The sequence below is a fragment of the Calonectris borealis genome, chromosome Z (assembly GCF_964195595.1).
Source record: "Calonectris borealis chromosome Z, bCalBor7.hap1.2, whole genome shotgun sequence".
NCBI lineage: Eukaryota > Metazoa > Chordata > Aves > Procellariiformes > Procellariidae > Calonectris > Calonectris borealis.
Genome location: NC_134352.1, coordinates 82,623,320 through 82,735,942, shown reverse-complemented (window position 1 = coordinate 82,735,942; position 112,623 = coordinate 82,623,320). Strand labels below are relative to the sequence as shown.

Sequence of the window (112,623 nt, the reverse complement as noted above, 5' to 3'; positions counted from 1 at the left end):
CCCTGGGGAACACCGCTCGTGACCGGCCGCCAACTGGATTTAACTCCGTTCACCACAACTCTCTGGGCTCGGCCGTCCAGCCAGTTTTTTACCCAGCGAAGAGTGTACCTGTCTAGGCCGTGAGCCGCCAGCTTCTCTAGGAGAATGCTGTGGGAGACAGTGTCAAAGGCCTTACTGAAGTCCAGGTAGACCACATCCACTGCCTTTCCCTCATCCACCAGGCGGGTCACCTGGTCATAGAAGGAGATCAGGTTGGTCAAGCAGGACCTGCCTCCCATGAACCCGTGCTGGCTGGGCCTGATCCCCCGGTTGTCCCGCACATGGCTCGTGAGTGCCCTCAAAACGAACCGCTCCATAACCTTCCCCGGCACCGAGGTCAGGCTGACCGGCCTGTAGTTCCCCGGAGCCTCCTTCTGGCCCTTCTTGTAGATGGGCGTCACATTGGCGAGCCTCCAGTCATCCAGGACCTTCTCAGTTAACCAGGACTGCTGGTAAATGATGGAGAGCGGCTTGGCAAGCTCCTCCGCCAGTTCCCTCAGTACCCTCGGGTGGATGCCATCCAGTCCCATAGACTTGTGAGTGTCCAGGTGGCATTAACTTCTTCCTCTTGGATTATGAGATCAGCAAACTCCATGGATGGATATCCCATCTTCACATGCAGGGGAAGAAAAGGAGTATAAGCAATGGACCCGGACACAGAGTGATCTTCTGTGTCGGAAGAAGTTTTTGATTTGAAGTTCTTCTAAAGTGCAGCCACCTGGGAGAGGCTGGAGCCTCCCATGCTCCAGATAACTGGAGAAGTCATATGTGCTGAAGAGAGCGTTGCAATGCTTTGGGCACGCTGGCTTGTGTTCAGGGCATACGTATCCCACTCAGATCTCAGGTTACGCTTTTGCCTGTTTCTAAAGTCTTTCATTAATCATGATTAGACATGTAATTTAGATTTAATTTCAGTCGTGTCTCTCAGGGAGCTTATTTAGAGGAGCACCAACCATGGAGGAGACCATGGGTCTGCCTTAGCTGTAGATGTGCTCCAGGCTTAAGCGCTGATACTGGAAGCTGATTTGCATCTTGCCTGGTGCAGCAGTCCACAGCGCAGCTACCTAGCGAGAGGCTGTACCACCACAAACCTGCTGGCAAGTCCTGCACCCTACAGCGTTGCTAACGATCTGAAGGAAGTTGGTCAGCTCTTCCAACCACCTCTCCAATGAGGGGATTGCGGTTTTTTAGGCTCATAGTATAGCTTGTCCCTGGTAGGCTCTGGAGACCCCCATGTGATTAACTTCTGGGAATCCCTGAACTTGGACTCATTCTGGCTATGCACCACTGGAAACAAACCATTGGCCTGGAGCTACGAAAATCGTTTCCTGACCAGGTCTCCTCAAAGTTCATGCCATATATATGATTACGGCTTTGTTACCATGTATATGATTATGGCTTTGATTCAGAAGCTCACATGCCTCAGGGCTGCTGGTCTCTCCGATGTCCCTGCGTGCAGTGTTGCTTCACAGCTCCTCAGTGCCTTACGACTCTGGACACAGGGACACAGGACATGGGGACCAGCACACAATTTAGCTGTCTAAACCTGGTGCCAGGTGACTAACTTCGGAGCAATAGGAGTTGCTAGTTGTATGATGTTCTTCAAGTTGAATCTGCATGACTTCAGTGTGTGCCTAAGGCCACCGGTCCCCGGGGCTTTTACTCTATTTCCTTACGCGGAGAAGATCACGGTGAGCTTTAACATCTGTCCTGCTGCATTATAATGAACTGTGCAAAGTGCACATGTCAAAGGACCAGTTGTCCTATTTTATTTCTAAAAGACCAAGTGCACAAATATTCTTCTGAAGGAGCCTGCTGTAGTCTTAGTTCTTTAAATACATATTTTAAAAATAAGTTTTGAGACTCGTGTGCTGGATATGTTTTTTTTTTTTTAAGGTTGTCACGTTCACTTTATGTCGGGGCTGGGGCTGGTACACCTTCAAGGCACTCTAGGATGTTTGGGAGGTGTGAGTTGCCTCTCTTGGAAGGAAGCCTACAAGAGCACATCCTTGCTCAGCCCTTATTTCAGTACTTGCTCAGTACCAAGACAGTTGTGGGAGAGAACACACCAGGGAAGCCTGGTACGAGAACAAGTACTTGTGATTAGCCATGAACTGCAGACCATGTAGGACTGTTTCCCCTGAAAGGGTATCTACTCTACAATACATTGCATAGTTTCTTTATTGGGATTTTTCAGCTGACTGAGCACAGTAGATGGAGTTAGGCTTTTCTGAATGTGGAGGTCCCCGATGAGGCTGCAACTTGGCTTGCACATTCACTAAATGCACAGAATTCCAAAATAGGGGTGCTGGTTCTGAATACACCAACTATTTGAATAGACCTAAAGCCAAGCAAACCCTGGCTTGGAAGAGGAGTGTCCAGACATGGAGCTACTGGGAAGCAAGTCTGTGTGCCCACAACCGCTGAAATGGCTTTTTATCTTCAGCACCTTCCCTTGTCTGGTTGTCTTCCAAGTGGTGCAGAAGACTTTGGCCTCCTCCCAGGCCTAGCCTCCTCCTGGGCCCCTATAGTGAGGCTGGCCTTCCTCACAGATGTCTATAGAGGGGTCTGGCCCCCGCCCAGACCCCTATAGAAGTGCCTGGCCTTCCTACAGACCCTGATAATCAGCTGCGCAGCTCCTGCCTTCCCTCCCCAGGGTGCCCCCCAGGGAGAGAGACAACAAATGCCTTAATAAGACAACTGCTTTAATAAGACAGAATAAGAAGATGAACACAGATAGCGAGTGAGTCTTACGTCCCTTCAGATACCGGGTACCTCGCCTTTGGGCAGAGTCGAACGGAGCTCTCCCTTTTTTTATCCTGCGAGCTAATACATAAATTACCACAAGAAAACAGCTCTATTCATAAAGGAAGTTCGCCTGAGAACTTGTTGCTGCATTTCCAGACCCAGGCAGGGCCAGGCAGGCGGTGTAAGGGCCGGTACCAGGCAGGAGCTGCCCCTGGTACCATGAGCTGGCTGAGCTCATCCTGCGGCCAAGGGGCTCGTGCAGCACAGCACAGCCCTGCGCCTGCTGAGGGTTTCGTGGCTCCTCAACGTGCAATGGGGTCCTGGTCAGCATCAATGCATCCCCGCCTTGACCCACGTACAGTTTACCTCTCCCACAGATATTATAAATTACAGGTTACGTTAATAACATATGGGCTTCTCAAGCCCTAAGTACAAGATCCAATAGAGTGGACATTGACTGTTCAAGATCATTAACTCCTCGACTACGATGTCTTCTGCAAGGGAGGCCTGAGCTCTGCAGGGGCTTGTCCGTCTGGGGACTGGGAGAAGTCACTTCTGCTCCCAGCAGGGCTTGGACTCGGTTCCCGCCGCGGGTCCCTGGGGACGGCTGGGCACCAGGGCAGGGATCAGAAGGGACAGTGGTGCCCGGCGCCCCGGGCTGAGCCAGCAGCCCCGCTGTGGCTGGAGGTGCCCCAGTCGCTGCAGGACAGGCTGCCCCGCTCCAATGGCGCTTCCAGCACTGGTAGAAGAGACCTCACACTCCCCATCCTCAATAGCAGGGGCTTGGCTTCTCACTCCATGTTCCCTCTAGCAGCAGCCTGGCCTCCTCGCAGGTCCTTATAGGGGAGCCTGGCCTCCTCCCAGGCTCCTATAGAGGAGCTTGACCATCCCATAGGTCCTTACAGGAGAGCCCGACCTCCCCACAGGTCCTTATAGGGGAGCCTGGCCTCCTCCCAGGCTCCTATAGAGGAGTTTGATCTCCCCACAGGTCCTTATAGGGGAGCCTGGCCTCCTCCCAGGCTCCTATAGAGGAGCTTGATCTCCCCACAGGTCCTTATAGGGGAGCCTGGCCTCCTCCCAGGCTCCTATAGAGGAGCTTGACCATCCCATAGGGCCTTATAGGGGAGCCTGGCCTCCTCCCAGGCTCCTATAGAGGAGCTTGACCATCCCATAGGGCCTTATAGGGGAGCCTGGCCGCCTCTCAACCCCTACGGCGGCGCCGCACCGCGACTCGGTATGTCCCTCCGTCCCTCCCGTACCTGCCGCGCTGCTGATTGGACGAGAGCGCCTGGGGGGGGCGGGCCCGCCCCTTCCGCCACCTCCCCGAGCCGCCGGGGCAGCGCCGCAGCGGCGGGGCGCAGCGCGGGGGCCATGGCCGAGGCCGTGAGGGGCCCCCGCAAGGCCCGCGCCAGGAGCAGACCCAAGGTAGGCCGGGGCCGGGGAGTGCCTCACGGTATCGCACCGCCGTCCCGGGGCGGGGGGTCTGGGCCCAGCGGCGGGTCTGTCACCGCCGCCTCCTGTTTGTGGCGGCTCCGGGCGGCGGTTGCAGCAGCGAGGTGGGTTTAGTGCAAGGGGGCGGTGTGGGGGGGTGTTATTACGCACCGAGGGACCTTGGTCGAGGGGTTTGGCTCGTGTTTAGGGTTACTGCTTTTTTTTTCGTTTGTTTGTTTTTTAAAGCAAGGGAAGAGTGGCTGCTGTGGGCGGTGTTTGTATCCGTGTTTGTCCTCTTCTGCTGAAAGCAGTGAGGCCGGGGGAGTGTGGGTTTTTCTAAGGAGGCTTCTGAATGTCTGCGCTTTTCTGGAGCGATGTAGGAAGACCTAGAGTAGTTGGCAGGCAGGTGAAGGGTTGATAGGCCTTGTGCTGTGAAAAGGTGTAAACAAACCTTTTATTCTTACGGTGTATGGTCTTCTCAAATAGCTCTGCACAGCCAGACGGCTGGGGTTGCCTCTGCAGCGAGAGCAAGCTCAGGCAATAGAACTTATCGGTGTTTAGCAGTGTTTTACAGCTTACGACAGTCTTACTCCATCTCATATGTATAGGTTTGGCTTTGAAATGCTCAGAATATGAGGCTGCGTATAGCAGTTGTCAGTGTTGGATAGGATGAGAGGAAACGGCCTTAAGTTGCGCCAAGGGAGGTTTAGACTGGATATTAGGAGAAATTTCTTTGCTGAAAGAGTGGTCAGGCCTTGGAACAGGCTGCCCAGGGAAGTGGTTGAGTCACCATCCTTGGAAGTATTTAAAAGATGTGTAGATGAGGCGCTTAGAGACATGGTGTATGTGTGGGTGTGGTGGTGTTGGGTTGATGGTTGGACTTGATGATCTTAGAGGTCTTTTCCAACCTTAATGATTCTGTGATTGATTCTTCATTAGTCACTGGTGCTACAGTTGTTAAGTATCACTCTTCCTAGGTTTTAATCCTGTTGTGTGTTCCTTGTTCATGATGTTAGTACCGACAGCTTTCTGGAAGCTTTGCTTTCCTTGCAGCTGTGCTACACAGAATTTCAGTAGTTTGTGGAAATAATCTGAACTGAAATATGTTGCCTCAGAGTTGAGCCAAAATGGAAATATTTCCCTTAATTGCTTAACTTCTACATGTTGTAAACTGCACCACATAGAGCAAAGGCATTGAAGTCATGGCTGTTAAAGCCCTCTAAAAATAAATTAATGGATTAATTGACCACTGTTTTGTAAAACAAGGGTTAGATCCAAGTATCAACTTGTATTCCTGAACTCAAGGCAAGTAAAGATTGGAGGGAAGAGCAGTCCCAGAAGAATAAGTGTGTCATTGTTTTTGTTTTGATTTAGCCCCATAGCATGAGCAAGGGGGTTAACTCCAAAGACTGCTGCTTAAGAGAATCAGTTCCCTGCAGGAAGGCAGTGAGTCAGAGATGACGCTGGTAGTTCATTAACGACACGTGTACGGTGACTCCAGCGGCCGCTGTCTTCGGCCGTCCCTTCCAGGTGTAATTCACTGTGAAACAATTCACTGGCCATGTCACGTGTGAGAATCCAGAATCCTTCAGTGTTACACATGACCCATTCCTGGTATTTTTGTTGCTATTATTATGCTCAGCTCTGTTAATAGGCAGAGGTGTTTAAGAATGCAGTTTGGGGCCCAGTTACATCAAGAACTTTGCCATTCCTGTGCCTCAGAAAAAGCCATAATCCTTTGAACAGCTGAAATTCTGGTGAGCTGGGGGAAAGGCTGGCTCAGCTGCAGAGCTGCCAAGTGGTGGAATGGAGCCCAGGGCTTTCTGAAAATTGTAGCCCCAAACTTAAGCTTGTCCAGCACCAGTAACACCAGACTGATTCAAACACAGTGAGGTGGCAAAACCAGTGAACCTGGAACTGGTGAAGATGAGGCTGTATGTCTGTTTGCATGTCCGTCAGTAGCACTCAGTTACTCCAGAGACGTCTCCTGAAAAATAAGAGGTGTCCTTAGAGCTTGAGGTGTCGTTCACTGATGTGCTAGGAGAGGAGAATGGTTAAGCACGGGACAGGGCTAACGAGCAAGTGTCGTCTTTGACTTAAAGGCTAAACCCTCAGGAGAGAACAGCAGGTTTTGCTTTCATGTTAATTTAGGACCTGATTTCTGTCATCCTTTCTCAGATGAAATCCCTGTTAACGATTATGGCATTTTTCTGCCTTGGAAAGTGAGAACTGAAAGGCACTTCGTAAATTTTAAAAGAAACTATTTTATCTAACAGTAGCATTTGGGAGAAATACAGAGTGCTACTCAAAGATAAAGAGAGTTTCTTCTGAACAAGGACTGCAAGAGGGAACTTTGAGATTGTAGAGGGGAAAGGACCAGCATGTGTTTGTAAAGTATGCGGATCAGTACACTGTCAAAAATACGATCTCGTGATGTAGTATCCTGTGGAAATTACTGACTTTGAGTTAATTGTCAGGACAGTTTTATTATAACTACAAGCCCTAGTTTAAAGAATTGTGCTAATCTATTTTTAACCTCTCACCTGTAGCTTTAGCTAGCCTTGCAGTGTGTCAGAAGTGTTTTGTGATCAGAAGTGTTTACAGCTTTTAATACACTGGAAAACGCAGTCTGAAAGCAAAGCCAGCGTATTGCCATTTTGTAAATGAGCTGTGAGCATATGCTTGATGTAAAAGTAGGCTTGAGATTGAGGTTAGCTGGGGCTTTCATTTGAGCTGTTTTCATATATGCCCTTTCATAAGGCGAAATCACAACAGATGCTTAGTGAAAGCACATGTGATACTGTCAGCAAGTTTCCAAAACTATCAGCTTTTCCTCAATCACGGAAAAGTATTGAGAGCTTTTCCTAATTTCATCTGTGTTCTTTGTTATATTATCTGGGTCATCAAAAGTGGAGCGCTGTAACCTGACTCTTCATTTTGCTTCTAATAAACTGGTAGGTGTACACAAACAATTTACAAATTGCCAAAACACTTTGCCGATTTTTTATTTTGCAAATTGGCAAACGATTTACAAATTGACAAAACCATTGTTGATTTCCTGTGCAGTGTTATTTCCCATGCTGTGCTTTGGGAAGGAGGCTAATCTACACCTTAGACTAGGTTTATGGGAACTGCTTACTCCCAAACTGATCTTAATTTAGAAGTGGGCAATCCGTTTACAATTTTAACGTCACCGCTAAGTTTTTCTACATCTCTAGTGTGTAATAGCTATTGAAAATAGGTGTTTCAGTAATTGTACAGATGTTGTGATGGTTTTAGAATGTAATTAGGGGATGCATTCCAGACTTTGTTTGTTCTGAAGGTACTTTTTTGAAAATAATTTTTCATTCATTAAAACATTTCTGTAAAACTTAAGACGAATCACAAAGTAACTTTTTTTTTTGTAATATGGTGAAACCTAATGACTCTTTTTAGAGATCAGGGTCCTGCTATTTTGATTATTTTTTGTGTTAATGAAACATTCTGTCCTGTGATATTTATAGCTTTTTATGTAGAAATGTTGAAACATTGTTCAAGAACTGACCAAGAAAATAGATACTGATAGACAGTCTTCAAAGGGCAGCTAAAGAACAAGCAACTGTTTGGTACATTTGTTTTTACCTTTACTATTATGAAAATTAATGTGATAAGAGGAGCTTTTGGAGTTGTGATGTTGACAAATACTAGTTTTGGTGATGGTGGGATTTGGGATGTGAGGGGGAGAGATTCATTTGGTAGTGACACTGTTAATTTTTTTTTTTTCCTAGGAAAAAAAGAAAAAAAGTGAGGAGTCCCAGCTACAAGAGTCTGATGATGTCTTCTTCCCGCCCGTGGCAGAAGTGTCTTCTCGAGCCAGTAAAGTGCAAGTGGAACATCCTGCAGAATTTACAGAAATTCGTCTCAGTGATGAAGTAGAGGATGGAAAAACTATAAATGATGTGTGCGACATCCCCCAGAGTAATTTATCTTCAGCAAATGAAGGGTCTTCAGCAGTGACTCTAGAGCCTCCCACAGATGCAGGAGAGCTCAAAGCTGATCCTCCCCATGAGGAATGTGGGGAGGATGTTGAGAAGAGTGGAAAAAGCAAGTCGGACAAACCTGAGAGCCCTGTGGAGGCGGTTGCTAGCGGATCAGGAAACTCTGATTTATTGAGTAGTACCTCTCATTCCAGTGCTGCTGGCTCTCAGACAGCCTTTGTACAGGACAAAGGAACTGAAAACGTACAAGATGTTAAAAATCCTGTTGTCCATTCTTCAGAGAAGTTTCCTCTTAGTATCTCACAGCTCTCGGAGAAATGCAAAACACGTATTCAGCATTCGGGATTGAAACCAGTTTATCCAGACTTGTCAGCTGAATTGTCCTATGAGAGACCCACCGTAATAGCAGTTAAACCGCTGTTGCACAATGAAAGGCTGTATCCAGAGCTCCCAACCGAACCAGAACTGGTGCCATTTACTAGAGAACAGCTGAAAATTTTTGAGCCGTGTTCATGGTTGGAGAATGTTGACTCCTATGCAGAGGAATTTGAAAGTGTTGCTCATCAGGACAGGCACGAATTTTATGAACTGCTCCTGAACTACATGCGCTGCAGGAAGCGGCTGTTGCTGGCTGAGGCAGAGCTGCAGGCTATGACGACAGACTGCCAAAATGTTAAGGGGAGATTATGGACTTTTAAAGAAGAACAGAAAACTGTGCAGGTGCTGTTGTTGAAGCTACTTTTGAACCCAAACTATTTGGACGTGATTCCAGACATTAATTTTACTTGCTGTTACGTTTAGCGTATTTAAGCTGTTTTATTCTAAAAGAGATGATTGCCTTTGCTTTTCTATCTCCACTGATCGCCAGTACTTCAAAGTATCATCCTGTTGAGATTTAAGACAGTTTATTGTTTGATTTTTTTTTTTTTTTAAAAACCCTGATGAGTGTAGGGTAGTGGGATCTCTGTTAGTGATCTTTTCTGGAGTTGGACATGTTTGTAGTCAGTCAGAATGAGCCTGTGTACAGCCAGTTCTGCCTGTAGTGTTGGGTGAGGTTTGTGCCGTGGTACTTGGGGTAGATGCAGGAGATACGTGGTGCAGTAGGACTTCAGAATGACTGTAGCGGTGATGTCCCATCTGGCCTGCTGCCTGCAGTTTTTGTTGACGTCATTCCTCTGTCCTGCTGTCAAGGCGGCAGCTGCAGAGGAGCTTGAGTCACGCTCATGGGCGACCCTGTTGCTCAAAGCATAGGGAGTGTGAAGTCCATCCGCTTTCAGTAACTGTTGCTCCATAAGTGGTGCTGTGGTTTTAGCTACTTCCAGGGTGGTCATGGTTCTCGGTAGCGTTTCTGTCTGCAAACCAGAGGCGTCTGGGGAGCTCTTTGGTGCACGCATCAGAAATTTTTTTCCCCCAAACTCATTCTGTGTAACTTGTTTTTGGAGCTGGACGTTACAGTGGGAGGGAATGAAATTGTTCTGGCGCTCTGATGCTGTTTATAGCCAACACACCATCAAAATTGTCCAAGGGTGCTAAGTACCTATGTATGTGGTGGCTTTTACTATTGTTTCTGTGAGTGCAGTGCCTCTCCAGTGCAGCTCTTAGGAGTTGAGACCTTGAGGGACTTTCACTGAACAGATTTGACTCTTTTCCTTTTTACTAGGGAATAACAACCCATATCACTGAACCTCACTGGGCTCTCAGTTTTGTGTTGATCACTTTCTACACTGAAAGCAATTTTGGTTTCACTCTTACATCCCCACTGGTCATCATACAGTTGGCCAAGCTTGCTGCTTGCTTTATTCCATCCTGATTCACTATGTATTTATTGTATGTCCACAATAATTGTTGTCTTTATACTAATTTAAAATTCTTATTCTACTAACTTAGGAAACACAGGGATACTTTCAAGTTAAGCTTCCAAAGTGCTGATTCTGAAGCGTGTTTCCTGGTTGTGTAAAAGAATAATAGGAATGTTATGTATTGTGGTTTTCTTGTGCTAAAGAATTAGAGATAGGACAGAGGAAGACTAGTTTCAGCTTTTAATTCCGGTTTGGGAAAAAGTTAGACCACAGTTCATTTCTGTAAATTTTAAATGTATAATGGGAAATTGCTGTAAATATTCAGTTCTGGGAGCTTAGAAAAATATTTATCTTGTTTCAGTAGCTATTTCAGCTTTAAAATAGCAGATCCAAATATTTATGGAAATCTATAAACTGAGAAGCAGGTGCTCTCACTGGGGAGTAGAGAGACCTGGTTTTGTATGACTGACAGATGTGAACAGACAGGTCACTTCACATCTGTTTCTAAATCTGCGTTATTGAAGGTTTATAGAGTCATTTTGTCACAAGTCAGGGATATGCATCTGCAGTAATCAGCAGCTCTAAAAAGTATGTAGGATGTTCCGACATGTTTGTCTTTTCCACCTGTGAAGCGGCCCCTTTTATTAAAGCATTGAAATCTGTTGAGGGGAGGGATATGTCAAGGTTAATTTCTGTAAGCACACTTGACCTGACAAAATGACAAAGACCCTTAAATAAAATAATTGCTTTCTTTTCAGGGTGTCTGTGCAGATCAGTGCAAAGTGACAGGTCATCATCGCTACCAGACAGTGGAGCTGAATGAAAGTGTGTTGGGGGAACTGAAAAAGCTGTTTGAAGCCAAAGCAGAGCATGTGCATCAGACACTGGCGCTGCACTCGTACACTTCGGTGTTGTCCCGCTTGCAAGTGGAGTCATATGTCTACAGGTTGCTCAGCAGCTCGTCCCTGCTGAGATCAGTGGCTCTTCAGCAGCAAGAACAAGGTGTGTTGCTGATCTAGACCGCTCCCCATGCTGTTTAGGGTGCCCAGCACCTTGTTCGTGTGCAGTTTTGGAGTCTTGTGGTGGAATTTGTATACTGGAGTGTTTCTCCTCTGATAGTAAAACCTGCTGATCTTATGTAGGGATCAGTGAAACCTTTTTCTCACAGGAAAAACTCCAATTCTCTTACCTTATTCACCTGGAGAGTGGAAGCTGAATGCAGGAGTGCTGCCTTCTGTCTAGGCTGTATACTGCCGCTGATTACTGTAAAGGAACACTGGGTGGGGTGGAACACCCGGACTCTAATCTCTTGTTGTCAGAGGCAACGTATAATACAGTCCCTTTTCCAAATTGATTATGCACAATTCTAAAACCAGCTGGATGTTTTTCCTGCTTTACTTCCTCTTGGAAGGCCATTTGAATCTTGCAGCTCTAATGCTTGGAAATCTTTTTGGTTTTCATCCTAAGTGTATTACTTATTTGGGTTTGTGCCAATATAATCTTTTAGCTAAAGTATTCCTCCCCCTCCCTCCCCAGATATTTATCCTTCCTAGTCCTCCTCCCTTTGCCCCCCACCTCCCAGATAGTTTATATGTGTAGTAAATGGTGGTTCTTACAAAGTTTATGTTGAGGGAAGGCCTTTTATGAGAGTAACCATAGTATATTCTTCTTGTAATTAGCGTCCAGTGCTTAATTATAACATTAAATGAAGTACTCTAAGTGTTGTTCTCTGTCAGATTTAGCAAGCAGCTGTGTTGAAATATCTTGCTTTCTGTGTCTATAGATATCAAGCTTTCTATATAGCCCCAAAACCACTACTTATGCTACTCTTCTAAGAGCTGCTCGTCAAAGCTTCTTAATTCTGTTTTTAATTTACAGTTTCAAAGCAATCAGAAAATCTTTCTTCAGACTTGGGCCACTTGAAGGAATGTATCAGCGTCCTTTTCAGTTTCACTCGCAGAGTTATCGAAGATCCTCAGTTTCAAAGCGACCTTCTCATGTGGCTGCAGAGACTGGTGAGGGAGTAAGCATGGGTATATCAGTTTGATCCAACACGTGGGATGAATTCAGGAGTCATTTCTGAAAGTGTTACTGTTTCTCTCACTGTCCCACATGCAATGATTTTTTTGGGTTTGTTCTACCTGAGGAACAGAATCTGTTAGTGAATCTGTAGAACGAATTCCCTTGCCTGACGAAGTCAGTGGAGGTCAGCAGCATTAATGAGGACTGGTACCTGAGCAGCCAACACTGCTCAAAGTGGACTGAATAATCAATATTCATTATGCTTTTACTTATTTTGAAACTAAAACTATCAGACTTCTCATTTTTGAGAAACTGCTATTCTTGCTGATTTCTAAGTAAATTAATTTTTAATGCAATTGTAAAGTAAATAATTTTTCAAAGAAAACGGTTTGTGGCTCATAAGCCAAGCAAGCAGACTTTTAAATATTGTTCTCCTGTAACTTGCTCTGAAAATGGAGGCTTGTTGTAAAGCATGGGAAGAGAAATGAAAAAACAGTATTTCTCTAGTTAGCAAGACTATAAAGGAATGAACCTTGAAATCGTTTACAAGATTCCAATACACTTCCCTTTAGGTGTCAGTGTTGCAGAGAATTGGCTGTCCAGGTGACCATCTCTTCCTCTTCAACCACATCCTTCGGTGTCCAGCTGGGATCAGCGAATGGGCTGTTCCGTTCATTCAGGTGTGAATGTTTAATTCTTCATTGTCGGAAGGTTGGAGTGGGAGTGGAGTGGGTAGGAGAGGAGAGTGTCTTGTGCCTGGTCAATCCCTCATGACCGACACCATGTTTCCAGGTGTGTGGAATTATGGTAACAGTGAGGGGTTTGTCAAGGGATGTATTTACCCACGTTAGCCCAACCATGAGCAGGTTAACAGGGAAACACACTTCTCGTTCTTGGCTAGAGAGACCCCGTGAAAGGGAGTCAAGGAGGTGCGGTGCGGCTCAGGCGGCCTCATGCAGCAGCAGGTTTTGAGAGTGCTCTCCAAAAAAAGGAAAGAATATTTAGACTTGAAGCAGCACCTGGATATGAGACAAGTGAGATTGGAGCCAGCTCGGTAGCGTATAAGGGATGAGGAAGAACAGATTTTTATATCCTGTACGTTGAAATGGGACTGGTTTCCCTGGAAAATTTATTAGTTAGGTAATTTCAAGGGCAAGGGTTCACTTTGTATAGAACAGAGGGAGTGCAGGTATCCAAAGGCACTAGGGAGTTCTTGCAAAGAACATTTTTACTCCTCCAAGAGAGGAAGATGTTGGAAATCTAGCTGTAGGAAAAGGATTGCAATTACACTAATAGGGGAAAGGCAAGCAATGAAATAAAAGGATGATTGGAGGTAGCGTCCTAACTTCCCATGTGCTCAACATCCCAATTCCCCTTGGTGCCAATGTACACATGAAATGAAGAGAGAAGTTGTCTTTTTGTGAAGCTTTTGATTTTTTTTTTTTCTTTTTCCTCCTTTATATTAATTTCTATACACACTTCTTTTGGAAAACTCCCAATATTTTACCATAGCAATACTTTCTCCAGGGTGTGGGAACTGTCTTTTATGGATACTTTTTAGTCTGAACAAAAAGCTAGTGAAAAATGTGAAAAAATTTGAATTTCTCTGATAAAACTAATTTTCCCTTTGTTTTACTTGGAGTGTAATTTTATTTAGATTTACTTAGATTTTATTTTTTTGCGTTTAATTTCAGATCAAGGTCTTGGGTAACCCATCAGGTGTCTTTCATTTCATGCAGTCTCTTGCCTTGCTTATGTCTCCTGTCAAGTAAGTATGAATATGATTTTGTAAATATGTTTTGATTATTTAAGAGTAGAAAAGAGGACAGAAGATCTGCTTGTAAAACCCTGAAAGTTCATTGCAGGCAAAGTCATAAAAGCAGGCACAAATAAGAGATTCACAGTTTAATTCAAACTCCTTTTACTCGTTTATCTTCAAATACAGCTTTGGCAGTACATTCTCCTGCTGTGCACAGTATGATGCAGCTTGCTTTCAGCTGTCAAATAGCTTGTGAAGGTTGACATACCCACATGTTTTGTTACTGTGACTTCTGAAATAAAGTTCTTGCCTTGCACGATGGCCTGTTTGCTATACTGTCTCTGCAACAGAAGTCCTTGAGTAAAGGGTTTGCTAAGTCGGTGTGTGTGCTGATTGGGCTTCTTAATTTATTTTTCATCCTTTTTTTTTTTGTTATCTAGAAGGAATAAATGGTGCTTGCCTCCCCCCCCTGCCCCGGCCCAAATTTTAATGTCAAAGAATCAAACTGCTGGTATTCAGGGTTGTCACTGTGGTCTTGATAGTCTTTGACCCTGAGTTAAGTGGAAGTCCTCTATATTGGAGCCTATTATTTTAAAGGGTTTTGTTTTCACTTCTCCTGTCTAGAGCTGCCTGGGGAAACAAGTGTATCCTGAAGGCACGCATATTGCCAGTGCATTTTGATCCTTGTGTTTTGAACAAGGACTAACTTAAGGTGTCTGGAGTGGTGCTCTCAACTGTTGATACAAGAACGCAGAGCCTCCATAATGGCTGTACTTCCTGGTAAAAGAGCTGAGCCTTGTCTGTTACAGCTGCTGCTTGTCAGGAACAAGTTTGAATTTTGAATTTGGTTTTTGAAATCAGTATCTTAAAACTTACATTTCATTTGTAATAGGTTCATATGATCAGAGTGTAAGTTCAAGGAGATCAGGAGGGAGATACTATGGCGGAGTTTTGTGGCACTGTGTGCAGAGTTCTGCCGGTGCATTTCAAGCTAAAAGGAAGTTGGATGTTAGATTTTAACTTAGAATCATAGAATTGTTTAGGTTGGAAAAGACCTTTAAGATCATCAAGTCCAACCGTTAACCTAACACTGCCTAGTCCACCACTAAACCGTGTCCCTAAATGTCCATCTACACGTCTTTTAAATACTGCCAGGGATGGTGACTTCCCTGGGCAGCCTGTTCCAATGCTTGACAACCCTTTTGGTGAAGAAAGTTTTCCTAATATCCAATCTAAACCTCCCCTGGTGCAACTTGAGGCCATTTCCTCTTGTCCTATTACTTCTTGGGAGAAGAGACCGACCCCCACCTCGCTACAACCTCCTTTCAGGTAGTTGTAGAGCGCGATGAGGTCTCCCCTCAGCCTCCTCTTCTCCAGGCTAAACAGTCCCAGTTCCCTCAGCCGCTCCCCATCAGACTTGTGCTCCAGACCCTTCACCAGCTTCCTTGCCCTTCTCTGGACACACTCCAGCACCTCCATGTCCTTCTTGTAGTGAGGGGCCCAAATCTGAACACAGGATTCGAGGTGCTTCAGAACAAGCCAGGATGCCGTTGACCTTCTTGGCCACCTGGGCACACTGCCGGCTCATGTTCAGCTGGCTGTCAACCAATACCCCCAGGTCCTTTTCTGCCGGGCAGCTTTGTGACATGCTTGTTAATTTCTTGTTCTTGTATCTGTGGTTTTTTTTTTTTAATATCTTCTTTTAACTAAAAGATGACTTAGTTCAGAATTTCTAATTTTCTAATTTTTTGTAAACTTGATTTTTCACTTCAAATCAGAAATCGGGTGGACTTCATGTGCCATATGAAACCAAGTGAAAGGAAAAGTTCCTCTTCATCTGGGAAAGAATCTGGAAACTGGACCCTGGTAGATGAAGGAGGAGAAGAGGTACAGCAAAAGACTACTTTTTTTTTTTCCTTTTCTTTTTTTTTCCCTTTGTGCTTTTGCTCAAGATTGTGGTATTGATTTTGTGAAATGGAGAAAGAAAAACTGACGTTCAGTTAAAAAGCATCATTTGAAACTTAGATCTATTTTACTCTCCTTTTATCTCTGTGATACAACTGTAGATAGTGAAGCTTCCAGGATTGAGTATTAACAGATAGAATTTAAACATTTGAGCTATTGCATGCAAAAGGAGAATGGAAGTAGACATATGTTTGCATAGGAGCTTCCCTTCAGAAGCTGGTTGGACTAACACGGCGTTGCCTCTAGGTCTGTTTCCTAGCTGATGAGGGCTTCTATGTAGAAGCACAGAAGAGGAGTTTAAAAGGTTGTGTGTGAAGGAGAATTAATTTGGACTTTCTTTGTTTTCCTCTTACAAGCAAACTGTAATCAGTACAATAGTGAAGCCCTTCTACCATGTGTTGTATTGTATATATTTATTAAAGCTACTAAAAGCGACTGTATTTGTCTATAGGATGAGGATCCTGAAACAAGCTGGATTCTGCTTTTGGAAGATGACTTGATTTCCCTCTTGTCACAGTTTCCATTTTGTGAGCTCTTTCAGCAGTTCCTTGGATTTAAGTCTGGAGGTAAATCAGTTGTTAAAGAGTTATTCTTCATTTTGCTTATGCTAGTTATATTAACGACTAAAAGTGCCAAGAATGCTACTGCATTGTGAGAGTCTCTGAGTGAAGTAATAATGAACCTGTGCAACGGCTCACTGACTAAATAGATGAGGTGGAAGCGTGTGCCATGAGTATGGCAAAACGTTAGAGTCCTTTCCTTAGTTTTGATCTGCCTTGGTAGGTATACTCACAGATGTGCTTTTGGAATTAATTTTTCCTCTTTGCCTCTTAGCTGTAATGTTACGGTGATTTTTCTCCCATTACTTACTAATTCTTTATTTTGATAAATTTCTGGACAAGTACATAAGATAACGGTTTGCTGGAGGTCTTATAACCTGCATAGTTTGTTTGTACTTTCATACTTAACAGGTATTTATTGTTCATTTTGTAAACAAAACATAAACTTCAGTTCACTATATAGCTGGCAAACAATGAATTGTTGCTTTGAGTCCTTGTTAAATTACTTAAAAAAACCCCCAGAATTCACACTTTTTTTTGAGACTTGTTTTTCTGTCTTGGTCTTAGGTGCTTATTTTCCTGAAAAAACAACTCCACAGGAGATGATGAAGATTTTTGCTTTTGCAAACTCCTTAGTGGAACTTCTGTCTGCTGGGTTAGAAACATTTAACAGAGCACGATACCGACAGTTTGTGAAGCGAATTGGTCGGCTGATCAAGTAAGAGAATATCTTCTGTGTGGTACGATTAAATCTTTTTCATACAGTCTGGTCTAAAGTTCAGAGCTGCTAACAAAAACCACACCACCAAACAAACAAAAAACCCCAAACCGCATCAACCAAAACAAACAAACCGAAATAAAAAACCCAAACAGTTCTTGGGTAGATTTTGCTCTGGGAGTTGGTCAGTTTAGGGTTAGCTGATCTGGGAATCTGAAATCCCAGGGTTCCTGACTCTAAAGCTGCCTGTGAAGTGGGGAATTGCAGAGTCTAAATGCTGTGGGTACAAAGGAGCCGGGTGAGTTGTGGAACACCAGGCTGACTTCCATCGAGGATGTGCTTAGGGCTTGTCTTGGAAGGTCACTGATATCCCAACAAATAGTTGCTTGAATCACCCCTATTTATAACTAGTGTTACTGGCTTCTTTCTGTTGTAATACAGAGTTGTTCTAGGGTTTTTAATTTCCTCCTTGAAAATCCTCATATTGTTGCAGTAAGCAACTGTAATTGGAACCTGAAAGTTGCTCTTCATTTTCAAATCACTTTATATGGCTACTAAGAGTGTGTTTTCAAGGGGGGTACAGGTAAATCAGAAACAAAATCCATGTTTTTCTTTGTGTTATTAGAGCAGTAACTTTCTCAGTGTAATTATTCTTGTATGAGCTCTTTGCATGTACTGCCACTTCAGAATGTCGGACTACCTTAAGGCTCCAAAGTTCATACACAAACTAATTTGGTATAACAGAATATTACGCATTGTTTGGTTGCAAAACCAAGGAAGGACAACACAGGAATTTTAGACTAACCCTGTCTGAAGAGGGGAGGGATTTATATTTCCATATTTATATGGAAATCTCTGGAAACCAGAGGAGAAAGGGTTGAACATGTCTCTTGTGACTAGACGCTGGTCTAGTTGCACTTTCTGTGGTTTTATATGGTGATGACATGCTTAATGATCCTTCCTTGACTTGTTTGTTCTGCTGTGTAGGATGACACTTTGTCATGTGAGTGACCACTGGGCCCAATACGTTAGCAGCAATAAACAATATGGATCAGTAGCGCATCCCTACTCTGTGGAAAAATTGCAACTGGAGTTTGATGAGCTGTTTTTTAGAGCTGTCCTACATGTTCTGAAGGCAAAAAGGTAGGCTGTCCAATGTGATTGATACTGGCTTCGTCTTGGAGGAGTTAGATATTTGAAACTGGGAATTTCGGTAGTTTTAAATACTTAATGGTTTAAAGAAGACTGCAATATGCAGGATTTTTCAGCATATTGGTAGTATTAAGATGGAGAGGAATTACACCTTGAATTCTAGCTTCTAGCAGAAGCTATGGGGACTTGTTCAGTTCAGAATGAGGCTAACTCAGAATGTGAGATGCTACGACATATCCTCACACTTCTAATTCTGTTATATGGCAGAGATGGGGGCGTATGTCTCCTTTTCAAATGTTGGGATTTATCAGGGTGAAACTGTTTCTATCTGCCTCTTCAAATCCAACAGGTTGGGAGTCTGGTTGTTCATGTCCGAGATGCCTTATGGAACGTTATCCAGCAACATGCTTTGGAGGCTCTTCTTTGTCATGCACTGTGCGGAGAGCGAGCACCTGGAAAAGCTCTGCTCTACTCTGCAACCTGCCGACTGCAAACAAAGACTCAAAGGTAGAATTCCTTCACTCAGAACCAATTCTCATAGATTCAGCTACTGCTGCATCAGCTATGGGTTTAATTCTTTGCAGGTTTCATTGTTAAACACACCCTCAGCAGCAGCATGACTGGTCCAGAGGCCTCAGAAATGTTTTGGGCAGTGCATGGGCTTCCAGTACTTGTTTGACCAAACACTCATTTTAACAGGAATTGTTGTATCTACAGTCCTTTTAGTTTTTTCTCTGACAGTGGCTGCTACTGGCTGCTCCAGAGAGCTGCAAAGGCGCCATGCAGTAGGTACATCTTGTGTATTCTTGTATCAGGTCCCATCTTGACCTTTGATTGTATTTGGAGAGTGAGATTTAAATCCTGAAATAAAGAATTTTGTATCATTTAGGAGAGCTGTTGACTGTTGTCGACTGTTCAGCTGTTGACTTGTATAAATACCCTAGTCCTCCTTTTCTTTTACCCCCCCCTAAACTTGCTAGTTCTGGCTTCAGTAACTTACATTGTGGGAGATCGGCTAATCTTCCACAACTACAGATGTTTCCCTGATCTCAAGCCGCCTTCTGATGCTTTTCTTGTCCTATATGCCACCTTTTCTTTCTATTTCCCCTTGACTTCTGTCCTGTGTTGATCTCCACGGTGATTGTGGTGGCTTCAGCTATAGCAGAGTTATTTAGAAGCCAGCTGGAATGCTACTTCCCCTTTGCTGCTGCCTTCATGGAAAATATTTCAGGACTTGATTGACAGGGAGACAGGTAAATAAAGCAGTTACTCCCTACTTCACAGCCTCTTTGCTGTCTTCAGGGAGAGCAAATCTCACTCTTAGTCAGTTTTACTGTTCAGCTAGCTGGTAGCCCAGACAGCTGTCACCACATCAACCAAGTCTTTTGATGGAGAAGCAGAAGAAAATGGCGATCTTGAGAGGTTACTGAGCGTATTGACTCTGTAGAAGCTCAGCTAACATTTAAGGCAATTTACGCGGAGTGGGAGAGGGATATCGAGACTGTAGCTGTGTACACTTTATGAAGTGCTCATCTGTTTTGGCTGGCAAGTGCTAATCAGTAACAGTTACACTGTTTCAGTAGGACTGTATTTTTGCTTTTGCAAGAAGCTTTTACTGCATCTCAAACAAAGAGAATGTAATATGATGTGGTGGGTTACAGCTCTGACAGTAACAAACACTGATTTTTTTGTTTTGTTTAGGCTTTGTTTTGCTTCTAGCTAACTTTTATGTTTTAAAGTCCCTGGTATGCTGATGCACGATATTTTTATCCACTTCATTCTCCTCGATGGGTTATGTCAGCAAAATACTATTTTTCACAACTGTCTAGACAGAGAATATCAACAGTTCTTTCAGTGAAATCCGTGTAATCTTCTGAAATAGCTTCTTTTGACTGACACCAATATAATGCTGAATTAATTTCCTGTAATTCAGACTCTAGAAGAGCATGGCATTAACATTCCCTTGGGAGAGAACCTTTTTTATTGATTTCCCTTCCCAAATTAAGTTTGAGAAGTGTTGAGTGGTGAATCTATAGGTCGTAGCAAGCCTTGATAACTGATGGAAGCTTTAGGCTTGCACATATAGAGGTGGGAGCATACCTGCTTTTAAGGGATAGGTAGAAATAACATGATAAAATGGAGTGCAGTGATGAAGTTGCACTTAATAAGATGACTTCTGGACTATGAGACCAAATATAAAATAACCCCCTGGGGAAATATGGGAAGTCCGGTTACTTGAGGTATTCTTGAGTGGACCAAATGTTAATAAATTTACTGTGGAACACACATTTTCACTGACAAACAATGACCTAGTAGTTTCTTCTTGATGTTGAATACCTGTGTGAGTGCAAACGTGTTCTCTGTAAGTTTTATAAATATGGGATTAACAGTTCTGTCTTTGCTTCCATTGCAATTGGCAATGAAGGAAGAACAGCGTTTCTGGTTGCAGTTTCTTTACTGCTGTTACCAGGGTTTGAGGAGCCACTGATTTTTAGGGTGTCTCTGAACTTGAATTGTAGTGTGATCAAACGTGCAGAGGAGGAAGTGAATTGGCTCATGTAGCAACTGTGTAGTGAAGATCTCATTGCTCCACTGTGAGATGATAGGATTTTAGTGGAGTCTCTCTTCTTCCCTTTTTCCTTGTCCCCATCCGTCTGTCCCAGGCTGTGTCTTGGTGTGGGTTTGAGGTTGGCACGGTGCCTGCAGCGTGTGGAGCCCACAGTGAAGAGGAAGGTGCAGCTGAAGCAGGAAGCTGGGAGACTGCAGAGCTGTGACTGGCAGCAGAGAAGGTCTAGCGCACATGGGCTCAGCAGCTGGCACCAGCCCTCCTCCTTCCATTTATGGTCTTCGTCCTCAACTTTACCAGATCCCTTTTTGTTCTTCTGTCCCCCTCCAAACCCCTTCTCTGTTGCTTAGCTGGTCTATGCCTAATGAAGCACAGATGCACACATCATGGTGCTAAGATGACAATTGCTGTCATAGAGTCATTTGTTACTTGCGTATCCTACCCCTTCCCCTCGCTGTGAGTCATTCTGCTCTGCCTTTATATATAGTAATGGCATAGTCTTTTTTTTGTCCTTCTGCATTACCTTAAAAACCCCAAACAATGACAACAAAAACCACAGTGCTCTGTAACTCCTGATATAAGGATAAAACGTAGCATGAGCAAAGGGAGATGAATGGATGGGACCTCCCCTATATGTCTGCTGTATCTATCAGGAGTGATAGATAATAGTTTATCTTACGATATGGAAAAACTCTTTACTTAAATTGCACAATCCTCTAGCACACTGTTCATGAGATGTTTCTGCTGTACAAGTCTGACCTTCTCAGGTTGAAGTACAGTTGCAAAATTCTTGAAAGCCCTTAAAATAGAATGTAACGTAAGTGGAAGTGTTTAATCACAAGCGAGCTGAGTGCATGGCTGTGCAGATTAAGTAGTTGAGTGGCACAATGAGTGCTTTTTCAGTATATGCAACTGCTATGATAAGATCACTGTAAAGGTGTGATGCTTCAGAGGAAGCAGACCACTCTCCAAACCATTTTACAACTCAAATGCAGCTTTCAATGCTTGTTTTGCTGCACAGACTCTATTTAAAGTTATTTGGAAGAAATAAAAAACATTTTTAAGTCCTGTTCAGGTTTCTGTGTACATTTCCCTTCCTGTTGTCCGCAACCCCGAGGAATGAAATGTTTATTTGCATTTGGCAAGATGTCACGCTTGGCTTCAAAGAGGAAACCTGCCTTGAATTCAAGTGAGAGCTCTCTTAGCCTTCCTGTCCTGTGCAACTTCAGTTCTCTGTTTTCAGAGATATTTTCCAAACAAGTGCATTCAGTAATTTTCTTGTATTGAGTTTGAGAAACTGAAACAGTTGCTCTGTGACTCTTGGACATAATCTGGGCCCAGGGCTAGACGCTTGAAGTATTTTTATTTGTAATCATCATAGAATGATCTCCCCAGTTTAATTGCTGCTTGAGATCATGGTATATGGAATGGGCAGAGTCTCTCAACTTGATGAAAACCTCTCTGCTGTGCTTGGATGGGCTTAGTTTTAATCTTCTCTTGCCTGTGTGCTGATTAAAACTAGAATCTTTTCATATAATTTGGACTTAATCTGTGGAATAATCTGTGGATTTAATCAGCTCCAATATGTAATGGAAGCCAAAACCATGATAACATTTTTGAAAAGCAAAAAGACTCAAGCAATTCTTCCTGTGGATGATCGACATTGCATATTTAAAATAATATTAAAAATTGAATTCCAGCTGTTCTTGAAGCAGTTTTAGCTTTCATTATGAATTACTAGCGTATTTACTGAAGCATATGGACTCACTTGTTTTAACTGCACCTTGTTTTAAAGCAGCTGATACCAGCGACTTCTGAAGAGAGGATACTAACCCAGTGGTGATAATGCCTTTGTCACTGATTCCTTCTCTGGGATTGGACTGTCAGTAAATGTATAAATATTGATGATGTATGTCCTATAACACTTCTTTTATCACGTTTCTTTCATGTGACTTTTTTCTAGACCCAGAGCACCTTGAAAATTTTGAAAAATATCTCAAATCAATGAACTGCTCGGAAGAAATTTGTCTGCTCACCACGTTTGCTCAGATGGCACAAACCAAACGGGCTGACGTTGATGAGGATTTTATCAAAATCATTGTTCTGGAGATATATGAGGTGAGTAATATTACTGGAAAAGGGTGAATGTGTTCTTTTCCTTTCTAACAGTGGAAGGTGTGAAACATTCATGGCTTCTGTAGTTTGTTCTACCATGGAACTAAGAAAGCGCTACTTCTGAGGTTTATAATCTAGTACTGAATTAAAATATCCTGAAGTGCATATTTTTCTGGGAGAAAGAACAGCTTTTCTGTAGACTAAGCCAGATGAAACAAATGAACAAAAATATCTTTGTTTTGCTTTACTTTTCTCGCACAGGTCTAACTTGTAGCTCTGAAATTCCTTGTGTGGTGTGGTTGTTTTTTTTTTGTGGTGTGTAGTGGTTTTTTTTTTAATGTTTGTGGCATTGTTGTTCCTTTGTTCCTACGATTAGTTTTGGACTTTGTTTTTGGCACTATGACACAATAATTTCATTATCTTCTAGGGCAATCAGTTTCAGTTTTAATATTGGCTTTTATCAACCTTGTTGTCCAGGATCACCAAGAGCGATTTGGTTCTCTGTTTTCCAAAAGATATTTTATTGCGGTGTCAGTGAAGGTCAGCCATAACCAGTAACTTCCCTCTGCTCATCTTCTCAGGTGTCTTATGTTAGTCTTTCCACAAGAGAGACATTTTCAAAAGTTGGTCGAGAACTCCTGGGAGCAATTGCCAGCATCCATACACAGATTATTTCTGTACTGCTGGATCGAGTTAGAGAGACCATCGAGAAAGTTGGGATGGTAAGTGCTAATGTCCATCATTTAAAGCAGGCACCCAGTTAAAACGAGAGGCCATACCAGACTGTGTTATAAGATACGGCTTGGTATGAATGGGTCGTGTTAAAGTCCTGTCCATGTTTTTTTGATCATATCACTCTTGGAGAAGGGCATAATGCTGTTATTGTTCCATACTGAGTACTGATTAGCCTTTTTCTTTTCTGCCCTCAAAGGTTTCTTTATATCTGTTTAAAGAACTGCCGTTGTACCTGTGGAAGCCTTCTTCGTCTGAGATAGCACTGATTCGTGACTGGTTATTAAATTACAGTCTAACGACAGTGGAGAATAAACTAGCCTGCATTATCTTGGAAGGGCTAAACTGGGGATTCGGTGAGCATGTATGTATTAAAAACAGGAGGCCTGAACCTGGTCGGTTTTTCAGAGCAAAAATATTACTCAACCTGGGGCTATAACTGAATTTGAAAACAGTTAATTACATGCTTTTATATGATGGCTGTACTCTTGATGGCGTAGGATGGGAGTAATTTTGCAGGATTCTGCCTGAGGAGTTGCTTGTGCTGCAGCTGAGATTGAGAGATATTTAAGCAGGAGTTTCCTCTCTCTAAACAAGAGGAAACAGCTGACAGGATAATTTTTTGAGTCACTTGATTAAGATATCTGCGACTGCAGAAATAGAGGAATCCTCCAAGAGGTGTGTATGGGACTGGTGTGACTGTAGTTTGCAGGCTGATAGCAAAGTATGTTTTTCACAATGCAAGAAAACTAATGATTGAAATTAGCATTATTTAAATGATTGGAAAATATTCCATAGAATTGGGTTACTCCAGGAGCTCCATCAGTTCAGAATCCAACTGAGGGTGAATGTTTTTTCAGAGAGAAACAAAAATTAGATTGGGGGAAAAAATCCTGTTGCCTGTGTTCAGCGATCCCTTTTAGCATTGTAATCTGTGCATTTGATCGGACTGAACTCTTCTCTTGGCTGTGCTGATACTTGTACATGACGATTGCCTTACTTTTTCTCCCTGTTTCTTGGTGACACGTGAAAACAAAAGAATTGTAGGGAAAATTGACTGTGAGTTGTGTGCTGTGCAATAACAGTGTCATGTCTGTACCCTTTGATATGGGGAAAAATAGTTCTTTACGGTGGCAATTGGTAAGAGGAATTACTGTGTCTTGATACAAAAAACATGATATGCTTTTTTGGTTTTATTTTGTTTTTAAAGGCAAGATTTTTTAGCGTCTCTACTATGCCATCTGCGGATCTTTGGATTAATTGCTATAAATCCACCAAATGCACATGAGAAGTGATTATGGTCACTTTTTTCTGGAAATAATCCAGCTGTTGAGCTTTGTATTGCCCAGTGTGAGCTCTTTATTCTTCAATGTTGGGCCGAAATTTTTCTTACTGGCCAAGATTTTGCTTAAGTATTACAATACTTAATTTGAACAGCTAGAAGATGATTAAGATTTCTTTCTCTGTAGTGCAACTGAATGATATAATTGTAGAGACATTTTAAATGAGGCAAAATTTTGTGATATGATTCTGTTTCTAGCAGGATGCTCTTCAACTGGATCCAGCTGTGCATTCTGAAGTTGCACTGATGGTCCTGGAAGCGTATCAGAAATATCTCTCTCAGAAACCATATGCTGGGCTGCTTTCTGAAAGCATAAAACAGGTATTCCTTCTTCAGAATGACAGGGAATAGCTTATTGATAGTGATAGACAGGAAAAACTGCAGGGCAAGACCTTGTTTTCTTCTTTTCACTTTAAAAGCTATGCTATCTTGATACTACTAGAACATCATAATACACCAACTCTCAGTATTTTTGTACCCACAGACCTATTTGAAGATACTGTTAGACTTACATTGAACATCTATATGAGAAATAGAAATTTTAAATTTTTCCCCCTTTTAGGTTTGCATTATTAGCCAGCCTGTAGTCGGAGAGTTGCAAACTGTTCTTGCAAAACATCCTTTACTCATGCGGAGTTGGACAGTACTTGCTTAATGAAAAGCTGCTTACTATTACTGGTGAACATAAGAGACATCCTTCCTGTGTCTCCAGCTAATAGTCTTACCTCATTTAAAAACTCAAGGTTTTAGGAGCTTTTCAGTAGTGATCAGTGCTGTGTTACCTGAACACCCTACAAACATTTATTACATTGATTTTACAGCACACTGGTGACTGAGGAAGGTATGGCTCCAAGTTACAGAAGGGGAATGGAAGGATAGAAAGACAAGGTTAAAAATCCCTTTTTTGGATATTCAATCCAAGATGCTTCTATTTATTTAGAGCTTTTAGCATTGTGTTGTGCTTTGACTTCTCAGTATTTCTTGTACAGTGCTTTCTCCTCCCCTCCTCTGTGCTTTTTTCCCCAGTCTTTTCTTCCCACACTTTGAATGTTCCTTGATGTCTCTGCTCTTTTCTGACTTGCTTCTCTGCACTACTTAGTCAAGGTTTGTTGTCTTGTGCCAGCTAGATGAGCTGTCTTTTTAAGCCTATTTCAGCCTTGGTTGCCACTTGTATTGGTGAATCTGTCCTGACTTGCATGAGCTCGGAGAGGACGAAATATCTGCATTGACTCCCAGCTCTGCAATTTACACTGTTCTCTCAGAGCATGTACAATATTTTTTGCAAAGATTTATAATTCCTTCAATCTAGACAGGGTCTTCGTAATAATGCACACATGTACATGACACAGAGACTCTGCCTGTCCACATTACAGACTTTTTTCTAAGGAGAGGCTGCCAGGTTTTAGGTTTCTTGTTGACAGATGTTATTTTTGTATATGGATTTTTTGTTTTCCTTTCACTAGCAGTCTTAAACATCACTGAAGGTTGTGTGTGGGTGTTTTTTTTGGTGTGTTTTTTTTTTTTAAAGTGGTAGAAATAAAATTTAATCCAAGACCAGTATCTAGTTTGGAAGACTTTAGCCAAACAGTATAGGTTTTACCTAAAGGGACGGGTGGGGGGAGAAGGGAGGTAGAAATCAAGGCCATAGAAACAGAGATTTCAGATAAACTTAATTGATGGTCTGAAAAATAACTACTGTTGCCCTGATCTAGTGTCACGGTATTGTGATAGAAGAGGAAACTCATCCAAGCTGACCTAAGCCCTAGACTAGTGCCATACGTGCTGCAGTATGGCTGTGCTTCCTCTCACTCCTGTTCCTGCTGCTTTGTTCCAGGTCTCCTACTTAGCCAGCATTGTTCGTTATGGAGAAACACCAGAGACTTCCTTTAATCAGTGGGCATGGAGTTTGATTTTGAGGTTAAAGCTGCACAGAAATGACCGTGGCATGCAGCATGGCTGGCCCGCAGTCCCTGTGTCTAACAGCGTGCTCGACATGACGGAGTCGGTCACGCTTCACCCCCTCCTGAAGGCTGTTAAAGCAGGCATCCCTATCGGCTGTTACCTGGCACTGGCAATGACCACGCTAGGTCACAGGTGAGTGTCCTTTTGCGTGCTTGCCTCGGATGGATGGTCCCAGCAACCTACCTAATGATGAACTGAGGGCTATTAACATCTTTATGCTTGTTTAAAGAATAAAGGGCTTCTGATGCAAGGGATTGAGCAGGCTTTCAGGGACTGTAGTTCCAAACAACGTGCCGTTTTCTTTATTTTCCTAGTACTATATTTTTGCCTTCTGCACGTTAGAGTCAAAATAGTAATTAGAAATAATACTGAAACTGAGGGATTAGCATGATTGCTATGGATGGGAATAACTTTTAACCACACTTACTGAAAGGGTTGTTCTACAGGTAATTTTTTTAGCAGGGCTGCAGCAGAGAATTCAGAAAATAGTGAGGAGAGAAAAACCACTCATGCCAGTAATGATAAATAGAGAGCTTTATAACCTTGATACTGAACCTCCTAGTCCTGACCGTGTTCCAACACAGTCTTTTCCAGTGCTTTCAGCTGGTTTGTAGGTAAGGCTCTTGGACATAATCAAATGTACTAGTTGATTAAAGTACAGAGCCAGGCATAGATTAATCAATCTCTCCCAGGTCTATTTTCCCTGAATCTGTCATCTCTCTAATTATCTCTTACTCATATTAAAAATTTTGACTAACTTGTTTTCTGCATATAATATTGTTTTACTCTTTAAAGAGAAATTGTCTTGGCTTTCTTTTCCTTCCCTTCCCCCAGCCATTACTTGATGCTAAGGTTATGCCATAGATACGTACATGCTTCTTCAAAGCACTAGAGTAATTTTAAGACTGATATGAAGGTATTCTGGTTTGAGAATGGAAGTTTTTTACGTGACTTTGAGCATGGAATGAAAAACAAGAAACCTCTTTGCTTCTGGGTGGTTCCCCCCCTCCCCTCCCCAACCACTCTGTTTGTCCTTACAAAGAACCATTTGATATCCGTCTCCTATCTAAAGAATAACACTGATATTTACCACACGCAAAAGTTCAAGGCCAGTTATGTTAATGAGCAGAAGAAACAAAGTGGTGTACTGTATGCTAGTGACTTAATAGAATATTTCATTTTCATGACCTCAGAGTAGACATAGGATTAACGTTTTACATCTTTTCCTAATGTGCAACCCTTCTCAGTTAGCACAACTTGATGCAGAGCAGCGTACCAAATAAGCTGCCGCTAGTGAGTTTTCTGGACAGTAAAGGTAGGATTCATCTCAGCTGACTGCAACCATGTAAATACCTACTGTAAGGAAACCCTCTGAGCTCCATCGGTAGGTAGCGAAGAAAGATGTCCGGAGCATCATCCAACCTGAGGAGGTGTCAAAGCTAGGTAATACGAAACTCCCTCTGTAGGCTCCTCCTTTGCCTGGAGAGGGAGGCTAGTTGGCTTAGGTTAGGCAAGAACTCTGAGCTTTACATTGATTGAAACTTGATGGATGAAGACCTCCATCTCCAGTGATTTTTGGAAGATAGGACACAAACCCCCAGAAGGACAGGAAATACTTACCAAATCTGTCAGCAATTGAATGACTCCTACAGCTGAAGAAAAAAGCCTGTGGATTTAGCTGTTTAGGATTTCAAAGATGAAGTGTAAAGATATGAATGTCTTTACATCTCAGTTCATGAAAAAAAAAAATCAACACCTTGTCTCCCTTTCTACTGATAGTAGATAATGTGTTCTTCCTTGTTAATATTTTTTTTTTTTTTTTAATTTGACAGCATTGAGAAGTTCTGCGCTGAAGGGATCCCTCTTTTGGGTGTACTCGTCCAGTCTAGATATCTGAGAACAGTAGTCCATGTGCTGGATAAAATTTTACCCTTATTTTACTCTTGCCAGTATTATCTGTTGAAGAATGAACAGTAAGCATTATATGTTCCTAATACGTTTATTGATGAAGAACAATGAAAGTTAATCTTAACTGTTAAATTTATCAGGCTTCATTCTGGGTTTTGCATCCAGTGAGAATGTGACGCGGATGATGGGGAAGTACGTCTGGTTTATTTGCCGAGTTACTTTTTGACGTTGGCTGTGGTTGAGCAAGTTGTAGAAGTGTCTCCTACTGACCTCACATGTACAATCGTCACTGATGCTGCTGCTGTGCCACAGAAGTGGTCTTCAGACAGCTGTATTGACAAGTAGCTGTTGTAATTAGTTGAGTGAGAAAGATAAGCGGGCAATAGTATTTAGCCGTGTTCTTACTGGTAAGTTGGGCAGCTGGGAGCCTACTCAAGTGCTGGACCTCAGCTGTCTGTCCTGGTAAATTAGTAATGTGGTCCCTGGGGTGCTTTTGGCTTGGACCACCTGGCAGTTTCCCAAACAATTCCCGGACTACCGATGTGGATCAAGAACTGTATTCAGTCCTGATTTGCTGCCCGGAATTACAGTCTGCCGTGCACTGCTCGTACTGTGCCTATGATACGGTTAAAATGGAGCAATTAAACTTGCAGCATGGTTGTGAATCAAAATCCTTGTGTATGGGTGTCACCAATGCTGTTGAGCTGGTTTTAAATTTTCTAGAAGTAGCTTTTCTGTATATTATGCTGTAGAAGAAATTTTAGAATTTAATTTAATTTGTTGACATCCCTAGGTTTTTATCTTACATCCAACTGTTCCTTCATCTGGATAGTGGAGTCCCTCAAGGCGTGACCCAGCAGGTTACCCATAAAGTAACACAGCACTTGACAGGAGTGAGCTATGGAGAAAATGTTAAGCTGCTCAGTAGTATGATACAGGTAAGAAGATTATTTAAAAAAAAAAAAGGGGGGGAGGAGGTAGTTTTTAAAAAGAGGTAGGCTTTTTTCACTGAGCTAGTGCTTAAAATTAGAAAAAGGATACTGAATCTGGCAGTTGTGCAGCCACGAGGTACGAATAGTTGGGTTTGGTTTCCACTTAAACTTGCCTAAATCTGGCAATACATGTGATACTGGAGATAGCAACAATATGTGCCTTCCAGACTTCTTGGAAAACACGTTTTCTAAGACCAGGTCAAACTGCCTAAAAAGGGAATGTAATACGCAGTCCTCCTTTCTCGCTTGTGTTAGTTGAGGAATGCAGCAGGTATATTAATGTTTGAAAGCTTTGCTTTTGACCATTGATTTATGGCTTGGGTATGAAAAAATTTTCCCGTGTTAAGAAACTAGTATTTTTTTCTAAACGCAGAGAGGTCAAGAACCAAGGCCCACTAATATTAGAGAGGGGTAAGGACTGAAGGGAAGCATACCTACTCTGGGGAGTCCTTTTGCAGGAACAGCAGGCTACGCTTCAGAAATAGGTGCCGTTTATACCTGCAGGTCGCAGGGGTCCCACTTGTGGCTTTTGCTCTGTTTCTGCTGATTGCACAAGATGCTCAGCTCCCCAGGCTGCAGAATCTCTTACGGAGGTTGGAGAGGACAAAGCTGTTTTTACATGGGCATAGAGAGCATCATCGTAAATCCTTTATTTTAAGGATAGGCCCACAGCCTTATGCAAGTTAGGCAGTTCTTCAATAAATTCTTAGCCTTTAATTGAAGCTGCAATCTCTTGAATAATTTTACCCTTTAATTTGGCAGACTCACATTTTTCTAAGTGACCAGCCACACGGAGTGGGGCCGGCTGCGGTGCTGGAGTTCTGGGTTCAGGTCCTCACCAGCCAGCAGCTGTGGCACAGGGACCGGGCAACACTCTTCTTGCTGGATGACTTATGTAAAGCTGCTTTTCAGTACAGTCAGGAGGACTGTGTACAAAAGCTGCTTTACCAACAACACAAGGTAAACGGGTGGGGTATGATGGTGTGGCTATTGAGTAAGTGGTCAGTTCGTGTGTTGCTCGTTCTAATTTTGATGTGAATGTATTTTCCTGAAATGTAACAGGAACAATCATGATTGAGTGGTAATGGGGTTATGTTATCTGATTTGTTTCTGAGTAGATTGATTAGTGAAATACCTGATATTTGAATAATAATAATAACAGTAAGAATTAAAACCTATTTGGAATACAAGTTATTCACGTGAGTTCTATCATAGTATATTAATTTGTGGTCTTTGCATTTCAGATGCTCTGTAGTGTATTTAGAACAAAAGTAGAGCTTCCTCCTCTGAAAAACAGACACTGTCACTATAACAGAATCTTTTCACTGAAAAAGAAATAAAGTACAAGCAAGCATTTCAGTAGTGGCTGGCTGAGCTAAGGTTGGGAAGTGAGGCAGAAAGGAACCTGGATGAAGGTGGCGTGACATCCCTGTAGCTTGTAAATCATCTGTTAGGCTGCTTACAAAAAAACCCAAATGTTTTCTGTTTCCGTGCAGAACGCTTTGGGCTATCATTGTGACAAAGGTCTGCTGTCTTCGCTTGTTAGCTGGATTGTGGCAGGCAATGTGACACCTTCCTTTGTTGAGGGCAATGCCAATTCCTCTCAGGTAAGTGGTATGATGGTGTTGTATGAATAACCCTGGGATAAGCAATATACAGGCGTTTAGGGTTTTTTCTGCTTTTGCAGGTTTTTGCAGATTTTACTCTTGTTCCCTCTTTCTTCCTATCCCTGTGTTTGTGAGTTTTCTTGTGATGAAATCCTAATTTAGCCTAAGAGAATGCTTTGGGTTTATTACACTAACGGGAACACGGACGTTTTGCACAGAGAAAGTTTGTCTGATCTGTATCCAAGAATTCGTATAATATGATTTATTAGTTAAGATTTGTTTTATCTTCAATTGTTCTTGATATGTTTAATTAGAGAAAATACGTAAAGCCTGACTCTTCTATTTGATCAGTCTTTTTCTGATAAATATTTTGAATACCAGTTGCTTTCTCTCTGCTTAAGCAAGTTCCTCATTTGAGTGAAAAAGAAAAAACTTGCAGTACCCCAACTGGAGATGTGTAGTGCAGGTGGGAGAGAGATCTTGTTTGAGCAAGTTGTTTCCTCCAGAACTCTCTGGATAATTCTATCAGTTGTCCCTGGTTTCCCCCTTCTTTCCCAAGATCGTATAGAATACAAAGGGGATATTTGAATGTAGATAAGGAGGAAACTGGTTTTCAGTTTTCTTGTTGAGATATGATGCTGCTTTTGCAACTTTGTAATGAGAATCTGGCAAAGACATGTTCCTCTTAAGAAAACAGTAAGCTTCCCCATCCTGCCCCTGCCATTTTGTTATCAATGTTTCGGTTATTACTGTGTTGTGCAGGTCTGGTTTTCATGGATGGTGTTAAATATGGAGTCAATATTTGAAGAAGATTCACAGCTTCGCAGAGTTGTGGAGGGGGAGTTGGTTATTAATGCTTTAACTCCTGATCAAGCTTTGAAGGTGAGAGAACTGTTCCTCTGCTTTTATCAGAGAGAACTGGAGAAAAATGTTCTCTTGTATTGTTTAGTTTTTATCTCATGTGCTTTTTCTTACCAACATAAAAGCATAACTAATGCTTTATATCATTGGCTTTCCAGGAGAAAATACACCTCAAAAATTTTCCTTTACATTTTGAGTTGAATGTTTAAAAACTACGATGCAAATACCTGTTTTTTAATATACCATTATTTACAGTCACTAATTAGTGGTCTTGCATGATTTTCTGGATCATCTGAATGCCTCACGATCTTCAGTGGATTTATTCTATACCACTGAGATGGGGAGTGCAGATACTCTTATTTTACAGGTGGGAAAATGTGTCTGTCTTTCAAAGAGCATTTCTCAGATGATTTGAGTTTTGCAGAGGTTTGGGCTTTACTTTTCTCTGTATTTGCTGAATTATTTTTTCAAGACTTTCAGAACTGTTTAGGTCTCTCCCTTAACAAGATGCTTAGTCAGGTGTGCTTTAAGCCATGTTGCAGCATTTTCCAGGTTCTTTGCCCAAATTCATTTAGAAATTCTGGAATGAAGCAAGTGGAAACCAAAGCTATCCAGTCGCAAAGCGTAACTTTTGGCCCATCCTTCATCTCAACTGTTTCAGTGTGTTTTAATGAAGAAGGTAGTCTAGAAGCTCTACGAAAATAGGATTTCTTGGGCTATGTCCAGGTTGTACATGTCTTGCATCCTTGGAGACTAGTCTGGAGAACATTTGTCCCTTGGCTTGCGTGTCTCGATTTACCTGGAAAACAGTGAGACAGTGTGTGGGGAGTGTGTGGAAAAGGGTGCTGAGGGTTCCCGAGGTCTAGTGTGGGTGATGAGGTAGTGCCAGGGTCTGCGCTGAGACCTGGGCACTCAGAAAAGCCTCCCCTCCCCTGCTTCAGGCACAGTCCATGCGAGCTTGACCTATGACTTTTTAATGATTTAGTGGGTCTGTGGAGTAGTGTTCTGTATTGCTAATACGGAGTGCTGCTGCTCATATGTTGCATTGCCTTTGTTCTGGTTTTTCAAGAAGAAAAATAATTTTTTTTTCTTCTGTATTCTTTCTTCGCATTAGTTTTACTTTATGTTTTAGATTTTCAATAGGGCTGTATGGAATGTAGTCTGGAAAAAGTGAAAAGTGTAGCAGGCTGTAGGATTCTGTGTCCTCAAATGGCTTAAGGCTGTTATTTTTACTGCTGTGTGCTTTGCTGCTGCTGCTTTGTTCTGTAACACCACCGGTCTTACGGAAGCGTAAACCAGGAACATCTACCTCTGTGAGGAAGAACAGTAATTAAGTGTAATTAACATCAATGGCCCATATGTTGGCCTTGCATCACAGTAGCCTTTCCATGCATTCTATTTTTTTTTTCTTTGTTTGTAAGCATCAGAGGTGTAGCACTGCTCTTTAACAGCTGTCCAACGCAACTGTGAGCTGGGCAGCTCTTCTGCTAAGACCTGTAACAGATGTGTGAATGTTTCCAAAGTTTTCTCCTCCATAATTGCTGAGTTTTCATGCTGTGTTAATCTGTTGGGTTAAGCCTGTTACAAGGAACAACAGCAGAACGCTTGTCTGAAAATGTTCTTTTTGCAGAAAGCACAGACCCAGCTGAAGCTGCCCATCGTACCTTCCCTTCAGAGGCTCATGATTTACCGCTGGGCTCACCAGGCTCTTGCTACCCCTGCCGATCACCCTCTCATGCCACTAATCTGGCAGAAATTCTTCCTCCTTTACCTTCACCGACCAGGACCACAATATGGGTGAGTCTGATCACAAGAGCTTTAGCAGAATAGGAAGCACTAAGAAGTTTGCACTGCAAGTGAGATTAATAAGTGCCTCACACTAAGACTGTGTCCGAAAGCGGTGGGTACCAGCAGCTTTTCTAAAGAGTCAATTTATTTGCAGAGATGCTGATTTGACGCTTGCAACAAGACTTTGTTGTGCTTTTTGTTCATTTTTAGATTACCTGTAGATGGCTGTATTGGAAGACGTTTTTTCCAGAGTGCAGCTCATATTAACTTACTGAATGAAATGAAGCAGCGCTTAATAGAGGTAGCAGACTTCCACCATGCTGCCAGTAAAGCACTAAGAGTGGAGAGTCCCGCGGAGGGCAGTGACAGATCACCAGAGAAGGCAAGCTGCTCATCAGATTACCTGACTTCACCAGAACTGCATAAGGAACTTGTCAGGTAAAAAAAGCCTGCCCAGTTCGATCTTATTCAGTGCAACCACCTGAGCAACGACTAGAGCATGGTCTTAGCTGTGGGAGACGTGAAGCAATGTGACCCTTGGCTAGATGTACTGCAGGCACTTGTTATATCTGGTGGTGAGATCTGTTCCTCTGTTGATAGAATATTTTTTGTTTGAGGGGGAGCTGATTTTACTACTAAAAATAAAAACATTGTCAATAGAGTTGTCCTTAGGAGAGAGCTTTGCTTTTTCATTAATGGCATCCCCATACTGGTAAAATATTTGTGGTTTAGACATACCTGCTACTGGTACGTATATCACTAGCTATAAATGTGAAGTGCTACTTTGTGCGTATACATCTGTTTGTCACAGACTAGGGCCCAAACTTAAGTCTGAATAAGATTACTTCTTCAGGGAATTTACTGGATATTTCAACACATGATTTAATTAGTGCAGTTTACCCAGTTATCGTGCTAAAGTTGAGCTGTGAAAAGTGTGTTCTGCCCCAGCTGGAAAGTGATATGTCTCCTTAAGCAAAACGTTAGCACAAGACGGTCTCCTTGTGTTGGAGTAGGCTAAGGAGATGTGCATGTTCACTCACTGCAACCCGGTTGATGAACGCTCGTTTTTGGAAGGAGTGGTAACTTCGAAGAGCCACGTATCTCATGCACACTGAACCTGTAGCTATGCTGTTCAGAAGTCCGTGGTTCTGTTACACAGAGACTTTTGGTTTGAGAAGTCTGCCTTAAGAAATATTTGCAGTATTACACGATCTGGATTTTCCTAGAAACTGTAGTTGAAAGGATTATTTGGGGAGAGTCCCTTGTTCAGGGGGTTTGGGCATACAGGATCTGAGCTTCTTTTAAGTGCATCCCCTCCAGTAATCAATAGGTACTGTACAAACAAGCAAGGGAAATCATAAATCCTCCTCGGTCATATGTGAAAAATAATCCAGAGATGCTCACTGGGTGGAACTTGATTAATATTTTGTCAGCCTTTCATCTCAAAGGAGTTCCACACTGCAACATAAAACCAGACTGCTCTACAGCCAAGTAAATCTTATGCTCAGGAAGTTTAATGACCACCTAGACAGGAGGGAAGATATTGGTTGAGTTCATAAGGGCTGACTCTTAGAACTTGACTACTTCCATTTTTTCACCAATGACACTGATACAGAAAACAGGAGTTTGCTAGTGATATTTAATACCACAGTGCAAAGATTTAATGGTATTCTAGTTCTCCCTTGTATTTAATCAGGAAAGCTTGGATGATGCAATTATAAAAAAGGTACCCCTCAGTAGAGTGATGTCAGTTGAAGAAAGAAGTATATTTATGTTAAAGCACAGTGTTAGCAGAGGAGGAAATGGGAATAAACTAGCCATGAATTTGAGTCTGACAAGAAATTAAAAAATGTAACTCAGGTGTGAGCGTTTAGAGCAGACACTCTACAGAAGTCCTGGGGTGAGAAGCCAAACTTGCTCAGATGTACTCTCTTTTTTTTTTTTTCCTTCATTGGTCTTTTGAATGGGGTTGTCAATATGATTCCCTGACGTAAAAGACACTTCCAGTCCTGGGTCATGTTTGCTAATTTGCATAAATGTTTTCCTTTTCAAAATTTGTCCTGTTACTCTTGGTTATTGCCCTTCATGTTTCTCTAAATAACTTCTTTCCACTGCTGGTCTTTGAACTGACACTTAGTACACTAGTCACAAAGCATCTGAAACACCTACGTTTTGAGACATGTCACCTTGTAGCATGATTTGTTGCCTTAACTCTAAAGCCTGTGTAATACATGCTCTGCGTACAATTAAAGTTCACATTGATTTATTGTTTTCCTTTTTTGATTTCTCTTCTCAGGCTTTGTAATGTTTTTGTTTTGTGGTTGGAAGAAGAGAGTTTCCAGAAAGGAGACACATACATTCCTTCTTTACCGAAGCAATATGATGCACATAGACTTGCTAAAGTCATGCAGAATCAACAGGTGAAGTGCCAATGACGCTGGCAATCTGGGATCCTGTGCTATCCCAAACCATCTTCCTTTATATTTGAGCGAGGACTCATGAGCAGATTTCTTGCATATCTTAAGGAGAACACAGTCCTTATTCTGTACTGTTCTGTAATTCTTTTTATGTTCTAAGATAATTTTAGAGAATTATTGAAGTTGGATCTTTAAATGACAAAAGACCAGAAGCCTAAATCTGCTTATGTTGATAGTCTGTAATACGTCAGGGTCAGATATAAGTTAGCGAGTGGGAAGCATATATTATTCTGTCCAGTAAGTCTAAAGAGTTAGTACAATTAAAAAACCTGTAAGAGGGGAGATTTTGGACGGGCATTTTCTCATGCCCGCTTTGTTTTTACTCCTCCAGTGTATGTGACTACTAGAAACGCAGCCTGCTTTAACCTGATTGCAGTTAATCACACCACGATGTTTTAGCCTGTTTTGGTTTCCTCTGTGTTCCTTTTGTAGGAACGGAGTTTTAAGAATCTGTACCCTTTCTGTCTTATTTGTTAGAAATTATGCTGTGTGTGCTTGTCAGATTTCTTCTCTAAGTGTCACGAATGCTTTTCAGTGGCTTATATGTGATAAAAATTCTGCAGCTTTTTTCTTCAGTATAGAATTTTTTTTTTTCCTAGTAATAATTTTCCTGTGACTTAAAACTGCAGGGTCTAGTTTTACGTACTTATTTTAGTTCCCCAGCGACTGGGATGGATGCACGATATATGGTACTGACCAAAATGGGAATGATAACTTAATTCTTTTGTGCTTTAGGATTTGTGGATGGAGTATGTCAATGTTGAACTCGTACACCATGAGTTTCAGGAAGCTCTAAACCTTTGGCTGCCGGTTCAGCTTGAATCACATACAACCTGTGTTTCTGCAGGGCAAAGAGATTTCACCAACCCTTTATCAGGTAAGAGATAATAATATTGTTAATGAAACTGGGCCAGAAAGAATATTAGTATGTTGAAGCCCTGGTTTCTTTAGGAACATAATAAAGTCTGTGAATAAAGATATTAATACAGTTTGTTTTCTATGAGTACAGTATTTTGCATTAAGTTTTCATGGTGTTCTCACCAAGATGCCCATGTAGGAGCTAACATCCATGTTTTTGGTTTAAAGTTTGCCGCATCACAGAACAGCAGGTCATATTATGCCTAGAGCTTCATGGGTGAGCTTCCCAAAGATTCCTCCACATGGAGCATACTCCAGACAGGTGGATTTTTTTGGGGCTGATTAAAAAAGCGGAGGGAGGGAATAGAAGGAAACTGGAATAGTTTCATAGGTGAATTGGCACTGTTTGGGCAAAGGAACTGAATGGAAATCAGCAGGAGGAGAGAGCTGACCCGGAGAGAGGCAGTGCTTTGTGAAGGAATTGGAGCTGACAAGACTAGAGACGAGGATGAATTGTAGGGAAAGGAAGATGAATTTGGCTTAGCAGACTGGGTCTGGGAGCCTCTGTCAGATGAGGGGAATAAATGGGGTGTTAAGAGGAAAATTGGAAAGGTAGAAGGTAGGAGTGTCTGGGGAAAACAAGGAAAGCAATGGAGCCTTGGGTCCTAATGTTTGTGTGATGGAGCTGGTCATGAAAATTAGCTGTGTGAAATAAACTTTGTCAACAACACCAGGAAGATTAGTTAAATTTTTTTTTTTTTTTAAAAAAAAAGGGAGGAATCCTGAGAAATATGTCTGCTGGTAAAAATATTTCATGCAAAAAAATGTTTTTGTTCAGTTTCTGCTAAACTCTTCTTATTGACAAAACTTGCTTCTGCTTTCTTTTCTAGCCAAAGAGAGGATAATGAATAATTTGAAGAAGTTTGATACTCCCAAGCCCCTTCTTCCGCTCCAGACGATGAAAGCTCCTGTGCCGGTTATTTCCTCTGCCAGTCTAGTAAGTCAGAAAGAAGCAATTCAGCTCATGCGCATGGACCTTAACGTCTTGCAGCGACATGCCAAGTAAGACATAGCTGTTGTCCTTCTTGCCTGACTAGCGTGTCTAGCAGTGTCTTCAGGTGCCCTTTACAGCAGTCTCATTTGTGGTGTTGGCACAAGACTGTCAGTACTTGACTTCTGCTTCTTGTCTCAGTTTTTTTTTTCTTTTTTTTTTCTTGGCTATCATGTTATGATTCCACTCCTTCAACTAAGATAAGAGTACACAAGTCTTATCTAATGACTGAGATTACATCAGTTGACATCTAACTTCTACTATTTCTTTTCTCATTTGTCATACTTCGTAAAATAAAGCCTATTTGTTGACAATAATTTAGTTAACCCTTTTGCACTAATGTAGTAGCTGCAGTGTGAACCCCGAAGAGAGAAATCTGATTTCTGGGACTATTGGCTTCTGTGTGAAAGAGAAGATACTTTGTTTTTAATATTCCTACTAAGAGAATCCAGCTGAAGTATTTTCAAACACAGCTGATGAGTCTATAGCTGTTCTTGCCCAATGTAGTCATTTAATATCAATATTATTATTTAAAAAAAACCAAAACCCAAACAAAAGAAAACCGCAAAACTCACTAAGCCCAAGAGAGGATGTGTCTAAACAATTCCAGCAGCAATTTTAGGTGGGCTTTTTTTTTGTTGACTGAATCATCCCACAGTCTGGCTTTTTTTGTCTGGTGGAAAATTGCATTTCCTACAGAGGGGGATCTATTTAATTTCCTTCCAGGTTGTCATATAGAATGATTAAAAAGAACTCATGCAGACTTGAGTAGGTTTGTTCTTTTGAACCTATTTCTTTATTACTTTGAAGTGCTATTACTTTGAAGTTTTAAGTCAATTTCATTTAATAACCTTTTATGTTTTCTAGGAAAGTGTCATGAGTCTTTGTACAGCACATTACACTGAAGTCTCATCTCTTGCTTATAAATTCGTAGCATTACTGTTTTCAGTAAAGATTTTGGTAACTTTATTATTAATAAATACTTTTCAGAACTGCGGCTCTCTGGGAATCTCAGCATGTTGCTCTCAATAGTGAGATATTGGACACAGTACCTAAGCTCTACGTCAATCGGGAAGAGCAGATCACCCTCCATTTGGAGTGCCGGGGAACTTCAAATAAAGGCTGCCAGGGAGCAGCTCTTCTAACAATCCAGGTTAGAGACGTGGCATCACTTCTGTTTGGGGGCTGTGGATAAAGAAAGTGAAATGACTGGTTACAGGAATGGTAGCAGTTGACCAAATAAGTCCGTACACACATAATAGTTACCTGAAATACCTAGTATGTAATGCTCAAAAGGAGATGCAGATCAACAGCTGAAGAATTAAGTTGTTGAATAAAATTTGTTTTGTTCATAGCGTCCATTCTAAACTGCTTCCCGATTTGTGAATGTAGGAAATATGCTTACTGATAGGAATAGAAGCATGAAAATGTTTATAGAAATATTCCCATGTTGTTTGGTGTATGAATTTCTTGATCCTCTCTAAGTTTCAGTCCCTGTGGATTTACAGTCTTAGATAAAAGACATGAATTACATTAGCGTGTGATAATTAAATAGGAACATGACAAGAATGTGTGCTTGGGCACGATGTACTAAATCTGATCGAAACTCTCAGGGGAAAACCATCTATATTCAGAGTTCTCTTATTGGGCTCTGCTTCATTTTTACAAATAGGTGCAACATCAAAGAATTTTAGCAAGAGATATTATTCTGAAATGAATATGTGTCTTTTTGTCATTTAGTTTGAAGGGAAACATAAAAATGAAGCAGTGAGCCAGCAGCTTCATGCTTTGCGTAAAGAAGTGAGACAACTGCAGGCAGAAGCTACGAAGCCACCTTCTCTGGGTGTTGTGGAAGCAGCAGTACATGTGGAAAATTTTATAACGTAGGTTGTTCAGACACTATTTTAGGTAGTGATGTTTTATATTTCTTTTTCTGTATATTAGAGTTAAAATGTGGAACTTGTTTGTGTGTTTTTCGTAATGCTTATCAGCTTGGGTCAACAACAGAGCTGGAATCCTGAGACCTGTATGTTTGTGACACAGACCTCTAAAGGAATAACTGTGTATTATCAGAAGAGCTAACTGCTGGTCATTCAGCCTCCTCAGGGCACACAGTATTGTTTCCCACTTCAAATTATTGTACTGTGTATTAGAATAGCCCTTCTAACCCTGCAAAAGCACGCTCAGTGATGATAGGGATGCTATCTTAAACTTCAGGAAATGGCAAACTTGTACCACAGCTGTTTCAGCCATAAGCTAAACTATATGTTTTTTAATAGATCTCTGTGTAGGTTTTTCCCTCTAATACTCAGGACATAACTCTTTAATAGAGAGTTATGAGTTGAAGTAGCTTTTCAATATGTGAAACAAAATCGTGCAGTGGAAGAGGACTATATAATATCACTTTTTTGGGGGGAGGGTGAATAAATGGACTAGTCCAAGGCCGCCTTCCTCTTGAAGGCCTTTTAGAGCTCATCCCAGAGGTCCAGTTTTGCAACATCATTCTTCTCAGTCTTTTAGATTTCTGCTCGGATTCTTTGCGTGTAGTTGGCTTCCTACAGATTGTACTCACTAAAAATATTTGGTTACTATTTCTACACGTTCATTCTTGATCATTAATCTGAAAAATTCTGTGGATGAGCTAGTTCTTGGGATTTACATCTGTGGAATTGCATGTTCTTCATGTTTTAAAGTGAAGATGGGTGTTTGAGCTCAATAAAACATTTATTTGGCAATACACAAGAAAAGATTCATTCTGTTTTAATTCTTTTATTGCTGAGCCTGTTAAGTAAAATGAGGTAAATTTTCTTGCAGTACAAATGTAGTTGAGAATGGCCTAAGAACATGACGAACCTGTGATTTGAGGGAGAAATAATCTATTGGAACTATGCTGTGAAAAATCTTTTGATGATCACTTTCTGACTGATTATGGAGCGTTTCTAAGCTTTGGAGGTACCCATTTCAGGCAGCAAAATTACTTGAGCTAAACCTGGGACTGTTCAGCCTGGATATGAGAAGGCTCTGGAGGTTCTCATCAATGTATAGAAATACCTGAAGAGAGGGTGCAAAGAAGATGGAGCCAGGCTCTTTTCAGGGGTGCCCAGTGATAGGACAAGAGGCAGTGGGCACAAACTGAGACACAAGAGGTTCCCTCTGAACATCAGGACACATCTTTTTTACTGTGAGGGTGACACAGGCTGTCCAGAGAGGTTTTGGAGTCTGCATTCTTGGACATGGACAAAAGCTGTCTGGACACAGTCCTGGACAACTAGCTGTAGGTGGCCCTGGTTGAGTAGGGGGGTTGGTCCAGATGTCTTCCAGAGGTCCCTCCCAACCTCGATGCTGTGACTCTGTGAAACCGTGCTTGATTATCATGTAAGCCAGAAATACCCATCTCAAGGCTATATATTGGCCAGAAAACTTTCTTTATTATCACAGGTTATTTTCCATAGGTAAATTTAATCTGCCTTTTCTTTTTCTTTTTTTTCTTTCCTCAGGGCCTTAATAAATATCTACAAGGTGCAGCCTATGCCTGCAATTAAGAAAGTCGGAATTAGTTTGTTTTTTACGTTAGTGGAATATGTGTGCGATGAAACTCAACGCAATCCTCCCACAAGACAGTTCTTCACGTCCTGCATCGAGATTCTAGGCCAAGTGAGTTGATTCTCTGATTTTTGGATGCCTAATGCTTATCCCAATTGCCTGCTGATGTTGGGGGTCTAAAACATTCAGAAGCCTGAAAATTAACTTCTAAGTTTCTATCCCATTTTCCTTTCAACTAATTGTATGATATGCACAGTCTTTAGGAGAGTTCAAGCTTGCATATAAGCAAAATAAAAACTGTTGCTCTGAGATGCCTGCTTAGTGCTAATAAATGCTCGCCGTGTTAGTTAAATGCTAAGGTAGGCTGTATTTTTGGGCAGGTAACTAAAGTTTGGGTACTTCCAGTGCATAAAAGAGTGTTTTGGCATATATTTTGCTGTTACAGATAATTTTCTAGCTGACATATATCTTGTCAACCTCTGTGTTTAGACACCTCTCTTCTACAGCCTTGCAATAAATATTCTTTGTGTAGAGTTAGCCAGAAGTTTGCTGGTAGAGCACATAAGTGCTTGTTGTTTTTGGTAATATTTGCCGTGGGGAACACATTATGTGGGTACTCTAAGAAAAAGCATTAGCCTCTGCTTTGGGTCCAGGCATTTATTTTCATCTCTTAAATGCAATTTGTTTCCACGTGCAGCTGTCCTTAAGCACCTCTAACAGCTGAGGTGCTGAAGAGCTCTCCGTGGGCATAGTTCTGTTTAAACTTTTCCTAAGGTCAGGAGGGCTGCTGAAATCTGGATTCATTTTCTTTTGTTAACCCATCAGAAAAAATTGGATTTCCAGGTATTTTTATGCAGTGTGTGTGTAGTTACAAGTGCAGTTCTTAAGTGTGCTAGGGAAACATGTTTATTTTACATTGTATTTTGTGGAACAGCAGTATTTAGTTGACCTCATACAGTGTGTCATTTTTGAGAAAACTTTCTTTTTTTAAAAGGACCAAAAATTGTGCTTGTCTTGACAAAAAGGTCTAAGTTTGTGGGGTTTTTTTCCCAATAGATTCATACGAGGCTTTTTTTCTCATCATTCCCAATTCCCTCAGGTGTTCGTCAGTGGGACCAAGTCAGAGTGCAAGCGTCTCCTCCAGACGATCCTGCAGAATCGAAGGCTCTGTACTCTCCTTTCTCCTTACTTCACTCCTGTTGCCTCTCCTAACGAATTTGTGACCTTATACGAAAAAGTCGTGGCCTTTCTGAGTGAGGATAACAGTGATGTTGTCTTCATGCTGCTGACAAAGGTAAAGTACTCGTGAATACTGCATCTGGTTTGTGGGTTGCTTTTGTGGGTGTTCTTTCCCTAAAGAACGTGACTTTAGGCTGAGGAGGAAAGAGGTGCAAATCTGGTACTTCAAAAACAACATTGACGGGTTCTATAGATCTGTGTTGCTCATCCTGAATGGTATGTGTTGTATTTAAGCTCAAGAGGGGCTGGAGGCGAAAGCAAATAGGAAGCTTAAGCTACCCTTTCCTAGCCCAGATAGTATCAGTATGTGCCTCCTAGGGCTTACTCTTCAGTGCACTCTTACTCTTGAAATTAAAGCAGGCTCTCCGTGGCTTCTTCTGCCTGATATCTCTGCAGAGACATTCATCAAAGTAGCCGCTGAATCCCAGATATCTTAAAAATAAAAACAAAACAAAAAAAAAATTCGGAACAGTGTCTGAATCTTCCGTCTCTGTTTGGCACCCATGTCCTTCCTGCCTATCTTAAAACATAGAGTTAGGTAGGAGCAAGTGATTTGCACATCTCTTGTTTCAGGGCTGCATGATACTCTCTGCGTGTATTGTCAGTGGAGCAATTACTATTATACTTAGGCTTTGATATCGCTCTGATTCTCTTCGTTAGTTACACAGAGGCAGGTTTGACAGCTGTGAAGAGCAGACGATCTGTTTTGGGCATGGCTCTGAGCTGTCCTTAGTGGCAGAGGTCGTCATTGTCCCTGCTGACCTAGGTCTGAACAGGTGGCCTAAAGGCTACAAAAGCTTTGCACTTCCACCTGAAAATGTATGGATTATGGAGATTAGCCCATCTAATGCTTGTAAGTGTTTGTTTGGCAGTGGTGCTGAAGCGTGGAAATTCATACACATCTTTATGAATCAGAGAACCCCTTCCAAGGGTTGTTTCATAAATTCAGGGACTTCTGCAATATGCTAAAACATAACCTTTGGAGAGTGTTACCTTGGTTTTGAGTTAGGCCTAATGAGGTGCAAATTCATTAGTTTTTTCTTAAACATATAAAAACTTCAGGATTTTTTTTTCCCCTGACAATTTCTCCCTCCTCCTAAAGGTGTTGCGGTTGTTAAAGCTTCTACTTACAAATGCTTCCTGTCCTCTGTTCTAGTTTGACCTTAATCAATGGTTAAGCGTTGCTAAGCCACCTCTGTCTGAACGTACCAAGCTTCTGGACTCTATTCACTTGGCTCTCAATGCATGTGGCCTTGAACCTGAAGAAGATATTTTTTCGATGCCATTTAATATCTTCTGCAAGCATTGGACTAACCTTCTCCAGTATCAGTTCCCTGATCACTATAGCGATTTCCTAAGATTGTTCGTGCAAAGTAAGTATCTGAATCAATGCATGCTAAGCCTTCCGTACGGAATTCTTCTGGCTTAAAAATATGAACTGCAGGCAGTAGAGTTAAATAGCAACAAATACGGGATGATTTAAACTTTCTTAAGTTTCTATATGTACTTTTCTGTGCATGCTATGTGATATGTTTTTATTAGACATATTTTAGCTCTACTGGAAAGAAATACTCTTTTGCAGATCAAAGTATATGCATCAGTGACAACCGATTTTCAGCCCATATTACAGGAGAAGGATGGAGGAGAGGTTTCTATTAATGGAAGCACTTATTAATTATAATTATGCCACAGTCTGTAATGCAGCATCCTTGTTCTTGAGCACCCTTCAATGTCAAACTGAGAACTGGAGTTACGGAGACCTGGGACTGATACTGAAATCTGCCGAAAATGTCCTGGTTGACATTAGATGCTACCTGTAATCCGCTGTGCCTCCACAGTGAGAACAAAAGTACTTCCTTTCTGTCAAACCATATGTGCTGAGGCAGCAGCTGTCTCTTAGTATGTGTTTGTAGCCAGGGATGTACTAAGTGCCTGGGAAACTCTCTCAGAAGAGAGCATGTGGATGCCAAGAGGAATGTTAAATTGCTTATGTTTGGCAATTAGAGATACCTCTCACCCTTAAACTTGGGGCTTTTAAACTCATGCCTTACCTAATTTTCTTTAGTAGTAGGGAGCTCTCATTTTAACCTTTTCTGACTCGTATTGAGAAAAGGACTAATATCCTTCTCCTGACTTTCACAAATGCATTCCCTTCCCTTTCTCCTAAGGCTCATCAGAGCAGCTTCTAAGCCCTGACTGTTGGAAGGCATCGCTTAAAGCTTTGGGATGTGGTTCACCAGTGACTGAACAGGGAAGCTTCAAGAAAAGTGATTCTACTGAAAGTCCTGTATTGCGGGATGCTGCAAAAATTCTCCTCTCTGCAGAACAGGTGGGTGCCTCTTTGGTTGATGTATTATGTTTTTCAGCTGAAACAGATGCCCACCAGTGACAAATAACACTGCTGTGCAGTCTTTCTGTAGCTGATTAATAGTTCCCTTCTTTTTACAGGTTAGAGAGACAATAGAATGGCTTTCCACATCTTTCTGCAAACTCCGACTGGCTTCGACGGACTTCAGGACTTTTGGCCTGTTTTCAAAATGGAGTCCTTATGTAGCGGAAGTGAATAAATTTCTGGAGTATCTTATTAAACGACTTATTGACACCGAAGTTGCCAATTTAGGCCAGGAGCCTGTTGGCAGTAACAGAATTCTAGCAGGTAGTGTGTCTTAAAAGCAAATTACTTAAGAGCAGGCACTCAGTTTCTCTAATTTCCTCTGTTAAAGACATTTTAAATATACAGTAAAATCTTCTTATTCTGCATTTGTACAATCATGAGAACATTAAAATACAGACAGGAAATGTTGATGCTACTTCATGGCCATGTGGGACTTTTATGCTTTATCTTCATGCTTGTTGGAGGAAGCTTGTTTATATTTGAGCTTGCTTTAAAATTATTTTTGAAGAGATCATACTTTCTGCAAAGCAAAATACAGTCTTTTGCACTGAGCAGAGGTTTGGGAACGAAGGACTACTGAATTTCATCATCGTGTGATTTTGATTTGGAGAAAATCGCCAAAACCTTTTATTTTAGTATATGCAGGTTTAAAGTGTGAATCATCATTACCCCCACAATCTCAGATGTGTTAAAGTGATATTAATAAAACATCTAAGCAATGCAAAATGCTTATGATTGTTGTTAAAACAATCATATTGTTAACCAGAGTTACTAATAAGCATACTGTATTTTAAATTTTTATTTGACCAGGAAGAACTGATTAAATGTTGGAATAAGCAAAGGACATTGTATTCAAGTTTGGAAAGGTGTAATATGTTCACTGTTGCTAATTTGAGGGGAAAAAAAGCAACTTCTATGTTTTATTTCCTTCTTCTAGCATTGCAGTCGTTGTATTCAGTCATTGCTGGACTCTTTAAACCATGGATACTGGTCTTGGATAAGGAAGATGCAAGGTATATAGTGCATTTTAAAATTAAATGAGTTTTTGCTCAAGTGAGGACTTTAACCCTATAAGAATGGCTTTCGTTGTTATCTGATTTTTTTCTAATTCATGACTGCATTATGACCTTCCCTTACATAGCTGGGACTTGTGTCATATCCTTAACAATTACGGAACTAATTCATGAGTTTCTTAAGTCAAATTTTCCAAGACTTGGATTGAGTAATTGTTTTAGATACAAGAAATATAACCAAGCTCTTGTCAGGAAGCAGAGATGAGAAAAATATGAATTGCACTTAGTTCTGGAAACACTCAAATTTGGATTTTAGATTCCTTTTTTTTTTTTAGCTTCTGTAATACCGATAACTCCTTAGTTTAAAACGAAACAAAAAAGCCAAGCAAATACAACCCCAAATGCCAGTGGTACGTAAAGAAACTGTGGACTGAATCAGTCCTGTGATGATCTACTGTCTTGTGTACCTCTGTCTTCACACAGAGAGTTATTTGTAATGTTACACACTTAAATTTGACTTTCTTCCAAAGCCAAAAGCTTTCTGAGCTGTGAGCGCATCTCCAACATTTAATTAGAAGGTTGACTGCAGGTGGTACATGCTGTCACTCAAATTCCTGTGTTTCGGTATTTAATTCAATTATGAAATGCCAAACAAGTAATCTCTGCTTACTCAATGGTATCGTGGATCTTCAGTGTGACGTTAAAATCTGTACCTCTTTTAAGGAAGAAACAGGCAGTTCTAAAGAGTTGAGTTTGAATGAAAGGACTGCTGATACCTTCTATACTGATGTACTATGTACTACCTACTATATTGACTTACTATGCTTTGGAATATTTAAATTGTTTGAGTGTTTGTGATCTGTTTATGGTCTAGTAACTCAGCATTGAAATTTGTGTTGCTTCACTTCTTTTAAGTAACCAGCCCTGCTACCCTTGGTTAGAGAGCGACACTCCTGTAGCATCCACCGTGGTCTGTTTGTTTACAGATTGCATCAAGCTTTTGCACGAGAGCTTTAAAGGTGGGTAAAGTCCACGCAGTTTTAATGTAGTGGCACTTTCTGTTCTGTCAGACCAGAAATGATTTTTGATTGAGATGTGGAATGTGAGGGGATTTTTTTTTTGTTATGAACTTTTAGCCAAGATGATCACTGCGGTGGTGCCAGAAGCATTTCTTTATTTCATCCTTAAAAGACAGCTTTTTTTCCTTGCCAAGGGTAGATAACGTGATTGATAAATGCGTATCTGTCAGATTACAAAGTTAACGTGAAGGAAAGCAAAACAAAATGAGCTGTCATGAGAATTGCATGACTTCATTCCTGGTCTGTATATTGTCCCCGTACAACATACACAGTAGCATGCCACGATGACCAATACATTTGTTTCAACAGCTAGTCTTGCGGGTAGTTTAATCTCCAGGACTGATCATTTTGAGCTCCTATTTAGCATTGCTTATTGTGCCTAATGTGTAGTTAGATAGAGGAATGGAAAAGAATTAATTTCACAAATACCTCTTAACAACCTTTAGGGTTGAACTAGATTCAAACTTATCTTGTAGAAATAAATAAATAAAAATAGCATATCATTGCGTGTTTTGTAATATTCCAGATTCATAGAATCTTTTTTAAAAACAAAAACAAAACAAAAAAACCCTGCATAAAAACAGTGAAGTTCTACATGGAAGGAATATTTTATAAGCTTCAGATTATTGTCTAGCAGCTCCTCAAAAGATTAAGGAAGGGCATGAAATCATAAGCTTCCCCACTTGTTGATTTGGAGAAAAAAAATCTAAAAGCTTAAAAATGTGCTGCTTTTTTTTTTTTCCCTTTTGATGCATGTATTTTGGTGTAACTTGCATTTATGGTTTTTCTTCTTCAAAATTGGATTTTCTTCTGTAATCAAGCCTTCCCTGAATTTTTTCTGTTGTTAATTCAACTGTTTCCTTTGAATCTAGATAAGCTGTTGCCAAGCCACCATGGGGCTCTCTGGTTACATCTAATGCATTACTGTGAATGTTGCACAGCCCCCAAAATGCCTGAGTTTATTCTCTATACTTTCCATAATGAGTTCAGAAGGCTTCCATGGAAGGAAATGCATCCAGACCAGATGCTTATGGAAGAGTTCTTTAAAGTGAGTACGTGGCATCTGCTGAATTAAGTTCATAATCAGTGTTGCCCTTGAAAATAGCTGGGGAGCTGGAGACAGTTCTTTTAGCAAGTAAGCTTTTAAAGTTTGTTGTAGCATTCCCAGCTGCTCATTTTGTGATTGAAGATTTTTGCAGAGGAGTGCTATTGAGTCTTATACAAAGTTGTGGGGAGTTGTAAAGCTGGCAGTCTCTGTAATCTGTCATTGCGCTGTCTGAATGTCTCATTTATTAAATATATCATGGAATCACAGAATGGTTTGGGTTGGAAGGGACCTTTCAAGGTCATCGAGTCCAACCCCCTGCAATGATGAGCAGGGACATCTTCAACTAGATCAGGTTGGTCAGAGTCCCGTCCAGCCTGACATATTTAGTGTGTGTTTGGTTAATGTTAATGTATCTTACTATTGCCATGTTGTTCTCACTTGCAAGTTGTCTGAGACAAGGTAAAGCTGCAGATAGATGTGGAAATGCTCCAGGATTTACTGCTTGTCTGTTTGGGATGGATTCTTCATGCAGTTCTAAATAGGTTCAGAGTTTCTTATTTTCTCTTAGAGTGAAGAGAAATAGTTGCAGTAATGCAGCTAGGAGTTTATAAGAAATTATTTCTTTCTGGTTTGCAGCAGCTTGATATTCTGTACTGGTTGTTTGAGAGGCCCAGAAACTTACATGTGCAACTCTTGTGGTGGGGGGCAAAATGATGGAGAAGCAGTGTCTGTCTACTCCTCTGCTGACCTAAAATGCCGCTGTGGATTTATGGTTGGCTAAGGAGTTGAAAAGTATGAATGTATTTATATCTTACATTGTTTTATGTGCCTGCCTTTTTTTCCTTTCTCCTTCCTAGATTGAAAGAGGCAGCCCCAAGAGTTGTTTCTTATTCTTGGGTTATGTTTTATGTGAAATCAACTGGGTCAGTGTCCTCTCTGATGCCTGGAATCCCAACCCTCATCCTCAGACTCACAACATGATTGTCTGTTTGCTGTACATGATGGTCCTGTTGGCAAAGGAGGAACAACTTATAGGCAAAGAGGTAATTTTTGAAAAGGTTTATACCTGTCTGTCTTAGAAGAAGAATAATCCTTTGCTAGCAAGGACAGAGGCTGTGACGACTTTCTGACTTGCAGAATGATTATCTCGGAAGTGCCTAGGTAAAATACCCCAAATAGTGTTCTAGAGATGGCCAAGACTCAATCCTTATGCGAGGCATTTTGCGTAACTTCTGTGAGAAAAGAAGAGCTGCTGTTTGTTTTAAGAAGCTTCTGTAGGTGCTGTGATTCAGTAGTCTTGTAAAGAGTAGGCAAATAAATACAGTTTCCTGGAGTTACAAAATGACTCTTTGGGTTTTGGAAAGAACAAATATATGTGTTAGTTTCATTAGTGTTTTAAAAAAAATATTGTTATATAAAACTACTGTGCAGTTGTTTTCATAGTGAAGTATGGGATGCTGCGTAGTGTATCTTTCTTGTCTCTTAGGCCAGCCCTTGATTAAGATGTCTGTTTCCTTTTCTTTTTCCTGATTTTGGAGGGCCTTAGTTATAAGCAGATGCAAAGCAGAGGTCACGCTTCAAGTTGGTGGTGTTAAGCACAACTCAGCAATGGGATTAGTCCCTGTGAGGTTAGGAGCAGCACTTGATTCGAGTGTAGGTTTTTTTTCGTAGCTGTCTAAAAGGAAAATATTTATTTGTCTGCTTGAACATGTTTCCTCAGGAGTTATAAATCTCAGAACTGCTTTTGCAAACATTTATTTCTTACCCCCTAAATCCATATGATGTGATGACAAGTCACAATGATGGAACAACATCTTGAAGACCTTATCTTTAAGAAGCTTGTCACTGTCTGCTTCTGATGAGTTACTGGGGACAGATTACCTCATCTGTTGAGTCTTAGGTTGAGTTTTCTTGTTATTTTGCTCTGAAGGGGGATTTCATCATCTCTGATTTCTCAGCACTTTTCCCATTTATGGTTGCATTCCAGTAAGTCTGATTCCAAACTCTGCTTTTGCCAAGAGCTCTGTGTGGGTAAATCTAGCACAGTCTGATTCAGTCCATTGCTTCTGGAGGACCCTTCCAGAGGGGCTGGGTAATTTTCAAGAAGTCCCATTTCACATCTGCCAGCTTTCTCCCACTTGCAGCGTCCTCCGTTTTCCATGTCCTCTGAGGCGTTACGAGGTGCTGTGTCAAGATGTCACCAGCAGCCTTTGATCAACACTGTATTCCAGTTTAGGAAAATTACCGGAGTTCACGTGCTTTGACCTGAATGTATTTGCTTATCGGAAGCTTCTCAAGCTTCAAAAGATACCTGTTTGTACATTGTATGAGTCAGCCTCAGGAATTCCCTCCTAGCCTCCAGCAACGTGTTAAACTGACACGCTGTCACTCGTTTTTTACCTCCCAGAACGCTTCTGTGACACCTTGACCCTAAATCTCAAACTTTCTCAGCCCAATGTTCCAGTGCATGCGCAACTTGAAGTACTCGATGTACCGGTGTCACGTTCTTGTTGATGTAGTCTAATTTGGGTTAGTTCTGGATCCTTAAATTCTATAGGTTGTGTTGGCCATCGACACAATTCCGGTATTTGTTCATTCTATAAGGTGTAGGAATTTGGTGCTTCTCAGTGTCCAGGGGGTGCCCTTTTGTATTGCAGATGTGTACGAACCCATGAGAGGAGGATGGCGGTAGCTGAGGCTAGGCTCTGCGCTGCGTGTAGGCAGAGAGACTTTTCCATCTGCATGCTTGCGCTGCCTGTGCGGGTTGTGGACACGGTAGGCTGCTGTAATGTTCAGGATGGTGTTTATGAGAATAAGCACTTGAGGAGTCCCCCAGGTTAGTAGATGATTCACTGAATGGAAAATTGAGGGACCTGGCTTCTGTCCCTGGTTCTACTGTGAACTTAGGTGAATTCTTTTTTTTTTTCCTAATTTTTAATGCCTTTTTTAAACCTCTACTGAAGTGACTTTACCTTGTAGGGTCTCCATTTCTTTCTAGCTGTCTTTACATGGTTACATGTCAAATTTTAACGTCTCTCACTGACTTGTGCTTGGTTAGAGCTGCTGCAGCAGTCTGAGTGCTGTAATGTGAATGCTAGAGATGACATACATGTGTTGGCTTGCTGCTTGAATGAGGAGTTGCTTTTCAGCCAGACTCCCGGTGGTCATCTATTTCTGTGGGGTTTCTGCTCCATCTACTTCAAATCTTGGAGCCTGGGCTTCCTTCCAATATTGAGTACTGTGAATATTAATTTAAAACAGTAAAGCAGGTGGAGCTTAGACTGATGTCTTTAAATCTTCAGGAATCGCCCCTCATAAATCTTCTTGGACAGACCAGCTCCCTTCCTTGGCAGCTTGTGGGCATTTCATCTTACCAGAGCATCATCAGCTACTGCAACAGTCACTACCCTCCTTCTGTTATCCTTGCTAAGGATGCTGCAGCTGAACTGATAGTGAAGCTTCTGAAAATCTCAGCAGGCTTTGGTGCATCTTCAGATAGTCACATCCACCTTGTAAGTTGAACTGGTTTTGCAGTGTCTCTGAGCTGTTCTTGTCATTTGCAATGTTCTGCTTTTGTATATTATGGAGTGTGGAAAGAGTTCTAGGCATGATTTTTTCTTTTCTAATTGACTTTAATTTTGATTACCAGGATGCAACACTGAAGTGCCGAGCATACATTCGCCAGGTGGTTCAATTTCTCAGCACCTTAGAACAAAGCGGAAAGATTACTCTTGCAGTTTTGGAACAAGAAATGTCCAAGTTGCTAGATGATGTAGTCATCTTTAATCCTCCAGGTTTGTAAAACTGATCAATACACAGGAGCGGAGGGATTCTTTTCTTTGCTGTCCAGTTTTTAAATTTTTAAAATTTTATTTGGCATTTGCATCTTTTTTAAAAGGAAGGATGACACAAATACACTCTCTTGGTCCTGAAGGATCAGGTTCTAAGAAGGGATACTAAACCGTTGTGCAGTTGGGAAAACCGACTATATTGAAGTAGGGGAATTATATTGATGTACACTAGTAGTATGGTGTGTCCACACCCACAGCGTTTATATTGATTTCAGTTTTAGTACTAGGATCATCCTGAGCTTCCTCTATCAAACTAAAACTTCAGGTGAAATCAGTCGTCTCACGGTACTACACGAAATACTTGTCAGGATTCGTGACTCTTCCTGTCCATGACCCGCACAGATGTGCTAGCAAAGTGAACAGAAAGTCTCTGAAAATCTGTGAGAGTGATAAGTACTTGCATTGCTACTTGGCCAATCTCTGTAGGACAGCCCCATCGTCAGCAAAACTCTGTGTGACTTGAAGAGAAGTGAGGGGTTGCCTGTTGCTGCTGACACTCCTCGTAGCTGAGAAACTTTGGAGGAGACGGGAGCTCCAGTATAAGAGGAGCAGCTCTGTTTCATGAATCCCTGAGCACACTTACATGTGTTAAATGGCTGAAAGAGAGAATGCTCCGTGTTGCTCAGCCAGGCTGTGGAGTGCAGGAGGATCACTGGTGCGGAGCGGCAGGAAAGCGGTGGTGTGTATCAGATTTAGCTTCTCTGTGAGGTTTGGAGGGGGCTGGCAGAGGTTTTTGGAAGAGCCTCTGGGGCAGCACCTTCTGTTGACGGCAGCTGGAGAGGAGAAGGCTGGACTTCTCGCACGGGCACTGCGCCAGGACTGGTCCCAGCAGATCTGGTGGGCCTTGGTGTCAGGTGTCTGGTGATGGTCCTGCTTGGTGGTCCGCAGCCTGTGAAGTGGGACTTGGCTGTAAAACTAGTTGCGATCTTAGGTAAGTCAGTTAACCTCCTGGCATCATCTTTCTCGGTTGGTTTGTGATAAGAGATGTTTGCCTTACGGGAGAGCTGTGCCATGACAGATGACTTTTGGGGCTTTTTTTTTCTTTTTTTCTTCCTTAGTAGGTAGATACAGACAGTAGCTTAGTTTGGAAGGGACCTCTGGAGGCCTGTAGTCCAGCCGCCGCCTCAAACCAGGGCTAGCTTCAAAATTAAAACAGGGTGCTCAGGGCCTTCTCTGGTGAGCGTCCAAATATCTGCAAGTGTGGAGGTCTCAGCCTCTTTTGATGATGTTTTTCCAGTGATTAATCCCTCTTTGTGCACAACTTTTTTTTCATAACGAGTTGAAATTTTTCCTTCCACAAGAAGCCTGATGTTGCTTGAAAATTTTCTTTTATAACAATGGTGGCTTTTTTTCATCAATATGTGCAAAGGTCTACTCTGTAGTTAGACTTTTAAGAGCCAAGCGCAGGAAACTTTTGCTTCGAGAGTGCTGTTACAGGTGGCCCATGAAAACATGTTCAGGCAATGCCAAGAGATGGTTTCAAAAAAATATTCTGGGGCTGAACACTGGGAATTAGCAGAAAATCTTGAATCCTGGAAATGCATGAGGGGACTGCAACATTTCAGGACTCATCTCGGTCATATTTCAAATTGAATCATCTAAAATCTTGGTTGTTTCACTCTAAGCTGTGTTTTAAACTATGCTTTAATACCCTAGTTTTCTTGGAGACTGTAAATGTGCTTTATCATTCAATTTATTTGCACTGTAGTCATGGTAAAAGACCCTAGGTGAAAGATGGGCTCCAATGTACTCTGCTCTACAGTCTTATCAGCTGTCTCTGTTTAATGAATAATGAGCTGTCATCAAGGGAAGATACTGCGAGGAACGGGTGTCTTATTGCGGTTTCATAAGTACAGACAAGGAATTGAGGTGTGCGATGAGCAAGAGGCTTTTCTCAGTATCTGCAGAAAGGGTTCAGTGGTGAGTTGAATTTGGGTTCTAGTGTATGACGTGATTGTCCCAAAATGGTTCTCTTATTTCTGACTTTCAGATATGGACCTGCAAACACGTCATATGGCCCTCAGCAGTCTCTTTACAGAAACGCTGATGATGATGAACAATTCCAGCGTTACAACAGCTGAGTCGCTACGGGGGAGCTTACGAAAGTGGATCGATGGCAAAGTGCACGGGTTGCTAGCGATGCCCCTTCTCACAGCAGCGTGTCAGAGCCTGGCCTCTGTGCGACACATGGCAGAGACGACAGAAGCCTGTATCGCTGCTTACTTCAATGAAGGTTGGAGCCTCTCTGCTGCTGCTGCTTGTCTCAAAGACTTTGATCAGTCTTGGATGCCCATTAAGTAAAAATCATCTGGAATCCTTATAGCTTCACGCTGCCCAGTGCTGGAACTGGGTTTTAATCTGGTTTCTGTAATCAGAGCTCCTTTCTTTGTGTCTGATGGCTCCCAACTGTCACACATATATGTGCTGTAGTAACTAGATGTAAAAAAGTTAGGCCATTGTGGTTTGGGTTTTTCAACTGCTCTAACTGTGTATTTTCTTAAAAACTATACCTGTCTCTGTGAAAACAGATTTGCTCTGTGTAATGGTTGCCATTTTTCCAGCTAAAGGGGAGGACTTTGTTTAAAAAAAAAAAAAAAAGGAAAAAAAAAATCATCCCAAGAGGACAAAACAGGTATTTGTCCCCTCCTCTAGTGTTCTGTAGGCTAATTTAAGAAAAAAATACTCTCGATTGATGAAACTCTGAAATTCTGTGGTGTGGGGTTTTTTTTTTCCTTTCTGTTTACATAATCCTTGTGGAACTACATTTGGATTTCTTCCACATTCTGTGTGATCAGATTTTAGTACACCTGAAGGGAAGATTAAAAATTCCATTGCTAAAATTTTCAAATTTAATCCTGACTGAATGCTGGGAAAATATCTCGCCTTGACCTCAAGGAGGTGCCCTATGATAGTGGAGTTTTTCTTTCCTCTCCGTCAGAGTTGCATGACAAACTGATTGCCTGGAGAACAGCTAAACCAGCCCAAATTCTGTAACTTACAGAAACACAGTGAAGTAGTTCTAGTTCTTAGGTTTTACTAAGTGCTGCTTTCTCACACGCTCTTTGTTCTGTCCTTTTGGGTTTTTTTTATAGATTGTCCTCACCACCAGGATTTAGGCTGGGGCCCTATACTCGCTTCCCTCCAAGTTCCTGAGCTAACCATGGAAGAATTCCTGCAGGAGTGTCTGTCTTTAGGAAGCTACTTGACGCTGTATGTCTACCTGCTGCAATGCCTAAACACTGACCAAACTCTTACCAATGAAATGAAGATCCTGCTAACCATCAGGAAATGGCTGGAGCAAGTGTACCCAAGGTACCAAACTCGAGGCTTCTGAATACGCCTTGACTTTTAAATAAGGCTATAGTTGTATAGCCAGTATAATTAGGTGGCCAGGTTAATTAGGTTGATTTCATCAGGCTGCTGGATGAAATGGCCAGTCCTTCTGGCCATATCCACTATTACGGAGTCTGCCCAACCCCAGTGCCAACACTGATAGTTGTTGTGGTTAAACAGAGGGAATTTTATCTACTTGAACACTTCTGGTGCAGTTTTGGTCAGTTTTCAGTCAGAGAAGCTTGATTGCAATGGCAGCCTGGATTTGTGCTCAGTTAAAATGACTTTAAGCAAACCCTAAATCACTGTGGGTTCCACTTTCCAGAATGTCCGCTAGGTGGGATGAGTTATGTGCTGAATATTCAGTTTGACGTTCCTGAGAGACATGGTGTTCAAAGCTCCTCAGTGGTGACTGTCAGCAGCTCTGAACCAAACCTGAACCCAGTGGATCTGGTGGGGTGCCCAGCGTTAGCGGCCTCTATTGCTGTAAAACAACTTATTAGATAATAGGGTTCTGGTGGGAAAGGATGGATAGCTTTGGGGTTAAAATGATAATACTTTCTACTTAAAGTATGTAACAACTGTATTTACAGTTGCTGCTGAAATAGCCAGGATTTAGCAAACGTGGTGAATATTTTTCCATATTAATGTTGGTAATGTTCATATTTGCTGTGAAGGAACATTTTGGGAAAATGTACGCTCCCACTGTTTCTTGAAATTCAAAGAATACTTTCGCTTTTGTAGGTACCGTAGTAATTTGATTGCCAAAGTGTGAAGGAGACAGCAAAGCCACCGTACACAGCAAATTAAACCTTGCTCTAAACATCAAAGCTGAGGGTGCCTGGTATGGGGAATGACTGGGCGGAGTAATGTGAGGATAGTCTGATGTAGGAAACTCGTGCTGATGCTTTATGCGGAAAATCTGAGCTTGTTAACTTAAACTGCAAACTGTTTGGGGAAGGATTAAAAATATCATAGGGGGAACTTCACTTTGTGCTTTGCTCAACAAAAAACTTCAGTGTTTCCTTTTCTAGAAGATCATATTAAAAGTCGAAATTGTTGTGGAAACAACAGCTAGTGCTTCCTAAAGTGTTTTATTCGTAAGTAAAGGAAAAAAAAAAAAGAGTAGAGATATGGCTTCATTCTTTTTATACCAAGTCTTAGACAAGTTTAAATCCACTTATGACTGCAATATCATTTATTCTCACTTGTAAAGCTTAAAAGGAAGCATTGTTCTTTGTCATCTTACAGGCCCTTAAAACCTGCTAGCTGATGTCTGCATCAAATCCACAACAACAGCAATTACAGCAGTATAATAACTGGTGGGGTAGTATAGTTATGCTATCCTCGTATAGTAAGATTAGCTATCGTTAATTAACCATCTGAATTCTTCATGGGCCTAATGGGGAGAGATACAAACTTCTTAACCTATGCATCTGACTTTTTTTTTTTTTGAAATTTATATTTAGTTTTGTTTTTATTCTTTAAATCTTACCTAAAGCTCAGCAAAGGAAGAGGCAAAGCTGTTTCTTTGGTGGCATAAAGCCATGCAGTTATCCTTGATTCAGATGGAGCAAGATGACACCGTTCTGATCGAATCTGTTGTTCGGACGCTGCTGTCAATCCAGGGCCGGCAGAGTCAGCTGGCTGAGGAGAGGCTGACTTCTGGAATACTTGGTGCTATTGGGCTAGGCAGGAGATCTCCTTTGTCACCCAGGTAAGCACAGTGAATTAGTTGATTTAATGAGAGTCATCATGTTAAAAAAGCTGCAGCCTCGATCCAGACTGCACAGTGCAAAGTCAAAAGATATTCTGAATCCATGCTGTCCCCCAATCTATAAATTTGTTTGGACCCATCACAGGAAAAAATGTAGCGAGTGTTTTAATCTGGTTAAGAAGTGAATATGAACTTCTGTGAAGTTTGTGGTGGAAAAGGAAAGAAAAAGTTGTGATTCTGGCTTAATGTCCATCTCCAGCAAAGTTAGTAGGGAAGACTGTTTGTTAGAGGAAAATACTTTCGCCTGGTCTGAAGACGACTGTTCCAGTTGACCTCACAAGAATTTTGAATGATCACATGCACGTTTCCGTTTGTATCTTAACCTTGAGGTGTTGGAAATGTTAGGAGAAGCTAAAAGAAATACGTGCTTGCTTGTTATTCACTTTACCTTCTAAAGAGAGACACCAAGTTTGGTTGTTAGGTATTAAAATCAAGTTCGCTATGGAAAGAATGCCAAGAAAAAATACATAAATGTTTGTGGAACACCAATTCAACACGGAACCTAAACATAACTGTATGTTTATAAAGACCACCTGGGATGCAATCCTGTTAAAATTGTTCTGAAATCTTAGTCCCTTTCAACTCATCTCTTGATTTGGCTGATGTGGATGTTTCAAAGGCTGTGAAATGGAGGAGTATTTCATATGTGGCCTCAAGGCTGCAGCTAAGCTTGGAACAGATGCTACATTTCATACGTACGGTATTATCTTATCCTCTAGTATGTATGATATACTATTATGTATATATTAAAGTGACTTATTTTTTTCTAATGCATTGAAAAAGGTCCTGTAAAGCCTTTACTGTGTTCCTCATGCAAGAGAGATCTCACGGATGGAACTTCTAGTTTATCTGCTATTGAGGACTTGCAAATTTGATACCACCTTCTCTCTCTGTGCTTTTCCCTATGCAAGGTTTCGGGTGGTTGCCCGCAGTTTGTCTGCCTTCCTCTTGGTGCAGATTCCTGCAGAGAGTCAAGTCCGCCTGAAAGCGGGGTCAGAGCCAAAGCTGTCGCAGAAGGCCCAGCAGGTAGCGTGTGCCAGCTGCTGGTTTTGTGACATGCCCTCTTTGCGTGCTTGCTCGGTTTGTGGGCTGAGGCTTGTAAGAGTCACTGCAAGCATTGCTTCGAGCTAAATCTTACTTGCTTCAAGCTCAATCTTACTCTCAACTTGTTGATCTTTATTTGGCGCTGAATGCCTTCAGTCTTTTTTTTGCAAATGCTTTACACCTGGCTCTAAATTCTGAATTTCAGAAATAGCTTGTTGCTCTCATTTGCCTTCTCAGGGAAGGGGGTGCATCACAAACTTGAGTACAATTTTGCTATCCATCAAAACACCATCTCGGAATTTGCCAGAGACAAGGCCAGGGTGCAGCATAGGCCAGGTGATGATGTGAGTTTGCTGAACTCTGGTTGCAGGACTGTGTGTCTGAGCCCTAACCTAAAGTGATCCTAGGTAAAACTGTTTGTACAGCATTCTGTATTAATATGAAGGCATCAGTTTCTAATCTTATACACTGAAAAGGTGCAGACAAACTTACGTCTGCAAACCCTGAGTTCAGAAACTTTGGAACGTAGCAGGTAGAAGGAATTTAAAACAAACAGGAAAGAACAGTGCTGCTGTGGTTGCACTGCTTTTCAGTGATAAAGCAGGACTACGTTCACATTACCATTTGTTTATGTGAGATCAGGGCTTAAAAGCCCTATGACAAATAAACATTCCTTCTTTAGCACGTGCACTGACCGTATTGTTTCAGTAACTGCATGAGAAGAGGAAGGAGGAGTTGGTTAGAAACCAAAGCAAAGTTAGTTACTTGGTACAACTTGTTTCTCTTCTCTAAGAAAAGAATGAAACTTGTTCAGACATATTTCCAGCATTTGCCCTGGCTGGTACTGCCAGCATAGTTTCTGTTACATATAATTTCTAACTTGACATTGTCTCTGTAATGTTATTAACAGGAGCAAAATAGTACTTTTATGAAAGTCAAAGATGCTCATGAGAAAAACCTGAAGTGAATAGTTAAGTGTGTTGCAGTTTGTAATTTGGTGTAATTTCCTTGAAACCATGTCTTGAGCTCACGAAGTAAATATTTGACAAGATTTGGGTTACAGAATCCTAGCAAGCCTTGGTAGAACAGTTGTTGTATTGCTCTTGGGGAAGGAACAGCTTGAAAAATATGAGATGACTTGAAACACTATTAAGTGACTGTATTTTACAAATGTTTTGTTCCAAATACTCCGGGATCTCTAGTAAATAAGGGTCTTCTAGTGGAGTTGTGAATATGGTGGCTCATGAGCTGGTTTGTTAGGGACCGAAGTACACCCAGCTAACAGAATTTTCCTTTGTATCTATAGGCACTGAATACTCTTGAATCTATGGCATCAAACAAACAATATATGGATTATCAAGAGCAGCTTTCCCAGGCTTCTGAGTTCATCAAGCATCCAGAACACTGTCTTCGAGACGGCAATAACCTCTTGGCTCTCCTTATTAACACTCTGTACCCAGAAGTGCATTATTTGGACAGCATACGATAGCAGCACTGAGCTCGCAGAATCATGCAACGTTGATTACTCTGGTTTACATTTGACGTTGTTATTGCACAAGTAATTTTTACCTTTAGAGTTCCACTTTAATTAAGTCAGAAGTGTGAATGGGAACTGCACACTGGCAAGTTTTCTCCTCTTTAAGGCTTGCTTTCTTTTCTTTTGATTTGTAGGCCTGTGGAATTGCTCAGTTTTTGTTGACTGAAAACACTTGAATATCTTCCTGTGTATGGTGCACATCTGAGAGGAGGATACCCGAGGGCAGATGTAGAAATCATTAGACGGCAAAGCTCATCCTGTAACATCTTAATTTTTTTGCTTTGCCTTTTTTATTTTCCAATGTGTCATCACTCAGGCCAGTTCAAAGTGAGTGGAGGATTGTGCGTAAAAGAGGTTTTGACTTTCTTAACCATGATACCTCTAAATCTTATGTGAATGTGTGTTTGGAGACTTGTGAAGTCCCTGCATTTGGAAAGATAGTATTTTAAACTTTGACTTTTTTTTTTGCTATCCCACAGAAATCTGTAGTTGAAAGGCATGCCTACAATCTTCTCCCACTTCTGTAAATAGAAATTAAAATTTGAACTAAAGAACTTTGGGTTTTCCTGTTTTCTAAATATTAGTGAGTCTGCATCCCTATTGCTTGATTAAATGCAAGTAATTTCTAGCCAAGTTCTTTTTAAGTCAGGTGATTTTCTGGATCCCCAGTGTCTGGGGGGAAAACAGTCAGTCATATTCGTGTTAGATAGGATTCCTTAATTCTGAAAGTCTGTTTGTTTAGGAAATAATGGTCTAACAAGTGGACACCCACCACTTAAGTTTATTCTTTTCTTCCTAGCTGGGCATGACATGACAGGATTTTAGATGACACTGTGAAAAAGGTATTTATCTTGTATTAAATTTGGTGATCACTTGTTAAAATTCTATTGCCAAAGCATGAACCATGAGCCTGTAAATCTATTGTTTCAGCTGAATGATCACTGGTTTTGTTGCCTCGTCTGGTCATAAGACGCACCTTTGTTCAGGGAAAGCAGAAGGCGAGTTTCCCCAGTTGCTTGTCTAACGTTGTCCCTTTTATCACTGATCTATCTGAGGTAGCCCAAGGTCCTGCAGTCCCAATCTGTACACCTCTATGAAGGAACAAGGATCACTTCTTCTCTTCCTCCATTAATTGTGCCTTTATGTTTAGAACATGGTTATATGTTAAAACGTTAGTTCTGGTCACTGGGGGAAGGAAATGTGCTACCTACTGTTTGGTCAATAATGCTTTGAAGTGTTGCTCTTAACTGTGGTTCTGGTGCTGGAGAACAAATCACTTTTTTCTTCTTGACAGCTAACTATGCCAGCTGGGTCATTAGATCACCTTCATCTTAATGTGGTCTTAGAGTTCTTTGCTCTATCTGCGAGCCTATAAATATATATACATATATATATACATATGTACATCCCTCTGTATATTAACCAGATGTTGATGCAGCATGTTTTTTAACAGACTCTTTTGGAAAATTCACATCTGGAAGAAGACATTCTGCTGCTTTTTTCCCCCCAAAGACTTAAAAGCACTGGTTTTATTAGATTCAATGTTATTGATCAGTTGCATAAAAATGTGAAAAAGTCAGGAATATATGTGTTTGACATGCACTTTTAAATGAGGTATTGTTTCAGCTGTTGAGTTTTTACAAATGTTGTATTTATAACATGCTATGTCTGCAAAGATCGTGCAAAATAAAAATGAAAAATCGAGTAATTTGTGACAAACACCATGGTATTTTTAACTCGCTGGCAGAATCCACATCGGGTAATACGTAATTGTTCTTGGAGATGAAAGTATGATGGGGGGATGCCACACAGTTGCTCAGTTGATGGAGATTTGGAGATTCTTCTCTTTGACATCCTAGATTTAACATGTATAGGATACAACAGCCTGTTTTTGAGCCTAGAACCCAGAAGAAAGCTCGTCTATGTAATGGCAGAAATAACATTTTTTTGTCCTGGCAAAATTCCCCTATTTTGCAAAGAGGGGAATAATGTGACCGCGGGATGATGCACTGGTTCAGGTCTTCCAGCACTCGCACCTGACCCAGACTGTGGAATTTGGTATTTATCCCAAATGAGGGGAAGGCTGGTGGTGAGGAGGGAAGTAGGGGAAAACTATGCCCCCAGTGCTGGTGGTACAACGTTCCTGCTGAGGGCTTTGCTGGTGGGCAGGGCCGGACCAGGCTGGGATCACTGCTGTCGGCAAACACCATTGACACCATCATGATGTCCATTTGTCTTGACCATCGAAACAGCTTCTTTAATAACTTACTGCTTAAAATGTGATAGAAATGATGCTGTTTGACTTTTTTCCCATTTCTCGATCTAATAATTGTGATGAAAATGATTTGTTTTATCGTGGTTAAAGTACTTTCTGGATAATACTATGGTAGGTCCTGAGAAATAGGGAGAATTCACAGTGAGCTGCTATTTTTGATGTACCAGTCTGCTGGCTTCTCGGAGAGTGTGGTAGAAGCCTGAACCTGTGCTTTCCTCAAATACAGGGCAGCAGTTTTATGAACTAGCAGATCCGCTGGCTGCTCTCCGTCACAAATGTGCACGCCAGGGCTTGGAGTCTCATTCTCCAAACGGTGCCCGACGGATTGACTTTTTGTTTCTTCTAGTTTTACTGGAAAGGCTTTCAGGTTCTCGGCGTCTCCCCCCCTCCCTCCTACCCCAAACTGCAGTGTTCTTTTTCACAGCATAAACGTAACCAGGTAATCTCAGAGGAAAACTAAGTTTTATGTTGTTTTTAGCACTGTAGATTGCAGTGGAAAGAGATGAAATTGGAATGTCAGCTACTTAATAACAAGCGTGCCTTTGCAGTTTAGTCGGAGAATGAATATCTGTGGCTCTTTGAACGTTTGCCTCGCACGGCAGTTGTTGCATCGGGATAAATTGTTGCCTGTGGATTGCAACTTTATTTATTAAGAAAATAAGGCCAAATAGGGAAATGGACATAACCTTAAGTCGGTGGAATGGAAAACCAGAAGTCTGAGCAGCAAGATGCCCAAAACGTGCGGACAGTTGCTTCCTACGCAGGCTGACCCTACAGCATCCCGCAGGGGCCGGGGCGTTGTGGTGGTGGGAGTTGGTATCCTTGACTCTGGAAGTTAAAGTGCTCAGCAGAGCAATGGTCAAATCCTCCCAAACCCTGACTGTGCATAAACTGGTGGGGGAAACGGGGCAGGAACTGGAACACATTTATTAGGCCAAATGAGGTCAGTACTAGAAACCTCCTGGCATGTGCCTTGCTGTGTTTTGTCCCTCCAGTATATACTGGTTTGAGTGGGTGGTTTGAGTCCTCCGTGAGGACCAGGGTCTGCCAACGTGGGGCTTCTTCCTTATGTACTTCCTGGGCATGTGGTCTGCAGGGGACAGCCACCACACCGTCACCTGGGTCTGTTGGCCTGCTCATGCTGACCTCTAAGCTCTCAGCTGGCTGATCGTCCACCCCCGGCCAGTGCGTTCCCGCTGTGCTCTCACGTAAAGGACAACTCCTCATCCTCGCTCTCCCAGCTTGTCCTTCCTGAAAAGGCTGTATCCATCCATGGCAGCACTCCGGGCTTGTAAGCTATCCCGCAGCATCTCTGTCATCCCAGTGAGATTGTAGCCCTGCAACTGCACGTGGACCTCTTAATTCCTCCTCTCGGAAAAGGTATGAGAGCTTTCCCCACAGCGCTGTCCTGTAGGCACTTCTTTGTTGTGCACGTACACCGAAGTGGGCTCCTTCTACCCCCTTTTGTTGATTACGAGGTCTCTCCTCTGCTCTTTGCTTTCCAAAGGACAAAACAGCGGGTAGCGAGAGGGAAGCGTTGAGAGCAAACTCTGCCCATTGCAGATCAATCTTGCAGGGGTTTGGGTGGGTTAAAGAGGTCCCTCGCTGGGCAGAAGGGCAGGATTCAGGCCAACTCATTTCTGTGCCTTTCCTGGTGTCCAGGGGTGTGGTGGGTTCCTGTACCTGGACGTCCTTGTTCTCCCGTTTGCTGCACTAACATGGGCTGTGCTCTGGAAGCCAAGTAAGTAAAAGTTGGACGGTGCTGATCCAGGAGTTTCCTCACATCTAAGCTGCTGCAGCTGCTCTGTGATGTGCATTTGCTGGCAGCGCGTAGGGTGCTGATAACGTGCAACCGGGCACACTCAGTGGTTTTGGGGCACCAGGTCTGATGCTTCTATTTGGACCCAAACTACTTGAGTTAAAGAAGTAGTTTTCAAGAGAAAAAAAATCCTGTAAGCCAACCCTCAATCTCATACACGGGTAGAAATGAGTTCTCATTACTCTAATGTATGTCTATAAATCATAAGGGCTCAGAAATTCAATTCAGTTTGTCCAGTTAATCTCTCTGAGGTCTCTTTCTTCCTGTGACCCCTGTGAAACTGAGCTTACTGGTCCATGACTACGCTGTCTGCTATAACTTCCTTTTCCTCTTGGCATCTCTTCCTATTTTTATTAAACCTGGCTTTGCCACTGCTGGGATTTTAAACTGGGGTTTAAAAGATCAGGTTCAAATATTTCCTTGGGTTTTTTTTTTTCTTTCTTTCTTTTTTTTTTCCTTGTTATCCTGACCAAATCATTTAAAGTTGCGCTTTACTTTCCCGGTGCAGATGTTAGGAAGAGGTGAACTTTAAAATAATAATTCCCAGGCTGGGGGGGTGAGCTTGCAAGCAGGACCACAGGCTTGATGGTAATTCAGTAGCAGCTTGGGCTCCCGGCCAGTTGCTACCAGAAGCGGGATCGTTAGGAGAAGAGTTTTGGAGCTGCTGCGCTGGAATGATTGCACAGAGCATCGAATCCAGTGATACAAACCTGAAAGTAGGTTCTCGTCACATCATCTTCTTTCTTCATTCTTTCTCCTCCTCCTCTATGCCAACCCGTTGCTCTTCGCAGTCCTGTCCTGGACCTTTGCCTGCCTGATCAAGGCTCCAGGTTGACTTGCGTCATCCTGTACCATAAACTGGGTCTCTTCACCTGGTCTTAGAACGTGTTCACAGTGGGGTTAGAGACTTGTCTGTGGATGGCCAGTGACTTTGTAATAGTGACTTCATCTCAGAAGAATTTAAGAGATGAGTAGTCAGGCTTTAAAGGAACTTTCTCATGTAACACAGAGATGGAAACTGTTTAGAAATAACTTTCTTCTTTTTTTTTTAAAAAAAAAAGCCAATTTGGTTTATTGCAACGTTTTCACAGCATATTTATCACAAAGCTTTGAGATTCTGCGTGTGTGCGCACACGGGCACTAGGAGCTGCAGTAGATTTACAGTATGGACCACCCTTTGCATGTCTTGCTTTCAGCTCTACCAGCTTTTGGAAAACCTCTTCCTTTTTGCTTGGAGTCCTCTTTGAACACGTTAAGATTTCCTTTAAACTCTTAAATAAACTCTTCTGGAAGTTAAGGAATAATAATAATTACAAAAACCCCTGCAGAAATTCCAGTAGCATTTTTTCACAGCTGGTATTCGAAACGTAAAAATACTTCACTTGCTGGCTCGAGGAAGCTGCACGTGGTTTGAGAAGTGGAGCGGTGGAAACTGCTTTTTGAAGTAACACTTGCAAAATGCCATAGCAAAAAGATGTGAGAAAATGGTAGACTCTTATCTGCTTGCTAAACACTATGTGATACGGGCTAAAAACACACAGGTTGGTTAGATCCTCTTCTGCTCTTCCAGCTCCATCCCTCTTTGCTTTTTCTTTCTTCTGTCTCCCCTTCTTTCCTCTTGCTTGTAAGCAGCAACAGGGATGGAAAACATGCACTTAGAAGGCCTGTTTGACCTTCTGTGCATCAGTCAACACCAGTATTGTGTTCACTGGGAAAAGGCACCCTGGTACAGAGCAGGCAGCAACTCGAACCGTGCAAGCGGGTGCGGATGAGACCGCCCAGGTCCTCAGCTGCGTCTCGATGCTGTTCTTTCTGTCGGCAAAGTCTGGCCGCCGCCGTGTCTGCGGTCAAAGTTCTCGTAAGTGGAGTCTTGCAGCTGTGGCCTGGCAGTGGAAGAAGTAAATAAGGTGAAGACACATTTCTGGCTGCTCTGGACTTTATAAGTGGCTTCAATGAGTTAAGGAGTGTCAGAGTAAGGGTCTGGTATGGATCCTCCCTCTGCAGCAGGCAGTTTTTAAGTGTCTTGAGTTGCATCTAATGTTTTACATCTTAAAGCATCCAGACGGATCTCCTACACCATTAGCATTAACTCCTACCAGTGTCCTGCTCAGAGCCTCAGGAGATAGTGCAAACCTCTCCTGAGAAGGATCTTCTCATGTAGAGTGTGGAGGATCTTGGGTTTTAAGCTTTCGTCTATGTGTGTATCCATACAAATATTATCAAGGGTGCAGTATGGTTTAGAACTGTTAAATCAGCAAAAACTATGCTTTTGCAAATAATTCTTACAAATTTAACTGTAGGATTAAATTCCCCCTTGCCCCTTTGGCTGTGTCCTGATGCTGTACACATGAGTGTCCTGCTGAAATGGCCACCTTTCGTGGGTAAGGTGGGGGAAGGAGACATCACATAAGGATAACTCAGGTTGGGAGGGAGCAGGCAGATGTAATTATACTGACCTCAGATACGGCTTCTTTAGGTTTAGCCTAAGGATTGGTTGTGGTTTTTCAGTTTGCTTCTTTAGGTTTTTTTTTCCCCCCATCCCTTTCTAACTTGGCCACCACAGCTGTCAGGAGTGTCCAAGAACGGCGTTGTGCTGGGTAATGGGAAATGCCAAGGGTGCTGGGGGAGCGTCGTATGGATACCAGCCAAAGAATCGGGCCCTGCCGCACCTGAGCTGGCTCTGAGGTGGGCTGTTTGGCACCTCCATACCTTCTTCCACACTTGGCAGAACTCATCGGCTTTGACGTGGGCCCTTTTTCTGCCCCATTAGGGGCTGGGGTGCGGGGGGGGGCAGGTTTCTGTTGCACAGTTTCCCTCAGTGGTTCATCATTCATCAGCCACAGATGCCATCCCAGCCTGTTCCCCTCACCTGTCCCTCGGGTGGGTGGTTCTTTTGCTAGTTTAATGTGACTTCCTACCATGCTCTGGGCCTGGAGCCCACCTAAACTTCTGCTAGCCCCTTGCTGCTGTAGCATCCATGTGCCATGGTCTCTCCAATCTGCTGCCCCAGGCCCTTGTCCTCACATCAGTGGGGTTTATTCTAGCTGTACCCAAGCCAGAACCTCCTCCCAGCAGTGCCCAAGCCTTGGTCCCTCACACCGGCTCGCCTGGCCATCAGCCCAACCCTGTCCTTGTCCCAGGAGCCTGCTCGTGGGCCAGAAGGTTGTTGCCAAGACCAAGGACACATTGCATTTCTCTCCTTAGCCATCTCCACCCTCCCGCTGGATAACATGAGTAGAAGGCAGGACATCCTTACCGGGCCAGGCTGGACGGGGCAGAGGAGGGACCTGTGAAGTGGGAAGGAAGATGTGGGTTAGCAATGTGGTCGGAGTGAGCTGGAGAGCTAGGACTGACCTAGAGCTGTTGGGAAGCTGCACTGGCGGGTGGTTGTGACACCCCAGTGAATGGGGAGAAGACCTTTTGTCAGGCGTGTGGTCCCCTTCACGAGGGTGGGAATTTGGCATTGAAATAGAAGGAGCAAGGCATTTCTGATTTGTCTTACAGCTCCTACAGTTTGAGATAAGCGGTGGCTTTTGCAAGGTGTTGACATCAGACTGTCTCTTAGAGATGAGTCATGGTGATGTGACATCTCATCTCTGAGAGGCAGAGCCCAGAGTCCCTCCCGGTCCCCTCCTCCTTGTGCCATTGCACAGCAGGGAGGTCTCGGGGCTTCTTGGGAGGTCTCATCCCTCAGTCCATGATGCTCATCTCCTAGGGTTGGGTTTCCCTGCTCTCATGGCCCCTGGAGGATGGGATTTCACTAACGATGGGGAAACACCTCGGTAACGAGGCCCGAGGGACCAAGAGGGGCCATCTGTAAAACAAGGATGCCCACCCCAAGGAGATTAAACTGTTGTGCGGGATGCAGCAAAGGTAAATCCTGCCCGCAGGCTACAGGGGAAGAGGTCGTAATTAGTTTGCTTCAAGGAAAAAAAAAAAAAATTAAAAATCTGGTTGTGAAGGCAGTGGGTTCTCCGCTAATTGCCCATCTGTTGGTTTATTAACCTTTCTCCTCGGGTGCAGGGAAACTCCTGCTCCCTCTGTCTTTTCAAAGGTCCCTTCCCAAAAGAGACCTCCTGTGAGCAGCCAGCCAGGAGGTCCCTCTTACTTGTTCTTAGATTTCCCTTTAGAAGTGTCCTTCTCCTAGGGTGGAACATCATAAAATCATTGGAAAAAAACCCCCAGACAAACCCAACCCCTCCTGCCTGACTTTATCTGCCGTGTCCCGTCGCTGGTTACCGGTCTGATGAGGAAGACCACCGAGGGAAATAGCGATACGTACCTCCTCTCGAGAAAACGATGAAGCCCAGTATCACCAGCAAAATGAGCACTTTAATTCCCAGCGGCACAAAGATCAGGATCAGGAAGAAGGAGCTGTTGGATGCTTTGAATTTATAGAAGTACACGGCCCCCTCTGCTCTCCCGTGGCTGTTGACAGCGGTACAGGTGTATTTTCCATCGTGGGTCAGATACCGGAGCTCCTTGGTGACGCGGTGGTTCATGCTGGTGATGGAGGTGAGGTTGCTGTAGGGTGGTCCGGTCCAGGTCAGAGCGGGCACTGGCTCCCCCTCGGCGGTGCAGCGTGCCTGGAAGGTGCGATCCCCGTTGGAGCTGACGGTGATGTTGATGATCCTGGGGGCAGCTGCAGAAATCACAACAGGAGAAGGAAAGTGCATCAGATTTCAAAGACAGGTCTAATACAATACACCTGGAACGAGAGCTTGGTCTTGGTGGACCCTCAGCATGTTATATCAGGGTAACGTTGAGATAAAGCCTCCCCTTCCTTGTTTTTCTCGGCACTTTCTCTCCTTAGGTGTCCCCACCCTGCCTATGTTGGATGGAGGTGCAAAGCCTGGGTGCGGGGGGATGTGTAATCTGTTTGCGTTTTATCCCTGTAATGCCTTACGCAGTTTTCTGAGCTTCGGTCAAATTCAGCTGCCGTGACCTTCCATGGTGGCAGAAGGCAGAGGCACCGTGCCGTAGCAGGGCAATCATCCATGAAGATGGGTTGCTTTCTGCAGCTGCAGCCCAGTATCATCTGCGATGTAGGCACAGGTGCAGCTGGTGACCTTTTCGGACTGGCGGCATCTCCACGTGGTCCAGGACAAGGCAACCATGGTGCTCTCCTGCAAGCGTCTCCTGGCTGACCCCTTGGTCTCTGACCTCCAGAGCACACGTGGAGAGATCCATTTGTGCGAGCCCTTTGCTCGGTGCCTGAGACTTGCCAGATTTGGCAAATTATTGCCAGGGAACATTTCCACTCTCTGCAACAACCTATTTTTGATGTTTTCCTCCAACCCTGTAGTGACCACCCAACAGCTGGTGTAGGCTCCTGGTTGATCTGCGGTAGCACAGCAATCCCGAGACAGGGCCACTAATTTTGTATCCTGTATTTGTAGCGTATGGGATTGTGTAACTGAAAGAAGAATGGTAAACATCATTTGGGGAATGCAAAACATTGAGAGCCACTGTTGAACGCGTCGTCTTTGGTCTGGTCTGCTAAGGAAGTGTAGCTGATATGACCAAGCTTGTCTTATCCATTGGTCCTTTCCTCTTGGACCTGTTGGCCCATTTCATGCATTTGGTTCCTAAAGGTGTTGTGAAAACTGAAGGGAACTAAATGAGTGTCCTCATGGAGGAAAAGCAGGAGTTCAATATTTACCTTATTTTTTGTCAGACTGGACAGCGAATGCATAGCTTGCAACCACCTACGGCACGTCCTCCCCCTTGTCTATGTAACGCAGGAGGGGTTTGAGGCTGGAGGACTGATCTGTAAGAAAGCTGGCTGTGTTAGTTCTCGTGTGTCTGCGTGTTTTGGTGTTTAAATTAACCGTTTAAGCAATATTTAACCCCTCCCACCCCAAAGCGGGGTGCAGCCTGGGTATCGTATCTGCTTACGTTACCTTATGGTTACCTTACGTTATTCTTCTGGTGTTAAAATCCAGGCAGCCCCTGAGGGACAGATCTTGCTGCCATCCTGCCCTGGTCGTGCTGTGTGTAGGAGCTGCTCCAGCTGAAGGAGAGCCTTGACTACGCAGAAGTTCCCAAGAAGTAACCGAGCTCATCCTCGGGTCCCGTGGGGACGCCGGCGGCGCACAGCGGGCGTAAGGCAGCCTCGCCTCACAAGGAATATCGCCCGACGCGCGGCACCTTTGCATTACGGGTAAGGTCCGAGTCTTTTCCAGAGACCACCCGGGTCTCCTGCTGCTCCCTCGATCTACAAGCGCTCCCGGGGAGGTGGGATTAGCGCTTTCCTGAACGGGGTCTCCTTATAACCGAACGCTGGGTCTGAACAAAGCACGTCGCAGCCCAGGGGTGCGTTCGGCACAGCCGGGACTGCGTGGTCCGTGCTGGAGACTCACCCCTGCTTGCTCTGCCGTGCTGAGCAGCTCCAGAAGAAGGTGATTTTTTCAGCCGTGTTATTCAGCTGGCAGAGCAAAGGAGTCCTGCCGCAGCGATGAGCTCCCGCGTTGGGTTTCTGTACGATGAGCAGCGTGTGGGCTTCAGTGGGAGCCGATGGGCCGCGTGGGCCTTGGAGACTCGGATTTCGGCTGCTGTGTGGTTCACCTCTCTGCTTTTCTCCCTTTCCCTGTGTCTATTTAGACTACAGGCTCCGCATGAAGGAGCAACACCCTGCGAACGTCCATCCAACAGCTATCGCAATGGGTCCCAAGCTTATTTGGGAATCCAAATGTCACTTCCATGCAGACGTTCACCCCGTGGATGGACTTCTCACCTCGTGACGGTTGTCTAGTGTTGCCTCAAAGGTGCTTTGCCTTGTGGCTGTTGCCCCTGTGGTTTCTAAGTGATCCCTTGGCAAAGACTGGAGGAGCCTGAGACCGTGTGCTCTCCAGAGGGACGGGATCGGGTGTGCTTAGTGAAGTGTGACCATGGCAGCTGGAGATCCTGCTTTCAGCCAGATATGGGTAAGAGCTCAGGTGTTTGTTTTTTTTTTTTCTCAGGATTCAGAACAGTGTTTCAGCCCAAGCTGGAGACAGTAAGAACCTTCAAGAGGAGGTGAAGCTCCTCCTTATGTCCTCTAATCTGGGTGTAGCTCAATGGTCAGGTGAGCCCAAGGATCTTTAGGTGTTAATAGAGATGGCCAGCTCCTCAAGTTTGACATTTGTTGATCAGAGCTGGTTTTCAGGCTGTTTGTACTTAACCTTTCCTGCTCCAGAGGAGTTTGGACCTATGGCACGTGAATGCTGGGTATCTTGTCTTCCCAAACCCCTGTTGCCATCCAGGTCTGCTTGTGCTTACATTCGCTAATACTCAGCAGCCGGGCTCTCCAGTTTAAATCCTGATAACAAGGACATCTTTTACTCCACCCCATGGGCTGCTGACCCCTCTCTGCTGCCTGCACAGATCCTGTGCTACAGGGACAAAGTGGGATCGCACAATCACAGAATGGTTTGGGTTGGATGGCACCTTTAAAGGTCATCTAGTCCAAGCCCTCTGCAATGAGCAGGGATGCCCAGGACTCGGCTGGTTCTTACCCCGGCAGCCAGAGCCTGGCTATTTCCTTACCCATTTTGTTCCTATTCCCATCCCTGCGCTGTGCACACCACCTCATACTGGAAGGCTGCAGAAGACAATGAGTATTCCCTGCCCAAATGTTATAAACTACCCCCAGAGCTGGAAAAGCCAACCCTTTGGAAGACTATCTCAGGTCAACTTCTGTTACCATCTCATCAGTTTCCACATCTTGTGGCTCTCACTTCCCTACGGGGTGGCTTTGCCTCCTTTGGCTCCCATGCCCTCTTACCAATCAAATGCAGCTTTATCCCATTCCTGCTTTCATACTTGTCATGGATGTCTCCGGACAACTCCACCCGGCAGAAGTATCTCTCGCTGTCGCTCCAGGTCAGATTGTCAATCCTGATGGAAAGGTCCTTGTACCGAGGGTTGCCAAGCAGTTTGTACTTGTTTTTGTAGCTGATGGCGGTCTTACAGAGCTCGCTGGCGCTCTGACTAACGCACTTGAAAACTATTGTGCCATTGTAAGGTTCCTTGATCCTCCAAATGGCGGTGAGGGTCCGGTCAAATGTTTTGTAGGGGTGTGTGAAAGTACAGGGCAGGATAACCATCTTCCCAAGTTCACCAGTAACATCAGACGGGACATGAACGGACCAGCCATTGGACTGCACACCTAGAAGCCAAAAGAGATGTTCAAGGTTGATTTATATGGAGTGTTTAAGAGGGAAATTGGGCATCCTTCCTGCACTTGCCGTGTTGTTGCTCAGAAAATGGATGCTCTGTTCCCTTGGTGGGCCCTGTGCTGTCCTTCTTGCTGATGACTTGCGGATGATTACATAGCCCAGTTACGGTGGCTAGATACGGTACCAGTCTGCAGCAAAGCTCAGGGGACCGACTAGCTCATATTGAAAGTGATTTAATTCCTAAGCAGGCTTCTTTTTTTGTAAAGTGAACAATAGCGTCGTAAGTTGTTTAACACAGTCTTTTGCAGTTAACAGACATTTATGTGCTTGGAGGAACGGACTTCTATTTTTTTTTTAAAAAAAAAAAGCTAAAAAGAAAAGTTTTGCATGTATTCTGGTGGCTTTAGGCACTGAAATGCAGTAAGTGTCGCAGCCCTGTGTCTGAGTGCACGCACGCACGCTCCTATGTACGCTGTGGTATTTTTACACTAATCAGTGGGTGGCTGCGTTACCCCTGGGGAAGGCAGTAACAGCTGATGCTCTAACGCTCCGTGCTGCTACCATCCCGAAGTAGCATCTTATTCGTAAGACGCGACAGGATCTGAATAAAGACTTGGAGGTACTCATCATCCAAGGACTGGTGAGAACGGGCAAGTTCCCTGTATCAGCTCCTGTCGGAGGAAGGAGGATGCCCTTGACAGTAAAGCAAGCATCTCGCTGTTAGCAGAGGGGGTTGTCACTACGTGGTCTCTAGCTGCCAGTAGCTTCCCAGGCAGGCCTTGTCCTGGTGTCACGGTGAGGGAAATCGGGAGTTTTCCAGCTGGGATGTCACAAACGGTTGGGATTTTGCTCTTTTGGCCAAATTGGGTCACGGTAAATCCTAGCGCAGTCTGGGGAGCTGAACCTCAGTGCCACCAGACCCAGTCTCATCGTTTCTGTCCAGTGATGAAAACAGACGCTCCCCACCTTGGAAGTATATAGGGAAAACTCAACCTCTCATCTGTTTACCTCCCCCAGGAACCAACAGCATCAACAAACAGCACCTATAGGCAGTGTTTTCCATATAGATATGTGTATCTACCCACTGTCTTGCTAACTGCAACAGCTGTAGCAGCAGATTGTGGCTTCAGGAATGTCTGTGGCTATGTTCCTGTCTTATAAAACTCACTTGATGGCTTCATTAAACCAGGAGCTTTCCCCTCAATAGCTGAGAATAACTGTGAAAAATGTAAAGGCGTCCTGTAAATAATTGCCACCCATCCCCGGTCTAGCTGACTTCACTGTGGTCTGTGGGCATTCAGCTGTCGGGTTAATCGTGTAAACTCAAAGATAAGATTTGTTGCTGGTTCATATATCTGTCCTCCATAATATTTGACGAATACCTCAGTGGCGGCGCAGCTCGTATTAATCTATTGTGCGCTGCACAATGGACAAAGGCCAACGTAGGACCGGTTCTCTGCCATTAAGTTGTTTATCTGGAATCAGCGCCAAGCCGGTATTTTGATTACCGAGATCTGGAGTCGGGCTGCCTTGTCATTCGTTATAACTACACGAGTACCTTTGGCAGCCTAGGTAGTCTAATATACAAGGTTACATGGCCACAGGAGCTCCTGGAAGCTCATGGACTTTGAACATAAGGACCTGGCAGTGAAAACAAAAAATGCTGTTGCTTTCTAGTTTATTTCATGTTATTTTGTTTATTTTACGGCATGTCACTGTAACCCTTGCTTTTGGAGAGCTGCAGATAATGTGCTTTTGAGTACATGATTTGCTTTTCTCTGCCACCTTTTTGGTTTGTATTTTTTTTAAATCTTAAGCAAAGAACGTTATTTTTAGCACTTAAACGTCCCCTTGCCTTCCGCATGAGAAATAATGTTAAAAATAAGTGCTTCTAATGTCACCAGCTCCACCCATTTCTATGGAAACCTAGTTTGCCTAGGTTATGAGTGGGGGGAGTTGTCAGCATCTTCTGTATAATTTAACCTTAACCTTAAAGCTTCAGCATGGTAGGTCTTCCATGTCTTCCTCTTGCTAATATCCAGCCTCCATTTGTTCCTGGGATTGAAACTCTCACAAGAAACAGAGAAGGTCATAGGCAAAGAGCCTACACACCTTACATGAGGGAACTCCTCAGGAGTTGTCAGGTCAGTGTACCTGCTAGTTGTCAGTGGAAAGGTCATGAAGACAATAACAAGATCAAGAGCTGGAGACCACCACAGACACTAGCCTTGCTCTAGCAAACACTGTTTGACAGTATATCTGAGCAAATCCCATTGAGTTTAATGGGACTCAAGTGCATACTTGAAGTTAAACGTGAGCTTAAGTGCTCAGTGGAACTGGAGCAAATTAAGTTGTTGCATAATAATTCCTAGGAACACGAAAGAACAGTTCTGGGTGGGGATGGAAATGCTGCATCTAACTGCCAATGCAGGGGAAAAGATAGATGAAGATGAACTCCCTGCACAAGTTAAAAAAGCAAAAAATTAAAAAAAACCCCAAGCCAAAGACCTCTCTGACAATTGCAGAATCAAGCTTTTGAGTTTTCCCAGTATTCTCACATGCACCTGGAATTTCAGGATCCTTTTAAGCAACACAATGGATGGTACAATTCTTGGAGAGTTTATTGCACCAGCAATTCCCCTGGCACTTTGACTAGAGCGAGAAGAAAAGCTCTGATCAGACAGGGATTCGTAGCAAGCCCAGAACTCACCCTTCCTGGAGATGTGAAGGAGGCACAGAAGAAACAAACCAAACTCTCTCATGCTGGTTGACGTTCTCCACTGAGGTCTATCAGCAAACCAGAACAGTCTCTACTACATCTGAGCTGCTGCTCTTGCAGTCACAAAAGGTTTTTCCAGGGATGGAAGAAGTTGTGGTTTTCCTTTCCTAGGAGGGAATGAGTTGTCTAGCTGAACCAGCTCTGGATTCAGATATTAATAGTTTTGTGGTCAGTCATGTGAAAAATCCAACAGGGGGAATCAGAGTATTACCATTTTCCATCTAAAAGAAGGGGACTGCAGATTAGGGCTGCAAACACCCACTCCATGTGTGTGATGGTGCAAGATGGGGACAGCTTTCAAGTGCTCCCAACTCACCGATCTGGACGAAGTCCTTGCAATCTGCCTAAGGAGGTGGCAAGTGAGACCCTTGCTCTCCTGGCTTGAGGGAGTTCATCCTCCCGAACCCGGAGCCTGCAAACCAACTGTGTTTTACCCCTTATGCTCACTGGTGGCTGTCATCCCACCCTCTTCTTTCAAAATCAGCTGAGCACTTGTGCCAAGGTTCAGCGGTGGAAGAGTGCTCTGGAGTCCTCTGGTACCCTGCTCTGTCTGGACTCCCATGACCCTGAGGAGTTGCAAGTCATTCTCCTTGTTGTTAGCCTGCATTTGAAACAAGCTAAGCTCCAGCTTTTGCCCAGAATCCTTGTGCAAATGCTCACCCTTTCCTTCTGGGCTTAGCTTTAGCAAACTCGCTCTGCAGTTTGCTAATCTGCAGAGCTCTGGGCTTGTGGAGTGCTGACCACGCTGCCCTCCACGTCATCTCCCATACAGTGACCCCGTGACGTTGTTAAGTTTAGCCAGCAGAGATGCCAGGGCTCCTCTTTTCTCCCCACCTCTTAAACTCTCCGCACGTGTTCCCTTCTTAACTTGCTGTGCAAAAGCTCCCAGAAGAGGGACTTGGAGATTTGGTTGTATTACGTGTGTTTGCTGCTTTCTGAACTCTTTCTTTGTTCTGCTCACAGGTAGAGTTACTCTCCCAGTGTCTGTGAGGGGAGGGATTTCTGTTTTTGAAGGAGGCTCTGGGAGTACCTAGCTATTATTTACGGTGGCTTGGACCCGTGGCTACTCAGCAGAGGGTGGTATTATTTCAAATAATGACTTAGAGCCCTGTTCAGTCCCTATGCATGTCCTCCCAGAGCAGGAGAATCAGGACCCAGTGCTCTAACTGCTTTGCAAATTGTCCTTAACAGCTGTAAAAAGTAATACATGCCATTGCCAGCAGAGAAACCCGAGGGCATGGGTGGTGGAAACAGTCAATAAGAGACCTGTATCCTTATCCCATCTGTGTTATGTGTCTTTTCTGTGTACCTTCCCCATTTTCCTCCACATACTGTTTGATTTTATCTATCTGTGATGTCAAGTTTTTGGTGTTGTGACTACCTCTAAGCATTTCGCCCTTCTTGGCCCAGCAGGTCTCAGTGGATTGAAGTAAAAGATTAAAGTGGAATCCGTGCTTAAAACATGTTGTTACAGTGAAGCATAAATGATCAATGTAAAGAATAGCTGCAGTTAACAGTTAGTATGAATCTCTCCCTATCTAATGTTTTACTCCAGCGTCTCCTAGGCAAGCATTTGGTAAATCAATGCAGAAGTATGAATCCTTCAGATTTTCTCTAAACTGGTTTTATTTTCAGACCATGAAATAGCTATTTGCAAGTTGAAAATGTATAGCTGAAAATGTTTGCAAACTATTTGAATCAGCCAAAAAATTTTGTAAACGAAACCATCCATGGCTATATGATCCACAGCCTCTGTTATCCGTGACCTTTTTTCCCAGGTCTGTGCTTAAATGGTATCTAAGATTTCTGTACGGAGGGCTGCTTCTGGTGCAACACCAAAACCAGGCTGGCTTCCATATTCATCAAATTCTGGTTTTCTTCCTGGTAAATCTTTTTTAAGGACTGTAGGTAATGACAGCAATTGTTATGATACTTCACTAATATCTCCCCTCAGTGCTTGTACAGAAGCAACAATCACACATCTGGTCCCAGAGACATCCCAGTTTCTGGTGCTTTCTTGTGCTATGAAAATACACGGAATCTGGAGAAAGAGAATGGAATTTGTGGGTTTTCCCGCTCAGAAAATGGATGAACCCATTTAAATAAAAAGAACCTGTAAATAAAAACCTGTAAATACAAGTAAGTAGCAATCGAGTGTAAGCCAGTGGCAAATTTTCAGCCAAGGATAGGGAGACATCTGCCCATCTTGCCATTGGTATGGCCAGTTCATGGCGTGCTTTTTGGCAGTTGAAGGGGAGTATCTCATGTCCCCGTCACCGTTATGGCTGCATCTGGTCCTGTGAATAGCAGTCCTGGGTTTTGAAGGTTACTTTTGAAAGATGGTACCGACTAAATCAAATTGCCTTCAGCAAGTGCCAACATCAGCCTTTGCTCCTTGGACTTTGCCTCCTCTGGCTGCCCCAAAGCCAGGTGATGGCCTCACGAGGCATTGAGAAAGGTGAGAGATGTATGGTGTCTGGGTGTTGCTTTGGCTGCAGCAACTATGTGCGAGTGGCACTGTAAGGATTAACGTACCATACCATATAGGTTGCAATTTACAGGTGCGATCTGGTGGACAAAGCACAGCATGAGGGGAGAATGACGTTGAAATAAACTGATTGAAGTGGTCAGTGGCTGCATCTCGCTAATGCGAATGTTTGACTGGACCAGCAGCATTTCCCAGCTCCTTCTAATCTTTTCTAGTTGGCTGCCTTCTTGTAGAGGCTGACCTCTTGTAGAGCATTCACCTCTCCTACCTCCCTGAGAAATTCCCGCAGCGTTTTGTGATGGATGGTTGACAAAACTTGCAGGGCAACCCAGAAGCATGCCAGGATGATTTCTTAGCAGATGTGCCCTCCATTCAGCAATACCCCTTGCACCACATGCATTGGCAGACAGCAACTTGTTAGCCAAGACCTTTGGACGTGTAAGAAGCTGCTCCATGCCACCTTGCACGCTTCTCCACTGACCGCCGTGTTAAACTGCTTCAATCTGAGCATCTGTCCGGTCTTGGGGGGTGGTGATGTGCACCCAGGTTGCAACACGTGGCTGGAGATGGGCACAGCAGAGCTCATGCCTCCTAGTCCCATGTTTATCGCTGAGGACCTCCACAATGAGCATTTCTGTGTGGCTGTACCTGTGCTGATCACGCACCTGCTTATCCAAGGACCAGAGTGGAGCCGGTTGTTCCTCCTCCCTCCCTTTGGGTCTTAATTCCAGCTCCAAGGTTTTCTACTTCAATGACTTCAGCAGCATGTGGAAGTCCTTCCCCTAGTCCTTCAAGTGTGCCAATCTGCACGTGTTCAACGCAAAAGCCTTATGTTTTGTCAAATGTGACACTCTTCCCTGAAGGGATTGGGTCTGCGAAGTAGCTGGGAGGTGAAGTGCAGAGGCCAGAGGAATTTTCCCCCTGCCTGGTCTCTGCCAGCAGAGCAGGAGAAAGCCGAGCCGTATTGAGCTTCTCGGGCAGCTGCTGTGGGCTGCTGATCTCCCCTGTGCAACAACTTCATCCTCACCGAGCTGGAGGGAAAAAATAAAATCAACAGGTATACCTACAGTGCAAAGAAAGTAGAAGGGGTAGGAGAGATGGAGGGTGTCAAAGCCAGACACCATTCCTGCTTCCTGGCACCGAGTGCCGTTGCAGGGTACGGTCACTGCTGCGTCAAGCTCCAGCTGATCCACTTTGAATCTCTACAAGTTGGGTCTGTGGTGTTTGCTTAGCCCCTTACAAATGCTCCTGACCTGGGAAACTCTCCTGCCTGCCATATCATTGCTGCAAAGTCTTGGGCGGTTCCGTCACCAAAGCTGCGGCAGCGAATTGATGGAGCAGCAACATGGGTGCTGGTGAGCCCTTGCTGCCTCTGGTGAATGTCAGCTAAAGAAAGTTAGATGCATATTTGGGTGCGTTTCACCTAATGGGCAATTACTGTATGAAAAACATAGCTTGCATCTTATTATGGGCAGAGCATCATGGGATGGAAAAAGAAATAGGAAGCGTCTCTCTGGTAACTTGTTGTCTGTTGACTTCTGCAGTCACATCCACGTATTGAGATGAAGAAGAGGTCTGATCTCCCACACCTGTGCGTTTCTGTCCCCGCTGCTGCCTGTACAAAGCCTCTGCTACGACCAGGAAGAACTGGATTTGGGAACCTGAGGACAGACAGGGACGTGCTTAACTTTGCTCGTACCAAGGTAGGTCAAAACCATTGAGAGAATGAGCCCGGGGCCATGATAATGCTCGTGCCCGCCTTCTGCAGGCAGCACTAGAGCTCAGGATAAGGCAATCTTTTATTATAGGCTTGCAGAGTTGACAGTAGGGTTGTCTCATCTCAGTGCTGGGCTTGGTCCCAGGCTTAACCAACAGTGTAGATACACCTGATTTCATCACCGCTTTGCCCTGAAATGCCTGATGTGGCCATTCAGAACGGCAACCCTAAGAGACCTTTGACTCGCAAGTGATATATGTCTACATGCTTAATGGTAGCAACGGAAAGTTTTAGGACTGAACCCAACGCTCCTTGGACCCAAGTGAGCTTACCGGCTGCTGACTGTCGTCCCCTACCCTGGTCACCCTGTCGTCCAAATAAGCACTGAAGGTCTGGTCTCTGTGTGACGCTGGGGTTAGTCTGAGCGAGGGAGTGAGCCAGCTGGCAAAACGGGGACACTGAACCTGTCCTTTAGCCTAATCCGAATGACGTGTCTGATTAAAGGCGTTTGAAATGCCACCAGAAAAGAAGTCCCTGCCCACCCTTCCTACTGAAAGTGAGCCTGTGAAGATTTACGTGCTCTGTCTTTCCCTGCTGAATGAGCGCAGCTGGTGATTTAAGAGATTCATGCTCCTTTAGCTGTGGATTTCATAGCTCTTCTCCGGGATGAGAGATGCGTTCCCTGACGCTGCAGCTTGGGAAGGAGTGTGGGCTGGTTACATCCATCAGTCCACACGGTGTCTGAAGCAGGTCCTGAACTTTCCCTTGACACAACACTCTTGGCCAGTGAAGCGACGGGGCTGACGCGTGGTCTGAGCTCTGGCCACCACCACCTCTGTGTGCTGTGTCTCCCTTCGCAGACTCGAAGCAGATTCAAAAGCACTTAGACTTAGATCTGCGGCGACGAATAGAAGCGCAGCTCTCTAGGCTGTGGCTCTGCAGAATACCTCTCTGCCTCTTGTTTTTACTCACGCTCTGCCTTGCCTGAGGTCCCGTACCCAGCCTCTCTAGACTGAAGGTTAGTGTGGCATCCTCTCTGAGAAACATACCGTTCTGTTGTCCTTTGTCCTTCCTAAAGTCTGAGAGTCTATAGTGTTTCATTGATCCAAACGCAAAATATAACTGTTATGATGTCATTGGTGGTTTTTTCTTTTTTTTTCCTTTTTTTTTTTTTTTTTACCTTTAGTGCCTCAAGCTGTCACGTATCTGAATTGTGATTAAGGCCTGGACCGTTCAGCCATTTCCCCTTGCTCACTGGCAAACTTGAGCTGAATTTCTCCTCTTGCCATTATCTGCCACTGTACAGCTCGAAGTGCTTTGACTGCTCCTCTGCTCACCCAAGTGTCAACCACAGGTTTTTCATCCTGCATGGATATCTCACCATCATGCTTGCTCTTAAATATAGCCCAACATGTGTTTGAAAGTGGTGGCTTTCAAGAGTGGGGTTGAATGGCCAGAGGAGACCACTGCACCATCTAATCTGACCTGGTATATAAATTCTAGTATAACATAGATTGTTTTCATCCATTTGCTTCTGAACTGAATTCCAAAACTTGGATTGGTACTGAAATACCATGCGTGGTAGGAAGGAATGAGGAGACAGCACCCACAGCCCTGCCCAGCCACAGTGGGCAAGCGTGGGAGGAAAGGTGAGTTGCAGATGTGAAGCCAAGCTGTTGAGGTAACAAATGAGGCAAGGCTGAGTGATCACTCTTTCCAATGAACTCTGTCTGGAGGCAATATTCTTTGACAGCCTTGACCTGATTGTCCCAGGATTGTCTACATTGCAGTTAAATCTGCAGCTGAGTCATAGGCAGAGGCAAGTGTGTTTTGAGGGCATTGTAGACACTTTTGCCTTTAAGGGGACCACTGCAAATAATTTTTGTAGGTAGCTCATGACCTGAATGAAGAGTAGGCAGTGTCGGTACTATTGAAAGAGGAAACCTTTACTTGAATTCTTGGCAGAGCCTGTCAGTGCAAGGTCAGCTCCTTTCTAGCTGGGACAGGAATTAGGTGAGATGAAGGCAGCAACTTTCCTTGCCTTGATGGAGCGACCGGCCCCTGGAAGAGCCGGGAGAAGGAATCATTTTTGCTCTCTATGGCAGGAGTTCCCCAGAAGTCAGGTTGAAGATGGGATTGTGTTGCTATTTTATCTTATTCAGGGTTGTTCTGCTAGAGTTCAGTTTGCTCAGTGGGTGCAATATTTTGATGGATGCGGGCAACAATGCTAAATAGGCCATACAGATAAAGTAATACTTTACCCTTTACCTTCACCTCGGGAAACATTTCTGGTAGTAAATGGAATATTGAGTGGCAATAAATGGCAAACTGTTTTGAGCGTGTCTCCAGCATGCTCAATCCTGCCTTCAAACCACGACACTTGTGCGTGTCTGCGTTGGTAGGTGCCCAAAGCTGGCAGTTTCTCTTTCTGTGGTGTTGGTACTGGGATCTGCTGGGTCAGAAGGTCCCAGCGATGGAAGTGCCAGGAAGAGACATGTGAGTTGTAGCATATTAAGGCATTTACTTTTGCTTTCTCCAGTCTCTGATAAGACAGAAGTGTTCGCAAACAGCCAGTGCTAACACTTTCAGGCCAATGGAACCTTTACTTAATTGCACTATTGCCATAACCTCATATGGCCCTTTAGATACCAAGTGAGATAAGGTCCCTGCCTAGGGGAGCTCACACTCATTAACAGTGATGGATTATGACATTGATTCCTGGGATGAAGATCAGAGGCTGATAAGGCGGAGGAGAAGTGTTATGGGGAGTGCATTGTTCTTATCAGTTCTCACCACTCACGGGGTTGAAGCAAACAATAGATCAATTTACATCACTTAATACACCCTGCTCACAACCATGTGTACAAGTGGCTGTTGACTCACCGGCAGGACCTTGTTGAAAGCTCAGTGTTCCTGTCCAGGCAAGATTAGAAAATGAAGTTGTGCTGGAGGAGGGAAGCTGCTTGGCAAAGAGGTGGCAAAGTGAGGGAAGCTGAGGAAGCGTGGCGGGAAAGTGGGGTGAAGAAGAGATGCAACTTGGGGTTGGGCAAAGACAATGCTACAGTGTTGGAGAAGAGCAGAGCATAGGGGATGAGGGAAGGATGGCCCTTCCAGGAGGTGGACATTTCCATACAGTCATTTCTCTTCTCTCCAACCTTGAACCCCCTTTATGGTTTGTGACCTTTGGTCATGGTCCCTTTTGAAAGAGATTGCCTTAAAGCCCAGTAGGATGGAGCCAGGGCATCAGCGAGATGAAATTTGGTCATGTTGCAAGGTAAATAAAATACTGGTAGTCTGAAGCTGGGAATCAGGTAAAGCAGGTGGGGAGGGGAGCATGCTGGTTAGGAGTGGACGTGATAAATGGAATGAGCAGTTATGGCACTTCTTGGCAGGCAGGGCAGGCAGGTTTCTCACAAATCCCTGCTTCTCACGTGACGTCTTCAGAAACCTTAGCCAAGTTAACTAGAGAGGCTCTGCAGTCCCTGAAAGCAAACTCTTCCTGGGTTTTCCACAAACTGTTGGGTTGGGAGTGAGCTTATCTTGATGTGTTTGAAAACCACCGTGCCTTGTTGCAGCACGTCCTTAAGTACCTAAAGAGTTAAAAATACGTGACCCTAGATTGCCCATGTTGCAGTTTCCAGCAATAGGAGGGAAAAGAAGGTTTCTCTTTCTGTTAGGGAGCTGGGTGACTTAGGCCATCCACGGGTAGGCTTTCATGGAGTAGACTGCAGGTGACTGTGTCATACGGAGGAGTTTTGATCTAGCCCACGTTGATGAAACAGAGCCAAGTCCTTGTAGGCAAAAGGCATTACTTTGTTATAGATAATCGCATTGTAGAAAGATTAGTCCATGATTTAGTAAGGGAAGGAAGAACAGACATGTGCGTCCTCTGAGGCACAATCACTCATTTGCCTGTCAGGCTTGATTATTTTGAATAATTAGGCCTTTGGCCCTTTTTCTCTGAGTGTGTAAACGATTCTCAGTTATCCTTTGAATGCTTTTGGATGGGTTCCCAGAAGAACTTAAATCCTGGATGGCTTTGTGACATGTCTGAAAGCAGCTGTCTTCTCCAGCATGGTATGTGGTTGCCTCTCCCATGATCAGGAGAGACCTGGCTATGTGTATTTGAGGAGCACGTGAACAACCCCACATGTGTAAAGTCAGAGCTGTTTGGGTGCATTTCTTTCGTTGCTTGCTCACAGCTTCATCTAAAAGCACAGGTTTCTGCAAGTCTTACAAATAGCCATCAGTCTTTGAAAGGACAATGGAACAAATGAACATGCAAAACTCGCCGGCGTGATTATCGGTCACATCCCAAATGGGGCCTCTGTTACCTCCTTAGCTTTATTACGTAAATCTGCAACATACAGGTTAGCGGCCTCCTCTGGGAGAAGGATTGTTGTAAGGACAATGTTCCTGCACAGCATTCTTGCTGACATTCCTCCTCTGCTATTGTAGGCTTCAAAAGTCCTTGACCTGCCGGGTGCTCTAGCTTGAAGGGTGGCACTGGTTTTGCCTGGCTGGTCTATGCGAGTCTTGCGGATTCCTGCTTGGTTGCAGAATTGCCGCCCTGGGAGGCAGTGAAATGCTTACAGCTGTGGTTTTCGGCTATACTGGAAAGGAGCTGATGGGTGGTTTGACTTGCTGTGAAGGACCGTTCCACAAGGTCCCAGCAGAGTTTAGCCTGAAGCTATGAATAATGCATCCCTCTTGTGCAATTCCTTCTTTGGTTCCTGCTGCTTGTTTGTGCTCAAGACGAGAGACAACTTCAGCTTCCAGGAGGTACCAGTCAGGGGAAAGTTTTTCTTCTGGAATTTTCATTGCAGACAAAATATAAAACATTTCTGTACTAAAGGAAAAAAAAAAGCTTTCTGTATTCAGTGGAGAAAATCTAGAGGTCTCAATCCAACTGAGCCCATTTCTCAAGCACATTTGTGTAACTTATTTCTGTGACACCCCTCTGCTTCTTTTCAGCACATCTGCAAACACCTCGGAGATAAGGATAGATCTCTTTTTCTGTTCTATTCCTGCTATTCTGCTCTTAATCCCCAGCATGACTTTCTGTTCACAACATCTATCATTTGGTATGTTAGTGGGCATTCGCCCTTTCAAAACGAATCTGGTTCTTCTCTCTGCTTTGTATCAGCTTTGGCTTAGTAAAATAAAAAATTATAATGTGGCAAATTCATCTCAAAGCTGTCTCACTCATGTTTTGGCTAAATGTAATCTCACACGCTGCCTCATGTAAAATCCCCGCTATGTTTTGGGTGGGCTCGTGTGTCTGCTGCACTGTTGCGTGGATCCTCTCTTTCCTGAATCCATTTTTTTTGTCTTTTCCAGTTAAACTAGTGTAATCAAACAATGTCTTCTGTATCATGTGGATGAAGGGTGATCAAATGGTATGTAATCTGCCTGCATGAAATCTTAACTGAATGCCTCCATAATCGTTTTGTTGTTGTCCTAGCCCTCTGGGAGCACTGCTCTTGTACCTGGGTGGAGCAAGTCTCTGGTGCTGTGGACTCTCTTGCCAGGTCACACATCTTTCATCATTCTCCACCCTATAGAGATGAAATTCTGTGCCTTCAGGTGTTTCAGGAGAGAAATGAATGGTATGTACTTTCCAATGAGCTGCAGAGGGCAGCAAGGGTTGAGTGAACTCCAGTGAAGAGTGAACTCCTGCTCGTGGATGCCTGTCTATGGATGGACCCTGCTGTAGCAGGAACGTGGGTGCAGGAAGAGTCCCAGAGCAAGCTCTGGTAGCAACAGGAGGGGCTTGTGGCTGAGGATATTCGAGGCTTAGTGAAGTCGAAGTGGTTGGTGGTGCTGGAGAAGCTAGAACGCTTCCCCAGAGGGGTTGGTGGTGATGTCCATCACCAACAGCACACCATGACCAAACCGGGAACAGGGAAATGGAAAAGCGAGCGAGGGCTCAAAGAGCTATTCATGGTGGGTTGGCCAAAATGGGAAGGGGTTTCTTGGGGTGAAGGTCAGAAGTTCAATATCTCCTCAATTCTTTTGAACTTGCAGTTCTTCCAAATTGTTGCTGTGTTCCGTGTCTCTTGGATAAAACTTGGGTTTATTACATGTAGCAAGCCTGCTAGCTTCTCACAGTGCCTGGCAGAGAAGTTACACACAGAGGTGCGTCTTGTGGCTAATCCACCACCGCGCAACACTTGCTGTTAAATGGTATTTCTCTCTCCAGGGAGGGGGAGTTTGTATTTTGAAGATATTTCGTGCGTAGTTAGGGTTGAGTCACCTACGCAGTTTAGATAAGGGTAAGTTGAAGATAAGTGATCTGTTGGGTTATGCTGAAGTGAATCAGAGAGATGTGTCAAGGGGGGTTATCATTCTAGATCTTCGTAGTCAGGTGAAAACTGCTGCTTTGTATGCAGGGAGTGTATGAACATAGGGAAGGGTTGTGTCTTCCTCTGGCTGAGAGTAAAGGCAGGACGTTTCAGGCAGCCGGAGGTGACCGAGCATCCTTCATTTGCTGTCAGATGCTGCCACTTGCTGTGGGTGTTCTCTGTCATGTAAGTAGAGGAAAACAACAGATAGCAAAGGGAAGATGGGGATGAGCTGGGAATGTGTGATGAAAAATATATAGCAATTCCAGATTTCTTATTTTCTTGTCCTGCAGATGAGAGAAGGTTCAGGTCAGGGGAGACAGACATAACACAAGCTACTACTCATGTGGCCTGTTTGTCATCACAAACAAAACCTCATCTACCCTTTTTTACCCACACAAAAGGTGTTCAGCATTAGGATGGCTAATAAGATGAGTGACCGGTGCGCTAGGGCTGGCAGATGGGGTGACAGCATTTCTATAGATTAGCAGTGAAGAAGCCTTAGACAGATACCCCTTGACTGCTTGCCGAGAGTCTTATTCGTGTTTTAGCATCTCAACACAAACAAATCCATGTTGTGTTTGTTTCTCCCATGAAAAGGTAAACCCCAGAAAATGTCATATTTTGAGTGTGTAATTCCATTCTGTTTTTTTGAAGAGTAATAAAGACCCACTCCCAGTTTTATTTACAGAATAGGCATTTTCCACTTACAAATGATGTTCTTGCTTTCTCCAAAGGAACTTTGGACTTTCCACCTCCCTCTCTCTTTCTTTGTGTGAGAAACCAGGGTTCAGAACCACAACCTGAAACAAAAATAGATCTAGTCTGCTCTCCTCCATGGGATCTAACTCCCTAGATCGTGGTGCTATTTATCATATTAAATTTTGCTTCTCAGAAGGGCAGAAATGTTGGGATCCTCACTGGTCCACCTTTTAGCCTCCAAGTGCTTTGCTCATGATTGAGTGGCATGACCAGGGAATCAAGAGAGCATCATGGCGGGCAGGGAGCTTCCTGGACTACCCAGTAGGAAGGCTTTGGGGAAGATGAGGCATAAGTCCTTCAGAAACTTTGCCCATTCCTTGAGTTACCACCTAGAATTAGGCCACTAAGCTGTTTCATGTTTTCTCAGTAGACTTCCAGTACTCATGACAGAGTAGGGTAGAGACTTCAGTCTCTGTTCAAGTAAATACATAATGTGAGATAGTTAGAGCATATAGTAAAGTAGATAAGGGTAGGATATGTCTTATGTGGTATGGTGCTGAATACAGGTACCAGTTCAGGACAGAGAAAGGAACACCGTTTCTTCCTCCTCTTGTGTATGTGGATCTGTGAGCATGCGCTGAGGTGCTCATGCTTCCTGCTGGATTAGACCCTTCAGGCAAGTTAAGTGGAAGGAGTCCTTCATTCAAGAGGGTTATTGGCCAGGCATGAGTGGCTCAGGATGCAGATGGTTCTGGACATGTCCAAGAGCAAGGAGCTGTGCACGTGGGTGGGGTCATCTCCCAAGATGATAAACCTACTTGTTGGTGTATGCGCATGAGTAGTCATCCAGGCTTTTGTTAGGATCAGTGTAGTTCGAGTCAATATTGTCCATGGGGTCTAGAGAGCGATTCAGCACACCCTAAAATTGACTCCCACATTTGACCATTTGAATTGCTGTCTGGACTCCATGGATTGCATTAATTTGATCTCCATTGACCAGGGTAGGACTTTGACATTTAATACACATGTACGCCAACACATAGACACCTAAATTTAGTTTTCTTAATATGTGATCTTCTGGATACTTTATGGGTAAAGCACAGTTAGGCAGGGGTTTTGAGAATCTAATCTTGAATTTAGGCTTAAGCTGGCTGTTAGCCAGAGTCGTGCAGTATCTCTCGGGAGCTGTTTCACTGTGGATGTAGATCGTTTGTGGATCTAAGCTTAAAGCCCAGATTTGTCCCACCTAACTTGATTGTCATTAAAGTGGTTGTCTAGTTGCCCTCAGCCCCTTCTGTGGTCAACAGAGAAAGATAAGCTGCTCCTACTTAGCTAGCTATTTCAGAAAGGGTTGTATTATTTTACTGAAGTGCTTCTCTGCCTTGAATCTCTCTCTCTCTCTCTCTCCATGAATTGTATAAAGCATTTGTAGCTACCAGACTACAAAGTTTGACATTTCAAGAAGAGTCTCTGAAGCCAAACGGGGTATATCTAGGCCTTAGTGGGGCAGCGTTTGGTGAGAACCAGGCACTACTATCACAGAGAACGCAGCAGGAGACAAGCGTTGCCTGACCACAGAGAAATCTAAAGGGTAAAGACAGGCAAGGCAAGTTGAAAAAGAGTTTGAAACGTCTTCCTTTTAGAGAAAAATAAAATGCAGAGGGTTTGCCCAGTATATGTAGTCAGAGGTACATATGTTGGATTCTTATGCAGGGTGGTCAGTACAAAGCCATCTTCCCATCCTGATTTTTTTCAGTATAAGTCCTAGAGCTTTAAGCACAGATCCTTAATGATAGAGGCTGTTAAATTTGTATCTCACAGGTGTTCTGAACCATTTTTCCTGAAATCTAGGGATGTATCTGCTCTTCCCTGTTCTTTTTTCTAGACATGTGTAATTGCCTTGCCCTGCACATTTGACGGTTGGACTCGATGATCTTAGAGGTCTTTTCCAACCTTAATGATTCTATGATTCTATGATTTGATTGGCATGTGTAGGGCCTTTCATCGACATTGCAACCTCTGCAATACCCCTGCAGAAGGTAACCTACCAGCAGGGCAGAACGTCCCACCCTGTGCACGAGAGCGAACGCCAGCACAACTTGCGATGAGAGTGCAGGAAGGGATCAGGGAGGTTACTTCTACTCACATCAGTTTGTAACTTCCCTCTCTGCTTCTTAGAAGCTGTTTTCAAGTTTTGTTCTCTCTTTTTGCCTACTCTTCCTGTGTCTCGTAAGCAACAAATAGGGAAAGGGAAGGTAGCATGAGATTATTAGAATGGTTTCTTTAATAGAAAAGAAAGTTCAAAGATAGAGATGCGACCCTTAATTCCCTTCATTTAATTTGTTTTTAAAAAAATAATAAATCTGTTGTTAGGAGACAGTCCAAAGATTTTCTATAAAGTTGAAAACTACACTGCTGGGTTGCCCTACGCTGCGGTATGTCTATGCGGTACGAGAGCATAGTCAGTGCAGAATAGTGCTAGGAGTAGTGCCTTCGCCTGTAGCAAATCCTTTGTGCGGCAGTTTGGTCCAGAGTGGCTGATTTTCTTATAGAGTAGCACATCCTTCCCCCCCAAAACTATATACTACAATGTGTTTTATATGGCTGAGGCACCAGGTCTGTTTGCTGGAAAATTCCACTTGAAAAAATTCCTTCTTTTCCCTCCCAGTGTGCCATGCCAGGGGCACGCTTGTCCTAGTATTATTTCTTTAATTATACTAATTAGCAAATCTAATCCTTAGCCTCCCACTGATCTCAGCCTTAACGGATTAAACTGATGGCTGATCCAAGAATGTTTAGTCTAAAGTGAGGGGATTTATAGTTTGTCAGTTTTCCAAGCCCATGGTTCCCATCCATTTTCTAATCTATATATTTTCACAGGAGGCAAAAGAAAGGAAAATACAGCTTTTCCTAGAAAGTGTTTGCATTTGAACTCCCAATTTTGAGATCATGTGCACATGTAGTTTTATTTTACTCGAAAAAATAATCTCATTGACCTCACTGGGCGTAAAAGTGGAAGCAATTGCTCTGATGTTACCAGTACAACTGAGCCGTATTTCCCCACACAGGTACTTCTGTTTGATCGCAGGATTGATTTTGTTGCTCACTTCTAAGCTCACTTCTTGAATTTGTTGTGAGAAATCCTTCTCGTGGTGGTTGAATATGCTCTGCGTTTGGGGCCAGCTTTCAAGCTGCATCGCTCCCTAGGGCAGTTTGAAATACTGGTATTGCGGGCAGGATTTCATCTGGTCTCAGACTGGATCTGGTTGCCCCAGTCTTTGAGGCTCTTGCCGTAGCACATGAAGCAACATGAGCTCCTCATGCCCTTTCAGGCTCCCTTTCGCTGGTTCTCAGTGGCATCCTTCTTCAGCGATACCCTTGGGTGATGCCCAGAACCACCAGGTTGCAGAGTTACTCGTGTTCCCTCTCCCTCTTTATTTCTATTCCTCTTTCTACCCCAGGTGAGTGCTTCTGTGTCAGGCAAAGGGCAGGGCTTCAACGCCGCTGTCTCCTCATGTCTGCCAAGGACATTGTCGTGGTTTAATCCCAGCTGGCAACTGAGCACCACGCAGCTGCTCGCTCACTCCCCCCGGGTGGGATGGGGGAGAAAATCAGAAGGGTAAAAGTGAGAGAACTCGTGGGTTGAGATAAAGACAGTTTAATAGGGAAAGCAAAAGCCGCACATGCAAGCAAAGCAAAACAAGGAATTCATTCACCACTTCCCATCGGCAGGCAGGTGTTCAGCCATCCCCAGGAAAGCAGGGCTCCATCACGCGTAACGGTTACTTGGGAAGACAAATGCCATCACCCCGAACGTCCCCCCCTCCTTCTTCTTCACCCAGCCTTATATGCTGAGCATGACGTCACATGGTATGGAATAGCCCATTGGTCAGCTGGGCCAGCTGTCCTGGCCATGCTCCCTCCCAGCCCCCTGCACATCTGGCAGGGCATGGGAAGATGAAAAGTCCTTGACTAGCGTAAACATTACCTAGCAACAACCAAAACATCAGTGTGTCATCAACATTATTCTCACACTACATCCAAAACACAGCACTATACCAGTTAATAGGAAGAAAATTACCTCCATCCCAGCCGAAACCAGGACAGACATCTTTGGCCCCGATGATCAAGGCAGGGTGGGCAGCAGCCCCACAGCGCAGGAGCTAAACCCCAGCCCATGCAGGATGGGGAGGCTGCACTTGCAAACCATTAGGTACAAAAGTGATGAAAAGTGCAGGAACGCTGTGAAGCAAAGTTGTTTTACTTTGCGTTGAAACGTGATAGCAAGTCAGGAGGGCTCAACCTCAAGGCAGGTAATTTAACCTTCAGAACCTCTTTGCAAGTGAAATATCTTTAAATATTAGCTGGTGTAGGAAGTACTGAGGAGCCAAGAGAGGTCCACGCTGCTTGCTGAGCTGTGTCTAGGCACCGTCTGGGGGATGCTGGTTGGCAAAGGCTGGGACCGTGCCAGGGCATGCATGCTCAGTCAAACAGGATCATTTACCAGCATGGATGTAGCCTTTGGGGACCTAAGCCCAAGTCTTCTGGCCCAGTTCTATGAAATATTAAGACTTCCAACTCCTGCTTAAACACTTTCCATTTGTATGCATGGGAAACTAATTGCTAATTACCTTGATCTATCTGTGCCTTTGAGAAGAAGCAGAGTGAGGGTCTGAAGTTGTTGGGTTGTTTTTGCTTTGCGAATTATACCGTTTCCCCATCTCTTTCAACATCTCGGGTAAGCTGAACTCCTGGTAACAAAAAAAGGCCTTACCACCTGAAGGCACGTTTCCATGGCAAGACAAAGAGAAAGCATCAGAAGGATGTTCATTTGTGTCTAACAATTCGCTTGCCATAGTAGCCTTTGCAATGTTTATACTCTGAGGGAGGGGAAAATAATCAAGTATTTCTTTTGAATGCACAGCCCTGCTTCCTCATGGCTGGTGTCTTTCTTAGCAGGTGAATTATTCCTAGCTATGGCCAAATTCTGTGTCAATTCTACCCTTTATACTAAATGTCAAGATTCAAAAGATTAGGTAATTATCAACACAAGCATTCTTTATACTCTTTATATTTCATGTACAACATGGTAAAACCAAACAAAACCTGCAGAAGTCAGAAGTTCTGGAGGATCAGATAAAGATAAGGGATTGTATTGTTGCATGTCCCCAGATTTGAGCATCTAGAATGCGGCTGTGCTGCTCTCATACCTCCTGGTTTCAGTCCTGCTTCTGCAGCCGACTATTGGGTCTGGTCTTCAGGTGACCCGGCCTGAACATTTCCTCCTCCCAGTTCAGCATCACCAAGGGTGTAGCGTCTTCGCTGCATGGCTAAATATTGGCCTCTCGTGCACTTGCCCAGATACTGGTTTGCTGGGGGAAGGGGAAATGAGGGCTGTACCACTTCTTGGTACCGCTGCTGGTGTTGCCAACATGCCCTGGGCTCCGTGAGGGGAGAAAGGTGAACTCTACTGACAAAAAGCTGCTGGTCCTTGCTCAGCGTCCCATGGTTGCTTCTCTTAAGTTGTCATTCATGCTTTTCCCTCCCCTTACGTCCAATAGCAAACCCCATGCAAGACTGCGAGGTGTGTGGCTGCAGCCAGGGCTAGTGGGCAGCTGAAGCACAGCAGAGGGTACTGGGGAGCAGGAGACATGCCAGTGTCAAATGGTGGAGACTGGGGCAGTTGCTTGACATGGAGCTGGGAGTCTTGGAGAAAATTGTGCACATCAGACAGAAGCTATGAGAACGGCTTAGGAAATGGCAGTGAGGCAGTTCATTTGAGTTAGACTTTTGGATGAAATCTGTTTTCCAAGCAGATGTCATTGTTTTCAAGTGGTTTGGTGTTGTGGTTTTTTTTTTTGTTTTTAATTTTTTTTTAATTTTAGAAATGTTAAATGCAGTGACATCTCTTTTGCTATGTTCTGCTGGCACTGAGAGGGAAGTAGTCCAGGAAAGAGCCCCAAAACTCCTGCCCAGCATAAATGTTTCTTACGAGTCTGATATCACCTGTGTGCCAAAACCAAGAACGCAAAAAGAGTGCTTGAAAAAAGATTTGTGACTTGAATAGGATTTATTTGATGTTAAGGGGAAAAAAAAAAAAAGAAAAAAGAACAATTTCAATAATAAGATAAATTAGTCCTGTTAGCAAAGACTGCATTAAGAACGATAATAGGAAAAAGCATGATATATTCTGACTGATGTACATGTCAAATTACCAAATAACTGTTATTTTGCATGGGGTGATGGGAAGAATGAATTCTCTGGATACTGTAAAATGAAGAATTAATTCTGAATGATGTGCAAAATCTTTCTAATGGCTGAGACATGGTCTTTATCTTTTGCTGTTTTTTCTCTTCTGTGCATATGGTTTCTTTACAGTACTGCCAAAATATCCCTGTTGCTCAGCAACAGCAAGCTGAAATAGCACCAGTCGGAGGGAATCTGCTGATTTACACTGGTCATAAAGTGTGTACTCTTACCTGAGTGCAGATTTTGACCTAAGAGTGAAAGCTGGGTTCGTAGGTTTACCTCTCTGGGGCACACATGGTCCTGGGTGGGGAGATAGTTCAAACACCAGAAGATCTCCGTTTCCATCACAGTTTGACAAATGGAGAGGTGCATCCTCTGGACAGAACATGACCTTGCCTAACCCCAATCTGGGGTTCAGCATCTCCCCTAGGAACGAGTCCTCATCTGGTCTCGAGGAGGTTTCCAGCCCCGACTGTAGCTCTGCAGGCACAACACCGTGCCTTTGGCTGATCGTACCTCCTGCACAGAGGCAGACTCTGCATCTGTACATTTAAGAAGAGATTGATACAGCAAGATGCCGTAAGTACAAAGAGCAGAAATTAGAACTTTCTTAAGAATCCCCCATACACTGGTTTCATAATTTTATTTTCCAGCATCTTCTAGACTACTTATTTAAGAGAGAATCTATCTTTGGAAGAGCTTAGTGATGATAAATAGAGGAAATCTTATACCAAACTCAAAGTAGTATGAGTATTTGTTTTAAAAAACAAATCCACACAATATTTTGTAGGTATTTATGAAATAAAACACAGCAAATGGTACATTTTTACAAGTGATCTCTGGAGTGTCAGTCATACAGAAATACTGTCAAACATCTGAAAGCCTAACACTTCACTGGAAAATACTGCCAGCAGTTCATCCCAAATATTTTTTCACTCAGATCTTTTTGGTGTTCATAAAAAGACATGGGTTTTTTTTTCTCAACCTCAAAAATCAGCAGTAGCACTATTCACAGGCTACTTTTTCTTTCCTCTGCTACAAGAGGAACAGGTTTTGTTCTGCTTTCCCAGGAGCGACGGTGCTGCACGTAGGCTAATGCCAGCTGAAGGACCTGAGCATAGGGAGTATTTGTGGTGAAAATGTCAGCTTCATCATGAGATGAAGTATCTCGATGAGCCAGGCAGAAAGGTGGCTGAGTTAACATCCACTGAGGTGACCGGCACTATTGAGTGCAAGGTCAGCTTCCTCCTTCCATACCTGCAGACCCCGGGAGCCTCTGCAGAGGTGGCACAAGGCTGGTCTGCTGCAGAGCTCTGCTACGTCCACCAGTTCTCCAACCATCCTCTTCCCATCGCGGTATGGAGGGAGATGGCAGAGCAGCAACTTCGGCAGCAGGCTGGGACAGTGCACCGGTTTGCTGCTTGACATTTGTGGGCTGAGGGGAACGGTGTAGGGAGAGAGGTCAAGAAGATCAGCTCAAATTAGTTCTAGTTGTGCATCAACTGAACTGAGCCAATTTATTGCATAGGAAAGGGACAGCAATGACTTTGTTATTGTCCCCTCCTTTGCAAACCCATGACCAAGTTCAAGTATTAAGAAAAATCATGAGATTAACATAAAATCATGAAACGTCTTTCTTTTTTTTCCTTTTTTTTTTTTTTTTTTTTTTTTTTTGTAGAAAAAGATTCTTTTCACTGGCATTTGCTTTCTTGGACGTAGGTTTACAGGGTAGGCCTGAAACATTTTTTTTCATGAAATGTTAGAACCTAGTACAAACTAAAACATCCAAGAACTGGGGCTTATAAACACCCCCTCCCTGCCATTATTGTGATTTTTACCACAAGTCTTGCAAGTGTTAGCAACACTGCCTGCAATTTATCTGTGTCCATCTCCTGTGTGATGATTGCTAGTGCACATCTCTCTCCACCGGGCTTGAGAGATCCTCCAGGCAGGATTCTTCACCACCTATTTTCTACTTAACAAAAGGTACTCTTTATTCCACTTCTCTGCTATTATGAAGCTCTCTAAGACGTATCCTATTTCCATTGTAAGCTGGTTTTAGCCATTCGTTAGGAGTCCCATCAGATGCTGAGAGATGCTCTGCTCTTTATTGCTTTATGTCTGATTGCTGTGACTTGGATTTCACAAACAGATCTTCCCCCCCGCCCCCCCCCCCTTCAATTTCTAAGTCATTTCCCCACTGCTTAAAATTCAAGTGTTTTTTCAGGCATATGTGCTTTTAAATCATTACAGACTGGTCTTGGGAACTGTCCTTCCAGCACAGCACAGTCCTATCTAATCATGATAGAACAAACGAATGTGGTAGAAAAAGTATCTCCACTCAGAAGCTGGCGACTTTTTTTTTGGTCTTTTGACTTGGTAGCACACAAATCACTTTTTTTGGGGAAACACCTTGCACTCTTCCTTTAAAATCTGCAAAGTATCTCTCTTCTTGGGTCTTTATACTTCACAGCAAGACCGCTGATGTTTCTTCATCTTCAGATAATAAGCTCGGTTGGCTTCTGGATAGGTGACTTTGGAGAGCGGTAGCTTGTAGATGGCAGAGTTGTTTGTGGTTATTAACAGGAAGGTCAGCGCAGACAAGCAAAAAGACCAGGTTCCCGATGGCACCCCAAACTGCAAAGAAGAATAAAAACCACATATTTACTATGTGTCTTTCTTTCATTAGATCCCCCAGCCCTTGAACAAAACTCAGAGCCAGGCAGCTTAGAACAATCTTTCTCAAGGAAGTCTTGGCTTGGTTTTGCATGAAGTCTCTCCCTGGGGAGGCAGGATTTCTTTATGAGATCTTGACATTGTGCCTTAACCTGCAACATCTACCAGCTCTGGTGTGAAGGCTGCCTTCTCTATGTGCATCTGCAGTGGTCTTGGATGGAGATGAGGTAGGAGTGGATGGAGATGAGGTAGGAGTGGATACCAGAAGCATTCAGCTTTTCCGTGGGCAGTTGTACTGACTGTCTTTTGGCACTTGGGCAAAGCAATTAAACCAAATTTGATATTTCTTTACACATGTAGAGGGCCCTTTTCTCAATCACTTTAGGCACAAAGTATAAATATGTAATTATCTCAGACGTGTTGAAGACTGAGCTGTGGAAGTTCATGCAAGCTCTGAGGATGAAAAGTGGTAGGTGATGATTGTAAGTGGCCTCTTTCAGTGGAAACCACACCAAACCCCTGGGCAGATAGTGTCCCCTCTCCCGGATCACTTCTGCCTTTGACTGAATTGTTCTCTGCGTCTCGGTGTTTTGCCTGACAAGCCAGGAAGATATACAGTGTTCAAATCTGTTGTTGGAAACAAGACCTTAGCTGATACACCACTTACCACAGACAACATGTTAGTCACTGTTGCTCCCAGGTAGGCACTGAAGAGCGCTGTGAAAAAGAAAGGTAGTTCCTGGTGAGTTCGACTGCTCATGGAGAAGAACAGTAAGGACAAACATCTCTCAGGCTGCCTTGGGTAGCTCAACCAACGTTTATGACCATGTCTGGACAGCCCCTTCTTAAAGCTCTTTCCTTTGCACTGTGTTCCCTCCGATCTGGAGCTCATGGAAAGGACAAAACAAAAAAAGAACTGGAGTGATGAAAAATGTGACTATGGAAACAGAGGCTTTTGAAAAATGTACTGACGTGGAAAATATGTAGCTTGATGGATGGGGTTAAATAGGAAAATAACCCTTCCATCCCCATCTCTCCTGCCTCTAGGGCTAGAATGTGGGTCAATGAGATACAAAACTAAATCTTTTTTATACGAGCACTGAATGAGCAATAGTTTCACTCCCAGCTCACTCTGATATTGAAATTTCATATGGAATTGCCTTATAAATAATTCTTCAATCATTCTGCGTTGCCTAGCTCATGCCTTTGGTATTCATTTCAATAGACTGGGGAAACTGTACTGTCTAACTACAGATGTGAACTGATTTTGAGCTCCGGTTTTCTCAAAGTTTAGATATGTCCTTCTCCAAAGAAGGAATTTGAGCTGGTATCTATGATTGGAAAAACCAATATGATTCATCCAGCAATGTTGAACAAACACAATTAATGCCTCAAAACTAAGCATCTAATTTCAAAGATCTTAGTTAATCAGTGTCCACTGATTGCATCTCTTGTTTTGAACACAACTCTTGGCTGAAAGCGAAAGCGCTGCTTTTATTTTGTCAGGGTACGTTAGAGCAATGTCTCCAACATCCGGCTCCATCATTCGTCAGTCTCGCCTAAGTCCATCTGCCTGTCTAGAGGTGGCCATCTGGCTTCAGCCCACCTCCAGCATAACTGCATCTCGTCTCACTTCAAAAGGAAACACGGCAGTAGTGAAAAATCCATAGGGTACATACCGCAGGCAATTGCCAGCAAATGTGTCTGCCAGGTGAAAGCGTAGAACATGCCTCCGATCGCAACGCATGAGAGGGAACTGTTGTAGCCCCACAAGCCGGAGTAGATCTTGCTAAAAGGTGTTGCTAAGCTCAGTGCTGCAAAATAAGTCAAAGATGTGTCATTCCTTGGCCAAAGAGATAAAAGCAGCTAGAAATGGCATGAATTCAACTTTTTAGGGCTCTAGCCTTCATACGTACACTGAGTTCCTATTTGTAGTTGTGTTGCTACTGTCTAAGACTAAAGACGCTTTAATCTGATGCAATCGTGGCAGAATTTCCTTGGTGCTGCTGAGCTGAATTTGGCCATACGATTTCAGCAGAAGATATATGAGTGAACGAGCGTACATGTGAACTCTAAATGCATCCCTGAGGCCTGCGCATTCAGACTGATGGCTATGGCTTTTATTAAGCTGCTCCTAAAACCATCAGAATATATTCAGAAATGAAGTATTTCATGATAAAAATTCATTTCAATCAAAAATACTCTTCTTTCTTCTGAAGATTTCCTCCATCATAAAATGAGGTAAGAGAATGGGGAAGTTAATCAAAAGAATTCTTAAAAAGAAGTGTATATATATTTTTTTTTAAGCAGTCATTCTCCAATGGAAGAAACATTTGTGACTGTAAATGCTCCACTCATTGCAGTTCATCTTTTATTCTCCGTGCTTTTATATAAATCTGTGACACAAGTCAAATCCTTACCTGCTAGCATCCCCACTGCTGATCCAATTGCTGCATGCAGACAAATGAGCGGAGAAGAGATAAATAAAGCAATTAGGAAAATTCCCCCAGTCCAGGGGTTATCGCAGCCATAAACCTGACCCACCCCAATTGGAATGGATTGTAGGAGCTGCAGGAATTAAAAAAAAAAAAAAGAAAAAAAAAAAGACAATTTGTTATTGGCTTTGTAATGTCATTTTTTTCTTTTTTTTAAACCTCTTTTTCTTGGCCAGGTTCGTGTTCGGCATTTGTTGGATGCAGTCTTTCTTTCTGGACTGTAAGTGGAAACTTTGAACACTTCTTGGGAGACAGCAGGGCATTTCCACAGGGTTTCCCCTTCGATGAAAATGCGTCATGCCTTGTTCCCTAGCCATGAGCTCCTCTGCTGGGTTTTTGCTCTAATATCAAAGGTAAATGCCTTTTGTGAAAGGATTTGGAAGGGTTTGCACATCGTCTTTACACGTGCTGCTGACTTGGCCATTTTTGCATGCTGTTATGGAGCATGACAGTGAATCTAGGAAATGGAAGTGCTCAGGTAGATGATGCCTTTGAGAAGATATTTGCCTCTGAATGGGCAGATCCGAGGATGAAATGGCCAATAATGGCTTGGCCAGAATTACAAGGCTTTACTCGGGTAAGGCTGTATCCCTGATGTGTTTATATACCTGAAACTCCCTTGGGATTCACTAGGAATATGAATGAGAGTTGTTGGGTTGGTGGGACAGAGCCCAACTTGGTTACAGCTTAGAGATGGTTTTAAGACACTTTTTGTCAAAATGTGGTGTTCCTCCATGTGGAACAGTTTATTTATGGTCCCTCTAAAATTATGCACCATGGTGAACATTCTTTTAGAAATGTCACTCGTGTGGGTTGCTATTTAGTGTCAATTAACTTCCTTTTCTTAATCACTCCCTGGGAACCCCTTAAAATAGTCCACTGAGCCTTAGGAGAAAGCTGTTACTCTAGCAGCTATGTTGTTCACCGTGCTATGCAGGAGAATAAATTTTTGTTTTTTGAAAGGTCCCACTTGAATATTAACTAAAAATATGTGAACACGTGCCTGCACCCAAGTTTGTAACCATTCTTCCACAGTAACATCTGCTTGCTCATTTCTAATCAGAAAGATGCAATTTTAAAAACACAGCACACTTTATGCGGAAAAATAAAATTAACCTCTGAGTTAACTGGTAGTCTCAGCACAACCTTATCTATGGGGTGCCGATCAGTATATGCGTAGTAATGGGTAATTAGATTCTAGAGGCTCTTGGAAGATTATGATTTAGATCCAACTGTAAACGAAAGATACCACATACCAAAAAGATTCTTATTTTCAAGCTATCAAAAATGTCAATTCCTAGAGTAAACCTTTATGTTCTGGATAATAGCTACCTTATAAATGCAATTTTGTATCGCCAGGCCGTAATGCAGTAACATAAAGGAAGATAATATGATTCTATAGTGGTTTTCTTTGCAAATGGAGAAGGTTGTTGTCTTTAGGGCATCCTACCATTGGCATTTCAACATCCGTCCAGGTGATGTTTGGTGTTGCTGTTGCAGACTGAATGACAGTTGTAGGGAAGAAGAGGTTATGGGGTCCCGATGCAGCCAGATAGAGGGTCAAAGCCAAGTTGAAGGGCAAGGTGAAAACAGGCAGATCCCACTTACAAAAGACTGAGCCTAAAGCACTGGTGAAAACAGGGCTGAAAGAAGAACAAAATGGTCTCACTAGGAGCTTCTCAGCTAGGCAAAAAAACCCAAAACCCAACAGAAAAACCAACTATTTTTTTTAAAAAAAGCTGTTTAATTTCCTCAATCTTTCTGATAAAATCAGAGATATGTTAGGGTCACTCCGTAAATTTCTTACCCTTCCCAGGGCAGTTAGCAATGTACAGATTCCTGTCATGTTATGCAATATATGGGGTGAATTTGGTGACCACGAAGGAGCCAAGATCCTCTACTCATGTGGAGGATCCAGTGATTTAATGGAGTTATTCCACAGCTCAGTCTCAGTGTTTACTTTTTTTTTTTCTTTTGTTCTTGAAGTGGACTGAATTTAGGACACCCGTGCCAGGTCTGAGTGAAGTGTGAAGGTGGCTGTGTGTCCTTGTTCAAGCTATGGATCAGAAGTAAAGGCTGACATCAAAGTTGTGCTTATTAAAGTGAGTATAACACTGCATGGACTTCAGGCACACAGTTGATATGTGTGATTTAGCAATCTCTAACTAGACATTTGGGGGCGAAAGACCAGCTTTCAAAATTTTTGCTGTCCAAATACCTAGCAGATTATGGTGTCATATATATGAGTAAAGTATGATTAGTTGTTTGTTTTCATTAGCATCAACCATCATGTCTTGGGACCACTGAACAGCTTCTGTGCCTGGAGAGGTAAAATTTCATGACATTTTTATATGGTGGCTTAAATAGATGAAACACTTGTGGTTGATGGTGGCGGGGAATGGTTAAAATAATGTTCCTCTTGAGACAAAAATGAATTGACGCATCGCAGCAATATGGCTGACATTTAGGGCATTGAATTACATATGATCAGCCATCGATTTTTCCTTTTCCCTGTTGGGTTTATTTGTGATTATGTGGGTATTTTATTTGTTTCGGGATTACATCCGAGTTTAAAAGTGCAACAGATTTAGTAGCACATATGTGCTAGTTGGGTTTCTTTCCCATTGAGTCTGTATAGTGCATAAAAATGCAACAGCTCAGTCTCAGTGTGGGGACACTGGGACTGGAATAAGAAGCAGAGGAGCCATCCGACTTACCATGTCACGGACACCAGTACTACCGGCAGCAGAAGCCACCAGTGGTAGTCTCCCTTAGCAGAGAAGACGGCCATGAGCAATCCCACCAAGACCCCGTTATAGCCATACAGGCCTGCTGCAATGGCTGATCTATGTGAAAGAAAAAACCATCTTGAAATGTTCTCCCCTGCGGGTGCGTGGCTCGCATCATCCCCTCCCTCCCCACGCAGTTGTGACTCTGTGTGATGACGACCTGCCAAGGCTCGTGCACCGACCTTCAATTTCCCATGTCCTCTCAGCCCCTGCTACCCCTTCCGCAGTTATGTCCGGGGTCCCTTTGCATCAGATGCAGCTGGTGGGAAGGTCTATCTGGTCCTACCAGACCAGTTACATAGCCAGCGAAGGCTAGATAAGTGCTTTTCATCCATGTCGCTTATTTAACACATAAGTCAGCATTGAAGTGACAGTCTGCTTTGGAAGGGGAAAAAAGGATGGACTTACCTGTCCTGACCCAGAATAAGTGCTGTTAAAGTTGAGACAACTGTTCCTAAGCAGCCTGTGAGTGTCCACCACGGGTTCTGCACCAGGAAACCAGCAACTACAATAAGCCCACTGAGGGGATTGTTGACAAACATCACCTGGGATATCCCACGCAGCACCCAGTCAATAAACTGGATCATGAGAGGTTTATCTGGAAAAGAATAAATTAAATAATAATTAAACAAAAAACCCCAAACCCCAAAATGCACAGATGATACTGATTCCGGATGGTTTTTCTGAAACTCAGGAAGAGTTTTGGCAGTGGAACTTGGCAGCACGACTGAAGCAATGAATCAACAAGACTGTAAAACCTGACTAGGATTTATTATGGTCTATACTGAAGTTTTACAGCTGGAAAACTGAGCTGAACAGTGTGCTTGCCAGAGTCCCCTGTTATAAAGTACCCTGGACCAGTTTCATATGAACCAGCTAATTTATGATGTCTGTGCCTCAGATGGCAAATCGTGTGTATATCCTGTTGCTGATTTATTATGGGGACCAAACACACCTACCTATGTGCAATTTAACTTCACAGTGGCATTAGGCTTGACAGAAACTGCTCAGCTGAAAGGACAGGGAGTGTTATGAAGAATGGCAGAGCACAGAATAACCATCCCGGGTTATGTTCTGTGGGACTAAATTCACTTTGTACATGGCATGTTGGAGGTAAATGTCATCTCAGTCATCCCCAAGATTTAAGCAATACGTGGATCTCTGTACAAAGCTGATTTTTTCCTAGAAAATGGGAATAAATCAGGGCAGAGGTAGTTTCTGTAATACTTCAACTTGAATCACGTTACTCCTTTGATGTAATTCTTCTTTGGAAACCCCTAAATAGTCATGATGAAGTAGCTTTACCCTTTAGCCAGGCTCCAAATGCCTTCATGTCTCCAGTGATGTACCCAACAGCTCTGCAGACTCTCTTCCCAGCTTTGCTCAGTGGATTCTGCTTTATGGACTTTCTTTCCCCCTTGGTTTCTATCTTGACATCAACAGTATTTTCCATGTTGATGTTCTGACCCTTTGGTAAAATTCAAAGGAGAAAAAAAAAAAGAGTTTATTATAATGCCTCTTACTGATTCCTGTTTATTTTCTCTACCACATATTATTGCTCACCACATGTTATTTTGGAGCCAGAAAGAGGAAAATCCTTACTCTGAACAGCTGATTCTCATGTCTCCATGAGCACATGGGCTCTTCATGTCCTCTTGGGACCCTGTGCTGTCCTTCCAGACTTTCATGCAGTCGTAGATTTGAACACCAGAAGGAACCACTGAGCCTTGTGTCATAGCGGTATTTCACCTGATTTTAACACCTGCTCAGCTATATCGTGTTTTCAAGAAATCAAGCAGCTCTTGATTTAAAGGGTGACTTCAAGAAGAGCAAGAGAGCATTAGGAGACACTGGCTTCACAGAAGTTAAAGCTTACTGCAAGATTCAAACTGATAGAAGTTGAACACAGAAGTTGGTAGAAGTTGAACCACAATCTAGGAAGCTGCTTCAATGATTAAGTTTCCCATGCTGCTTAACCCGTATTTCCAGTTTGAATTTATCCATCAGCCATCAATAATAGGTACCTAAAGTTAGGCTTATGGATTTTATACAGTCACCTACTGGGATCAGCTCAACCTTTCTCATGAGCATGGTCTTAGCTTGAGAGTTGTTCATGGTGCCTTACTCCATTATTCACATGCGTACATACATGCATTTTTTTTCTGTGTTGAATTGTACTTTTAGCTGTCCCATCTTTAGAAGTACCCAGCACCGATTTAAGAGCTTAAAGGCCAAATTCAGAGTGCTCGCTTTCCATTCTACCTCAGTCATGTTGCTGCCTTCTCTCTGCCAGCTGCCCAGTAGGGCGTTACATGGTCTGCACTGGCCTTTGCTCTTCAGCATAAGACAAGATAGGTGACCACATATTGGGACCTGTAGCAAGAAATCCTCGGGGACTAATGAAAAGACTCTTACTAAATTTAGCAGGCACTGTATCAAGACTTAAGTAAGGTAGGGCCAAAGAGGTGTTTAGGCCTAAATAAGGTGTTTGGAGCATCCACGCAGGGCTGGCAGGGACAGGGTCCCCTATGGGAGATGTGCCCTTTGGATTAGGAGCTGCTGGAATACCCTTTTAACAGCTCTAGACAGCTTCATTCAGGCACATGGATCAGAGACTTACACCTAACTGTAAACACTGGAATTTAAAAACAATGTCCTATAGCCAATTTGTTGTTTAAGGGCCTTCTCTCAATATGAAGTCAGCAAATTTAAACCAGCCAAACCTTTCCCTGCAGTGTATTCAGTTTCCCAAAGAGTAAGACTAATTCTTAATAATTGTCAAGACAAAGAAAACACAAGACAAGCTACGTTGTTGAGCGAATACAGAACCAGAGCTGCTTCAGGTCTCGCTGGTGAGCAACAGCTTGTGCAAGAAGTAAAGAATTTAAGTTGTGAGTGAATAGTCTAACTAAGATGATTCAAGCATGTAATTATTGGAGTTAGTCCTTGACTCACTTGCAACTTCAGTAAAAGCCTTCATGGCAGCTGGGGAAGAGAATTCATACTTCAGAAATAGAGGTGCTGAGCACTTAAGCTAAAGCAGCCTCACCCCTGGGCATTACACTTGCAGACCCAGACATGTGGTTAAGCAGCTCTGAGTCTTTGGGGGGGAACGGCTGGTTAATGGACATCCTGGCCAGTTTCTCACTGTATGTTATCGGAAGGCAGATGGTGACATTTCAGGAAGCAGTTAATATTTGCACAAATAATAAATAGACGTTTTCTGCTTTCTGGAAGGGCCCTGCTAATGCAAGGATAGGTTCCACATGAAAGAGGGTGAAGATGGGACCAGTACATAGAAGTGTGTTGAATTTGACTTTGTGTAGGACACGAAGCCAAGGAGCTTAACTAGAGGAGGAAGAAAAGAAAAGGGTGAGAGTGTTGCTAGGGATGGTGTCTCGGTGCTGGAAGGCTTTTTCCTGGCTCAGTTATAATTCATTACCTTGATTCATTAACCTTCGCTTTTTCTCATATTTTATTCTGAAATAATGGAATAAGTGAATTGGATGCACTTTCAGTTAAATCAAAATTTCCAGCCAAGATAAATGCTCTTCATTTGGTGAAAGTGCATTTACATTTTCAATTTAAAGAATCTTCCTCTTTATGTAACTTAGGCTTTCTCTGTTGCTAATCCATAAAGTCAAGGGCTGTTGGATTTGCATTTGCAGAGCGATGTTGTGTGCCCTGCGCTAGCGTGCCCGATATGTTTCCCTGCATGCTGGGTGAGGAGCTGTTTGCACCGCAGGAATCTGCAGCGTGGGATGTAATGTGCATGTGAAGAAGTATCGGAGTCACTCTCTGGTCCACTCACACAGCGGAGAAGAAAATGGGTCAAGTTGGAGGCCCTAATTCATCAAACTTTGACGAATTGCTTTGCCTTAGGAAGGCACTTAAGCGCATACTTAAGGCAGTACTGCACGGTGCAAGCAACTCCTTTGCTCTGGGTTTTCATGGGCAGAAATGAAGTCAGCTCGATGCACTTGGCACAGGAAAAAGACCAGGTGACTTAGTGAGTCACTTCCACCAACCTTGAACTTCACCTCCGATGAAGGCTGCGTCAAAGCCCTGCGTACCTGTTCTTCCAGAATATTCAAAATCACAGTGATTGGGGGGTGATCACGGGTACCTTCTGGCCAGCAGCGCTGGTCAAACTCACATTCATTATGTCCCTGTCTATCAAGTGATGTGTCCCTCTAGAGAGGGATCACATGAACTTTGGTTCATCTTCCCTGTAAGCTTATATATACTAAAGGGGAAGGAAATAATTACGAAACACCCCCATCACCTGCAGAGCAGGCTGGTATGTAATGGGTAGGCTAAGAGCACCCTTGGTTTCAGGTAGGGTCTTTGTGACACCGTAAAGGTCCAAATTCAGTCCCATTGGCTTCATTGCCACCCCAAATCACATCCCAGGCGCTGCGTGAGGGCTGCCTCTTGTGTGGGGTGGTTGGGCCATCACCACAGCTGTGAGGCTTGTCCCATCTGTCCAGATGATTACTTCTACTTAGTTGTCCAAAGAAAGTATAAAGGAGCAATGAACCACTTGGAAACCAGCATAGAATTTTTTTTGGCATTTTTAATACTTTTTGGCATTGTAAGAAGCAGTAGCTGTCACATAGGCTCAGATTAATGTTCTGCTAACACATTACCTTGTTTCAGGGAGTAGGCAATAGCAGCTATTTAAGAAAGGACAGAAGACAAACGGTGTCTCATCTCAGAATAATGGACATGCTTGGAGAATTTTAAGGCAGTGATGTTTGAATTTTAATTGAAGCTGAAGTGTGCGTGTTCTGAGGGGATTGCATGAAGGCCAGTCTACAGCAGGTCTTTTGATGACCTGCTGTTGAAGTTACGTTAACACGCGGTTTTCAGTCAAAGTGGGATTTTTCTCTTAGCGCGCGAAGGAAATGGAAATAATTGTGAAAGGACTATTCTGCTGGAACAGAGCGCTTGGCTTCTGCAGGGAGGCAGGAGTTTAAAAAAATTTTTTTATTCCTTATTTCTGTTAGTTTGGGAAAGTGTTTTTCAATCTCAGATTCTTAACTAAAGACTGTGTAAGTCCTGCTCTCGGACACACAGCTTGAAGTGCACTGCCTGATCTCATGTATGCTCTGGAGAGGTGCTCCGGAGAAGCGTTTGGTAACGCAGCGCGGGCTCCCGATGCTGGTGTGTAACTGGTGTGAGACAGGAGCAGCAGCGGGACTCAGGCAGAGCGAGTCTGAATGTGATTTTCATCTCTGTAGTGGAAGGATTGATTTGTGCTCCGCTGCAAGTGCAGAGGAACTATTTAAAACTATTTTCCCAATGGTCTGCAGTGGAAAGTGAGAGCTAGGTTTGGGGCACTTTCCCCAGTGATTCCAGATGTTTGCTGCCTCCCCTTGCCTACATCTCTTTGTGCTGTTGGATAATATATCTCTGCCATCCTCCTAAGAATGCTCACGTAAGCGAGAAGGAAAGTTTTGCAACTAAAACTATCTAAATGCTTTTATATCAGCTATGAAATGGAACCCGTGAGAATAGAAACGAAAAAAAAAAAAAGATGTTTCTCTTGCATGAAAATGAAATCATCACAGGGCCGAGAAGCTAATCTATTGTTTTTTTTATCATCTTTTCAGAGTTAATAAATGTCCTGTAGCAAAGCACTGACGTTACGCAACTTCACGTCTCCCTAAATCAATTTCTCTTCCACTTGTGTACACTTCTTCCATGTCACGCCATACCTACGGCATCTCAGTAATGCCTCGTTAAAGCTGCAGCGAAGCAGATTCCGTGCTGGTCCTGCACTCCTGCAACATCTGGCCTGCAAATACTTTTTTATTCGTGTGCTGAAATGGAGACAAATGCGGTCACACATTCGTTGTGTGTAATGCACGGTAAGAGTGGTGCTGTGCTTGCAGCTGGGAAAGGAACAGAGGCTTTTATTTGGCTAATTGTTTTAATACTGCCAGGTAATAGTTATTTCCAAGCTAATGCCTGTGTTGTTAGGTGTTGGGTTTTTATCTCTGAAAATGCAGCAAAATTATCTAGTACTTTCTCTTTCTGGAATTTTTCTCTCTCCCTGACAAAAGTCAAGTTACTCTGTAAATCAAGAGGATTTAAATTACCGTGTGGTATTTGTTTGCCCAAGGAACTGCTACCGCACAATTGCAGTCATTGTATCTCGCATTCTCTGAATTGTTGCTGTGAAGTGTGCGGGCAGCCAGCTCTGCGTGCAGCCTGTTTTTAAAGGAATTCCTGCATCCAAGTACAATAGGAGGAAAGGGCCAGATTCTCAGCAACTCTGATTCCAGCATAGCCTGTCTAATGTTACCAGGGTAAAGCTGGGTAAGTATAGCGTTGTGTTATGTATAGGAACACATGCATGCACAAGCATGCTCCCCAAAACAGAGATTATAATGCACTTGACCCTCAATGTAAAAAAAAGTTCAAGTTTTCCCATAGAAGATACATTTCAAAGCATTAGTTCAAAAGAAAGCTCATCCCTCAGATTCAAATATTCATTAAGCCCATTCGCAATTCAATTTTCAGAGATCTGTCTCTCGGGGACAGAGAAATCCAGAGATACTATCACATTAACTGCATATTATTACTATCTGGGCATTTTTCATTTTGCAGAATAGAAAGGCAGTAAAAGAAGATGTTAAAGAGTTCCAGTTTGGTTTGGTTTTGGTTTTTTTTTTTTTTTTTTCCTTTTTTCTCAAAGGTTCAGCCAACTGGGCTAAGCAGTACTAATAAATCCTCACCCTGCTAGAAAATTCTCAGTAATTGAAATTCTTGTGACATTCCCCAACCTCTGTGCTCCTCCTGAGCCTTAGCTGCTCTCACTCGGGAGGACTGTTCAAATGCTGTTCGTTAGGTGTTTTGGGGGAGAAGAAAGATCCAGGTAAGGCGGTAAGTCAGTAACGGGGTGCGTGTTTATTGCTGCGCATTAAAGGGAACGAACCGAGTGCTCTTACCTCTCCGATGAGTTCAGGGGTAGCTGTTGCTTTGCTGGCTGGGACAGAAGGGAAGCAGGGCTAAGAAAGTGGGAAAAAGAAAATGCCCCACCAGCTTATATAGGCTAGCGTGGCTCCTGTCCTGATATTACTAATTAGTTTGTTTCTCCTCCCACTTGGTGAGCTCCAAGCAAATATTAAGAAGGTTCCCTCTTGAATTCTCCACCTTTCCTCTTGCTCTGTCCTTGGTCTTTTGCCAACAGCCTCTCCAAATGTCCTCTTCCCTGCTGCTTTTTTTTTTTGTTGTTTTTTAACTAACTCTTCTTTAACTCTGTCCTTTCTTCTCCTCCACCACTTAAAAGGACTCAAAGCGGACTCTCGGTATACCTGAGCTCGACCCCTCCGGCGTTATTCTCCTTATCCAAGACAGCTCAGCATCCTTCCCTCTCAAAACCCTGACCTGGGACTGTGCATCACAACGTGTCGTGTTCAGCAGCCTGTCGAGTTTTCCTGTTGCTGGGTAGTTTTTGGAGGCACTATTCTGTTAACACGCCTGAGCGAAGGACCTGGTGACCTTCCGTTGTTTAATTGCTTTTTATCTGTTATTTGAGAAATTCAGGGGGTATTTTTCCTTCTTTCTTTCTTTTTTTTTTTTTTTTTTTTTTAACCTGGCCTCCCTGTCTCCCTGTGAGGAATCTGGAATATCAGAAGTGTGACATATTTAAGAGGTTTATAAGGCTGTGAAATCGTTGTGAAAGGCAGTGAAGAGGCTGGAGAAGGAAGTCTTGAGAGAGTGAATTAGAGGAGAAAAGGGCACAGAAAAAGCTAGTGAACTTAAGGAACCTGTTAGGCTAATTTAAACCACAGTTTAATTCACTTTAGGACTCTTTTACAGTGATGGCTTAGAGAAGCAACCCTGCAACTTCACCCGAGTGCCAGAGTGAATGGTTCGTTGTTGAACCAGAACCCATCTAGCTTTATGACTTTTCTTCCTCCAGCCTTGTGGAAACAGCCTCAGCACCTAGGTGAGCTGGAGCGATGTTATTCTCGCCGTGTTCATTCCCAGGGTGCCTCTCTTTTTTGATGGAGATGTTTTTAACAGGAGACTGGATTTTTATCAGACAGTATCTGATAGCAGCTGTCAGCTTAGCATTGCTGAATGAGCAAGGCTTCCTCTAATTAAACAGGCACCAGCCGTTGTGAGTGAGCCGGACGCTGCCGTCCACTGACTTTGCACCCAGTAGTACACGTTACATGAAATTTTGCAGGGGAAGCTGCTTCATTCCAGCACAGTGAAATTTTTTCCCTTTACTATTAATTTCTCCTTGGGCTGCCTTTGCTTTCTCACTGGTAAAATGAATCCTTGCATCTCAAAAGAAAGAAAATGCATTGGGTAATTTGAATGGGAGACCCTCATAGGGAATCTGATCGGATTGAGTTTTAGACTTCACATCTTTCATGTTTCAGGGATGCTCAGGCCTGGCCTCAAGTCATTTAAAACAGCATCTTTTCTGCTCTCTGTGAAAGGGATGCGGAGCAGGGGACAGGCAGGATTCGCTGTCGGGCTGTTGCAGTCTCCATCTGCGGAGCGGTGGGGTGGCTCTTTCCTCCAGGAAACCAGATTCAGGAACGCCCTGTCCAATTCTGGCGCTTTAAAGAGGTTGTTGACACGTTGGAGGGTATTCACAAAAAAGCCACTGGCTTGCAGGTCTGTGATGGATGTCTTGGAGCGATGCTTTGTTTAGATTATCAGAGCTGGTTAATAAGTAACAGGATCACAGTCTGCTGATGCCTACGTGGGAATGAGGTCCCTGGCAGCAGCTCTGTGAACTAGAGGCAGAGCAGAGATGATCTTCACTGCCATGTGACGGGTTCACTGGATCATAGGTGCAGCCAGCTATGGGGAGGGTTTAACAACTACAGCAGCTGCCTTAGGGAATCCCTAAATTTCCAACAATTACCTTCTGGAAAGGTCTGGGCCAGATCCCAGGTTGGGTGCTGGAGTCAGATGCAGGAACGCCTGCCTGTGGCTGTGTGCCTTAGATGGCCAAAGCGCTCCTGGTTGCCTGAGGACTGAGATTCCCTATAGGATTGGTGCAGAAGGGTGGGAATGATAGAAAACCTCCCAGGTGTAATTCAATCCATGCCAAGTCAGGTGCCCATCGTTAACCTCCAGTGCTGTGCACTCAAGGGCGTAGGTATCTACTCCTGTCTTTTGGTCTTTGGGATTCAAGGTGGGAAAATTAAAACAGCAGAGCCCATTCCTTGTCAAAAGGATCAAGATGTGCCATGTGCCTGTCATGTAGCTATCAGATACCATCTGCCTGGGAATGGGCCACCAGCTCTGGGTGAGCTCTGGGTAACCATGTAATGATGTGCAAACTGAGCATGCAGGTGACACTTACAGGTGACTAGCAAGTTGCATCTTTATTTTAGGCATATGTGAAGACCACTTGGTGCTGAGGACAAGGCAGCTGGGTTGGTGTCCGGCACTTAAGTCCCGCATCATTAGGAGAGCTGAATCCGTGGCTTAACTCATCAGTTCTCTGGCGGTGAAGCTGGTTGATGCATTTCTGCCTGCTGTGCTCTGCAGGAAGGTGGCTCTGAGAATGCCCCTTGGACCAAGCCCAGTGGTTGACATGGTGAGAAGAGGCATTGGTGGTTGGATCCCAACCTGAGCTGTCTCAAAGAAATGAATGATCCCTGACTGTGTTAGCTCACCAGGCAGGAGCTGTCTAGCTGCGTTAACTGGGTACAGCTCTGCCAGAAAAGACTCTTATGGCCCTAATCCAGCTTCACACGCTCTGTCTCCACACCTCTCTCAAGGCTCAGTGGCCTTCAAGAGGTGCATTGAAAACCACTTGGTAGCAGATTGCCATTATACTGCTGGTTTTGGCTGTGCTCCTTGGCTCAGGTTGCACTGCAGGGATTAGGTCTGCACAGGGAGCTGCATCAGCTCTTGGACTCCAACAGGTGCTTTAAAATGACGTAAATCCATGTACGGAGCTGTGCAGATTGCTAAAACCTCAAGTTCTGGTCTGTCTTTGCTAGGTTGGGCTGTGGATGTGTGAAATGTAGCCAATGTTTGTAGGGTCCTCGTCATCCCTCATTGGTGGGGAGATCACTCCCAGGAGCTGACCTCCTGTCGCTGGGCACCGCTGAGAAGAGTCTGGCTCTGCCTTCTTTACTCTCCCCATCAGATATTTGTACACATTGATAAGATGCACTTCTCCTTGTTGAACTTCATGAGGTTCTTGTCAGCCCATTTTTCCAGCCTGTTGAGGACCCTATGGATGGCAGCATGACCCTCTGGCATATCAACCATTCCTCCCAGTTTTGTAACTTCCTCAAATTTGCTGAGGGTGCACCCTACCCCATCACTCAGGTCATTAACTGAGACGTTACACAGTTTTGGCCCCAGTATATATTACCCCTGGGTTATACCACTAGTGACGGGCCTTTGGCTGGATGTTGTGCCACTGATTACAACCCTCTTGGGCCCTTCCATTCAGCCAGTTTTCAATCCACCTCACTGTCCACTTATCTAGCCCATACTTCATTAACTTGTCTTTGAGGATGTCACGGGAGACAGTGTCAAACCCAAATGATGCTCCTAAACTACTCTGGTGACTTAGGACTGTAGGATAAGGGACCTCTGCAACTCACCTGGTCTAGCCTCCTGCTGCAAGGCTGACTATGACTGAACTCACCATTTCACTTCCAGAATTTTTCCCAGTCTGTGGTTTCCCTGGAGGGGCATGGGGAGGTGACAATGGAAATGGAGGTATGGCAGGAGGAGGAGATAACTACACCGTGTATTGAGGGAGAGTGTATTGAGATGTGTAGATGAGGTGCTTAGGGACATGGTTTAGTGGGCATGGTAGTGTTGGGTTGACGGTTGGACTCGATGATCTTAGAGGTCTTTTCCAACCTTAATGATTCTATCATTCAGTCCATGTGCTGGCTGTGGAGGCAGCTCCTCTGGCCGGGTAAGGGCTGACCCATCCTGGACGCAGGATGAAGGTGCCTGGAGGAGCAACATCAGCAAGTCTGTGCCCATTGGCATCTGTGGCCACATTGCTTTTTATCATCTTGTTTTTATGAGCAAATGCAGAGTGAAAAAATCTATTTCAGCACAGAGAACCAAGGGGTCTGTCACAACCTTGCACTTGTCTGCTGAGGGAAATAGTTTTGGGTTTATACAGAGTGGACCAAAAGCCAAGCTGGTGTGGGCAGCTTCTATCTCTTCATTTTGGCCTGTAAAAATTCTCTAGAGAAAGCTGCTATTTGACATTCCTCTGTGCGACAACCAGATAGCGTTTAGCAAGTGGCCATCAGGATGGCTGGAGAAGAGCGCCGTCCGACTCCGGTGTCCAGCTCCCTCTCCTGGTATGTGTCTGGCACAGCCACATGGAAATCAGAGCAAATATTCAGATGTCAATTTTTAGAGGGCTCATAAACAGCAGTTCCCTGGCCCTGGCATTGTCAAAGCTCCCCATGCTCTGAGCTTGTGTAAGGCTCTGGATAATGCTGCTGATATATGCTCCCAAAATAAATGGTTCCCCTAATTCATGCACATCACTTCCTCCCCTGCCCACCTGCTCTGGAGACCCACTGTCCTTTCTATCCAGCCTGATGTGCTCTCGGGACTCATCTTCTCAGTTCATGCAGCTGCAAGAGTGCAAAACTGCTGTCTGGAAGTCCGGTGGGATAGGAGTGGGGCAGGAATTTGTGAAGAGGGGGTTATAAATGGTTTATGGCTAGAGTAGGGTGTAAAAAAGCTCTACGCTGTCATGGAAATTAGGTACCAATTTTAGGCAGACTCTTTTCCTGTAGGCTAGTGCTCTGAATACTGGAGTGTTGGGTTAGCAAACAACTCATCTCTTTTAGTTGCAGATTTTTCAAGAT

At 43.4% G+C, this 112,623-nt stretch overlaps 3 protein-coding genes and 1 long non-coding RNA gene across 7 annotated transcripts; 2 read left to right on the top strand and 2 right to left on the bottom strand.

Annotated features, from left to right (window-relative positions):
• Positions 1-4,091: 4,091 nt before the first annotated feature.
• On the top strand, positions 4,092-60,842 carry LOC142075567 (ectopic P granules protein 5 homolog). 4 transcript variants are annotated; one of them, XM_075137026.1, is made up of 44 exons: positions 4,092-4,212; positions 7,986-8,915; positions 10,753-10,996; positions 11,873-12,009; positions 12,589-12,696; positions 13,711-13,784; positions 15,554-15,662; positions 16,192-16,306; positions 16,868-17,018; positions 18,006-18,161; positions 18,520-18,677; positions 22,700-22,854; positions 23,433-23,573; positions 23,783-23,947; positions 25,127-25,246; positions 26,760-27,019; positions 28,720-28,860; positions 29,589-29,733; positions 30,550-30,747; positions 31,284-31,394; positions 32,157-32,276; positions 33,886-34,052; positions 34,254-34,481; positions 36,340-36,463; positions 37,256-37,397; positions 38,269-38,440; positions 39,420-39,582; positions 40,170-40,312; positions 41,927-42,083; positions 43,072-43,266; positions 44,368-44,584; positions 45,380-45,540; positions 45,660-45,867; positions 46,544-46,619; positions 47,535-47,638; positions 48,571-48,746; positions 49,604-49,789; positions 52,049-52,258; positions 52,396-52,540; positions 54,588-54,830; positions 55,690-55,909; positions 57,432-57,647; positions 58,619-58,733; positions 60,058-60,842. In XM_075137026.1, the coding sequence occupies exons 1-44, from the start codon at positions 4,159-4,161 to the stop codon at positions 60,238-60,240; spliced, it is 7,743 nt and encodes a 2,580-aa protein (XP_074993127.1). In that variant the 5' UTR covers positions 4,092-4,158; the 3' UTR covers positions 60,241-60,842. The 4 variants fall into 4 exon arrangements, 3 of the variants coding, with proteins under 3 accessions (XP_074993127.1, XP_074993126.1, XP_074993128.1); XM_075137025.1 differs by having other exon boundaries at positions 25,124-25,246; XM_075137027.1 differs by lacking the exons at positions 54,588-54,830; positions 55,690-55,909; positions 57,432-57,647; positions 58,619-58,733; positions 60,058-60,842 and adding an exon at positions 52,819-53,453 and having other exon boundaries at positions 25,124-25,246.
• Positions 60,843-66,168: 5,326 nt separating this feature from the next.
• On the bottom strand, positions 66,169-75,303 carry LOC142076088 (sialic acid-binding Ig-like lectin 15). Its single transcript, XM_075138474.1, has 5 exons — positions 75,252-75,303; positions 72,148-72,531; positions 68,665-69,024; positions 67,639-67,669; positions 66,169-66,265 (listed from the first exon to the last, which is right to left on the bottom strand). Exons 1-5 carry the CDS (start codon positions 75,301-75,303, stop codon positions 66,169-66,171), a joined length of 924 nt encoding a protein of 307 aa, XP_074994575.1.
• Positions 75,304-84,864: 9,561 nt separating this feature from the next.
• On the top strand, positions 84,865-100,116 carry LOC142075969 (uncharacterized). The gene is made up of 3 exons (XR_012671064.1): positions 84,865-84,924; positions 98,168-98,344; positions 99,978-100,116. It is a non-coding gene; the product is annotated as an uncharacterized LOC142075969 (long non-coding RNA).
• On the bottom strand, positions 95,281-102,233 carry LOC142075968 (urea transporter 2-like). The gene is made up of 8 exons (XM_075138181.1): positions 102,086-102,233; positions 101,189-101,378; positions 100,709-100,837; positions 99,442-99,634; positions 97,917-98,064; positions 97,176-97,310; positions 96,164-96,213; positions 95,281-95,457 (listed from the first exon to the last, which is right to left on the bottom strand). Exons 1-8 carry the CDS (start codon positions 102,231-102,233, stop codon positions 95,281-95,283), a joined length of 1,170 nt encoding a protein of 389 aa, XP_074994282.1.
• Positions 102,234-112,623: the final 10,390 nt, after the last annotated feature.

Bases quoted from the DNA above. Each gene is read 5' to 3' on its own strand.
- LOC142075567 (XM_075137025.1), top strand. From the start codon at position 4,159: ATGGCCGAGGCCGTGAGGGGCCCCCGCAAGGCCCGCGCCAGGAGCAGA. The intron at 29,734-30,549 runs GTAAGAAGATTA...TTAATTTGGCAG, and splicing joins TGCTCAGTAGTATGATACAG to ACTCACATTTTTCTAAGTGA. The intron at 58,734-60,057 runs GTAGCGTGTGCC...TTGTATCTATAG, and splicing joins TGTCGCAGAAGGCCCAGCAG to GCACTGAATACTCTTGAATC.
- LOC142076088 (XM_075138474.1), bottom strand. From the start codon at position 75,303: ATGAGAGAGTTTGGTTTGTTTCTTCTGTGCCTCCTTCACATCTCCAGG. The intron at 69,025-72,147 runs GTAAGAGGGCAT...TGATTTCTGCAG, and splicing joins GATAAAGCTGCATTTGATTG to CTGCCCCCAGGATCATCAAC. The intron at 66,266-67,638 runs GTAAGGATGTCC...TTCCACTGCCAG, and splicing joins GCCCCGTCCAGCCTGGCCCG to GCCACAGCTGCAAGACTCCA.
- LOC142075968 (XM_075138181.1), bottom strand. From the start codon at position 102,233: ATGGAAAATACTGTTGATGTCAAGATAGAAACCAAGGGGGAAAGAAAG. The intron at 100,838-101,188 runs GTAAGTCCATCC...TCTTTCACATAG, and splicing joins CTTATTCTGGGTCAGGACAG to ATCAGCCATTGCAGCAGGCC. The intron at 98,065-99,441 runs GTAGGATGCCCT...TAATTCCTGCAG, and splicing joins CGGATGTTGAAATGCCAATG to CTCCTACAATCCATTCCAAT.